This window comes from Canis lupus, chromosome 2, assembly GCF_048164855.1.
Source record: "Canis lupus baileyi chromosome 2, mCanLup2.hap1, whole genome shotgun sequence".
Classification (NCBI taxonomy): domain Eukaryota; kingdom Metazoa; phylum Chordata; class Mammalia; order Carnivora; family Canidae; genus Canis; species Canis lupus.
The window spans coordinates 76,872,475-77,016,653 of record NC_132839.1 but is presented as its reverse complement, the minus strand read 5'-3'; the positions used below and the strand labels follow the sequence as shown (position 1 = coordinate 77,016,653).

At 34.6% G+C, this 144,179-nt stretch overlaps 1 long non-coding RNA gene and 1 pseudogene across 1 annotated transcript; both read left to right on the top strand.

The window, feature by feature from the left end:
• The first annotated feature begins 29,943 nt into the window (after positions 1-29,943).
• Positions 29,944-87,145, top strand: LOC140622282 (uncharacterized). Its single transcript, XR_012022052.1, has 3 exons — positions 29,944-30,011; positions 48,377-48,515; positions 86,532-87,145. It is a non-coding gene; the product is annotated as an uncharacterized lncRNA (long non-coding RNA).
• A 1,130-nt stretch (positions 87,146-88,275) lies between these two features.
• On the top strand, positions 88,276-89,015 carry LOC140609675 (high mobility group protein B1 pseudogene; annotated as a pseudogene).
• The last annotated feature ends 55,164 nt before the right edge of the window (positions 89,016-144,179 follow it).

Sequence of the window (144,179 nt, the reverse complement as noted above, 5' to 3'; positions counted from 1 at the left end):
CTGTGGGAAGTGGGGCAAAGGACTCAATTTCTCGAAGGTTTAAATTCTTTTTTTTAAAAAACAATAGAAGTAATAAAACCTACTTTATGGGATTATTGCGAGGTTTAAATGATTAAACTAATCTAAAGAAATACTGTAAAGAATTATATAAATATATTGGTTTACTCCACCCAGCCTGGGAATCTTCTATTTCAGAATGACAAAAATAATACCTCTTTACAGACACCAGCTCAAATCTCTTCAGGCCATTCTTGGGCAGGAAGCTCCACCCATGTCCTTCAGACTAAGAGGACAAATACTCCAAGTGCATATAAACAGTTCCCTTCCACAACTGCTTTGAAGTCAAGTGTATGAAAAACCTTCTTTTTAAATCAATAATTCTAAGGAAGTAATTCTATACAGGACAACTTTCTCATTCAGTTTTTTAAAACTTTATTGAGTAGTAACTGACAAATATAATTGTACATATTTAAAGTCTATTCTGTGAGGACTGACTTGATATAAATATATATTATGAAATGATCACCAAGATCAAATAATTAACACATCCAACGCTTCACATAGTTAGCTTGTGTCTTTTATAGTGAGAATTCTTAAGATCTACTGTCAGCAGCTTTCAAGTATATAATACCATATTATTAAGTACTAGTCAATGATGATTAAGTAATTAATAATTATTAGTTAATAATAGCTAATGTTATTAACTATAGATCTTCAGAACTTATTCTCAGTTTTTGATGAAGATGATAAAGGAAGATGATAAAGGAAGAAACATAGGAATCACCTAAAAAGCTAGTTAGCATGTTTAAGGAAAAAAGAAATCAGTTACCTACTTAATAATCACTAGTACATAAACTGGTCCTCTGTGTTATTTCCTATGTGATATCTTCTTTGTATTTTAAAATTATGTATTCTTTTAAATATGATTTGGTTCTCATTATATTTTTAACAGATTTCTGTTTAAAATGATTAAATTATGAGACTGGAACTTTTTTTTTTCCCAAAAGAATTAATTGAGATAAATGTTTTCAGAACACAGATGACTTTCTCTAGGGTCTTTATTGAAAAGTCACTCTGTTTTGTTGCCAAGGACACTAAAATTGCTGGTTGACTGGTTTGTCATTCCTTTTCTAATGAAAAGAGACAGCCTAGAGATTTCCTGGAAAATGAATCAATGTGAATGGGAATAGTGGTTTAAAGTCTTTCTGCTGAACTATTTAGAACATGACAGAAACCAAACAAGATTACAGAGCAAAATTGATATAAAATGTGTTAAAAGGACCTCACATTATGCCTTCAACATAATTGAATCTGCCATGGAAATAGCCTATGCCAACAAAGGGACTGAATAGCAAACTATGTAGAATTGGGTTATCCCTGTGTCATTAAAGAAACTAGGGTGAAGTGTCTTCCTTTATTTTTAAAGTTAATGTGTCATTTATTCCATCAACCAATATACATTGTGAACTTTTTATTCACTTAAAGTTTAGAGATCAGAATATGCTAAAGAATGGCTAGTAGCTTTGATATAACAGAAGATCATGGTGCTCCTGGGACTTAGAAGTAAAATTCCCTCAGTGTGCAGCCTATCATTTTAGGGGAAGAAAACTTTTTTGAAATCTGTATTAATTCATAACTGCTATGTGTACTTCATCACCAATCTTTGATGGTTCAAATGTAGGGAGAATGGGCCAAATGTGAAAAGAGGTCAATGAGAGAAAGAAAGGAGATCCAATTATGCTATCGCCTAAGTAAAGTATAAAGACAATAGTCTTCAGTCTAAACATATCCAGTGTCTTTTAAATAGAAAAGGTGGGCAGCCTGGGTGGCTCAGAGGTTTAGCGCCACCTTCAGCTCAGGGCCTGATCCTGGAGACCCGGGATTGAGTCCCACGTTGAGCTCCTTGCATGGAGCCTGCTTCTCTCTCTGCCTGTGTCTCTGCCTCTCTCTCTGTATGATTCTTGTGAATAAATAAGTAAAATCTTAAAAATAAATAAAGTAGAAACAGTTTCAGTCATATACTTATTATTTTTAGTTACAAAAGTAGTACCTCCTCTATATTTGAAAAATAAAGAAGCAAATGATGGTCTTTTGGTGTGTCAACGTGGCTAGGCTACAGTCCCCAGTTATCCATCAAATGTTAATGCAGGTATTGCTCTGAAGGTATTCTGTTGGTGTGATTAAAGCTGGTATCAGTTGACTTGAGGAAAGGGAGATTATTCTAGATAGTATTACTGGGTTTGATTCCACCTGTTGAAAGCTTGTAAAAGGAAAGTAGAGGTTTCCCAGAAGAAGAAGAAATTCCACCTGTGGACTGCAACTTTAGCATACTCAAGACTTCCAGGTTATCCTTCCTGACATCATGACCAATGGATTTTTGACTTGCCTCGTCAGCCTTGATAGTTGCCTAAAATAATTCCCTATAATAGATCTAGTATTATATATATCTCTCAATGGCCCTGCTTCTTTGGTTGAACCCTGACAGATACAAATTTTGGATAATTTAGAGGAAAAGACTGAAAGATGAGTTTTCTGAATGGGCTCTGAGTTTTCTGGAAATGGTTCTCTCGTTGACAGATTTAAAGGCACTAATGACTCTATTTCCAGTAGTGAAGAGAGCAATGACAGTTCAGGACTTGATGTGGTAACAGAGATATATAAAATATTGCCACTGGATACTCCTAATCAAATGCCTATGGAAAATAAGGTTCTGGGAGATGATGTATTTGCTATCTTAGGACATTTTAGTCTAAGTAGTAAATGGGATTGATTGGTTGCCCCTATTTGTGTTGGAAAAAGTAGAGAAGGAAACGGATGAGCTCAGGGCTTCACATTTTTAGCACAAGCTCTGCATAAATCGCTTTAAACCTTTCATATCTTCCCTGAAAGGAACTCTTGACTACTGAAGTTGCAGAGCTAAGATTTCTGAAAATCATATCCAAAATCTCATCCTGTAACTGACTGAATTACAATGCAAATTTAACTTGCAACTATCCAGGGCATCTTCTGCTAAAGTGGGGACATTGGTCAGAAAGGATGATATCCTAAAAATTGAAATGGGGTCATATAAGTAGTTCTTGATAAAGCTGGTGGAGTCACACTTCTAAATCTATGAAGTCTTCTCTTCCAGGAAAAGCAGTCCTTTATCTTTGCCTAAAAAACACTCATAATGCTTCTGTGAGGCAGTTATCTGACAAGGCACTGCTGACTTTTCTCAGTATGTACCACCTACCCACTCTGGTTTGATTATAAACCGATCATTAAATTCAATTTACAGAAGCCCCCAAAGTTTAAGCAGAGATTTTGACCCAAGTGGAGGTTCACTATACACCAAAAGAACTGTAGGATTTTTCTCCCAATTTATGCAGACAGAAATCTTGAGAATATATATAGGAATGGATCATAAAGGTTTAAGATCATGGTAGAAGGATAGATAGTCGAATCAGGCTAAATTTACTGATATGGGGCCAATTAGGAGAGATTATGGATTCCAAGTTTTAGCTGGAGGGTTTGGAAAAGGCTCTAACAATCTGGCTGGTTGGTTGAAACATGGACTCAAGAATGATTTGTACTCAATAAAGGAAACTGAAATGCCAGAACTGTCCTGGTATACTTTAAAGGAAGGTATTCAAAGGCTTAGGAAGATTGGAATGCTAGAGTGGTTTTATCGTATCAGCGTCTAATTTGCACCATTCTCCAGTGCTCTGAGTGCTACTGCTCTCTTCTCTTTCCTACTATAAATTTTGTTATTATTATAATTCAATTAAATATATAAACAAAATCATTTTTATAATCAAATTATAGCCAGAAAATCCGTCTTTGTGAGCATAAGTATGCTCCTTTTCAGTCTGAGAAGTATAAAATTATTAAATGTGTATATATTGGGATGCCTGGGTGACTCAATGGTTGAGTGTCTGCTGTTGGCTCAGGTCGTGATCCCAGGGTCCTGAGATGGAGTTCCACATCAGGCTCCCCACAGGGGTCTGCTTCTCCCTCTGCCTTTGTCTCTTACTGTCTGTGTCTCTCATGAATAAATAAATAAAATCTTTTAAAAAAATGTATATATATATTTTTTAAAAAGATATATATATAATATATATATATATATTAATAACACATATAACTGTTGGAGGAGGTCATGGAGAGAATGTGAACAACAGTTGATCTGCAAGCTGACCCAGGCAATCAGAGGCTCCTTACCAGCCACCCCTGTCCTTGAGATGTACATTTTGCCAAACATTCCCACAGTGCAAGCCATTTCAAGAACACAGACTTAAGAGAACAATGTGTGGTTGAGACCATCTGGACTGAGTATGTGACTGACCTCAGTTAAGACCTCTACATAAACGTTTAAAATTCAGTGGGGAGTCTGCTTTTCTACCTTTGTCCTCCCTCACCCCCTGCTCACACATTCTCTCTTTCTCAAATAAACAAATAAATAAATCTTTAAAAAAATTAAAAAGAAAATAATCATTGGATATAATTATATGCTCAAAACAAATTAGTTGACTTCAAAAAAGAAGTGAATTAATGGCTTTTTCAGAAAACAAAAACTCTTGTATTTATCACCGGCAGAACCTGACTCAACCAGAACCTCAGAGGGAAATGTTCTGAGACTGAAGCTCAGAGATGCAGGAGTGAATAAAGGGTGAATGGAAATCTGTAAAAATACCAAATGTACAAAATAACTTTAAAAATGTCTTTTGAGGTTTAAAGTATATAGAAATTAAAATAACTGACACATGTATAATACTACTTGGAAGAGGCTAAAACTAGTTTAAATATTCAAAGTTTAATGTATAATCTACAAAGTGATAAAAGAAAAAGAACTGTATAAGAAATTAGAAAAAAGAATGCAGATTAACCCCAGGATATTATAAAGAAAAAAAAAAAGATATAGGAGAAGAAAAAATGAGAGAAGGTACAAATAACCAAAATCAGAGTTTACAAAAGATTCTACAGACCTTGAAGTGCCATTAAACTTGAAAATTTAGATAAAGATGGGAAAATCTCTAAAAAAGGAAAAAGCTTACCAGCCTGACAGAAGAAATATAAAATATGAAAATCCCAATAATATGAAAGGGAAAATTCATAGAATAACCTCAAAAGATAAAAAAATAGATACTTGATTAAAGGCAGCATCTATTCACAACAAAAAATTTTAGGAAATTGAGAACCAAAGGGAACTTCATTAATCAGACAGGTTTATATTCAAAGTAACTATTTCTATTCTTTTTGTCTTCTTGCATTGGTATGGCTATTATATTTACTTTCTAATTCTCAACCAAAATCTCAGTTATGATTCATATTTAAGCATAGTTTTAAAAGCTTTTAAAAATAAATACTTTAAAGTTTAAGCCTAATAACTATGATTCTCTTGCCACTGTTTTGGTTGTTTGTTTGTTTGTTTGTTTGTTTTGTTTTGTTTTAATTATCAATCCATGACCCTTGTCTTGTATTAAAAAGTTAGAGATAATTTTGGGGACCTGGAGGATGTTAAATTATTTCAGAAAGGATTTAGGTTTGTTTCTGGCAGGTGACCAGGTTAGAGACACTAGGATAATCTCAAGTTTGAGATGTGGAATTGAAATTTTGTATCTTTAGGACACTTTTGTAAGTGGAGCCCTTTGGGGTTCAAATGAAAAGTGCGCATTTTTGCTAGGCTTCCTCTTTATCAAGTCCTGAAATTTATTATCCCCCCCCCTTTATGTGCAACTATTTTGAAAGATCTGCTAGACCCCTATCTTTTCAGAACAAGTATTTGTAGAAAAATAACTGGCTGTAAGTGTGAGAATCAACACTCTGGTTTCCTACATACTTTCAGATCTTGCCTTTTAAAATCTTCCATGCCTTGGTAGATCTCCAATGCATTGGAACAAACTTTTAAAAATATCTTGTTTAGCTTTTCCTGATGATCTCAGTGGGAAGATTTGTCCTAATTACCTACTGTGTCATTAGCTAAAGCTAAACTCCCATTATATTTATTTTTAAGTGTAATTTGTGTATTTGGACACAATGCTAAATTTTCTATTTATAGTAATGATGTAAAGTTTCCATTAAAATATATTTGGCGAATAAAATGTTAGTCAATTTAAATAAAAATACCAGTAAACAGTATGTATAGAAGTTAGGCAAACATGGTAAAGGCATTAAAGAATGCCAGTGAGTGAAGTCTTGGAAACAAAATGAAATGATCTATATTAAATGAATAGTTCAGTGTCTTCCAAGTTTTTGTTATTTAGAGATGTCTAGCTCCCTTAACATGAAGTCATCCTCACTGGTAGGGTTTCTGTTAACAGATTCAATTTCCATAAAAACCAGGTTTCTGGTTAGTTCCTATGCCCAAGTCATGTACAGTTCCAGGGTTGCTTTCACTTATTCAACAAACATTTATTTAAAATCCACTGTGTCAAGACATTTATAAAATGATGGTTACTTGGTGCCTAATCTCAAGGTGCTCATGGTTTATCTGATGAGATAGAAAAATGAGCAAATTGCATTAGTGTCATAAGTGCAACAAGAGAATCATGGACAAGAAACAGAAGTAGCATAGGGTTTGTATGACAAACTTTTTCTTGTGGAAGTTATGGATAGTTTTTTTGGGCAATCTAAAAAAACTATGAATATATTAACAATATATTAACCAGGTATGGCAGAAGGAGTGAAGAGTGTAAATCAAAAGTCAGGGTTGGGGGCATTATTAGAGAGAAAAGAGCTTGAATAAATGCAAAAAGGTAAGAAGCAATGTGGTTTGGCTGGGTATCTGGAAACAGTTAATTATCACTGATACAATACTTGAGAGAAGGAAGAGAGAATACTTGAGAGAATTTGGTTAGGAAGAAAAGCAGGGGAGAGGCCACCAAGGAATACAAAGAATATTCTCTGTAATCAACAGAGAACCCCAAACGGGCTTAGGCAGATCAGTGTCATCACACATTTGAACTTATCTAAGATCATGTTGGTGAATCAGAAAATACAATTTTAGGCATCATGGTGAGAATTAGAATCTGTACAATGGATCATCACAAACAAAGTATGTCAAGAAATTGGAAGACTCATTTTTCACTGAAGTCATATCTTTGATTGGAGTTGCAACAATAAGCAATTCTTTAAGACTTCAACATATACGGTTCTTTTTCATATCAGTGTTTTGAGGTATCCATTACAAGACAAGAAATTAGATTTCTGTGCTGATGTCTCTAATTAGTAGCCATCACAGATATGTGGAGATGAAACAACAGCTTCTGAACAACCAGTGAGTCAATGAAGATCAAAGGAGAAATGAAAAAATACCTTGAGATTTATGGAATGTACATTTTAAACATATATGTTAAACTTTTGCTCAGAGTTAAATGTTCTTAACTTTTTAAATCATAGAACATAAAACAACTCAATTTACTGGATGGCAATTACTCCCGTATTCAAAAGGTAGAAAGCACGCTCAGAGTCAAGCTGATTTTTTAATAACTTCTGAAATCGGAGGGAAGGATCAGTTAGGAGCTTGCTGTCACTATACAACATGCTTGTCTGCGATGTGGTAGTGTCAAATTAAAATATAAACTCTTAAAGTACTTTTGCTACATCACATTTAATAAAAGCATAGATGTTGATCCATTTGCCAGATATCATTTTGTTTCAATCTTTGTATAACATTATACATTAACTGAGAAAAGGGAGCAGAACAAAGATAAGTAAAATGTTTAAGAATTTATTTTTTATATTATTGTCGTGGAAAAACCTTTTTTCTCTATTCACTTCTCAATTCTCACCATATATATTTAAAATTACTTATAATTTTGTTAAAATAAGAAGTTTAAAAACAAATCTTTCATAATATGTTTACTCTAAATTCCCCCTGTTAAATACCTCTGTAGTCTTCTTTACTTCATGAACAAAATCTGAATAAATTAAGTTAGTGCTGATAGAATTCTAGCTTGAAATTTTCCTTCTACTGATTTTAGTGACGGTGGACTACTATAAATGGTATATAAAAGTACTAATGTACTAAAAAATATACCTTAGTTTTTAGTATTGGAAATAATATTGATTTACCAACAAAGAATTGAATTAAAAATTTTTTTTGAATTAAAAATTTTAATGCACTTAATAACCTGCGTTTTGATTTTTTTAAAATTTTAAGTTCATGGATCTACTTTTTTTTTTTTTTTTTTTTGAGTACAGCTGGCACACAATGTTACATTAGTTTCAGGTGTATGATTTGGTGCTTCAACATCTCTCTGTTATGCAATGCTCATCACAAGTGTAGCTGCGATCTGTCACCATACAATGTTATTACAATAGACTATATTCACTATGTTGTACCTTTTATTCCCATGACATCCATTCCGTTACTGGAACCCTGTATCTCTCAGTTCCTTTCACCCATTTTGTCCATCCCCTTACCATGTTCCCTCTGGCAACTATCAGTTCTCTATTTCTTTTTATTTACTAATTTGTTTTGTTTTTAGATTCCACATGTAAGTGAAATAATATGGTATTGAACTTTAAAAAAATAAAAATAGTATTTAATGAAGATATAGTCAAATCCATGAAGACTGAGGAGTTTTATTTTTTTGGAACTATTCTCAGCCTGCCCTTCTGTCTTTTTCCTTGTGACGAGAGAAATGTAGTTCTCAAATGTTTTAAGCGTATTTGAGATTTCCCTCATTCCCCTACTGTGTTTACCAGAAACTTTTAAATTAAATTTTAATTTTTTTAAATATTTTATTTATTTACTCATGAGAGACACACAGAGAGGCAGAGACATAGACAGAGGGAGTAGCAGGCTCCCTGCAGGGAGCCTGTTGTGGGACCCAATCCTGGGACCAAGGATCACGCCCTGAGTCAAAGGTAAGATGCTCAACCGCTGAGCCACCCAAGAGTCCCAAGACTGGGGAGTTTTTAAAATATTTGAGTGGGAACCCCCAACTTAATTCAATCATATCATATGCTATTCTTTTATTATTATTATTAATTTTATTATTATTATTATTATTTTAATTACAGCATAGTTAAAATACAGTGTTATATTAGTTTCAGGTAGACAAATATAGTGATGACCATGTACTATTATTTTAAACAATGTTCCTCACCAAAACGATTACCTAGAACATTCAATACTGACAGCTACTGAAAAGATACTATTTAAGCTCATTACTATTCATGGATTCCTAGAGCTCCTAAATGTTTGTTTTTAAACATTTTATCTAGTTTTATAATTTTTTTCTGGGGACAGGATACGGTAACATCCTCACTCTGCCTTGCTGGATGTCCCTCTCTTCATATGTAGATATTTTTAAGGCCAAGAGAATAGATACTCAGTTTCTGTTTCAGTATTCCTGTGCAAGCAGCTGAGGCTGGATTAGGCTGGACCATCAGGGGCTGTTGCCAATGAGCAGGGAAGAGATTATGTTGACCTAAACCTGGACAGCAAAATGGAGTAGGTCTGGATTCAAGGAAGTTTCAGAAGCCTAATCAATGGATCTGGGTTATTGGATACTGGGCATGAAGAAGCGAAGAATGAATGTTGTCTTTAGATTTCCAGCTTATGTGACTGTATAATCATTTTGTCAGTTGAGAAGAAAAAGTGTCTATCTTCTCCCTTGTGCCAGGCACCATGCTAAACAATTAGGGATGCAGTGATTAACAAAATGATGCTGTCTATACCGTCAGCTTGCACGTATTGGTGGTGCCATCAAATAAAACTGGGTAGCTGAAAAATCATAGTTATTTCACTGATGTGAGTCATTGGTCAGCTTTCATCAGAAACCTTCATAAATCTCAAGGTACTAACTACCAAGTAAGCAAATGAAATGAAACTCTAAGAGATAGCAATGATTGCTTATTTCCACATGGGGGCACTTTTAAACTCAGAAACTCTTTATTTCTCCACTTGTCCAAACCTCAAAGTTGTTACTTGGGAAACGAATGATTGTAGATGTTTGCGTTAATCCCCAGTATTTGAAAATGTCTTCGTTTTGAGAAAAACAAATAATAAGCATCTTTTCCTCAAATTAATTGGCAGATATACTCTTTTGAAAATATAGTCTCTCCCTCCCTTATTTTTATTATCCTTAGAAGTGTTGTAGAAAGAAACAAATTTGGCATGAGTTTAGCTTTTCCCTTTTCTATTTGCTCTTCAATTGTTTAGAAACTTAGAAGGGTAACTGACTGAGAGCTGGCATTCATATGAGAGTTTCTATTTTCCCCATGGCCTAAAATGTTTGTAGTTAGTAGACAACTTTTGAGGAAAATGTGCAAAATTTGAGTGCTTTCTTGGCAAATGCAAAAAATTCTCTAATCTTGAATTCTAACTTGGATAAAAGGAACACTATTCTTAGACTTTGGCAAAATTGTGAGCTCTCTGAAAAGAAATACCTTATAAAATAGTAACTTTTCATTAAATGTGTTCATGTATTCATTTCTTGCCATAAGGTGAAGCAAAAAAAAAAAAAATTATCACCTATTCATAGGTACAAAAATCTTAGTCATCATCTTATCCACTCAAGAGGAAGAGTGTGCCTTAATTATTATTTTGTAATACCTCTGATTTGGTAAATATCAATACTATGAAATTATTTTTTAATGGGTGATTGATGTATATTTACCTGCAGGAACATCTATTGTGATTTCTACAACTTAGTAACCTGTTCTATCCTATAGGTAATCTTTTAAGTGTAATATGTGTGTGTAAATATATATATATATATATATATATATATATATATATGTTTAATATATATAAATTTAAATTTTCTGAGTTTTTGTTATGCTCCTATTCCCTTGCTCCCTCCAGATTTTGGAGATAAGAGAATAGATAGCAACTGGAGAATTTTTGTCTCCACTTAGTCTCCAACATGTGACTTTTTCAGAGTTTTGAGTGCATTGTGAAAGTTATGGAAAGTAATTATATTATGTTCACTTCAACGAAATGAGGAAATTAATTTTAATATTCTTGACGCTAAAATTCTATAATTTCTTTATTTTATATGATTTATTATAAGCTAGTGAGAAAATTTCTTAAATTAACATACCTGTCCTAATTCATCTAGATGCTTTATCCTCATATGAACAGCTTCCTATACATTGCTAACACTACTCAAAGCATGCTTGGCATTCTTTTGGAATATCTTCAGACTAAAGAAAATTTTTTTGGAAATCTTCAGTCACACAAAACTTTGGAGAAGTAATGGAATTTTTGAAAGGCTTCATGGTTTTTCAGACTCAAATATGGCAAACAGGATATAGGAGTTCTTTTACATCTTATTCATTGTCCTTTCTTTTTTGTCTATCCCTGTGCTATTTTTATTATTTGTTTTTATTACTTTTATCATGTTTTCAACTGATATTATAAATTACTTTTAATTTTTTGGCATTTATTTTTTATTTTTGTTTTATTTAAATTCAATTTGCCAACATGTAGTATAACACCCAGTGCTCATCCCATCAAGTGCCCTCCTTAGTGCCCATCATTTTAATTTTTAATACAGCCTCTCTCTTTCCCTACAAGATAGTAAACACTTTGAAGTCAAGCATCATTATGCTGATTTATATAGAAATTCCCCATAGTTTGCCTAAACATTTTTAATATATTCAAATGCATCAGGTACTCTAGATTTTATGTAATTTCAAAAACACTCTTGGAGACTACTTATTGACTTGGGGTGATCTGCATTGATAGCTCTCCATGCATAAAGTGCAAGTGGCAACACGGGATCTCTCATCCATCACCATCAACCCCCAAATCCCCTTTGTTTCTCTGATGTATCTCCTTCTTTCCATATTTCATATCTCCCACTTACTCAATTTCTTCCGTTGTTTTCTTAGGCTTTTCCTCAAGGAACTTACCAAAAGGGATACATGAGAGGTAAACTTCTCTAGAACCTATGTCCTGATAATTTCTTTACTTTTGTCCAACAGATGTTTAATGTTTGTCTTTAGCATCTGTTTGTCTTGCTTAAAAGACTCTTACCTCTCTATTAAAGTTTATAGAACTCTCTCTTGACATTCATTTTTTTACATGTTACTAGTGCCTTGAGGTAGATCTATTTTTCCTCCATGTTTATAAACATTTTATGGGTTCTTTCAGACTGAAGATTTATATTCTTCAATTTTTAGAAATATTCCTGAATATTTTTTGATGATTTCATTCCAGTTTTTTTCCCTGTTCTTTACTTCTGATAACCTAATGGAGGACTTTCTGGATATATTCTCTAATTACCTTCTCTATATTCTTTTTTTAAAGCTTTTATTTATTTATTTGAGAGAGAGAGAGAGAGAGAGAGAGAGAGTATGAGCAGAGGGGAGGAAGCAAGCAGGCTCTATGCTTATCAGGGATATAGGGCTCCATCCCAGGACCCGGGATCACGACCCGAGCTGAAGTTAGATGCTTAACCACTGAGACACCCAGGTACCCCCTATCTCTTTTTTTTAAGTTCCTATTGAGTCTTCTTTTTCTACCATTATACTTTTAATGTTTAAGGCTTTTTGTTGTTGTTGTTCTCAGAAAATATCCTTTTTATGGTATTCTGTTCTTTTTAATGAATGCAATACTTTTTCTTATTTCTTTCAGGATATTAATGGTTTGTTGTTTCTCCCCCTCCCCCCTTTTTATTATCTTCTCTCAAGTTAGTATCATCTGTTCCCTACTAACAGCTTTTTCTGGTTGTTTGCTCTGTTCCTATCAGTCATATTAATTTTTTTCCTTGGATATTCACTGATTCTTACTGGTTTGTTTATTTTTAAAGAAAGGGATTTAAAATCTTGTTGGAAATTCTGAGCATGTAGGGAGCTTGTTGCTTTTTGCTTTACTTGAAAGTGATCTTCCTGGGGATGCCTGGGTGGCTCAGTGGTTGAGTGTCTGTCTTTGGTTCAGGTGGTGATCCCAGAGTCCTGGGATCGATTCCCACATCGGGCTCCCTACAGGGAGCCTGCTTCTCCCTCTGCCTGTGTCTCTGCCTCTCTGAGTGTCTCTCATGAATAAATAAATAAAATCTTTAAAAAAAAAAGTGATCTGCCTGGACCAACACAGTGTAGCCAAGATTAATGTCAAGAGTTCTAAACTGTCAGGAGTTTAATAAAACTACTCCAAGGTATTGCTACTCTGGTGTCCATTTTGTTTGACCAAGCAGCCTACAGTGATCTTAAACTGAGGCCCGTTATGCAAACACATATCCTAGACAGCAACCTATAGCATCACAAATTATGTAAGTCCCTGATGTGACTCCCCCAACATTCCTTGTGACCAATAGTCTCTTCTGCCCCTAGGGGATTTACCAAACCCCCACTCTTTGGGTTTCAGTTGACAGACCCAGCCTTAGCTGGGGAATACCAAAGCACTCCACTCACAGTTCCTAAAAAAGGCATGTGGCCCAAGTCCTGCCTCTCTCTCTCTCTCTCTCTGTACTCTGCCTTTAACTTCCCATGTGGCCCCATGAGCATATCGGATGCTTCCCCTAAGACTTGTGAGTCATAAATATTTATTTCTGTATTTCAATTTCTCTTGTGGTCTGTTGCTGAACCATAAGTCACCATCTGACACCCTGTGCTCCACTTAACAAATGTTATTTAAACAAAGCTGAAGCACACATGCATACATATATACCATATATTGTGTTATTTAAGAATTGGAATCAAATGGTTCTGGATCATATAGTAAGATTAGCTTATGAGAATTTTTATAACATTATTCATATATTATTTTGAAATATGAGAGTTAATGACTCCATAGTATTTTATGGTATGAACTGAATATGCGCTTTTTTAGGTGAATCAGGTACAGAGAGACACAATCACCATCACCTGTAGGATCCTTCTGAGCATTCACTTTCCTAACCACATTTGTTATATTCTAATAAGATTTTCTCAAGATAACACCTAAGTGGTGTCACCAACAACCCACAGCATTTCTGCCCATTTATATCAATCAAAGCTGATTCAGGTATCAAACATCAGGTTCAAATGGTGTAGTAGGATATAAACAAACTAGCAAGAAAAACAAATTATGAGATTAGAAATTGGAGAAATAAAAAAATGGTTATGGAATATAATTCGAATAAGTTTATTAAGGTGAAGTTTATGAAAATAAAAAGTGAACAATTTAAGGGGTTTAGAAACACCTCCTTTTTATTTACTTATTTTAGGATTTATTTACTTATTTAAAGTTTTAATTTAAATTCCAGTTAATATATAATGTAATATTAGTTTCAGGTGTACAATATAGTGATTCAACACCTCCATATAACATCTAGTGCTCATCAGAGCAAATGCACTTCTTAATCCCCACCATCTATTTTACCCATCTTCCCACCTACCTCTCCTCTGGTAACTGTTAGTTTGTTCTCTATAGGGAAGAGTCTGTTTCTTGGTTTGCCTTCCTCTCTCTTTTCTTTTAAGTTTTATTTATTTATTTGAAAGAGAGAGAGAGAGAGAAACAGAGAAAGACAGAGAGAGAGACAGAGGAGGGAAAAAGAGAATCTAGAGCAGACTCCCTGCTGAGCATAGAGCCTGATATGGGGGCTCAATCTCACAACCCTGAGATCATGACCTTAGCCAAAATCAAGAGTTGGATGCTTTTTTTTTTTTTTTTTTTTTTTTTTTTTTAAGAGTTGGATGCTTAACTGACTGAGGCAGCCAGGTATCTCTCTCTGTTTGCTTTTTTGTTTTTTCCCCAATAAGTTTTAAAATTATTTGAGGCATTTTGGGGGCATTAAGAACACAAGCTTGGAGCTAGACAGGTTAGGTTCAAATAACTCTATCACTTAGTTACCTGATATTGAACTTATTTAACTTCTAAGACCCTGTTTCCTTAATAATCAAGTGAAAATTAAGTAGTGATTAAATTATAAGATCACTATAAAAATTTAAAAGATAATGAATTTAACATAGGTAGTAGTCTCTTCAAAATTGGCCTTAGCGACATATTTACGGAAAGGTCTCCTCAGGCAATGGAAACAAAAGCAAAAATAAACTATTGGGATTACACCAAAATAAAAAGGGTTTGCACAATAAAGGAACCATCAACAAAACAAAAAGGCAACTTACTGAATGGGAGAAGATATTTGTAAATAATTTATCAGATAAGGAGTTAATATTTAAAATATATAAAGCACTACAACTCAACACCAAACTCCACAAATAATTCAATTAAAAGATGAGAAGCAGGGGCACCCGGGTGGCTTAATTGGCTGGGTTGCTGGTTCTTGATTTCAGCTCTGACTGACTGGGTTATGGGATCAAAACCTGTGTCTGTTTCCACGCTCAGCAGGGCTTAAGAATTTTCTCTCTCCCTCTCTGTTTGTCTCTCTTCCTGCTCATGTACTCTGTCTGTTAAATAAATAAATCTTTTTTAAAAAGTAGGAAGAGGACCTGACTAACCATTTTTTTTGAGGAAGACATACAGATGGACAACAGATACATGAAAAGATTATCAACATCACTAATCATCAAGGAAATGTAAATCAAGATTTTATTTATTTATTTATTTATTTATTTATTTATTTATTTATTTAGAAAAAAAGAGAGAGATCATGAACAAGGGGAAGGGCAGAAGGAGAAGCAGACTCCCTGCCAAGGATGGATCCCAATGCAGGGCTTGATCTCAGGACCTCGTGATCATGACTGAAGCCAAAGGCAGATGCTAAACTGACTGAGCCACCTAGGTACCCCAGGGAAATATAAATCAAAACCACAATTGGATATCACCTCACACTTGTCAGAATGGCTGCTCAAAAAGATAAGAAATAACAAGTGTTGGTGGAGATGTGGAGAAAAGGGAACCCTGTGCACTGTTGGTGGGAATGTAAATTGGTGCAACCACTGTGGAAAACAGTATGGAGGTTCTCAAATAATTAAAAATATAAATTTACTTATTTTTTTACTTATTTTAGGATTTATTTACTTATTTAAAGTTTTAATTTAAATTCCAGTTAATATATAGTGTAATATTAGTTTCAGGTGTATATAATGGAATATATATATAATAGAATATTACCCACAAAAAAGGATGAAATCTTCCCATTTGTGACAACATGGATGGACCTAGAGGGTATTATGCTAAGTGAAATAAGTCAAATATAGACAAATTCCACATGATTTCACTTTTATATAGAATCTAAAAAACAAACAAATTAATAAACAAAAAACAAAAACAAGCTCATAAATACAAAGAACAAACTGGCGGCTGCCAGAAAGAAGGACGTGTGGGGAAATAGGCAAAACAGATCAAGGTATTAAGAGTTACAAACTTTCAATAAAAATAATAAAACTTATGTTGCTTAGCATAGTGTCCAGCACAAGTATTTACTCAATAAATGTTCATTTTTATTACAGATGAATAAATATATATTTATAATATAAAATCAGAAGAATACAGGAAAGTATAAAGGATAATAGCCCTATACAATCCAAAGATAACTATACATCATTAATATTCACACATGAATAATTAACATTTTCCCTTTGGTTGATCAGAATATTTAGAGAAGGATCTTCCAGGTCATGGGAGAAATGTGCTGGCAGAGAGTTCTAGTAACCTAGTTGGGCAAGACAACGGAGAGTGCAGTACTAAATATGCAGTTGTTTATTTCCATCTCTTTCTTTTCAGTACAGGAATCTTGCCTGCACCTGTGACTTATATCCCTCAGTTCACAGTATCTTTGTTTTACCTTCTCTATGACATAAAATTACAGCCTTCTAGAAGTGGATCAATAGTCACCCAGGTGCAGAGAATAGACGATTTCTTAGAAGGATATAATTGATTTTTATGCAGATTTATTCAGAGCTTTGACTAGAGTCCCAGAAACATTGGGAAATGGCCCAAAAAGAGAGACTTAGTGCTGGATATTGTATGGATTCTTTTCCCATCATCACATGTGTATCTGTTTTCCACACCCCTGACTTCAGGCCTTCACCAGATTGCCCAAATACCCAATTATACTAAGTTACCCATATTTTCCAATTATGGACAGATTCTCATGAAATTGTTCCTCCTCAAAACAAAAACAAAACAAATAAGCAAACAAACATGATTTATCTTATTTCAGGATCCTACTCTAGCTAGATAATTACTGAATTTAATAAGATTCTTAATTTATCATTATTCTTATTGTTTAGATATTTTTCATAGCATGAGGGGATTCAGGGATAAGTTTAGTAATATTTGCCAATAGAGACTTAGCAGAAGCAAAAATTGTAGAAAAGATAGTTGCTAATCTTGCTTCAGCTGAATGAGTATTTCAGTAAGCGGGCAGGGGATGAGACAAAGTCAAGCAGAATTCAGGTTAGCATTTGATGTGAGATTGGTGATGTGAGTGGCAGTGTACAACAGACTGTGGGCATCAGATGCATCCAAAAGGCATGGCTTGGGGGCAATCACAGATGGCAGGTGGTGATATGGGAGGTCGGACAGATGTCATCACTGTGGATCCAGGTGCTTTATCCATTTTACAGCCAGGGAATAGAGTGTAGCAGTAATGGGATCAAAGAAGTCATTAACTCAGGCTGAGTGTCAGCACTTCATCAGCACAGATGCAGAGCAGAACAAGTCTCCGATTCTATTCAGGCATGGATTGAAAGGCAAGGAAATATGGCAACTTAGAGACTCTATGCTATCCAGAGAGCATCCCTGGCTATTGGGGAATTAGCTACAAGACTATTTCTAAATGCTACGGAAAGTTTCTCAGAGGGTAATCCATGGATACTCTGGATTGAATTATAAAGTGAATGTGTTATGAACACAGATTCTTTGTTCTTTCTGGTTGGCTAAAGGGCTCATGAATTGCTTCTCTCACAAGTGACAATGCAGGTATGCCCATCAGTAGTAGAAAATCTGGCCTTAGCTGGGGAATGAGGTGTCATTTGGACAGCTCTCAATTTGAAATAAATGAATTGGCTAAAGTAATTATAGGGCATTTAAAGCTACACAACCATGTGGGAATACCTTGAAATTTTGATAAATGCAACCTCATGCTAAGGATCCAACTTTTTTGCAGAGAAATTATTTTTATAATGTAGGCAAAAGGGTTGCAGAAAAAAAAAAAAAAAAAAGCCTGAGTCACAAATAGCTTAAATTCAACTAAGTTGCTTTAATTTGTGGATGTCTACCGAATCTAAGCATATTCTCTTACTTTGTTTCAGAAAGTGATTTAGATAATGAGGTACTTTCTTGACTAAGCTAATGACAGGGCAATAGCTTCTAAGATCTTTGATTATGAGAGCTTGTTTTCTTTTTCATTATAAACATAAAGTACCAATGTTAGTGCACCAGAAAATTACTTAATTTGTTTTAGTCTAAGTGGTTTCTTCATTTTACAATTTAATGTGATGAGTTAGCAGGAATTTTCTTCAGCCTAAGATTTATACCCAGAATCTTATACTTAAAAAAAAAAAAGAAAAGTTTTAACATTTTTGAGTCAGTAAAGTAGCCCTAAAAAAGAAATGTAAAAATCACATTATACTTTTTAAATAAATTTGAACTTTTTTGTTTTCATAGTAAAACATATACAAGTAAGAAAATGATAAAAAATAATACTATTCGGGGGCACCTGGCTGGCTCAGTCACTTAAACATCTGCCTTCAGCTAAGGCCATGATCTCAGGGTCCTGGGATTGAGCCCTGCATCTAGTTCCCTGCTCAGTGGGGAGTCTGCTTTCCCTCTCCTTCTGAACCTTTTCCCCCATTTGGGCACTCTCTCTATCTCTCTCTGTCTCAATTTTTTTTTTTTAAAGAATAATATTCATCATATTGCCAATTGTAACACTTTGAAAATCAAATTTTCAGTAGTTCTGTTCCTCTTTATGTAGTTAACTAGAATGGATTAGAATTCTACTTGTGACCAGAAAAACTTATCTTCTAAAGCACTTGGAAAAAAAAAAAATCAAGAAAAGCTACCTCTATATAGTGAAATACCATATGACAAAAAATAATAATGTATATATATGTGTGTTTACAAAAGAATGCCCAAATTTTGAATAGTAAAAAATTACAAAAACATAAATAGCACAATATTTTTTTGGAAAAAAAATGCATGTATCTTTCTTCTTTCTTTCTTTCTTTCTTTCTTTCTTTCTTTCTTTCTTTCTTTCTTTCTCTCTCTTTCTCTCTCTCTCTTTCTTTCTTTCTTTCTTTCTTTCTTTTTTTCTCTTTCTTTTTTAGAGAAAGAGAGAGAGAGAGAGAATGAGCAGGGTGGATAGGCAGAGGGAAAGGGAGAGAGAGAGAATCTTAAGCTGACTTCATGCTGAGCTTGGAGCCTGACATGGGGCTAAATCTCATGATCACGAGAACACAACCTGAGCTGAAAAAAAGAGTAGGAGGTTTAACCAACTGCACCACCCAAGTGCCCCCCAAATGTATGTATATCTACATTTTTACATGTGTATGTTTTTCTGCAAGATCAGTCAGTAAATCTTAATTGTGGATAGGTTGAGTGATGAGATTTTAGGGAAATTAAATTTTCTTTTTATTATTTTCTTACTTAATTGATGCTATGCATTTAATTATCCTAAAATGAGAAGTTTTATATTAAAAACCAAGGTTTAAAAAGACAAACGAGGAAAAAAGTCAATTAAACAAATCTCATTCATTCATTAAAAAATGTAATGAGGATTTTTGCCTCAATGTTCATCAGGAACGCTAGCCTATACTTTTTGTTTATTGTGATGTTGCTTGGTTGGTATTGGTATTGGGGTAATGCTGGCCTCAAAAAAAAAAAAAAAGATTTTTAAGAGCTCCCTCTTCTATTTTTTGGATGAATTTGAGAAAAACTGACATTCCTTAAATGTTTGGAAAAATTAACCAGTGAAGCCATCAGGTGTTAGATTTCTGTTTGCTGGGAGGTTTTTGACTACTGATTCAACCTTGTTACTTGTAAGCAGTCTATTCAGATTTTCTATTTCTTTACGATTTAGTCTTATGAGGTTGCATGTTTATAAGAATTTATCTACTTCTTGTAGGTTGTCTAAGTTGGCATATAACTGTCAATAGTAGTTTCTTATGATCCTTTGTATTGCTGTGGTATCAGTTATAATATCTTCTTTTTTCACTTCTGATTTTACTTATTTGATTCCTCTTTTTTGTTTGTTTGTGGGATGTATTTAATTCATTTCTGTTCTGATCTTTATTATTTCTTTCCTCTTACTAAATTTGGGCTACATTTTGACCTTTTTTTTTTTTTAAGTTTCTTAAATTGTAAAGTTAAATCCTTAACAAAATATTAGCAAACCAAATTGAATAATATATTAAAAGAATCATACACAATGATCAAGAGGAATTTATTCCAGGGATGCAAAAATGGCTCAACATCTACAACTCATTCAATGTGATACACTACATTAACAAAATGAAGGATAAAAGTTATATGATCTTCTCAATAGATGCAGAAAAAGCATTTGACAATGGGAATCCTGGGTGGCTCAGCAGTTGAGCATCTGCCTCTGGCTCAGGGCGTTATCCTAGAGTTTCGGGATTGAGTCCCCTGGCATGGAGCTTGCTTCTCCTTCTGCCCATGTCTGTGCCTCTCTCTCTCTCTCTCTCTCTCTCTCTCTGTGTGTGTCTCTCACAAATGAATAAATAAAATCTTTAAAAATTTTGACAAAATGTGGCATTGATTTATGATAAAATAATCATATTTTTATGAACAAAGTGGTATAAAAAGAAGGTACCTCAACATAATAAAAACCACATATGACAAGCCAACCTCACAGTCAATAATGATAAGTTAAAAGCATTTTCTCTAAGATCAAGAGTAAGAAGGATGCCCAGTCTTGCCACTTTTATTCAAAATAGTATTAGAACTCATAGCCTGAGCAATTAGGCAAGAAAAAGAAATAAAAGGCAGCCAAATTGGAAGGGAAGAAATGAAACTGTCACTATTTGCATATGACATAATATATATAGAAAACCCTAAATACCCCTTAAAAAAACTGCTGGAATAAATGAATTTACTAATGTTGCAAGATATCAAACCAATGCACAGAAATCTGGTGCACTTCTATATACCAATATCAACTATTAGAAAAATAAATAAAAAAAAACACTTATAATCATATCAAAAAGAATAAAATACCTAAAAATAAATTTAAAGAAGTAAAACACTTGTATGGTAAACACTACAACAAATTAAGGAACAAAATTAAAAACACAAATAAACAGAAAGGTATTCCATGTTTATGGTTTGGAAGAATTATTATTGGTAAAATATCCATACTACCCAAAGCAATCTACAGATTAAACACAATTCCTATAAAAATTCCAATGGTCTTTTTCACCAAAATAGAACAATCTTAAAATTTGTACAGAACCACAAAAGACCCTGAATAGCCAGACAATATTGAGAAAAAAGAAATAGTGTTTGAAATCAGGGAGCTTTAAAGCTAGAGGCATTATGCTCCCTGATTTCAAACTCTATTAAAAGCTCTGGTAATTAAAATAGTATGTTATCATCATAAAAATATAGAACAATTGAATAGGATAAAGAGTACAGATAAAACTTATGCATATATGGTGAATTATTTTATGATAAGGGAGTCAAGAATATCAAGGTAAGGAAAGTCTCTTCAATAAATGGTGCTGGGAAAATTGTACAGTACTATGCAAAATAATGAAACTATCTTAGAGCATACATAAAAATAAATTCAAAATGGATTAAAGACTTGAATATGAGAACTGAATTTATAAAACTCCTAGAAAAAAACATAGGCAGTAATCTCTTTAACATTGGACTTGGTCATGATTTTTTAAAAATTTGGCACCAAAAGCAAAGGCAACAAAAGCAAAAATAAATAGAGGGGACTGTATCCAACTAAAGAGCTTCTGTATAACAAAAAAATCATGAAGAATGTAAAAAGGTAACCTACCAAAGGGGAAAATGTATTTGCAAATTATGAATCTGATAAGGGATATTCAATATATATATAAAAAACTCATACAACTCAGGAGCAAAAAACCAAATTATCCAATTCAAAAAATGGGCCCAGAATCTGAATATACATTTTTTTTTCAAAGAGAACATACGGATGGTCAACAGGAAACAAAAGGATGCTCACCATCACTAATCATCAGGGGAAAACAAATCAAACCATAATAAGGTATCACTTCACAGCTGACAGAATGGCTGTTACTGAGAAGATAAGAAATAACAAGAGGTGGTGAGGATGTGGAGAAAAGGGAATCCTTGTGCATTGGTGGTGGGAATGTAAGTTGGTACAGCCACTATGGAAACCAAATTCAGTTCCTTAAAAAATTAAAAACAGAACTACCAGATGATCCAGCAATTCCATTTCTGGATATTTATCTGAAGAATATAAAAACATTAACCAAGAGATATATGTACCCGATGTTCATAGCAGCACTGTACACATAGCCAAGATATGGAAATGGTCTAAATGTCCATCAATGGATAAACAGATAAAGAAGTGGTACACACACACACACACACACACAGAGACACATGAATATTATTCAGCCATTAAAAAAAAAATGAGATTTTGCCATTTGAAACAGCATTGATAAACCTCAAGGGGATTGTACTAAATGAAATAAGTCAGACATAGAAAAACAAATAACATATAATCTTTCTTACATATGGAATTCAAAACCCAAAACAAACAGAAACAAAACATAAAACCTACCAAAAAAATCAAGCTCATAGATAGAACATATTTGTGGTTGCCAGAGGCAAAGGGCAGGGTATGGAGAAATGAGTGAAGAGGGTCAAAGATTAAAAAAAATAATTAAAATTAAAAAAGAACTTGAGTGGAAAGCTCATCCCTGAGCACAGTATATAAATGGCATCCACTATCATTTTCTGTACCGATATCTCACCTTGTGTTTCATAGTATTTATCACTACCTGATATTGAGCATCTGTTCCCTTATTGGAATGTGGTCTCCATGAGAGCAGCTCTGATCTCTAGTATATCCCCAACCCCCAAAGTAGTAACTAGCACATACTACTCAATGAGTATATGTAGAGTGAATAAAACAGTGGATGGATGGATGGATTTATGAATGAATGGATAAAGAGGTATACACAGTGGAAGCTATACCCCTATCATCGTTTCAGGATTAAGGCACCCATTTCCCCAGGAACCAGGATTAAAGAAAAAACAAAGCAAACAAAAACACTTTTTTTTTAATTCTTAGAAGAGAAGATAAAAATGCAGTGAGGTCACCACACTTTAGCAGAGCCTCCTCTGCAGAGGCAGTGGCATCCTAACCCCAAACCTTGGGCTACAATGGGAAAATATACTCTTACTGTTTCTATTCTTCTCATTTAAGCATACAAGTGACCTGGAATATTAAACTAAGTACAGATTTTGGGGGAGCTTCTGTGGAAAATCACTTAGGAGACAACTGGAATTATGCTTTAATGGAATATTCATAATCATCCAACCTGCCATAATGTTAATGAAATCATCATAATTAATATTTAGAATACAAACATTTCTTTCCTTTAAGTTAGTAGGAAAAAGCTAGAAGCCCATATTACTTCTACTTAATAAATTACTCCTTCAGAGTAGCCCATTATTATAGTGTCTTACCTTGTTGATCTATGATATTTAAAGGGTATAAACAAAAGAAATAATTTCAAATATTTTTTTCACCAGAGAAAGCTGTTTTCAGGCCTGCAAATTATATTTGGAGAGGCTAGAGCAAAAGTACAAATGGAGAGACATGTACTACATGTCTAAATAATAAAAATCTATCAATCAGACTAATAAACTGTTGATGAAATATGCTCTAGCATCATTCTGGGACATATATCCCTACATGACAATCTGAAAGTCCATATTTGAACCATGTAGTTTGAGATTTCTGGGCTGGTGGCCAACCTCATTTTCTTCCTGTCCCAGTTTCTCACGGTGAGTGGTCTTGAACAGAAACGTGTAGCAATGTTATGTTGCATGTATGTGTGTTCTCTGTCCACACCTGTGAACAGCAGCACATTGACCACACCTGTAGGATAGGGATGCACACATTGGTGGTACTGTCAGCTCTGGGGAAGGGCCAAAACAGGCCCTGTGTGTAGATTTGAGAATTGTTTGAGCAGGAAATTCCAGTGTCCTGGGTATCCACAGTGTAGACTAGAGAAGGGGATGGTGAAGACATTCAGTGTCCATCTCCTCTTGGTCCCACAGGTGTTTTTAGCCTGTGGGACAGGGCAGAGACAGAGGGACTATCACACATGGTGGACCCGAGGGTGCACTATGCAGATTTTTCATCAAGGAGAGACTTGCAACTCTGCTGCTGGAAATACTCTCATCCCTTCTGGTATTGCCTCACCCACAGACAGCTAGCCCAAGGCCATGTCCTTCTCCAGGTAGCCCAAATTTAATGACTTATTAAGGTGGAAATATAAAGTCCTTTCATTTTGTCCCCATGTTGGACAATACTGATTTAAACTCCAGAGCTCCCCTTGTGGTCAGCTGAGGCTATAACGGACCTTGAATTATAACTTGGCATTCCCTCTACCTAACCTTGCTTTTTCCCCCTCCCTTCCACAGCTGTTGGTCACAAGGGCTTGCTCTCTCTACTAAACCTCTTGCACTAAACTCCATCTCAGACCTTTTCCCAGAGAGTCAGCTTGCCTTACCTTGCTGGGTGGGGCTGCTTAAGGTACAAAGCCAGTGTACCAGTGGGCCTAAGTTTGGTCTGACCCATTTACCTAACGTTAAATAACATTCTCAGAGATCTTCCAGAGATTCTGATAAGTAGATTAGGAATGTAGCTGATAAATCTGAATTTTAAACAAATACCCCAGATGATTTTGATGTAGGTGGTTAATCAGATTCCATGAGTGACTTTTCACTGTTGCAAACACATTCTTTTTGAAGTCAATGCTACTAGGATATAAAAGGAGTCAAAAACCTTTCCTCCCTCTTGTTCTTTAAGTCAGGGAGGGACATATGGCTTTTTCTTAATACTTAATTGCGGGTGATGTCACATGAAACAAAGGGAGAAAAAATCCAGTGCAGTAATTAACAATATAAAATATCTTGCCTTATCCACTTTAGCAAGACTAGGGCGTTTCCCTCACTTCTCTGTTCACATTTATAACCCTTTCCACCATGGCCCTGCCAATCACTTTTCTCTGTTTTTTTTTTTTTTTTCTTTGCTGTACAGTCTATTTTACTTATCTAATTGTTATTGTCTATCATCACTACTAGAAGTTGAGCTTCATGAAGTCATGAAGGGCAGTTAATTTATTTGACTCTGGAATGTACGGAGAAACAAGAATTTCTCTCTGATTTAATGCCATAATTTTAGAATCTGATCAGCATCTGACATAGAGTAAGTGCTCAATAAATATCTGCTGAATGAGTGATTGAGTCAAATTCATAATGGATCACAGAAAGGAAGTTGTAAGAATGCACTCAATGATGTCCTCATCCTTCTAAAACACAAGAGGTCTTAAAACAACCATCACCAGCGTGAAGAAGACATTTTAGAGCGAAGCATTCCCACAGAGGATTCAGCACTTTGAAGAGATTGTAGATCTGTGATTCTGGCATTTACACAGATTATACAAGCAGCAGGTAAGGGGAGAGATAGCCAGACACAAATGATGAAAATCTGCACTTTAATGACCAAGCTTTTCAAACAGAGGAAATTACAAGAGGCTGACACAGGGACAATCACCAGACCTAAAGAAAAGCCCAGAACAACACAGGCACAAATGACAGTTGGTAAAAAGGAAGAGTGCACAGACCCAGAACAGTAACAATTGCTTAACCACTCATGGATATGGGTTTTACCAACTCCCCAGTGAAAAAAAATTATAAATGTCCTCTAATTCAATTTGTATATTATTTTGTAGTCTGCTTAAAATTCATGCTAAAGTAATGGTTTTCTAAATTGAGTGTGGTTTATTTGATAGTGTGATTTCAGTAATCCTCAACTAATCATCTTACTCTTAAGGATAATATCTAAACGGGCAGTCAGTTTATTTATGTCTGGAGTGGCCAGAATGACAAGTGGAATCAGATCTAGAGTCAATGCTTGAATATTCTCTTCTGTTTTGAGTGAGGCATCCATTGGGGGACAGGGGAAAGAATGTAAAAAAAAAGTAAAAGAGCAATATCTGCACTGTAAATGCTACTTAGCTTAATATTAATATTTAATGCTTTTTAAAAGTGCTAAGTAATGAATGCTGTAAGCTAATCCATCTATAGGGGAAAGGAAAACACAAGTTGCCAAAATTATTGGGGAAAATATGACTACCTTGCATAAATTAATAGTAAGACCTGCTTTTATGTAAACACTAGAATTATATATAGTCTATGCATTAATATGTTAATTTATAATATATTTTTGAGTGACATGCAATCTAGACACTTTTTTTAATGATGTTACCCCTTACTTCCTCTTGGGATGATGCCACTTAGAGAACTATACTCTTACACCTTGTTTCACTCTTACTAATTTCTTCCCTAAATAAATGATAGTCATTGTATGTCAAGAAACAAAATAATCTACTCAAATTCTTAAAATATTGCTATTTCTTACATCGAGCCAAAGAAATTCCATCATCATATGACATTAGAAGTGACGTAAGTGGAGAAAAAAATTTGTAGGAAATGAGTTAATAAAAATAAAATTTTGATTAATGCTTTCTGTGAGCCTTTTTCAGAAAAAAAAAAAACAACAACCTTAAATGTTTCTTGATCAGATTAATTTTCTCCAGGTCAATGAAAGAATACTCTTTTCAAAATTATTTATTTAAAGATGTATAAAATTTTAAACTGTAGCTCCTTTCAGAGAGATTTTTCATTTGCAAATAATTTAAAATTTGTTTCCCAGGTGATAATTTTTCCACAAGGAATTCATGTTGACTCCTTATTGTAGAACCATGAAGCTAATACTTGGTAGAAATATAGAATTATTATTTCGGGAAAAAAATAGGTTACCTAATTTTCAAATGGGCAACAGTTTCCTTCTGAGAATTAGGGACACACTTGACCTTTAATATGTTGTTTCAATTAGAAAATATTTTTTATTTGAGACTGATAGGTAGGTGACTTTTGGCGTATTTAAAATCATGAATTCGGTCTCTACAATATTTTGTCAAAAATATTTAAATTCTCTATGAAAAACACTGGGATACCAGGAAGATGAATAATAATCAGTAGAAATAATAATCACGTATTAGATCTTATACTCTATCAGAGAACACCATCTAAAAGGCAATACACAATACATGGGCTACATGCCTACTACGCTGTGTGGGGGAGATGGGTAATAAGTGCTGCAAGGAAGAGATCACTGTGACATTGTTACATCAATAAAGGCTTTGAAAAGTTTCTCAGCATCTGGGCTTTGAATTGCAGGAGTCACTTCGATTCAGCAGACATTCCTGTATAGTTATCAGCAATTTAAATTGGATATGATATGAAACTAAGGCTTAAGGAGTTCTTTCTCTGCTTAGGCACTGTTCTTTGTGCTTAAGCAGCTTTACTTAGAACAAAGAGGTAGTCCTTACCCTCTCCAAATTGCAGATAATGAAATTTGAAGATTAGAAGAGTTGAAGAAATATGCCCAAGAATAAGTAGCAGGTAAAGACTCAGAAATGGGAGTCAAGTTCAGATGTAACTTTTTCCAGAGTCTTGCTCTTCATAGGATACCATCATCTCTGCTCTTGAAGTTGCAGACAGAATGATCCTAGCAATTAAAAAAGGGTGTGATCTATGCAATATGCAGTTAAGTGGGATGAAGCAGTACATTCACGTTGAAGAGGACAGAGATGTAAAGAGAGAGAATATGCAAGCAGACTTGGTAATGTTTGAATTTTATTTTTTAGGTGACTAGTTGCTATTGATTATTATCTAGATGTTGTATTGAATTTAACCGTTCTCCAAACAAGTGCTTCTTTAAATGAAACTATTCCTTCATTTTTTTTTCATTCTGGCAAAAAACACATAGCATGAGATCTAGGCTCTCAATAATTTTGAAGTACATAGTACAACGTTGTTAACTATAAAAACAATACTTGTAAAGTAAATCTCCTTTCTATATTTTTACTTACAAATTTGAAAATCCCTAACAGTTCAAAATATTTTACAAAATCATAGGGTTTAAAATATTAATATTAATTTAATTGCCTTTTCTGTATAAGGCCTTTCAATATTATTATGGCTGTTAGTCTAAGTAAATACTTTTGATAATATTGTTAAAGACATTTTCTACCTTTAAAAGATTTACATAATTCTTTTACCATAGAGCTATTATTTGTGGATTCTGAGGGTGCAACTGATTCTATTAAGAATGTTTTTGGCTGCAAGCAAGAGTATATCTGACTTTCTTAAGAAGTTCAGAAATCTAGTCCAAATTTGTTAAAAACCCATCAGTGACTTCAGGCTGATGCACAGTAGTTTGCAAAGCTTAATGAACTGGTCATAATTGTTTTTAAATATTTACTATGTCATCTCTTGATATCCTCTTGGAGCTGAGTTATTTCTTTCTTCTATACTATTCAATTTTTTTTCTGGCTTAAGATGATTATGGAAACTCTAAACATCAGAATTATGTTCAAGGAAGGAAAAAGAGAAAGGATGGCCCATTTTCAATAGAACAATGATATTCTTCAACAGATTTCCCTTCACATCTCGTTGGATAGCACTGTATCAAATGGCTTCCCCTTACTGTGACAGGAGGAAAGACCAGGAATCATTTATTCATTTTTCTATCCTCTAGAATAAAGGAAGGCATGGAAAAAGGAGTTGAACATGAATATTGAGTGAACTAACCACCATTTGTCACAGAATTAGAGAAAAGCACTAAAATTCTTTCAAAGGAGTTGTTGAAGTGATAAATCTATGTCTTTCCTTATATCCTTTGAGTTGGAGAAGAGGATGAGGCAGGAAGAGAGATATCCAGTGAGTGATATCATAAAGTCTAAGTGAAAATAACTGTCCTTATGGCTTGTTGGAGCCACTTCTGATCCCATCACACAACCTAATTTTGATTAAATTGTTTTTATTTACTTGGGATTTGAATTCCATAATTACAATTGAGTGTACTTAAGTAATTCTCCCAAAGTATCTTTTTAATTAGTTCTCTTCTCTTGTGAGGTGTTTGGAGAAAATTTAATTTTACTTACTCATCATGAGATACATAAAGAGCTGTGAAAGTACTCTTATGAGAAAGGAAAAAAAAATAGGAGAGAGAAGAAAAACTAGTATTTTTCTGATGGTCTAGGATGTGCTAGCCTGTATTATGTAAGTCATTTCATTTAAAACTCACAAAACCCTATCAGGAACAGGTTAATATTGTCCTCATTTTACAGGTCAGGAAACCAAGGCTTATAAACATTAACTAAATTATCCAAGATCATATTGATAGTAAAGGGCAGGAGAACGGTTTGATCTCCTTGTTGCTCTCATTTAAGACAGAAACCCTCTTGAATTTACCTTCACATTCCCCATGCCCAGCAGAATGCCTGCCTCCTAGAGACACTTAAATGTTTATCCAGTGAATGAGTTTAAGTTCTGTCTGACTCAAAAGCTCATGCTGTTTATATGGTAGCCTGTTCCATTTCCCAAGAATAGTTTCCATTAGTGATGTTTTCCAGTTTTCTAGCACATTCTGAAAGGTCAAATTTTAGAATCTGAGGTAACCTAGTAAAATTGGAACCAAGTTTCAATCATTTATCATCATTTACTATCCCTTGATTTTGAGCAAGTCACTTAAAAATCTCTGGCCGTCTAATATTTTCCATTTTTAAAATAATAACTAACATACTTAGTGCTTTCTAGATGCAAGGAATTCTTCTAAGGCTTTATATAAACCAACCTACTTAATCTTTACAATATCACTGTGAGGTATGTGTGGTTATTATCTCTATTTCACAAATGTGGAAGCAGCTGTTGCCACAAAAAGTGTTGAATATAAAACCACCCCCAAATGCAATGGCTTAAATTAACAATCATATATTTTCTTGAATATGTAGGTCCCCATGAGGGATAGCTGATATTGGCTGGATTGGACTGGGAGGCTCTGCTGTTCGTTGGCTAGCTGAAGGTCAGTTGGAGTGAGCTAGGCTAGAATAACTGAGCTCTACTCTACAAGTTTCTCTTTCTTTTCTAGAGTGTGGTAGGTTAGCTTGTGAATATTTTTCTTTTGGAAATAGCATAATTGTAAGATATGAACAATTTCTAACTGTTTTTCAAGCTTTTGCTTGTGCCTTCATTCCTAAAACCTCATTGGCCAAGGCAAGATACATGGTCAGGCCCATAGTCAAGTGATTGCAAAATAAATTTCATTCTTTTCAGGGGAAGGTAGAAGGAAGTTCATATTTCTTTTTTTTTTAATTTAAATTCAATTAACCAACGTATAGTACATAGTTTCAGATGTAGAATTCAATAATTCATCAGTTGTGTATAACACTCAGTGATCATCACATCACATATCCTCCTTAATGCTCATCATCCAATTACCCCACCTCTCACCCATCTCCCCTCCAGCAATCCTCAGTTTGTTTCCTATAGTTAAGAGTATCTCATGGTTTTTCTCCCTTTCTGAAGACTTTTCATTCAGTTTTCCCTCACTTCCCTTATGATCCTCTATACTGTTTCTTATATTCTACATATTAGTGAGTGAAATAAGTCAATCAGAGAAAGACAATTATCATATGGTTTCACTCATATGTGGAAATTAATATTTCTGAACAATAATTTCTAACAGTAAGAAACTTGGCCATACTCAAATGACTAGTAAGACTAAAGCTAGGATATAAATCCATGTCATTTGTGTCTTAATCTGTTCTTAACACCATACTATGTTTTACTATGACTAAAGTTTTAAAAAGTCATTCACAAAGTGTTATTTGGTTTATGTTGACATCAGGCCATATAATGCCATGCAGACCACTTAGCACAGCATCCGGCCTATAATAAATGAAAAAAATCTCTGAGATTTAGTTATTCTTTACATGACTAGATCTAAACATTTTTAAAATACTCTTATAAATATAATTTAAGTTAATAAATGTTACCTAAATTGTGTTTACATTCATTGTGAATCACTCAGGAACTGGAAAACAATAGATATTGGCAGAGGTAAGAATACAGTGTCCCCATAGAAAAGCTTTATGTTATTAAGGCCATGCTATTGGCTTTGGGTGAGAGTTCAAGTTAGTTAGACTTATGATCCTTTCCTCTTTATTCCACTCATATTTATTGTGTATTTACTCTGCTCCTATCACTGGACTTACTTCTGTGCAAACAATAATGAATAAGACAAAATCTTTGACCTCAAGAGGTTTATGGTCTTTAACAACTTTTTCTCATTAGAAAGAAGACATAAATAAATGGAAACATATTTTATGTTCATTAGTCGGAAGACTTAATATTGTTAAAATGTTGATACCATCCAAAGTAATCTACAGATTTAATGAAATCTCCACAAAAATCATAATGATGCTATTTGGAAAAATAGAAAAACCCATCCTAAAATTCATATAAAATCTCAAGAGATTTCAAATAGCCAGAATAACCTCAAAAAAGAAGAGTAAATGAGAAGATTTGCACTTTCTGATCTCCACTTACTACAAAGCTACAGTGTAATATTGATGTGGTATTGGCATAAAGGCAAAAAAGGCAGATATATAGACCAATGGAATAGAATAGAGCACAGAGATAAGTCCTCACACATATAGTGAAATGATTTTTGAGAAGAGTGCAAGACCATTCAACGAAGAAAGGACTGTCTTTTCAACAAGTGGTGCTAGGAAAACTAGGTGTCCACATGCAAAAGAATGAACTTGGACCTTACACAATGCCATACATAGAAACTGAAAATATACCAAGAACTTAAATGTAAAACCATAGAATTCTCAGAGCAAAACGTAGGATGAAAGTTTCACAACACTGAATTTGGCAGTGGTTTCTTAAATATGATACCAAAGGTGCAGGTAACAAATGGAAAAAGAGACAAACTGGATTTCATAAACATTTAAAAAATCTGTGCATCAAAAGACTCTATTCACAGAATAAAAAGGCAACCTACAGAATGGGAGAAATATTTATAAATCATATGTCAGATAAGGGATTAATATCCAGAATATACAGGGAGCACCTACAACTTAAAAAAATACAAATAGTCCAATTCAAAAATGGGCAGAGGACTTGAATAGATATTTACCCAGATATACAAATGGCCAATAAGTACATGAAAAGATGCTCAATATCACTAATAATTAGGGAAATATAAATCAAAATTACAATGAGAGACTACTTCACACCTGTTAAGAAGGTTACTACCAAAACAATAGAATATACCCAATGTTTGCAAGAATGTGGAGAAATTGGAAATTTTTATACTGTTGGTGGGAATGTAAAATGGTACAGGTGCTGTGAAAAACAGAGTGGTGGTTCCTCAAAAACTTAAAAATAGAATTACCATGTGTCAACTACACTTCAATAAAAAATAGTAAATGAAGAAATCAACAACTGAATAGTACTGAAACTAGTAGGTATGTGACTATATCTTGTTGACAATGAAGTGTATAAAAGAAATTTTAAAAATAGAATCACCATATGGTTTAGCAATTTCCCTTCAGTGTATATATCCAAAGGAATTGAAGAGAAGTACTTGAATAGATATTGGTACACCTGTGTTTTTAGAAGCATTATTCGTAATAGCTAAAATATGGAAACAATCCAAATGCCCATCCACTGATAAAAATGGATAAGCTAAATGTGGTATATACATGTAATGGAATATTATTCTGCCTTAAAAAGAAGGAAATTGTAAAATATGCTACAATATGGATGAAACTTGAGGTTCTTATGCCAAGTGAAATTAGCCAGTAATAAAAATTAAAATGCCATATGATTCCACTCATAATGAGGTACTTAGAGTAACCTAAATCATAGAAACAGAAAGTATAATGGTGGTTGCCAGGTTGAGGTGGCTAGGGAGTGGAGAATGGGGAGTTACTGTTTGACAGGTATAGAGTTTTAATTTTACAAGATGAAAAGAACTATGGGATGGGTGGTTGTGATGACTGGACAACAACGGGAATGTATTTATTACCAATGAACTGTATAGTTAAAAATTGTTAAGATGGCAAATTTTATGGTATGTGTATTTTACCACAATATAAATAAGAAAAAAATATACATATATAATCTTTTCTTAAAAATGTTTTTGTCATTAGATCTCTGGCTTGTAGAGTGCAAGATCCTGTCATTGTCATTAACATGTGGATGACTGGGATAAGCACAGGACCGTAGGATAGCCACATAAGCTGTAGGGGTTTTGAGGAAGGCTTTCTGGATGCACTGATAGCTAAGTACAGCCTAAAGGACAAAAATGTTAGAGGAGAATGAAAATATCAGAAAAGAAGAAGTATTTTAATATGAGTAGCATATGGAATTACACGGTCCCATATAATAAGTGCGGGCCATAGGTAACTATTCAACACTTATAATGTGGCTACACATTGGATTTCAAAGACTTAATACCAAAAAAAAAAGTGGAATATCTCAATTAGGTTTTAAACTTGATTGCATATTGCCATGAGAATATTTTAATTGAATTAAAGTATATGACTAAAATTAATTTTCTCTTTTTACTTTTTTAATGTCACTACTTAAAAATTTTAAATTATGCATGTGCCTGATTTATGCTTGTGTTATATTTCTATTGGACAGTACTGGTGGGGAGTATGAGGTAAGAAGTGATGAGAGATGTTGGGGAGATAACGTAGGTTAGGGAAAATGTTATGACGTGTTTATTTTGTCTATATAAACTGCTGGTTTTGAAGAAAACATTCTCCTGTTTGTAGGACTTAAGCTTCTAACCATATGGTACACAGAACTCCAGACACTAAAACCATTTCTTCCTTACTTCTGGGAATTCACAATGGTTTTCTCTAATGTTCCCACAAATCAGTCTGTCGGCTATGGGCTGTAGAGTTTCTTCTTTTCTTCTCCAGCCTCCATTGACTCATATGTTGCCCGGGCAAACCTCCTGGTTGTCATGGCCCATCAGAAGACCACCAGAACCTACATAGAAGTAACTAAAATGGAAACTTTATAATTTTGTCGTCAGCACATTGTTTCCCTTCCATCATATATCATACTCTAACTACACTTCAGGAAATCCATCCTTTCCCCCCATTTTCAGTGCGAAGTCTTTAAAAAGGATTTGCCCTGTGGCTTCATGCTTCAAGTATGGACCCCAGTTGACTCTTGATTTAAAGGTGTCTGTGTGTCCCACTGGGATTGGTTCAGAGATGGGCATGTAATTCAATCAGAGGCAGTGAGACCCTGGGTAATGTTTGCTGTGGCTTCTGGAAAAGAAAAACCTTTTCTTCTTCTGTGGAAAGCACTTGAAGAGATTTTCTGTGCTGCTGGTTATGCAACAAGAATTTGTCCTCAGCTGCCAGCCGTCTTGCAGTGACAAGGAAAAATCCTGCCAAAGTGAAGCCAATATCAAAGAAACAGGACTGAGAAATAAAATGGAGCAGACAGACTCTATCTGTCCTAGCTTAAGGCATTCCACAAGCAATCAATTTCCTATATGGTTTTAGCCATGTTGAGATGAATATCTTTTCTTAGCCACTCTCAGATTTTCCCAAAGCAAAGGACTCCTGTGGCCAGAATAGTGGTAGGTCGCAAGCAGAAACAAAAGTGTGGCACTTTTGTCACTATGGTCTCTGAAGTAGTTGTGATTGGGCCCAGAGTTTCACACAATCACTGAAAATTAGTCCTGAGGGAGAAGGCAGGATTCTGGCTCTGCTCATCAGCTCTGCTTCTTCATCTTTATCCTTCAAATTTGCTTCCCTTTCCTCAATTATGCAGTAACATATCCATGAATGTAACAGAGGTATGAAGGAACAGTGCTGCCTACCTGAGCATCAGCCAGACAAAAATGTCCCGATCCACATAAACCTGTTCAAATGATCAAATGCCTATGTACACATTTGTATATCTTCTAGTTTATTGGAGGTCAGACCAGATTTAAGTGGTCAGATATGATTGCATCATATCAAATTTTGACACTTCCATCAAAACAATGATCTAATCTAATGGCTGTTCTCATGTTCTAACACGGGCGTCCTAACTGAAGAATGCGTAAACATCTGATATTAGGCCTCAAAAAAAATAGTAAATTTGTCTGCACAGCATGGAATTATGAAAGAACCTTTGCATCATAATCATGCCTCTGTGTGAGCTGGAATCTGTGTAGTACCCAATATTAGTCCTGAGCTGTGCACAATCTGGATACACCACTACTACCATTCCCTTCATTTTTCCAGCACTTGGCCTTGAAATTGAAATCATATTTTGCATACTGGAGCTTTCCAGAAAAATGACCCCATCTGATTATTTCATTTTGTTTGATTTTTAGAGGAACCCATGTAAAATAATTTAAAAACAAACCATGTGTTGATTTTATGCTTGATAATTATAATTATGAATCAAAATATTTTCTGAAAAGTTTCTGCCTTAGCAGAAGAATGCTAATGACCATAATACTTATTAATGGGGCATTCCTCAAAAATAATAAAACAAACTAAAACTTCTCAATGTCATCAGTGTATTGATTTGGGAGAAAATATACGAAAACTTTTCTGGGAGGCATATATATTTAGTTGAGACATATATACTACAGCTTACATAAAAGTGCCCACTTTTTGCTACATCTATACTGGTATGGGCACTTATTAAACTATCTAAGAGCCTAAATTAGATTACGCACTCAGGAAGTACTTTATGTATTGTCTAACAGTGATTTGGTATGCCCATGTATTTAGAAATAGCTTTCTTCCCCTAACATTTTATTATTATCAGAATATAAATCATCGGTTTATGATTGATAAGATGTTCTGTTTTTTTTTTTTACTTTAAACTTGATGTTCTGTTATAATTTTTTTATGATCCATCAAGATTCTGCCCTAGTTTTATGTTAGGTCAAAAATCCAGAAAAAAATATCATTAGTGACACTAGGAGTTTGCTCTAGCACACTAATAATTTTCAGTAGGAGAATTATGACAACGTGTTTCTCATATCCTCACATAGCATTCACACTCTGCCAACACTGGGCATTAAGAGGTTTATTTTTTTATATTTTAGAGCTCGATTCTGTTGTGAGAAATGCTTGGAAATTGTCTTAGATTGGCAAAAATATTGCTAGATTGCTAGCTGGTCTATTTTAAATTCTTCAACTCAAAAAAATTTCTTCAACTCAGTCACACTTATCAGCTAGAAATGACAGAATGGACTTAATAAATGAGCCTTTTAAAAGCATTTCCTCCAGATACAGGTAGCTCAGTGGTTCTAAAGTAGTAGGAAAAAGAGCTATTTGAGGAGAGAAGGGAGCCTTTCAGAGCAAGGTGAAGGAAGAAAAAAGTAGCAAGCCAATGGAGTTAATGGCTCAAAGTGCTAAGGAAGAACCAAAGGTGGAAGGAGAATTCCTCATGGAGCAAATATGTGAAAATAGAGCAATTATATCTTGACATTCGCAGGAAGATAAAAATATAGAGGATATGTTTGAACAAAAATAAATGGTAAATTTAAATCTTTCTTATTTCTAAGTTTTTTCTTGACTCACAAGGATAAAGTTGTTAGCAATAAGTTCATCGACATGTCGAGAAGAAAAATATTACAAGCAATTATTTGTGTACTAGTTATTGGTATATGTCTCAAAAGCCATGGATGCTTCTTCATTTCCCTTTGCCCACTGTGCTCAAATAAAAATTCATGGTAGAGCCTTCAATACCTATAACTGCATGAATGAGTAAGTGGATAAAATCATTGTGCCTTGGTGCAGAGAATGGCAATAGGTTAGCCCTGTCCTAGGAGGCCTTGTGCTTGAACCCCAGCTGGAATTTTTCTTTTCAAATCGGAACTGTATATGCTTTGAAGAGACAATACCCAGAAGCCTACACTCTCCCTGGTGAGGGAGAACATGACATTCGCCACAAATGAGGAATAACCTTTTCTTTCCATGGAACCATGACAGCAGAGTTGTCACCGTGCTCTTTAGGAAGACTAGTTTCTGGTGTATTTCTGCCTTTAGCTTGTCTATTGATTTTGAGGGAGCAAAACAAAGCTGGCCCAAGTGTTAATGTCAGATAATAACATTTGTCAGACTAGATATTACTCAGGCATTATTTGGTCAGTGATCTGACAAAAAGTCTCAGTTAACAAGGATTCACTGGACACCTGCTTTGCACCATTAAAAACAACAATAATGTGAAAACTGACTTAATGAGTTCATATTATCCAGAGACAAACATATATTTTAATAGAAAATTCTATTTCTTTGGGATATAGAGCATAATGCAAATATGAAGAGACTTCTATAAAAAGCAAAAGAGCAGAGATATCTTCTTCAATACCAATTCAAAATAAAATTAAATCATTGCAATTAGTTTATCATAAGACATCTCCCCTCTGCCCTCCCAAAATGTCTATGGTGTTTAAAGATGAAACAAACAAAACATGGTTTTAGATTGCATCAGCCAGACCAGTCATTGAATTCTGGAAATTCAGAATTACAGAATAATCACTACTGATGATATGATTTTTAAATTAAGTGTTTTGTCTTTCATTTATTCATTCAGCAAATATTTGAGTGTTAAGCTTTATGCTCTGTTTGACATGACTATTACAGTCACTGACTTCAAGATGTTCAAAATAGACCCATAATTACGGTGAATATACTAAGTTTGGTAACAAAAAAGAGGGGTAGGGTTTAGGAGACACCCAAAAAGAAGAGATTGAATGTTCAAGGAAACTTCCTGGAGGAGACAATTGGTGAACTATATATACAATGGAGAGTAAGAGGTCTGAAGGAGGTAGCATGTTTTAAGGCAATGGAGAGATGACACTTCAAGATACTCAAGATTGCTGGAACACAAAAGTGTGGGGCAGGATGTGCAGAGAACACCAACAGCTAAGGTCAAACCTTGCTAAAGTCAAAGATCAAACCTTGGCCAAAGGTTTCACAATCCTGTGAACTCTCTAAAACCATGTGAAGATGTTTTTCATTTTTATATGCACTTTTTTTCTAGGCAGTCCATGGTTTTCACTAAAATCTTAGTGATAGCTAAGTAGTCCATACATAGGAAAATGTGTTTAGAAGCATTAGTGCTCAAAGAAATGCAAATTAAAACTACAAAGAGATACCATATCAAAATATGTAAAACTTAATAAGGACCTAAAAATATGAAATGTTTGTGCAGATATGGAGAAACTGGTGAGTATAAAATGGTACAGACACTTTGGAAAATTATCAGTTTTCATTAACATAATCATACCACTATTTTATGACCCAGAAATTTTATTCCTGATTCGCCCTCCACAAGATAAGTGAATCTTTCCACCAAATGGATTGTGAAACAATGTTCACAGCAATGTTATTCACAATTGCTCCAAACTTGAAATAGCCTTAATGTCCATCAACAGAAGAATGAGTAGACAATTTGTCTACTGCTGCTAACACAAATTACTGTAAACTTACTGACTTAAAACAGCACAAATTTAATTTCTTACAATTCTAGAGGTCCGAAGTTCAAAACAAGTCTTTGGAGCTAAAAGCAAGGTGTCAGTAGGGCTGCTTCTTTCTGGGCTCTGCAAGAGAAGCCGTTTCTCATCTCTTCGTTTCTAGAGGCTGTGACATTCCTTGGATCTTAACTGTGTCACTTCAATCTTTGCTTCCATCATCACATCAACTTCTCCTTTATTTTTACCTCCTGCTTCCCTCTTATAAGGATCTTTGAGAGACATCATTGAGAGGCCATTATTCAGCATAACATAGAACTGTTGTTTATTCTTATAATGGAATAGCACTCAAAATTAGGGAGGAATAAATTATACATATAACTAAATTATGGATGAATTTAATAACGTTAAACAAAAGAAGGTAGTTTTAGATGAGCATATAGAATATGATTTATTCATATGAAGTTCAAAGCTAAACTAACCTGTGGTTATAGAAGTCAGAATAGTGGCTACCGCTGGTGGTGATAATAACTGAGAGTGGCCTTGGGATAGTTTATGGAGTAGAAATGTTCTACATCTTGATATGATGTATGATTACATATTGTACATTACCATATATAACTAAATTTTTTTAAATATTTATTTTCTATTGAGTACTTTGGTTCTTCTTCTTCTACATTAACAATTTAATCTTACTATGTCTGACTCTGAAGACTTTATCCTGGTTTTCACAAATACACATTTGTTATTTCTCCTATGATTCCTATTAATTCAGGGGCACCCATTTCTCTTGGTTTCTCAGGGGAATGATTTGGAACTCTCTTCCAGCCTCTGTGTCAGGGTCCCCAAGATGACTCACGGGCTCCATTATTTGCTATAAGGACACAGAGGACTCAGAAAAGTTATTATCTTCATGGTTATGGTTTATTAGAATAAAATGATATAAAATCAACAAAGGGAGAATGCAATTGGGTAAAGTCTAGGAGAAATTAGATATAAACTTCCAATATTCCTCTCTCAGCGAAGGAGCCTAAGACCCCTTGATTCTCCCCAAAATGTATGAAAACATGCAAAATGTTGCTAATCGTGAAAGATCATTAAAGCCATGGTGTCCAGGGTTGTTACTGGGGATCAGTCAGATAGGCATGTAGCTACTCAGATTCCAGCATCACCCACCATGCCCAACCTCACAAAAACTTACGGCCTCGGGCATAAAAACCCCACTGTTTTCAAGCAGAATATTTTAGGGGCTCAGAGGTTATCTCCAGGAGCCAGCCAAAGTCCAGTCCTGAAGATATGCCTTCTTTTGGAATGTGCAGGGTTTGAGCAATCCAGGCTCACTCTGTAACCCTTTACAGCTCACCCTCATTTTGAACCAATTAGGTCCAATTAGAGTAAATTTGGCTATGATATATCTCTTAGATCTAGTGTCTCTTCTCTATTTCCCTGGTCCCTGTGTGACTCCCTTACTTTATCTTCAGTTATCTACTACATTCTCACAGCAACTCCTACCATCCTTTCTCACTCACTCAAATAGATCTTTCACATTCCTGTTAGAGGTATTGCTCTAAAAATCAAATTTGATAACGTCACTGCTCTTCTATAAAAACTATACTGTTGACAATAATCTTAATATTCACTTTTCATAGAGCATTATGTATCTTTTTAAAAAACTGCACAATTCTCACTAAATTGGAGGGTGTATTCAATATATTTGTAAGTAGAAAAAGCAAGGGATAAAAAAAACATGAATTACATTCTTGTGTGTTTATGTGTGTGTGCATGCATGTGTACACTTATATAGAAAAGTCTGGAGAAGCTGACCCCAAATATAGCCAGTAGTTATCTTTGGGTGGTTTAGAAAACTAGTGATTTGGGTTTTTTAGGTATATCCTATGAATATTAATTTTTAAAGATGAGCATGTGATAACTTAAAACACAATGAGATTATTAAACATATCTGTGGTTCTCCAATAGCTCAATGATTTCTAAGCAGTTTGAACTACATTGTATGAATTAAAAGTCCACCCTTACAAAGTGGCTGCACATGACTTTTACATCATCTTTTCATGAAACTTCAAACCATGAATTCTGCTCGGTAGTCATAATGAATGTAATGCAAATCCCTGGATACTTCTTCAGCTTGGTCAGCCCTGATGCCTTTACATTTTTGCTTTTATGCCAGGAATGTCTGTCTCTTCACCTGGAAACTACTTTTCTTTCAAAAGCCAGATTAAATGTTACCTCCGCTGGGAATACTTTCCCAATGTTCCAGGCAGAAGTAAGACTCTTCCTCCTGTTGTTCTCACAGCATTTTGTCAACATGTGTTCATAAATTTAATACATAAAATTTAACAGTTTTTTGTCTATTTTTCTCCACTAGATCTTGAGTTGTTAAAATCAAGAATGCGTCTATATCCATATATTTATTTCAAGCTCTTTCCACAGTGCCTGGTGCAATTGTATTTTCAATACTTTTTTTCCCCCTGAAGTGCAATTGAAATACAATATTATTTTGGTTTCATGTGTACAATATAGTGATTCAACATTTATATGCATTATGAAGTGATCACCACAATAAAACTAGCTACTTAAATAAGAAATAATCTCTTTTGATGAAGATAAGGCAGTGAAATAACTTATAGGCATGCAAAAATCAATGATAATATTTTCCACCAACCATTATAGCTCGTGAGGTTTAATTTTTTCTTATGACAAAGAAATATTTTCCTTTCTGTTCTGAAAACAAAATCCGGTAGGCTATGCATACTTGATTTGCACCTTTAGATGGTGCCATTATGTACAATATTTGATCCAATGTTCAATTTCTGTGACTTTAGGTCTAGGTCTCCTATATTCAAATGTCTCTTGAAGTCAGATATTGCTCAATACTGCCAGTTTCTGTGCAGTAATTTATGGACAAATATAAATAAAATTCCAGTAAGAAGCAATTCTACGTTGTGTTTTACCTTGGCTTATGTTGCTGGATAAAATTATCTGGAGTTGTCTATTTTTTCTGTTTTTCACTATTCAAGTTAAACTATTTGTTCTGAATTTGTAAGAAATTCCACCCACATAAATATCCCAATTATTATCTTAATTCTCAAACTAAGTCTTTAGCTATATCAAAAATGTCTGAAGGATAGCATTCATTTCCATGTGAAGAGTCATAGCTAGGACTAAAATTAATTAGAATAGGGGATAATAAATTAGGAGATTTAGGGAAGCATGTTTCAGACTTCAAAGATTCAGCATAAGATGAGAGAAATAGACTGGTACCAAGGGTTTAAGTATAATTGTGAGTTTTTATATCTATTTTTCTACACATAATTTACAAATGTGTGATGGTTTATTTTACGTTTCTTTTTCACTGGGCCAAATATTTAATCAAATGTTAAATATTATTATACTCCTGTGAGGGTGTCTTGGGGTGAGATTAACATTTGGATCTGTAGATTCGAGTAAAGCAGACTGCTCTTCCTAATGTGGATCTTATACAATCATCTTGAGGCCTGAATAGGATAAAAAGGCTAATACTCTCATCCAGATGCCTTTGAACTGGACATTGGCTTTTTTCTGCCTTATTATTCAGATGGAAACATTGGCTATTCCTGGGTCATGAGCATGCTTCTCTTCCTTCATAGTGAAATTACACCATCAGTTCTAGTTCTTAGGTCTTTGGACTTGGACCAGTACCACACATTGGCTCTTCTTAGTCTCTAGCTTGCCAATTCACCCTGCAGATCTTGGGACTTATAAGCCTCCATAATCATATGAATTAATTCCTTGTAATCAATCACTCTCCTTCTCTCTATATATATCTATATATATCTATATATTTCTCTCCAAATATATTTATATCCATCTCTATCTCTATAATTATATGTCCTGTTTCTCTAAGGAATTCAACTAAGACAAAATGAATCAGTAAGTTTTACTTTATGTGGTGGTACTGACAAATGATTCAGACTTACAGGTAAAGCACTAAACAGGACCAATTCACATTTATTATTAAATCATGTTGTTTCAATCAATACGTAATAAATTAGGGCAACATTTAGTTGGGAAAGAAAAAATGTTACTTTAATTTTTTGTATAGCATTATCACTTTTGTAAAAAAATAGTGCTTTTAAATGTAATTTTGTACACTTATTGTTTTATCTTCTTTTAGGATAAAGAAGAAAAAGGGCCCAGAAATATTTTTTTAATAAAAAAACCCTTATTTTTGTCAAGTGCTTGAAAATATACTGCAATATTTCATAATTAGTTCAGGTAAATGAATATTTTTTCAAAAAGAATTAAAGAGGACAAAAGAAAATAGAGCAAAAGACACCAGAACTTCAAAATTAGTATTTGTCAATAGTAATTTTGAATTTTTGATTCCCCCTGGTTAGAACAAACATTGGAACTGAGACTATAGTGCTTCTCTGCCATGATATTTTAGCTCTATTCCTCAACATTCATACTACAGGCAAAGGAAAAAACAGTTTAACACTTGATTGTCCAATTTTTGTATTAGTTATCAATTCCTATAAGATAATCTATCTCAAAGTTTAGCAGCTTATAATCATGCCCATTTTTCATATTTTAGGATTATTTGAATCAGCTGAGTGGCTTTTTGTTTGTTTTTTAATGTCTAGACTGATTTCTTTTCAGCTGTCTCAAGTGTCTGGGGTTAACTGGTATGTTTGTTGATGGTCAAAGGGTCTTAGATGATCTCACTCATGTTTCTGGCAAATAGCATGCAGTTAACTAGAGCACTTTAACTTTGCTCTACATGGCCTCCCACCATTTTGCAGGCTTCCTTAGGCTCAAGTTTCAAAGTGGACAAGCACTTTTCAAATTTCTGTTCATGTCACCTTTTTTATTATTCCATTCTCCAAAGCAAGTCACACAGCCAAGAGGGGCATACCCAAGGGGTAAGTGAGGGGCACACCCAAGGGTAATACAAAGAGAGGGGGGGAAGAGTCTGTGACTATTTCTTTTCAACCTACACTAGAGTGACTAGAAAAGGCTTCTTTCAGGTCTGAATTCCTTTATTCTATTTTCAGTCTTTTCTCAGCTTTCTTATAGATTCTGTGAGCTACCAGCTATCTTTCCAATGAGACATTTTTGCTTATATTAGCCAGACTCAATTTCTATAGTTTTCATAAAGAATTCTGACTGGTACTATCTGGAGTGCAAGATCCAGGGACACAATCCTCCACAAGGCTGCCCTCACTTTTGGCATGAACTGAAAATTTAAGTATCTTAAAATGCCTTTGGTTTCAGTAATTCACTATGACTCACGGAACACATCAAAAGCTGTTATACCCATGGTTATGGTTTGTTACAGGGAAGAGGTATATTAAAATCAGCCAAAGGAAGAGAAACATAGGATAGAGTCTGGGAGAGTTCAGACACAAAGCTTTTGTTGTCCTCAGGACACATTAGTCTACCCATTTTAATGTATGACAGCATGCATGGAATACTGCCAACCCAGAAAGTTCACTCGAGCTTTGGAGTCTGGAGCTCATCATGGGACTTCATTAAGTAGGTATGATTGATCAGTTAGTTTTCCCATGTGGTCAGTCCCCACTATCCCATGCCGTGGATGTCCATATGATATCCTGTGATCTGAGAGGACCTCTCTGCATCATCTTGTAGCATAAAGAATCAGATTTTCAAATGTGGTTCCAGGGGCTTATCATGAAAAAGAAAGACCATACTATCACTCTCGAAATTTCAAGTGTCTTAAAGTTAAAGCTAGCAACCAAGGACATCTGGACATCTCTCTATGGACCAGACAAAATTCTTCACTACACAGGCACAAATGTAATGTAATGTAAATGCAATTTAAAAATTAAAGCAAGTATCATATCCTTATTTTAGTTAATTTAACAAGAACTACTCAAAGGAGAAAATTAAAATCATCCTATATTTCAATATCCAGAGACAATTACTAGTTAAACTTTGATATATTTTTTTTCCTCTCTTTTTTACCTCGGATTTTGAAATCAGATGGTGTATGCAGCTTTGTGTTCTGCTTGTGGCGGATGCTTGAATGAACTTGATCAGAATCCATTTCATCCTGTTTCATTGGCAGTGATGGGAAAGCTAAAAACTACTTTGTGAGACTCCTTTACAGGAAACGTTTTGAGTCAAGATATAGTCATGTGAAATTTGGAATTCAGAGATGAGATGGAGGTCCTTTTCTGCAGCTATGTTAGCTGAGAAGCAATTCTGCAAATCACGAATATTTGTAGCACTAGAGTCCATGTACCAGTGTCTGGTACCCAGCTTCACAGATGTGAGGCAGTTGTGATGGCAGCAGTGACAGAGGCAGTAAGGAATGATGACTTTCTAATGTCTACAGCAGATATAGTGTTGTGATGGTAAAACAAACAAACAAAAAAAAATAGGAAGGGCGAGGGGGTTTATAGACATTGAATCGGCCATCATTTTAAAATAATTGTGTAAGCACCTAATTCCTACTACTAAATCCTTTCTGTATTACGTACCTGGAGTGGTTTTTATTTCTAGCTCTGACACTTAAGTGAAAGCATTTGTAAATTTATTTATTTATTTATTTCCATTTGAGTATCCTTGATGACACACAATGTTGCATTACTTCCAGGTGCACTACATAGCAATTCGACAAGTCTATACGTTATGCCATGCTCCCTGCAAGTGTAGCTACCATCTGCCACCATACAACACTGTCACAATACCAATGATTATATTCTCCATGCTGTGCATTTTATTCCTGTGCCTAACTCTTCCCATACCTGGAAGCCTGGACCTCCTGCGCCCCTTCCCCCATTTTGCTCATCTCCTCCTCCTACCCGGCTACAATAATTAGTTCTCTGTCTTTATAGGTATAATTCTGCTTTATGTTTGTTATTCATTTGTTAATTAGATTCCACATATAAGCAAAATCATACGATAAAAATATTATAAATAGAATTATATTTTTATATATTTATTATCTATATAATATCCAATAATCATTAAAATATTCTTGAGAAAAATGTTTTTATATATCAACTTAAAAGATCCTTCTATGCTGTTCATCTCTCTTCAGGAGCTAACTTTTAGAATCAATTTGGAAAATCTAAAAAATTTCACTCATTTATTTCTTCTAGAATCTGCGTTACCAGGATTGATTTTTAAAAAGAACTGTATATATTCTAACTTTGTACATAATACATGAATACTTAGAATAAGTTTGGATTTTCTGATTTTTCCTACAGGAACTCTGGGATAAATCAAGTAATAGAAACATGCTTATATCTTTCAAATTTTCTACATCAATTATTTATCTTTGAGCAAGCAAAACTTGAGAAACATGTGATGGATATTGACATGAAATTGTGCTCTCATAAACTACTCAATTTCCATAAGTATTATTTTAGATATTTTGATAAGTTAGTGACTATATTAGAGTTTATCATATAGACCAAATCCATAATAGTAATATCTTCTTGGATCTTACTTGTAATAAAATTTGTTTAATTTTCTTTTTTGATTCGCACATACAATATTCTCCTTTATCTCTATAAAAAAAAGTAAATATATATGCTTAAAAATTTGTTCTGGGGGCACCTGGGGCTCAGTCCACTGAGCATCAGATTCTCGATCTCAGCTCAGGTCTTTATCTCAGGGTTGTGAGTTCAAGCCATACTTTGGGCTTCATACTGGGCATACAGCCTACTTAAAAAACAAACAAACAAACAAAACAAAACAAAAACTTTTTCTGATTACTCCATCAATTTTCTGTTTAGAAATTCTTCATTTATTGAATCTGTTGTCTCCTTTGTGGTGTTGGCATTCTTTTATTTCTAGTAATCCCAATTTATGAATCCGTTGTAGTAGTCACAATTCCCTTTTAGCTTGCTTCCTTAGTTTGTGCTTTTGTTGATTAGTAGGCATTTTGGACAAGGTATCCACTCTTATAGTGAGCTGGAGATATGACTGGGATGTGCTCTATTTAGCATATTCAGTCTTTGTGGTTACTATTGATCCAGAATCTCTGTCTCCCAATCTAAGTTCTTATTATACTGCCCTGGAAGCAGTGAATTCTGCTGCTTGTTTCATATGGAAAGGGTGATGCACACAGGTGAATTGTCTGTGATTTCCCTCCTTAGCAGCACAACAATTGCCCTTCTGGTGTACTTTGGCTCCCAGTTTTTACAACAAGCAAACCATCATTGATGGCAAGTGATGTTCTTCTACATTTGGAGACTATAATTATAGGGGTGTAGTATGTACTTAGCCTACCACCTTCAAATCAGATTATTTTTCAAATTATCTATGTACTTTGTATTTTTATAAACCATAATTGTATTTTTTCTAAGTCATAATATCGGAGGGGGACATTAATGTGTCTCTTGTATAGTCTACAGATATTTGTTTTATGGATATTTTTTCAATGCCACAAAAGAGAAACCTCAATCTCTTTATTTTCTTATTTGGTGATAAAAGTGTTTACAGTTGTCTTTTATTACTCTGTGTTTAACTGCTGTAATGCTATAGTGGTGTTTTAATTTTCAAGACGTTGACATTTCATTATAACTATTTTTATTCTTCTTTGACCAAAAGATTATTTGGAAGAAAATTTAATTTCTTAGTAGTTAAAGATAACGTTTTGCATTTTTGTCACTAGTACAAAGTTCTATTGTGGTGGGATCTGGGAATGTCATAGTACTTTTCTAACTGTGTAACTTTAAGAAGTTTTTATTTGGGGGGCACCTGGGTGGTTCAGTCAGTTAAATGTCTGCCTTTGACTCAGGTAATGATTCTAAGGTCCTGGGATCCAGCCTTGTGTCAGGCTCCCTGCTCAGTAGGGAGTCTGCTTCTTCTTTTCCCTCTGGCCCTCCCCCAGCTTACGTGCTCTCTCTCTTACTCTCCTTCTCAAATAAATGAATAAAATCTTTTTTATAAAGAAATTTTTACGTTTTATTGGCAAGTAAAAGTGTATGCTCATTTATTATATATATATGTATGAATGTGATATATTCATATACTACATATAAATACAAAAATTTTCATAATAAATTTTGTAATTATTATTATTCAGTACTCTACATCTTACCTATTTATGCCTACCAGATCTACAAATATCAAGAAGTTTAGTTTTAAAATCTTGGGATATCTATATGTATCTGTCATTTACTCCTTATATTTCTATATCATAGACAGATAAATATAAAATTTCCATATAAATGAGATGAACTTAAAAATCGATAATTTCTCTTTCTCAAACTTTGCATTTTTATAGAGGATAGAACAAATCCAGTCACATTTATACTAGTATTTCAATTTTTCAATAGCTCCTGTTTTAAAATTTGACCAGAATCCACATAGTTCCATTTCTGTTGTTTCAAGTCTTATAATTTAAAAAAGTATTGAAAAGCTCTAGTTGAGACATGTTGAACGAAAAATGTGTTGTCAATTCTTCAAATTTTAAATTAACAGTAGATATTTTAATCACAGGTGTCAATAAGAGTATAAAATCATCTTTTTCTAAAAAATAATCTGTTAAGAGTGAACTAGAACAAGATATATGGGAAAACAATTAAAAATGTTTTGTTTGCTTTTTAACATAATTTTCAGAACAACAAATTCTATTTTATTATTTAGGTTGTATGACTTATGCCCAATCTGGCCTCAGATTACACAATTAAAATATTTATTTGAGCTAGTCTTCAAATGACCTTTGCATTTATGTTTTCTTTTTCTTTTTTTTTTAATTTTTATGTTCACTTGTCACACCTTCTTTCTGACTTATGTTCTTTTCTTTCTTTCTTTCTTTCTTTCTTTCTTTCTTTCTTTCTTTCTTTCTTTCCTTTCTTCTCTTTCTTTCTTTCTTTCTTTCTTTTTTTCTTTTCTTTTCTTTTCTTTTCTTTTCTTTTCTTTTCTTTTCTTTTCTTTCTTTTTTTTTTTTTTAGAGACAGAGAGAGTACGAGCAGGGAAGGGGCAGAGGGAGAGGGAGAGAGAAAATCTGAAGCAGTCTTCACACCCGTAAAGAGCCAAACACGGGGGACCTCGATCTCATGATCTTGAGATCACGACCTAAGCTGAAATCAGGTCAGTCACTTAACCAACTGAGCAACCCAGCCACCTCATCCTATACTGCATCCCTATCCATTCCAATTCTGTTTCCTACTCAACCTGTTTTCTCTCTCAACCAATGGTTGTATCCCATCCTCATTTCCCTAAATATTCTTTCCTTCTAACTTTAATGTTTCTCCACTTCTCAATGTGCCAGACTTTTTAAGTGTTTTACATACATGAATTCATTTAATCCTCAAAGCAACTCTTTACGTTAGATATTGTTATTCAATTTATTTTATATTTTTACATTTTTTAAAAGATTTTATTTATTTATTCATGAGAGATACAGAGAGAGAAGCAGAGACACAGGCTGAGGGAGAAGCAGGCTCCATGCAGGGAGCGGGATGTGGGACTCGATTCCAGGTCTCCAGGATCATATCCTGGGCTGAGGGCGGCGCTAAACCGCTAAGCCACCTGGGCTGCCCTAAATTTATTTTAAAGATGAGTAAATTTAGGCTCAGATAAGTGAATTTCCAAAGGCCACACAACAGGCAAGTGTCAGAGTCAGGTTTGGAAGTTAGGCTCTCAGATTCAGATTCTGATTCTGCTTCTCATGAGGAGACATCCCTTAAAGCCCTGCCTGGGAGTTAGAGAGCAGCGTGTGTCAGTCTTAGGCTCTGCCTGGTTTCCCATACGCAGGTCATTGTTCTTCACATTCACTCAGTGACATGTAAACCTAACAACGAGTGTGCTGGTTGCTAAATGGCAGGCTTGGGCTGGTGACATATCTCTAGTATCATATGGCCTTCAGATCTGCTGTGGGAATTAGGTACTATTTTCTCATTAACAAATGAGAAAATAGAAGTACATGTAAATTATTAATTTGCCCATTTATAAATATTGGATCTTGGATTCACACATCCATATGGCTGATTCCAAAGTGTCTACATTTAATCTCTACTCTCTAAAGCAAAAACACCTTTTCTTTTGAAACCTGAACCATTCATATTCACTAGCTTCTTCTCCCTTCTCACTAACATTAAAGATAATTCCATCTTCCTGTTTCAAAGTTTTCCTTCCAGACTGATTCATTGCAATGATGTCAACATTTGCCTTTTTTTTTTACTTTTTTCCCTATAAAGCTAATACTTCTATGTTTCCCATCTCCTATGTCCATTTATTAAATATCAAGTATTTGTTAGAGAATGTGAGTCTTCACTGAGCACTAAGAATATAAATGTGACCAAGAGAACTGTAGCTGCTGCTTCATAGGGCTCACAGTGGGCGTATAAACCAATGTAGACTTTTATCATGCACAAAGATACGTCCAGCACCAAGTAGTTCCTGTAACATTCCCATCATTTTCCCCTTCATTTATTACATCTTCAATGTATATTTTCATTACCTGTGTTTTCTGTAAAGTATTTACAGAATGTTTACAAATATGTCCAGGTCTCCCTATACTAAAAGGAAAGACATACCCAGAATTTATCTTCAACTTTGCTATGGGACTGAGCTCTTTTCCTCTCTCCTTCTCTTTTTCACCAAATATTTTCAAGAATAGACTAATGATTTTAAATTAACTTCCTTTTTCATCCACTCATCCTTGAATCCTCTAAAGATTTGGCTTGTATTACAACTATTTTATTGACATTTCAGAATGATTTTGCATTTTGGTAAGGCTCTTGAAAACAGTTTCCTTTTTATGAATATGTGTATTATGTATGTTTTTCATAGTATAAGACCCGTACCAAAAGCTTATATCTCCCAAGGATCAACTATACCTCCTTCCATCAGGTCACAAGGCGTCCATCATTGCTTGCTTATTTTTTGGCATCTTCTGCCTTGAAAACTTAAGAGTTAAATGCTCTAGCTCATTAAAATAACTCGTGCATCCTTTGAAAACTTGAGTTAAATGCTCTAGCTCATTAAAATAACTCGTGCATCCTTTGCATTCATTACAATTTTCAACTCTCTTTTATGTTATTATTCAATAGTAACTTTTTAGCTTCTAGATTTTCAATTTTGTTTTTGTTTTTGTTTTGTTTTGTTTTTATTTAAATTCAATTTCCCAGCATACAGTATAACACCCAGTGCTCATCCTATCAAGTACCCTTCTTAGTGCCCGTCACCTAGTTACCCCATCGCCCCACCCACCTTCCCTTCTGCAGCCTTTTGTTTGTTTCCTAGAGTTAGGAGTCTCTCATGGTTTGTCTCCCTCTCTAATGTTTCCCACTCAGTTCTCCTCCTTTCCCTTATAATCCCTTTCACTATTTCTAACATTTCATGTATGAGTGAAACCATATTATGATTGTCCTCCTCTATTGACTTATTTTACTCAGCATAATACCCTCCAATTCCATCCACATCATAGCAAACGGTGGGTACTTGTCTTTTCTGATGGCTGAGTAATATTCCATTGTGTATATATGTGTATATATCTAATATCTATATATATATCTATATATACATGCCACATATATATATGTGTGGCATATATGTATATATGCCACATCTTCTTTATCCTTTGATCTGTCAAGGACCTAGTGGCTCCTTCCACAGTTTGGCTATTGTGGACATTGCTGCTAGAAACATTGGGGTGCAGGTGTCCTGGAGTTTCACTACATCAGTATCTTTGGGGTAAATACCCAGTAGTGCAATTGCTGGGTCGTAGGGTAGCTCTATTTTTAACTCTTTGAGGAACCTCCACACTATTTTCCAGAGTGGCTGCACCAGCTTGCATTCCCACCAATAGTGCAAGAGGGTTCCCCTTTCTCCACATTCTTGCCAACACCTGTTGTTTTCTGTCTTGTTAATTTTAGCCATTCTCACTGATGTGATGTGGTATCTCATTGTGGTGCTGATTTGTATTTCCCTGATGGCAAGTGATGTGTAGCATTTTTTCCATGTACTTGTTGGCCATGTGTATGTCTTCTTTGGAGAAATTTCTGTTCATATCTTCTGCCCATTTCATGACTGTTTGTTTCTTGGGTCTTGAGTTTGATAAATACTTTAGACTAGAACTTGGATACTAGCCGTTTATCTGGTATGTCATTTGCAAATATCTTCTCCGATTCCATAGGTTGTCTTTCAGTTTTGTTGATTGCTTCTTTTGCTGTGCAGAAGCTTTTTATCTTGATTAAGTCCCAATAGTTCATTTTTGTACTTGTTTCCTTTGCCTTCATAAATGTATCTTGCAAGAAATTGCTGTGGCCACGTTCAAAAAGGTTGTTGCCTGTGTTCTCCTCCATGATTTTGATGGATTCTTGTCTCACATTTAGATCTGTCAACCACTTCGAGTTTATCTTTTTTGTATGGTGTAAGAGAATGGTCCACTTTCATTCTTCTGCATGTGGCTTTCCCCTAAGATCAGGAACACGACAGGGATATCCACTCTCGCCACTGCTATTCAACATAGTCCTAAAAGTCTTGGCCTCAGCAATCAGACAACAAAAAGAAATAAAAGTCATTCAAATTGGCAAAGAAGAAGTCAAACTCTTCCCCTTTGCATATGACATGACACTGTATGTAGAAAACCCAAAAGACTCCACCCTAAAATTACTAGAACTCATACAGCAATTCAGCAATGCGGCAGGATACAAAATCAATGCACAGAAATCAGTGGCATTTCTGTACACTAACAATGAGACTGAAGAAAGAGAAATTAGTCAATCCTATTTACAATTGCACCCAAAACCATAAGATACCTAGGAATAAACCTAAACAAAGAGGTAAAAAATCTATACTCTAAAAATTACAGAACACTTATGAAAGAAATTGAGGAAGACTAAAAAGATGGAAAAACATTCCATGCTCATGGATTGGAAGAATAATAATTGTGAAAATGCAATCTACACATTCAATGCAATCCCTATCAAAATACCATGGACTTTCTTCACAGAGTTGGAACAAATAATCTTAAGATTTGTATGGAATCAGAAAAGACCCTGAGTAGCCAGAGGAATATTGAAAAAGAAAATCAGAGCTGCAGGCATCACAATGCCTGATTTCAAGTTGTACTACAAAGCTGTGATCATCAAGACAGGGTGGTACCGACATAAAAACAGACACAGATCAATGGAACAAAATAGAGAACCCAGAAATGGGCCCTCAACTCTATGGTCAACTAACATTCGACAAAGCAGGAAAGAATATCCATGGGAAAAAGGACAGTCTCTTCAATAAATGGTGTTGGGAAAACAGATTTTCAATTTTAATTTAATTTGTAAGAAAGTCTGTCTAGGTGTAGTGTCACTTCTGGTCTCCTCTCCTGTGACAAGAGTCAATCCTCCCTGGTTGATGAAACTCTATAGAGGAGATTTATGACAACTGAGTTCCTTTATGTGAATCTGTCTTTGTGCAGATAAAGGGAGTTCAGAGAAATCCTCTCCCTATACTTGATGTTTCTCAAATGCATAAGCTCAAAATAATAAATTTATTGGTGGCATATTTGGGGGGTGTATATTCTATCACCCTTCATATCAAACACTACTCATTATTCAATTAATAGATCCTGCAGTTTCCTGTTCCCCTGCCTTTTCTAGTTGTATTCTTTTTACTTCCACTCACTCATATGTTTCTTTCAAGGTCAAATTCTCAAATGTCACATTATCCAGGAAAGAGTCTCTGTCTTTCTATCCGTCAGTTTTAGCCAGCTGTAACCACACCCATCAGTTTTGTGCTTTCCTAGTTACTGCTCGCTACTAGCAAAATCATGTGAACCCATTTGTGCTGGTGTTGGTGGATAATTGCTTCATCACTTTGTAGAAGATAACATGTGCAGGAAAATCATGTATTTCACATAATTCTGATGTGAAAATCAAAATTAGAGTCTTAGACACAACTATAAATCTCTGCCTTTTGTATGTTCAGTTATGTTCATGGAGATTTGGGTTTCCTAAATAAAAATTATACAGATTAAAAATAGATTGTTCAAATAAACAAATTCTATGGGAAATGGGATTCAGTTTCCTTCTTTGTGCATCATGCTATATTAGATTGTCTTTATGTATTTTTGATTGAGCAAATTAGCATAAGTAGATATCTTTGCACAAAACTATTTGATACACCTGTAATCATTCAACAGAATTCATTTCAGAAAAATGAAGATGATTTGAAATATACTCTATTATGCTCATAGTTTATGAATACTATTTAAGTGAATACAAGGCAGTCATATAGGCTACAAATAACACCTTCACATTTAGCAACATAAAGAACAATCATATTGTATGCTGAAAATGTCAAGACAATTTAGAAACAGAGTTTATTAACATAATAGATTTTTTTTAAAGATTTTTTTTTAATTTTTTATTTATTTATGATAGTCACGGAGAGAGAGAGAGAGAGAGAGGCAGAGACATAGGCAGAGGGAGAAGCAGGCTCCATGCACCAGGAGCCTGATGTGGGATTCGATCCCAGGTCTCCAGGATCGCGCCCTGGGCCAAAGGCAGGCGCCAAACCGCTGCGCCACCCAGGGATCCCACATAATAGATTTTCTTTGTATTAATAGGATTCCTTAGTTTTTGAATGTCTCTGCTTATATCCATTTATACAATAGTCTGGTAAGGTAGGTGACTATAAAAATAAGAAAATGCAAATCCAAACTTACTACAACTCTCTTAAGTCATCATTAAATGAACACTTAATATTTTTAATGCTTAGTGCCTTTTTTAAACCACTTGGGAGGATCCCTGAGGGCTCAGTGGTTTAGTGCCGCCTTCAGCCCAGGGCCTGATCCTGGAGTCCCAGGATCGAGTCCCATATCGGGTTCCCTGCATGGAGCCTGCTTTTCCCTCTGCCTGTGTCTCTGCCTCTCCCTCTCTCTCTCTCTCTCTCTCTCTCTCTCTCTGTGTTTCTCATGAATAAATAAATAAAATCTTTAAAAAATTTTAAAAATTAAAAAAATAAATAAACCATTTAGTTACAGTCTCAATTAGTATATTTTTTTCTCATAAATGGTGCTCATAGAGGGGTGTTTTTTATGTCACTGTATTTCCATTCAAATATAAAGAGATAGGATCCCTGGGTGGCGCAGCGGTTTGGCGCCTGCCTTTGGCCCAGGGCGCGATCCTGGAGACCTGGGATCGAATCCCACGTTGGGCTCCCGGTGCATGGAGCCTGCTTCTCCCTCTGCCTATGTCTCTGCATCTCTCTCTGTGTGACTATCATAAATAAATAAAAATTTAAAAAAATATAAAGAGATATTTATTTCAAAGTTTCAGAGATTTTTAAGACTAAAAAGCTCTTTAAGCTGAAAAGTTAATTTAACAAGCAATACAAATCTCAAGTTTTAATTTAATTCAACTTTCATTTTTTTAAATCAATTTCACATTACCAAATGTCCTCTATATTAAAGGATTTAAAAATATTTTTAAATACTTCAAAGATAAATTTGGCATCTTTTAATAATTTTGTCTTTAAATGGTCTTGAAGCAGATAATTGAACAAAGGGTTAAAAAGAAAAATGAGATTCTCCTTTTGTTGTATTTGAACAGGGAAACTATTATAAAATATCACATAAAGGGGCAGCCTGGGTGGCTCATGGTTTAGCGCCGCCTTCAGCTCGGGGTGTGATCCTGGAGACCCGGGATCCAGTCCCTCCTCCGCTCCCTGCATGGAGCCTGCTTCTCCCTCTGCCTGTGTCTCTGCCTCTCTCTCTCTCTGTGTCTCTCATGAATAAATAAATAAAATCGTTTTTAAAAAAAGAAATATCACATAAATATGTTTTAACAGTGACTGTTTACCATCAAAACATTTCTAGTACCACTGATGTAAAAATTAGAAATCTAGCTTTATTCCAAGTGTCATGTTTTACTTAATTTTTTTAACAAAATGTTGTGTTTCACTTATGACAGTTATATGTGAATTTATATGAGATATAGCAAGAAATGAAGTAACAATAGTTTTGCCACAGTCCATTCTGAGATCTTCAAAAAGAAAGTACCTCTGGTATCCTTGAGCCCTCTTTTACTCAATGTTCAACTGATATTGGAGACAGCTTCCTGTCGTCTAAAAAGACAAAGGTTATTATCTCTGGGCTACAAGTGATAATTGGCAAAGAAACAAGACCTTAGAAGTTTCCCTGACCTTAATAGGAGGTTCCTTTAATGGGTGGGTTGGGGTAATGGAACACCAAAGATAGGTTAAGAGCTTGACAACAAAAGGCTTGCACTTTCCTTCCCTGGGAGAACTGACAAGGCAACCAGGCTTATGACAGAGTTACAGTCAATGTGTATTCAAGTGTAGTGTCCAGAGGGGTTCATCAGGTAGGTTCCCTCCCTGGAGTCTCCTCCGATTGCAGAACAGTCACAGGAGTAGCAGCATGCTGCACTAAGTGAAAGTGGAATGATCTGGTCAGAGTCAGGAGGACTTAGAGGCTTTGAGGTAGGGTCTATAAGGCTACATTCACAATCTGTCTCCACCAACCACTAAGATGAGTTTTGAAAGACATCTCAATGGATGAGATATGGAGCATTGACAACCATGTGGAGCATTAACAACCAAAGACCTTTCACATGACACCATGGCATTATGTAAATCTCTTGATTTTTTTTTTTTAATCTCTCATTCTTTCACCACTAACTTAAATACAATCCTAGGGAAATGACAAGGGAAAAACCATAAAAGCTTACTCTGAATTAATCAAAGCAGAATTGTCTGAGATTTCCTTTCTGTCTTCTGGTAGAATGAGAGCTCAAGGTAGAAAGTAAGTTGGATATCAAAAACACTGATAAAAGCTATCATCATCATCATCTTTTATTATTATTATTATTATTATTATTATTATTATTATTATTATCATCGCACCCTGAGCTTATGGTCTGAATATCACTACATTTGCACAATTATATATCTTCCCCATTACATTATCATCTACAATCTCCTCCTAAAAAATCTTGCTCACTGTTTATTCTTCCTGCCTTTCCTTCCCTGGAATCTACTTACTGAATGAATAAGAGGGTGGTGAACAGAGATTAAGAACTGAGAAATTGGCTGTAGGTAATACATATTTATGTATGACATCTTCTTTCTGTCATAATATTCTACAAAACTTAGGTTTTGTTTTGTCTTCACATTTTTCAAAATATGCAGTATCAACCTGACCCTCTGTCATGCAATTTTTGCTTAAAATTCTTAATGATAGTAATAATACCACAAGCTGCTCTAATTAAAACAAAATCTTCTCTTAAGAAAATATTTCTAGAGTCAACATTGTTTGATTCCCTTATTCACAATGCGGAAAATATAAAAAAAAAAACAGAAAACTGTATTTTCTGTAATACTTCCTACTGTTTCTATTTAAGTTGGAATCCTGGTACTTTTAAAAAGTTCCTTCTAGCCACAATATGTCAATTATTTGGCCTATTGCAGAAGTAGATTTCTCTTGTGCGTTTTTTGTAAGTAGCAATGGTTCTCCAAATGAGACCAACTTAGATGCTTATTAAATGTAGGGTATGCTGTGTGGGTGTGTGGAGGGAGGAAAGGTGCCCCCATGTACACATAAAAGAAAATATGGGGTGCATGGCAACAGAATCCTTTGAAAATGGGAGAAAAATAAATTACTTTGGAACAATGAGTCATTTCACAAATACAATATAAATTCCCATATATAGCACAGTATACTTGTTGCAATTTTGTTGAATGCACTACTTCCCTCATTCACAATATTTCTCAATTGACAGAAATTTTCATCAGAAATTGGAATGAAAGTAGAAAAAAATTATCACTTTTCCCATGAAATCAAATGTGGGGAAAATTCTTTTGCTCATTGGAAGGAAAATTAGCCATTTCTGATTCATTATAGCTAATAAGTGGGAGTATGGATATCAATTGATTGAAAATTAGTGAAGCAAAATGGTGCATTTAAACCAGTACTACTGAATCAATCAAAGCTAATCACATCTCAACCAGTATCAAAGAATAGTGTCCGAAATGGCCCATTGTAAAGAAGGCCAAATTCAGAATCTTCCTACCTCTAAAACCAAATCACGATGAACAATTTTTTTATTCCTCATAAGGGAATTTTAGGATCTGAATAAAGGATCAAATCATGAAAGGGTTGATGAGGTGGTAAGGTGGACATCTGATGCAGTGAGTACCTCAATTACAAGAGATGATCTCCGGATCATCCATACTATAAGAACTTACTCTTGGAATAATGCAGAGGATCAAATCTGTCATTAAAACAGGGTGCAGCTACACTTGAGGTGAACATAGCATAATAGAGAAGTCGAATCACTATGTTGTATACATGAAACTAATATAACATTGTGTGTCAACTATATTCAGATAAAAATACGTTAAAGAAATGGATATAGCAGAGGATTCCTTAGTAGGGATTTTTTTTTTCAACTAATGAAAGAGAAGAAAATAACACAAACAATTGGAAATAGATTTTTTTAAGTAGGTATTTAGATTATTTTTTAAAAATTGAATTATGTACACTATCTGCCAATCTAGGCCAACCTACTTTCCAGGTTGAAATGCCTAAATAGTCTGATTGTAGTTCTTTTAAAACACACTTTACCTGATAGATTCATTTTTGGTCCTTTAGACATAGCTAGCCTTTCTATATACTACCTCACCATCAATTTTAACACCTTTTCAGGTATTTGCTGAGGACCCACAGTTAGCTTTTTTCTCATGCTGCTTCCTACTGTTGGCCCTCAGAACATCGCCCCATGCCCTAGATTTCCTGAATTATTGATCTGTTTAGACTCTGTTAGCCTTCTGTATGTTTTATAGACTCCTTTTGATTTGTCATTCAATGAAGTTTTGATAGTCTACTGCTCTCTGGACACTGAGTCAGGTTCCATGTCCCCCGCATATGTGGGTGTATACAGTCCTAGTCTCAAGATCTTTCTAGCCAAGCCAGTATCCAAAGAGCCTTCTATGGTATTCTGCTTCAGATGCTGGTTGTGCCAAGAAGTCTCCTCAAAAAAGAAAGCTTAGTGTTGGAAGATCTCTCTCTCCTGTGACTATCAATTGGTATTATTCTTACAGTATTTATGGTATACGTAGTATATGGTAATTAGAGACACATCTCACCTCCTGTCATAGAAAGTGGCCTATTTGAAAACAAAAATGAACTCTCAATTTCTTTGGTTTGACCATAAAGCTTAGCAGAGTGCATAAACAGGGAACTAGTAAAAGTTTGTTGATGTGACTAGTTAGTCTGTCAACATCATTACAAACTAATTCACTTTCAACTCACTAAGCATTTACTTGTTTACTCTAATTGCAGCCTCAGGAAAAATGCAGCTGCAAAAGAAATCCAGTCGGAAAAGTGAATTGTGGAACCTGAACTTAGAGAGTGGTGGGATGGTCCTAAATTCATTTGAAAGGTTTAGAGGCTATGTGGTATTTTTTTCAAGATCATTGAAATGCTTGCCAGGGGACCTGGCTTGCAATATTATCTTTGCTGATGATTATCTGCTTAATTATTGACAACCTCCATATCTCTGGCAAATTTTCAATTTACATAACAATCATTTATTTATCATCTTTCATATGCCAGTCACTAAACTCGGTGAATAAGTCAAAAGAAGAGTAAGGCACAATTTCTGAACGAAATGAGCTTAAAGTATAACAAATATATAACCATAAAAATATAAAAATAATTACCATAAAGTCAAAAGCACTTATAAAATTTTGTGAAAAGTACAGTGAGGACAGAAAAAAGTGACGGGTTTGCCTAATGGGAGATGATGGTTTTACAGAGAAGGTATGTGCTAGTTTGGATGCTACAGAGGAAACAGAGAAAAAGGTGTGGTGGTAGTACTTCTATGTAGTGAAAATAGCGTGTATAAATCCAGAATGGCAAGAAACTGGACTGTTTAGCTGCTCCATGCTTTCAGAATTCCTTGGGCCATAAGTATGATGGGAGATAACTGTTAATGAGCTATAGGAGATCAATGAAGGAAACTGTGTCTTGCAAAGAACTGTGGGCATTTTATTGTAAATTATTTAATTTCAAATGGTCTTGGATTTCTAACACTCTTTGGAGGACACTCAAGGCTGCTGATATTTCAGCAATATGAGGCAGAAGTAGCAGAGACCCAGAAGTTAAACTGGTAGAAATTTGTGTCTTTGTGTCTTTTACTTCATCCACTTTAGCTCTTGTTTTTTTTTTTTTTATGTTTTTTTTTTTATTTTATTTATTTTATTTTTTTTTAGACTTATTTGAGAGAGTGAAAAAGAGAGCACAAGCTAGGGGAGAGGCAGAAGGAGAAGCAGACTCCCAGCTGAGCTACAAGCTCAACGCAGGCTCTATCCTGGGACTCTGGGATCATGGACCTGAGCAGAAGGCAGACGCTTAACTGACTGAGCCACCAAGGTGCCCCTTAGCTCCTGTTTTATATGTTTTTACTTTGGGGTTCTGTCAAGGTTGATCTTGACAATCAGTCTTGGTTATAAAAATAAAAATGGATAACAAAACTCTGCCATAAAATATAGAGAGAAATGAATGGCACCTACATTTGGATGAGACTGGATGTGTCCTATAGAGAGAGAACTATGGCAGCTTTCTAGAGCATGAAACTTGAGGCTGCAGAGACTTGGGCCAGGGAACCCAGCTGTCACAGACACCTAGAGGAGAGATGGGAGATCCAGAGATAAAGTAGTGTCAGTGCAGTGGTAGAAAGGGAACAATGGATTCTACAGAAACTGAAGTGGTAGTAAAATAGAGTTGGGCTGGATAAGTGCTCTCTAACATGGTGATAGGCTGTCCTTAGAGACTCATAGTTGCTTCAGCATTTGTTCTTCTGCTTTTCAGCCATGTTCACATGCCATTAATTTCTCTCTCCTGCTGAGATTGTCCTCTTCTCAGCAGTGTGGCTGTCTAATTGTTACTGCATGGTGCTGGAGTATGGTTCATAAAGAGGTGGGTAATCTGGCTGACTCTTACTAACTCGCCTACAGGAGCTTGTTCACTAAGGGACTTTAGGTCTTACAACATTTATATTAAAAAAGTTGCCAGGTGGCTTCCTTGCAGAGCCTGTATTAATATGGGTTTCTATGAATCTAATGGAATCTCTAGCCTGCAGCACCAAAGCAACCATTTAATTGATCCTACAGAGATTCTTTTGAGCTCTAAAAGTCTCTATGTGGTATTTTTATAGGTCTCAGTCTATGTGAATGGTGTATAATTTTTTTTCTTATATATTTGAATGGTGGAAATTTTGGCAGCACATGTAAAGTAATAAAATTTCACTAAATGAGTCATCAATATTACTAAATAAACATTACTTAGTTATAACAATGTCTTGCTATGACTATGATAGCATCCAAGAGTGACTGGATCTAAATTTAGTCTCTACTATTTACTAGCAAGCACTAAGCCATCTTGATTAAGATCTGTGGCTTTCTAAACTTTCTAAATATTGACTTTTCATATTAAGATGAAGGACATTTCTTTGAAGGTCAAATAAGATAATCTGTACAAAGTATTTTGTACAATGCCCAGCATGCAAAATTTAGCTCTGTTATGATTTTCACCTCATTATTATTTTTATACACTCAAGAATTTGTATTGTATTCCCTTTTGAATATAATGGTTTCCTATCCAGATTTGATTCTTTGAATATTCATGAGGAAAAGTTTTTATGAATTTTTATAACACAGTCTTAATTCATAAGCACTTCTAGCTATCTGGCCTTGCACAATGTTGCAAGACCTACACAGCTAGTGTTCCATCTGAGTATGTTCCATATATATATATATATATATATATATATATATATATATATATATAGTGTGTGTGTGTGTGTGATAAGACTACGTTTAAGATTTTTTAAAATTTCAGTGTAATTAACTTACAGTTATACTAGTTTCAGGTGTACAATATAGTGAGTCACCAATTCTACGCATGGCTTGGTGCTCAGTATGATGAGTCTACTCTAAATCTCCTTCACCTATTTCACCCATCTCCCCACCTACCTCCCTGCTGGCAACCACTAGTTTGTTCTCAGTATTTAAAAGTCTTTTTTTTTTTTGTCTCTTTTTTCTTCTTTCCTTCTTTCTCTGTTTTGTTTCTTAAATTTCACATATGAATGAAATCATATGCTATTTGGATAAGACTACCTCTTACTTGTTTGTTAAAATTAGGAGGTTGGGCAGCCTGGGTGGCTCAGGGGTTTAGCGCCGCCTTCAGCCCAGGGCCTGATACTGGAGACCCGGGATCGAGTCCCACATGGGGCTCCCTGCATGGAGCCTGCTTCTCCCTTTGCCTATGTCTCAGCCTCCCTCTCTCAGTCTGTGTCTCTCATGAATAAATAAATAAATCTTTAAAAAATATATGTATATATATCTAACAACTCTACAAACTTGGCCTGTCATAGGCCTGTCATAGGCCACTGAGAACATGAAAACAGTACATTTGCTACAAGGATGTATCCACAGTGACACATCATTATCACCCAAAACCCATAGTTTAGAATAGAGTTCCTTGTTGGTATTGTACATTTTATGAGTTTTGACAGATGTGTAATGACAGATATAGAGTCATAAAGAATGGTTTCACTGCCCTAAAATCCTCCATGCTCTTCCCATTCATTCTGCCTTCTTCTCCAATCCTGATAACCATTGATCTTCAATTGTGTCTTTTTCAGAATGTCAAGTAATTAGAATGATAGAATATGTAGCCTTTTAAGATTGACTTTTTTCACTTATTAATATGCATTAAAGGTTCATTAATGTCTTTTCATGGCTTGGTAGCTCATTTATTTTTAGTGTTGAACAATATTCTCTTGTCTGGATGTACCACAGTTTACTTATCAGTTCACTAACTGAAGGACATCTTGATTGTTTTCAAGTTTGGCGATTATAAATAAAGCTGCTATAAATATCCATGTGCAGGTTTTATGTCGACATAAATTTTCAACTCCTGTGGGTAAATAAATATCAAGCAGCACAATTGCTGGATTGTATGGTAAGAATGCTTTTAGTTTTGTAAAAACTGCCAAACTGTCTTTCAAAGCCACTGTGTAATTAAATGTTTCTGTCAGCAATAAAGTTCCTATTATCCCACAATCTCAGCAGCATTGGGTGTTGCCAGTGTTCTGCATTTTAGCTTTTCTAATAGGTATGTAGTTATATCACATTGGGTAGCTTCCTAATAACGTGTGATGTTGAGCAACTTTTGATATGATTATTTGCACCTGTATTTCTTCTTTGGTGAGATGTCTATCAAGATCTTTTGCCCATTTTTTCAATGAGTTGTTTGTTTTTTGCTATTATTGATTTTTAAGAGTCTTGGTATATTTTGGATAACTGTCATTATCAGATGTGTCTTTTTTGCAACTATTGTCTCCTATTATGTGGCTTTCCTTCATATTCTCTCAAACTTTTGTTAACTTTTAATAGTCCTAAAGGTGTTTATACAGATAAACGCTGATGCTCAGGACCCAGAGGTTTCACTTAGTAGAATGAATCCCAATTTGGAGAAGTTTTCATGAACTCATTCAATATATCAAATTATTTCTTTACGATTTTCCTCTTTCCTTAAAAAAAAACCTGCTAAAATTCTGATTAAGTTGATAATATGATCAGTTGTATTCTGGTTCACTTAAGTTTATTACAATTACAACATATTTACTGAGATTGTAATGAGAGACATTCCATCATATTCATTTCGGGTTTAAATCTTAAATACACTCACAAATACAACTTGATTGTATATAGAACTCTTGGATCACAAATGTTCTTCTCTTTAGATTGAGGTACATATTCTTCTTGAGTTTAGCATTGATGAAAAGTGTAAAATCAATTAGATTATGTCTTTTATTTACCTGGATGCAGGATTTTTTTCTTATATGTCTGAAAAAAAAAAAAAAACAATGAAAGACAGGAAGAAAGGATAGGTCTAGGTATTAGTCTCTTTGATTGATTTTGCTTTGTCCATAGAGAGTTTTGATCTGTGAACCAGCATATTTTGACTTCAGCAGTAGCTTCTGTTTAGCATGCTCTGGCTTTCTCTTTGGACATGTCCATTATCCATACAATGAATGTTTCTTTTTGTCATTGCTCTCATGATTCTCATAGCTTTCTCTTTTATTTCTGGATCATTATAAAGCTTCTAGACACTACTTTATACATCAATGAATTAAATATCTTTTTGTCCATTATTGCCACCACAGAAGATTTTATTTCTTGATATTGCATTTTAACTTGTGTCTTTTCTTTCTCTTTTCTCCTTTCCCGTCTCTGTCTGTGCCACTTTTTCTTATCTCTTATGTTAGTTTGGAGTTCATGCTTACTTTAAATCTTTTCTAAAATTTTCTTTGCTCTTTCATAATATGCATTTTTTTGAAGCAATGTTTTTTCCTTTGCATATTTTAAGCCATGCTCCCCTTTCTGATACTTGCAGTCTATTATTTGTAGACCTATGCAAGATTTTGTCCATTTAAAAATTTTTATTATTTTTTTATTTTGGTTTTTTTTTTAAAGATTTTATTTACTTATTTATGAGAGACACAGAGAGAGGCAGAGACATAGGCAGAGGGAGAAAGCAGTCTCCCCATGGGAAGCCCAATGAGGGACTTGATCCCAGGACCTCAGGATCATGACCTGAGCTGAAGGTAGATGCTCAACCACTGAGCCACCCAGGTGCCCCATTTGAAAATTTTTAAAGAGAGATAAAGGCCTATTCTTATCCAGTATTTGGAAATAAGGTGCACAGAGTGCTCAAGACACCACCACTATCCACTTAAATTTAGCAGAATCCACCCCCCCTCCCCACACCTCCTTGTGTCTTTTAAATCTTGTGTCTGTGTAAACACACATTTCTGAGTCAAATCACCAAGGTAGACCAGTCTTCTCTATTGTCAGGATCTAAACCGTACCTGAAAATTAGACAAAGATTGTTTTTCCCTTCTGTGAAAGTGCAATATTGTACAACATTTCAAAGTAAGAAAAAACAACAACAAAGTAAGTGATGAGTATTTTATGGAGGTTATATGTTACTGACTTTTTGTTGTTGGATTAGTTATTTAACTTTTCCAAATCACAATTTTCTTTTCTCTAAAATGGGGATAATAATCCTTATCCTGGAGGCTAGATAAATGAATTAAATGAGTTCATATTTGTAAAGCATTTATCACAGAGTCTGGAACAGAATATGCATTCAAAAATCATTAGATTTTTCATTACACATATTATTTTATAACATTTGGTTATAACTTACTTAGCTCTCAATGTAACTTACTTAGATCTCAACGCAAACTCTCGAATTTTATAAAGAAGACTATATTACATTTAGTTAGATATAGCTATAATGAGCATTCTTGCTGCATCCATTTCACATGAGAAACAACTATTGATGGTAAAAATGGAAAATGTAAATGATTTTTCTGCAATAGACTCAGAGCATAAAAGCAAGTCAAAATACAAAAATTGATTCAGGATAATTTAGTAATATATTTTAATAAATCAGTTCAAGATAATGATTTTCCATATCAACTAAGGACAAAAGAAAGTGTGTCTCTATCCATGTTCACTGAAAAAGTCTACTGCATAGGAGATCAAGTCTGATGTTGTGTATTTCACATTTGGAATGATATATAATAGTATTTTAAAGTCTCATTAGTTGTTAGGTTGTAAGTCATATCTGCATTTACCCTGCAGCGAATGAAATGGGGTTTTAATGGCACATTGAATTGTAAATCTTCCAATGGGATTACAATTAATTCACAATATTGGTTGATTTAACAGTATGATGGAATATGTTTATGTATCACTCCAATCTTATGGTATAAGTCTGCACATAAATTTAAGCTTCAACGACTTTCTTTGAGACTTAATAGGCTGCTTAGCTAGAAAAGACTCTTAATGGAATACACAATGAAAGTTAATGCCCTAGCTTCTAAGGACTATGAAAAGAGTACGCTACTAATCCAGTTTTACTCTGTTCTGTGACAGAGTCATGGGGAAAGCTTATAGTCTATTTTAGCTTTAATTTCACTTGTGATTCCATCTCATCTGATACACATAAACAAAATTTCTAGAATATATTCTCCATTTAAAGAAATAACATAGTCAAATTCAAATATGTAAAATAAATAAAGGAACTGATTTGATGATCTCTGGGAAGATTATTTCAGAACCTCCTTCTGCTTGTCTCACCTTGAAAATCCTGAGAGAGCTATTCAGAGCAGTTTGAATATAAACTCATGAGTTTCTTCACTGAAAATGGGCTAGAGAAAATTACATACTGTTATTTCCCACCTACAATTCTATTTATCTGGAGTAATTTCAGCTAGCATTTACCAATATCTATTATGGAAAATATAACTTACTCTGTAATAATATACTCATTCATGTTTCCATTTCCTTTTTATTAAAAAAAGTCAGAAAAAGAGTATATGCCACTGTTAGACATGGGGATATATCAGTCTTATTATTAATTTTTAAGCAGTTCCTAAAGTTTTCAAATTTTACTTTTATGAGTCAATTTCCCCTATTAGCAATTTATACTAGTTTAACTTATTTAGAAATTCTTACACTTTTAAAACCCATTAAAATACTGGATGGACATTCACTTTTCACTTTCAAATTTTCTTTTTAGCATTTAAAACTCTAGAGAAAGAGAGAGAGAGAGAGAGAGAGAGAGAGATTTTAGTTAAGACCTGATGAATTAATTGCAATTCAGGACTTAAGTGAATGTGTCCAGATTGTAACCTATCAACTGCAAAGGTCACCAATCATGTTGTAAACCATGTACAAACAAAAATAGCAGTTTACCAGTTTCACTTTGTTCTTTTGCTTTAAATAGTAACACTGTCTATCTGGAAGAGAGGGAGTTCTAACATCTGTTTTGATAAAATTTGGAGTTTGTATTCTCTATCTTTTGGTTTGAGAATGTAGTATGCCACTCAAATTTCTTTGGCATAGCTCCAGGACATGTTCTTACTTCTTTCAAAAAAGTAATTAAATTAGAGTCCAACATAGGTAGAATCTCTTAATGACAATAATTTCTATGACTGATTGAATAACAATATTAAGGGATAGACTATCCCTTTAGCTACAGGATCAGTATCAGTAAAAGGATGCAAGAGAGACCTTGGCAACAATGGAACAGAGGGCATTGATTCTGAAGTAACCAACAGTGATGATGCTACCACTAATTAAAGAAGAAAAACAACCATAGGTACCAAGAAGAAGCACAATAGAGATACCAGCAAAGGAAAGAATATAAATTTGTGTTCTAAGTAAAAAAAACTAGGTGGCAGCTAAAAGTCAAAAACTGAGATTGTCACTCATGTGCTTTTTATCTTGAAATGAGCAACTTTAAGGAAATAAGACTACACCTATATGAATCTGTGAATCTATCTTTAACACAGATATGATTATGTGTATATGAATGTCATTGTAATTTTTTGTTTCTGAGAAAATATTTTGTACTAGATAGACAATATTTAAAAATTCATGAGTCAACTTCTGCTTCTGACAAGATGGAGTAGACATATTTTTTCTATTCCTTCTACTAATTACAATTGTACCTTGGAAACTATAAACCATATATATATATATATATATATATATATATATATATATATATTAGTTTCCACTGATGTGTATATAGTAAGTGTATATTGTATATATATGCTAATTATACACATATATCTATATATAGTTTATATTAAGTTTCAGTACACACACGTATGTGTGTGTGCGTGTGTGTGTGTGTGTGTGGAGAGAGACTCTGACTCTGAAGAGTATATAAGCTTATATATGACTCTGAAAGCTGCAGAAAAGTAAAGCAGACTGGCTAGGGACTATAAAATCCAAACAAATGATGGGGAGTTTCTTGGATTTTCTTTTAGTCTCCCTAAATTTGGAGGGGCCAACAACCTGGAAAATCCAATGTATGCAGACAAAATATAGCCTTAAAAAAGGTCTACTCATTTAGTAAAAGGACCAGAAGAGAGATAGCCTAGCAAGACAGAAAACTTTTCAATAATAACTGCTCTACTCCAGCCAAATATCACAGAGAAATATATAGCCTCACTTTACCTATAACAACAAAGACAGAGAATGAAGCCTAGCCCCTCACATTGCTGTATCAAAGAACTCCAAACATCATTCTCTGGTGGTGTAAAGAAAGGGCCAGCAAGTAGGGAGCTATAACTTTTATATCCACTGGTCAATAAGGCTCTTCTCTCCACGGTCAGTGAAGACCATATAGATAGTGAATCTGTTACAGTAACATGACATCCCACTCCTTCCTTACTGGGCAACGTCAGAGAAGGCCTCTCACTACTGCCCAGCAATAATAAGGTCACTTCCTTTCTGTAGTGCCAGTAGAGATCATTAATGGAGCATTAAGGCCTTTCTGCCTTTTCCAGGCAGGTTGGTATCCAGCCCAATGGGAAGCCCAAACTCCCACTCCTGTCTGAAAGTAATTAGGCAACCTCTCCTACTTGAGTGTTAACAGAAGATGAATGGGGAACCTAGACTTCTACCAAATCTAGCAGTAAAAGGTGATGTCTGCCCTTCACTTGACCCAGTAGTGTCAAAAGAAGCCAGCTAACACAGTAGGTTTAAAAAAGATCGAGAATCTTATAACCTAATACATACAATGTCATGTTTCAATAGAAAATCTCATACCAAAAACTGGGAAAACCTCAAATTGAATACAAACCAGACAACCCAAAGGCTCTGACACTGAGATGACAGAGATATTAAAATTACCTGGAAAAATTTTGAGACCAGTCATATTAAAAAATCTTAAATGAGCAATTACAAACATGCTTGCAGCAGGTGGAAAATAGCTTCAACAAAGAAAGAAAAACTACAAAGAAGGATCAACTGGAAATTTTACAAATAAAAATATGATAATAGAAATAAAAACTCAATGGATAAGATAAAAAACAGAATGGAAGGAACAGAGGACAGAACCAGTTATCCAGAAGATAGAAATAGAATTACCTAATATAAACAATAGAGAGAAAATAGATTTGAAACAAAATTAACAGAGCCTCATGAACATGTAGGACTATAAAGATAAATCTAACATTTGTATTATCAGAGGTCTGTAAGGAGAGAAGAGAGGACACAAAGGAGACAAGAAGGGACACAGGACTGAAAATTACTTAAATAAATAATGGCTGAAAAAAAATAAATAAATAATGGCTGAAATCATCCCAAATTTAACAAGAGACATTAACCATCTAACATAATAAGCCATGAAAACTCCAAACACATTAAACACAAAGAAATTCATGCTAAGACATGGATCATAGTCATATTTGGAAAACTAAAGACATAAGATATCTTGAAAGCATCAAAAGAGAAAATACATCTTACTTATAACGGATAAAACAATGAGAATACTAGTAGGTTTCTTATGAGGAATCATGGAGGCCAGAAATATGTGGCATGTTTTTCAAATACCGAGAGAAACAAAAAAGTCAAGCAAACAGAAATTAAATCATTCTCAAATAAAAGAAGAGCAAGAGAATTTGTCGCCAATAGACCTACTCCAAATGAATGGCTACAGAAAATTCTTTAAGCAAAAAGAAAACAATAAAGAAGAAGAATCTTGAACCCCATGAAGAAAGAAAGAACAAATAAGAGAAAAAAATATGGGTAAGAACAGAAAAATTTTCTTCTCCACTTGAATCTTCTAAGGTGTTTAAAGGTTGCAACAAAAATTTTTAACATTATCTGATGTGGTTCTAAATGTATATAAAATTTTTAAGAAAATTATAAATGGAGAAGGGTAAACAGATATATACTAAAGAGATATACCATTTCTACATTTCATTCAAACTGATAAAATGTTGACACCCATTAGACATTGGTTGTGTTTATGTAATATAATATTTAGAAGAAATATAAAAAGATACACTAAAAAATACTACAGATAAATAAAACTGGAATTCTAAAAAACATTCAAGTAATTCACAGGAAAGCAGGAAAATGAAAATGGAGAAATTAAAAGCAGAGAGAACAAATGGCAAATAAAAAATAAATTACCAGATTAAATCCCACCATAGTAATATATTAAATATAAATAGTCCTAAATATACCATTTAAATACAGAGATTAAAAGCAAGACCCAAATATATGCTATTTAAAGAGAATTGCTTCAAATATAAAAGCACAGGCAAGTTAAAAGTAAAAGGATAGGGGGGAAGTTTTCTAACCAAACCTTAATCAAAAGAAAGCAGAAGTAGTTATATTAATAGTGAATAAACTGACCAGAGCAAATAAAATTAACAGAGACAGAGATAGATTCTACAGCATAATAAATGGATCAGTCCACCAAGAAGACATAGTAATCTTATATGCATATGAACCAAAAGCAGGACTAAAAGATATCTGAAGCAAAATCTGATACAACTGAAAGAATGAGTCAAATCTGTAGGTATAGTGGGAGATTTCAACATTCCTCTCAACAATCAATGGAAGTAGGTAAGATATGAAAAGTATGTATAAGAACTTAGCAATACAACCATTGTTGGAACTAATAGAAATTTATAAGACACCTACTCAATGACAGCAAAATATACATTTTTTTGAGATCCCATGAAATGTACACCAAAATGGACCACACATTTCAGGCCATAAGAATAAAAAATTCAACAAATTTAAAAGGATTAAAACTATACAGAATGTGTTTTCTGTTCATAATAAACTAAAACTAGATATCAATAACACAAAGCTAACAGGAAATCTACACTTGAAAACTAACCCACACACTTCTAAATAATCTATCAGTGAAAGAGTATGTCTTAAATCACAAAACACATCAAACTGAATAAAAGATGAAAATAAAACATATCAAAATCTGTGGGATGCAACTAAAACATTGATAAGAAATTTATAGTGCTAAATGCTTACATTAGGAAATAGGAGAAGTCCCAAGACAATAATCTAAGTTTTCACCTCAAGAAACTAGAAAAAGAACAAAATAAACTCAAGACAAGCAGAAGAAAAATAATAATAAAGAGATAAAATCAATAAAAATGAAAGGATAAAGAGAAAAATCAATGAAACCAAAAATTGTTTCTTTGAGAAAATCAATGAAATTTCTAAATCTCTAGAATCAAGAATAAAAATCAGAATTACAGATGCTCAAAACATCAAAAAGATAATAAGGAAATACCTAATTCTACATGTACAAATTTAACAACATAAATAAAGCAGACCAAGTACTTAAACATAGCACTACAAATATTCAGGAAATTGAATTTTTAATTTAAAACTTCCCTGAAACAGAAATGCCTAGGTCCAGATGATTTCATTAGAGAATTTTATCAAACTTTCAAAGATGATATAACACTGTCTTAGTTAGCTCCAACTACTATAGCAAATAACCTAGACTGTGTCACTTAAACCATAAACATTTATTTCTTACAGTTCTGGAGGCTAAAAGTCTCTTCTTATAAGCACACTAATCCAACCATGGGGCTTGCCCCTTATTCTTCAATTACCCCAGGTGCCACCTCCAAATCCACCACACTGGCTATTAGGGTTTCAACATATGAGTTTTGAGGGGACATAAGCATGCAATTCATAACATTCTTCCCCTAGTACCCCCCACTCCAATTCATGTCCTTCTCACATGAAAAGTACATTCATTCCATCACAATAGCCCCCAAAGTCTTAACTCATTCCATTATCAACCATAAGATCTAAAGTCTAAATTCTCTAAATATCAACTAAATCAGGTATGGATGAGATTTAAAGTATAATTTATCCTGAGGCAAAATTCCTTTCCAGCTGTGAATCTGTGAAACTAGAAAAGTTATGTCTTCCCCAAATATATTGGCATAAATACTAATAGGATGGACTAATTCCAAAATGGACTAATAGAAAGAAGTTAGGAATAGCAGATGCCAAGCAAACCAAAACCTATCAAGAAAAGCTCCTTGAGATCTTAAGGTTTAAGAATAATCTAGTCTCTTTGTCTAGATGCTCTGACTTCTGGTCCTACTGGGGCTGTGATTCTGCTCCCATAGCTCTGCCGGAAGTTCCATCCCCAGGACGGTGTCTGGTGGGGGTTCTCATCCATAAGGTTCAAGAGAGCCCTGGTGGGAATACCAATAATACAAGTACTCTGGAAAATAGTTTGGCAATTTCTTAATAAACTAAAAACACAAATACCACATGACTTAACAATTATATTCCTGGACATTTATCTCAAAGAAATGAAGACTTGTTTACACAAAAATCTGCACACAAATATTCATAGCAGCTTAATTCATAGTAGCCAAAACTGCAAGCGACTCAGATGTCCTTTAGCAGGTGAAAGTTTTAATAAACTGTGGTATGTCCATATTAAATACTTCTTAGCAAAGCAGAATAAAAAACAAAAGCAAAAAATCACTACTGATACACAATAGCATGGATGAATCTCTGGAGAATTGTTCTGAGTGAAAAAGGTAGTCCCAGAAGGCTATATATATATGATTTCATTCATATAAAGTTCTTAAAATGACAAAATTATCATGGAAAACAGGTGAGTGATTTCCCATCAGCTAAGGATAGAGAAGAGGCATAGGAAGGAAGTGGTTGTGGCTACAAAAAGGCAGGAGGAGCATGATGATGGGATTGTTCTGTTTTTTGGCTGCATCAATGTCAATGTCAATATTTTGGTTGTGATAATGTGCTATAGTTTTGGGAGACATTACTAATGGGGAAGAGTAGGCACAAGATACAAAATATCTCTGTATTGTTTTTTACAACTGCATGTGAATCTACAATTGTCCCAAATTGAAAAATTTAATTAGAGTTTACTCAGCCACCAGTTACAGGCCACAAATACATTTCACGTATAATTTATTATTAATGTTTAAAATATTTTTGACGCTTAAAAATTTAAGATACTTCAGAAAACTTTGTATCTCTTTCATAAATTAGGAGCTTTTTATGTAAGCCTGTAAAAATATTCCTCCTTCTTCTCACCCACCCAAAAAATGTGATGATAGATTGAGAATGGACTGTAGATAATAAGCCAATTTCACATTCTCTTATTTGATATATAAAATATAAAAGGTATTACAAACCATTTTAAGCCAATTTGATCTTCACAACGCTTATGTTATTTTTGGTAGATAATGACAAGCCCCCAAGGATGTTTAAGAAAACAATTAGCTTTTTTTTTAAATTTTTATTTATTTATGATAGTCACAGAGAGAGAGAGAGGCAGAGACATAGGCAGAGGGAGAAGCAGGCTCCATGCACCGGGAGCCCGACGTGGGATTCGATCCCAGGTCTCCAGGATCGTGCCCTGGGCCAAAGGCAGGCGCTAAACCACTGCACCACCCAGGGATCCCAACAATTAGCTTCTTAAAATCTCACTACCAGGTATAATAAAAGCTAGTGTCAGAGAAACTCAAGTTAGAATTGTTTTAAATGATGGCAAATATAATAAAATATATATTAAGATAATTATCTTAAATGGCTAAAAATCCTGTAATTTTGGCAGTAATGTTACAGCCTGCCACTGTTAATAATTATGGCTTAAAAAGGAATTAGGAGTGCTCTCATAGTGATGAGCATTGAGTAATATATGGAATTATTAAATCATTAGATTGTACATCTGAAACTAATAAAACACTATGTTAATTATACTTTTAAAAATGTACTCAAGAGTTGAGATTTAATAAAAATAATACCTAAAAAGGAATTATGTTTTGATAATTAAACAACCTATTCTCAACTAATGCCAAACAAAATTAAGAAGAAGAACAGAATCTGGTGGTGTAGAGATGCAAATAGATTATGGTACAAGTGACAAAGGCTATCAAAGATGTATGAATAATCAGGTAGCTAAAACAATAGAGCAACTATTTGTATCCAATGTAGCCATGGAAATTTCTTGAAGACTGAATTAAGGAATAGGATTTGTAGGATAAGAAATTTAGTTTAGTTCTGGACATGTTTTGTTTGAAAATTCTCATTAGTCATTTAAGTGGAGATATTTATTTATTTAATAGGAAGATTATTTTATTCTTGTGCCCCTCTCCTTTTTTGTAGTTTCAAGTTTTTATTTCAGTTCCAGTTTGTTAAAATGCAGTATAATATTAGTTTCAGGTGTAGAACTTAGGGATTCATCACATATACAACACCCAGTGCTCATCATAAGTGCCCTTCTTAATAGCCATCAGGAGTTAACCCAACCTCTGCTCACCTCTCCTCTAGCAACTCTCAGTTTGTTCTCTGTAGCTAAGAGTTTGTTTTCTGGTTTGCTTCTCTTCCTCCCATCCTTCCATGTTCATCTGTTTTGTCTTATGTTTAAGTGGAGATAATCTAGATGACAGTGGTATTAATGAGTCTACAGTTCAGAGATGTCTTAGATGCAGAATAAATTAGAAATCATTTGTATGACTTTAAAGCCCTAAAACCAGACAGGACTAATTACCAATGGAGTAGGTACATTCCAGGAAGACAAACATTCAAATATTGCAGCTCTTCAACATTCAGCGGTCAAAAAGATGAGGGAACAACTAAGGAAAATGTGAAGAAGCTGCTAGAGATGAGGGAGTAAAACTGAGACAATGTTGTCTTGGGTTAGGCAAAAAAAGAAGTATTTGTGATAATTTACCCACCACTGTTTTCGAATCTAAGTGTACGTGTCAACTACTGCAAATATTGCCTAGGCTGGCCAAAGCTACTTGTGTCTGATTAATCGGGAAGTCAGGATAAAGTTCTATTAATTCTAATTATCCTCAGAGATTAGTAAATAAAGCAATAGAGATCCATAATCTTTTATCTGCCTTTCCGAAATCCCAAAATTCTGAAAACCAAAGGGAGATTTGTAATTTACTTGGTAATAAAACCTGAAGTATCCTTTATCTTTTGGCAACAACCTAATTTGGATTGACATAAGACAGTTTATAATTTTTATTTTCCACTTAGTGTGCAGTCATACATTTTGCTGCCAATAATTATTTCTGGGTTTGATCTTGGCATTGCTGCCCTAGACTTTTTAGTACATGCAATGTAATTTATAGTGTGTAGACATTATCTCTTCCAAACTTGAAATATCTAAATTCTGAATGACATCTAATTTCAGAAATATTAGAGAAGCTAACTGGTCTACTATGAAATTATTCTAGCTTTGTGTGTATTTCATATAAGTCCATTTTAACTGAAAATAAGATTGTAATAATCTGGTGCATAATAAAATAATTCCATTCCCTACCCCCTACCTGGATGTATTTTACTTTTACTAAGACCAGTAAACACATATGCAGAGAAATTCATCTTAATCTTTCATTTTGGTTCTTTAAAAAAGTATAATTAAATTACAACATACAATATGTTGAAGTATAATTAACGTACAATATTGTTTTAGTTTCATGTGCAAAATACAGTGATTTGTGTATTGTGACTGATCACGACAATATATCTAGTTGCCATCTGTCACCATTCATGTTTATACCATATTATTGGCTATATTTCCTGTGCTGTATCTCTATCACTTACTCATTTTATAACTGGAAGTTTGTACCTTTCGATCCCCTTCACCCATTATGAAGCCCCCTACTCTGGTCCCCTCTGACAACTGCCACTCTGTTCTCTGTATCTGAGTCTGGGGCAGGAGGGTTGTTTTGTTTGTGGGTCTGTCTTGTTTTTTAGATCCTACTTTTTGCAATAATGCAGTATCTGTTTTTCTATGATTTTCTTAACACAATACGCTCAAGGTCCATCCATTTTGTCACAAATGGCAAGATTTCATTCATTTTTTAATGAATGAGTAATATATACATATGATTTCTTTACCCATACATCTATTGATGGACATTTAGGTTGTTTCCATACCTCTGCTATTCCGAACTATGCTACAATAACATGAGGGTATATATACATATACCTTTTTGAGTTAGTGTTTTGTTTTCTTTAGAGAGATACCCAGAAGTTGAATTGCTGGATCATATGGTAGTTCCATTTATAACTTTTTGAGGAACATCCATAATTTTTTCCATAGTTATTTTCCCATCTTACGTTCTCACCAACAGGGCACATGGGTTCCCTTTTGTCTACATCCTTGCCGACACCTGTTGTTTCTCATGTTTTTGATAATAGCCATTCTGACAGGCATGAAGTGACCCCTTATTATGGTTTTCATTTACATTTCCCCTGATGATTGGTGATACTGAGCAGCCTTTTATGTGCTGGTTGACCATCTGTCCATCTTCTTTGAAAAAATGGCAGATCCTCTGCCACTTTTTACTTGGATTGTTTGCTCTTTTGGTATTGGGTTAAATGAGTTCTTTACATATTTTGGATATTAACTTCTTATTGGATGTATTATTTTTAAATATCTTTTCCCAATCAGTTGCCTTTTCATTTTGTTAATGGTTTCCTCCAATGTGCAGAAACTTTTTAGTTGAATGTAGTCCTACTTGGTTATTTTTGTTGCCCTTGTCTTTGGAATCATATATATATATATATATATAATGTATATATATAAACATATAAAGAAAAAAACATATATATATAAAGAAACTAAAAACAATAACAAAAAAATTCTAGGACCGATGTCAAGGATTTTACCACCTATGTTTTAATCTAGGAGTTTTATTATTTCAAGTCTAACATTCAAGTATTTAATTCATTTTAAGTTAATTTTTATACATGTTGTAAGACCATAGTCCAGTTTTATTCTTTTGCATGTAGCTGTCCAGTGTTCCCAATATTTATTAAAGAGATCATCCTTTCTGCATTCTATCTTCTTACCTCCTTTGTTGTAAATTAATTGCCCATGTGTTTATGGGTTTATATTTGGGCTCAGATATAAATAAATGCTTCACTTATAAGAATAAACCCTGAATATCCTGGTTCCTAGAAGATCATTTGGAAATAATTTGAATCTTACCCATAATTAATATAAAGTCGTGTCTGATGAACTATATGGTTTACTTTTTCACTAGATATTTTGAATCTACTTTGTGTCCAGCACTATATAAGGACTGGAGAAAAAAAGAGTTTCCAAGTCCCATTTCTAGGTGCCTTAATTTATACATTCTGTTATAGAATATAGGAATAAGTGCAGGGCCTTTAAGGAAAATCCTTATACATGAAGAAGACTTCTAGTGATAGGTACATCTCTCAAGTAGCTTAAATGTGTAAATCTGTGTAAATGTTGGACAGTTCTTAGTCACTCAGTGACATGAACCTGTTCTACACTTTCTTGCTAAGATGAAGGGTACCTAGCATATAATAGTAGCCACTGATGTATGACTTGAATGAATGAATAAATATATAAATTCTAATATAAGTAAAAGACCCTGCTTATAAAAAGCTAGGCACAAAACAGGAAGGCCTCTTTCATGGATATATAGCAGAATACTAGAAAACAAGAAACAATGGTGTGAAGGTCAGACATCTGAGGGACTGCAGCAGCCTAGGCAATGCTCTGACACTGTGCAACAAAGCAGAAAATATAATAGAAGGTAGACAGGTGCTCCTGTCCTGGAGGAAGGGACTTCAGTTAGTAAGAGGCAGCTCTAATTATACATGACGTCTCAATGCTCCATTTCTGACCCAACAATTCTAAGAGGAATAAATGGCTTTACTTAGTATCCCCCACTTGGAGAGATTAAAAGATCTTTATTTGGTTTATTTATCATAGTATCACTGAGGACTCTCAGGCATATTTGGGAAGAGGAATACTCAGAAATAGACCAATATTTATTCAAATAGATATTTAAGCTCTATAGAGCTGTACTTAAAACTTAGCAAAGTTTGTGACATCCCAGTTATACTATAATCTGTAATAAATTGATAATAGATATTGGACTTTGAATCATTTACATATCCACTTCTCCCTTTATTTTGTAACAATAATGTGTTATATTTTTTGTTTACATTTCTAATTCTCACATTAAGTTATAAACTCTTAATTGTAAAGATCATGTCTTATTCACCTTCCCATTCAAATTTTTCATAGTGACACCGACTCATTATGAGGCTAAATATTTTTTAGGTAGATAAGACAATGAGGCAATGAGTTCTATATTGGCAATGATGAAAAAAATAAAGGATTCTAATTGACTCTTTCGTGTGGGGAAAGAACACTGGTTATTAAATGGTCCTCGATAAAGTGCTAGTTTTGTTGTTTATCTGTATGTTTACCACTTATGGGACCTTTAGCAATTCACTTAACTTTAAATCATCTTCACTAATCCATGCATACAGAATAAAGAATGCAAATTGTATTAGGTATTTTCTAAAAATTTTTCCACCACGTACATCTCATGTTTATATTTCAAAACTAAATATACTTGTGTTAGGAATTATGTGTATTTGTGTAAGAGTGTGCATATGAACTTATGTAGAGATGTAGAATAAAGAGAGTGCAGGAAAAAGCTCAGCTCAAAAACTAGGATATCAGCCTAATCAAAGACCAAACACCCTATGAGTGTTGGATCTCTTCTTTTAAGAAGTCTCTTCTTATGTCCTTCTCAAGATGTTGGATGCCAGAAAAAGATCTGTATTTTCATAATAGCAGGGGAAAATCTCAAGCCCATAATTAAGTCTCTTGTGTGAGCTAGTGACTGGTCACAATTGATGAAGCCTGTCATCCCTCATTTAGACTCTGAGACTTCCTTGTTCTGACCCTGGACCTACTCTGGCTCAAGAGTTTATTGTATCATTTCTAAGTCTGTCACTGGGTTTCTGAGAACTTTGGAATCCCCCATTACACCACATATAAGTAGTAGGGAATCTGGGATACTCTCTCGGCCACTTAAGGGCACCAGATAGAATGTGGCATCATGCAGACCACATAAGTTTTCCAAATATGAAATATAAGAAAGATATAGGAAAGAAGTAAGGAGCAAAACAGCACTCGTTTCTCACCCCAAGACACATATGCATTAGTTTCCTCCATTAAATCTATTTAGGTATATCTACCATCCTCTCCCATTGAATTTACCACCAGGAGAGGTAGTGACTAGGGACACTCACATCTCACCTCTTATTTCTTGCTCTTCAAGGGTGGAGGATATTTCAATTTTCCATTCATGTTCCATAGGGACTTATTTTATGTTATTCTTCTTATCCACCCTTGTAGTTAAGGTGAATATATAAACTAGCCTGAAAACTGGGACATTTTCAGAAATAGAAGAAACAAGTACAAGTGCTAAACTGGATGTGACAACTGAACAAAAGGCAAAAATTAAGACTGTCCTTGTCCATAACTCTATTTATTATAAGATTCTATGTGTCAATACAACTAGATTTGACCCAGTAAGGTAAAGGGAAAGTTGGAATTTAGAAGAGTTCTTTCTTAATAAAGTATGACTTTCAAAAGCACTGTTTCCCTAGTGACTCAGAGGTTAGCCTCATATTCCAAACTAAGCGATTATGACTTTGGTCTCTTTGATGGGATTGGGGGAAAGGTAGGAGGAGGTAATGGTTATGGAGCTGGCATTACAGAAAAAGAAAAAAATAAGTTGATATTTTAGAAATTCTGTTTCTTTATATATAGTTAATGACTAGAGCAAAAGGTGAATTTTTTAATTTTTATTTTGTGGATTGGGAGGTTGACCTGCTCTATATATTTCATTTTCTATTTCATTTACAATTCATGCTTATTATACACATTTTTAAATTAAAAAATAAATATAATGAATCATTTAATTGCATGTGTACACGCTAATTGTGCTATAATTAAAGATATGACTTTAACACTAGAAATGGCATCCAAAAACTTTTTATCCCCATAAAACAAGAGATTCCGTCATTTTAAAGAAAGCAGGTAACCAAATTGCCAATAACACATCGTGTTATATTCTGAATCTGTGCTATTGGGAAATGCATTATTAAGAAGTTTTACTCTCCTTCTAATCATGGTAGAGCAATCTGGAATGTAGGATTGTGAGGAATACAATACTCTTTCAATTGTATGTAAAAGAAAGACTCAAGAATTCCCAGCAGAATAAAATGTCATAGCTCATTTTAACAATGCTATTTATAGGTGCCTAGAGTAATTTACCAAAATAAGTGACAAGGCATTTTTATTTTCATTATATAGCTTTGTCACTTGTAAAGGTATATCATTAGTTTTCAGATGTAAGTAGATTGTGTAAGAATATAAACTGGTTGAATTGTTTTTTTTTTCTATTTTTGTGAAAAATAACATTGGCATTTTGATAGGGATTGCACTGAATCTGTAGATTACTTTGGGTAGTATGGATATTTTAATAACATTGTCTTCCAATCCATTAATATGGATATCTTTCCATTTCTTTGTGTCTTTAATTTCTTTCATTAATGTTTTATAGTTTTCAATGCATAAGCTTTTCAGTTTCTTAGTTAAGTTTATTCCTAAATATTTAGGTGGGAATGAAAAATGGTGCAGCCACTAAATAGAGGTTCATTAAAACTTAAAAATAACTACCATATGATCCAGCAAACTCAGTTGGGGGTATTCATCCAAAGAATTGAAATCAGGATTTCAAATAGATAGCCCTCCTGTGTTCATGACAGCACTATTACCGATAGCCAAGATGTGGAAACAACCTAAATGTCTACCAACAAATGAATGGATACAAAAAAAATGTGGTATGTACACACAAAAGAATACTATTCGGCCTTAAAAAATAAAGAAATCTTGCAATATGCAACAACATGGATGAACTGTGAGGACATTGTGCTAAGTGAAATAAGGCAGTCAAAAAAAGATACCAAATGATTCCACTTATAGAAAGTATTTAAAATTCTATAAGTAGGAAATAAAATTCATATAAATAAAAATTATATGAAATTCATATAAGTCAAGTTCATAGAATCAGAGTGGAAATTGGTTGCTAGGGGTTGGGGGAAGGGGAGTTAATAATCAATAGGCATAAGGTTTTAGTCCAGCAAGATGACTAAACTCTAGAGACTTTCTGTGCAGCATTATACCTACAGTCCACAATGTTTTGTACACTTAAAATTTAAGAGGGAAAAAAGATTTAAGAGGGCAGATCTTATGTTAAATGTTCTTACCATAATAATTTTTTTTTTTTCAAAAAAATGAAGAAGGACACCTGGGTGGCTCAGTGGTTGAGCATCTGCCTTTGGCTCAGGTCTTGATCCCAGGGTCCTAGGATCCAGTATCACCCCAGACTCCCTGCAGGGAGCCTGGTTCTTCCTTTGCCTATGTCTTTGTCTCTCTCTGTGTGTCTCTCCTGAATAAATAAATAAAATATATTTTTTAAATGAAGAAAAAATATGAAATGGTTGAAAATGAGCGGATTCTAAATTCTGAGGTGTCTAGAAAGCACGTTAGAGTTGGAAAGTTGCAAAAGTGGAGACAAATGAATGCCAAAATAGTAATTAGAGTTTTGATAATTAATCAAATTAGATTAGGTTATTATTCCTTTTTAAAAAGGCATTTAGAGTTGGAGAGTATTGAAAAACATTTAGTGGCAAAAATCAAAAGGTACAATTAAGAGCATTCAAAGCCCAAGACACAAGTATTTATTTTTTTAAAGCAAAGTGAATTAGACTTTCAAAAGGTCAAGACAATTGTAAATTAGAGGGAAAAAAAGCAAATGTTAGAGGAAGAGAAAGTCAAGAGAGCAATCATCTGGAAGCTACCCTGACAAGGCAAAAGATATAAACAACATCCAACTTTCATTTGGATTCCTAACTCTTGAGTAGAATGTTTATATCATGAACATGCATAATTATTGGCTTAAACACTAAGAAAATCTAGGCAAACAGAAAGGGTTGGAATGGAGGATCAAAATGAAGGGAGAGTTAAGCAAAAATCCCTTAAGTTTAAATGAAAGAAAGCTTTGGCAAAAGAAAATCCAAAATTTAATTCTTAATCACTAGCTTCCCTTCTCACACTCAGAAGAAGATGGACTGTATCATTAACTTACAAGGATGGGCATAAGAGTCTCACATAGACACAGAAATCACCATTCACTTAAAACCAAAGCAATTTGATATAAAGCCCGGGGAGATCAAACTCCTGCCTCCCATGCAATAATAAAACCACATTTCTAAAGAAAATGTGAATCATAAAGCCAACTACATTCATTGGTAATAAATGAAGAAAGACCTTTAATTTTAAATATAAGAGCAGATTTCAAATTTGAATGAAGGCAGTTTTCCCAAGATAGTTCTCACATACCTAGTGACAAATTTTCAGAGCTGATATGATGTTTTTGAGTCTTTCTGTAGAACTGTGAAATGTACATGACTTTACTATTTTCTTTTTAATCAATAAGCAAAGTCAGAAAAATATACTTACTTCTTTAAGCATTTCAATGACATCAAAAATAACAAAAAGATAGAAAATGGAAAATAGACATAAAAATAAAATTTTCTGTGAAATAGAAACACTGGCAAATCTTAGACTTAATTCAAATTGTGTGTGCCAATGATGTTTTTTAAAAAAGTGATCTGTATTTGTAACAGCTCTTTATGGCTGTGAAGACAGATTGTCAATAGTACAAAGAGAAATTTAAGCAACAGAATTCAGATAGTTCCCAAGAACATTAAAGATAAGATATATGGTGTATTAAATTAATTTTTGCATATAAAGAATTGATGTACATAAAGCTGGAAACCAAGAGCAGCTACTTGACAGGGTAACTGAATAGATCTATGCGGATAGTACTCGGCACAATTCCAGGGAGCATCATTTGAAGAAACTATGATATAAATGGCACCCCTATAGTTGTGCGGTGCAAAAACTTACCAAGTAAAACAAACAAGCAAACAAAAAAAACAAACCAGAAATTGTCTGAGGACCCACATACCCCAGGCCTCTCTAAACTGGGATTACAAAACATCACAGCACTTCATTTTTACTATAGAATTATAATGGCTGAGCCAAGTGGGCTAAATTCAACATAGCGCAAATCCAAGGTATCTCTTGGCCATTTTAACAAGTATTTCCAGGGTCACGGTTATGTTCAAGATGAAATTCCCTTACATCATTTCACTGTGTTCTCCATATCTTGCCATAGTGAGCTAACCTCAGCTTCTGATATGTCTGATGAGTTGGCCTGCCCACTCTCTTCAACCATGACTGCCACGCTACCTTCAGCTAGTGTCTAGATAGAAACTCAGTACATATGAATTTTCCCATCTCCAATTTTACACAGACAAAATGAAACCAAAGTTGACTTGTACAAGGCTGAAAATGATAAATAATAATAGGGGATTATAGAGTCAAGTTACCTGAAAACTATTGCCAAGGCCAGACATGTTCTGGCATCTTTTTTGTTTATATCAACTCTATGGTTTGGAGAAGAACACAGTATCCTTCCCTTGACATCTAGAATCACATAAAATCTGGCAGATTTCCTTTCTGTTCTCCATCTCTTGTTTCTACCCAGACCCAGAGACTAAGTTTTTCCCCTATCTTTCAAAAAGCAAAACAAACAAACAACAACAACAACAAAAAAAACCTTCAGCCAACCTAGTTTATTTGTCCAGGATGAGTGACATTAGGAACCATCAAATCTCCTAAGGAAAAACCTAAGTAACCTAGCTCACAGGGTAATTCTCTGGCCCCATCACCCCTAAGGACAATTTTAAAATAGTACAAAATAGACACGTTGGGAAATATATCAGTCTTATCCACAGTCTCTTCATTCAGGCTTGTATGTTTATGATCACCATGTTTGTTTTGTATTATACAAAAAATGTGCTACTTGCTATCCTCAAGTAGATTTATATTTTATACTACTAAATACACTATGGTGAATAATATTAACTTGAAAAAACAAGAGGCAAATTGGCTGAGCTAAAACCCATTTAGTTCATGAGTCAATAAAGACCTAAATGCTTAAATGACCTACTTCCCTAACAACAAGGTTTGGGGTGAAAAATTATGTAGGCATAGTAAACAGAAAACAAAAGAATTCAATTTGATCTTTAGGCACTGTCATCTTCATGACAAAAGTTTTGTCACTTCTCTATGCTTTAAATTTAAGCACCTATGAAGGATTTGTTTTCTCTCTAAAACAATTCATGAAGCCCCTATTATGTTAAGTTCCAAAAAGATATTTTTGGCACTCACTAATTATTTATTAAATGAATGCTGGTGAGGTACTTCTTTAAAATTATGAATGTTCTGGGACGCCTGGGTGGCTCAGTGGTTTAGAGCCTGCCTTCAGCCCAGGGCGTGATTCTGGAGTCCTGGGATCAAGTCCCACATGGGGCTCCCTGCATGGAGCCTGCTTCTCCCTCTGCTTGTGTCTCTGCCTCTCTCTCTCTCTCTCTCTCTCTCTGTGTCTCTCATGAACAAATAAATAAATAAATAAATCTTTAAAAAATTATGAATGCTCCATCAATAGATGAATGGGTGAAGAAAATTATATATATATATAATGGAATATTATTAATAATAGAATATTATTCAGCCATCAAACCATCAAAAACCATGAAATCTTGCCATTTACAATGATATGGATAGAACTAGATGGTATTATGCTAAATGATAAAATAAATCAGTCAGAAAAAGACAAATATCAAATGATTTCACTCCTATGTGGAATTTAAGATACAAAACAGATAAATATAGGGGAGGGAAGGAAAAATAATATAAGATGAAAACTGAGAGAGAGGCAAACCATAAGAGACTCTTAACTATAGGTAACAAACTGAGGGTTGCTGTAGGGGAAGTAGGTGGGGGATAGGGTAACTGGGTGATAGGCATTAAGGAGGGCACTTGATTTAATGAGTACTGGGTATTACACGCAACTAATGAACCACTAAATTTTACCTGTGAAACTAATAAGGATAAAATTATGAATTATAATTACCATTCTATCTAATTAAATGATCATAATGTGGAGTATGGGCAGATTTATTTCATGATGATAATTTCAAACATGGCATTACTGAAAGACCTGAAGAAATCTTTCTTATGGCTTTCTTTTCTGTATACTTTAAACTCCATTTTTTTTAACAGCTCCCATTGAATGTCTATATTATTTCAAATACTAAGTATCTTTGGGTGAAGATAAACTTCTGTGGCTTCTTTGCTATCATACAGCAAAATCTGCATCCACCTCAAGGTCTACTTTATGGCTCTTCCAGGTTGGGATAATACTTTAGTCATCTTAGAAATGATCACACTGGGACACCTGGTTGGCTTAGTGGTTGAGCGTCTGCGTTTGGGTCAGATCGTGATCCCAGAATCCTGGGATCGAGTCCCACATTGGGCTCCCCGCAGGGGGCCTACTTCTCCCTCTGCCTATGTCTCTGCCCCTCTCTCTCTCTCTCTGTGACTCTCATGAATAAATAAAATCTTAAAAAACGATCACATTATACTTCTATTACTTATGCCTATCTATCTGCCCTACTACAAGATTTTGAGCTCCTTGTAGGTAAGTGCTTATTTTTTTAAGTGCTTATTTTCTTTACTTTTGTAGCATCCAGGGCGGGGGTAACATATGGTAGACAATGTTTGTAGAAGTAAGAATGGATAGACTTGTGGTTGGTTGGAATCATAATGGGACAAAAATTATAAGTAAAAGGAGTGATGTATTCATTTTTTTTTTTTTAGCAACAGGTTAAGGAACAAAATTGTAAAGCATCTAATCTTTTCTAACCTTTTACTCTTCCATTTCTCAGCACCACCAATCTATTTACAATGATTTAGAATTACGATCTGACATTAGTTTCACCTTTCATCCTATGAAGAAACTTTTCATGGAGTATTACGGTCTTTAAGTGGATGGACTGATCTGATAGCTTTTACAAGAAAAAAAAACAACTTTTTTTTTTCCTATTTCAGGCATCATGAACTTGGCAGAACTAATACAAAAAGAAAAAAAAATAATGAGTTTGAGCTTCTGCTTTTGTTTGTGAAATCCATATTTTATATTACAGTGGTTGCCAGGAGAGCTCTGAAGAGCTGACAAGCATTAAAAAATAATACATGTAACCTTCACAAGAGCCCTTCTCCACGAATCCTTTCTTCCACACAAAGACATTATTAACTGTATAGTTAATCTGAAATTGCAAAGATTGCAATGAGAAAGATAACTGTCAACATTTTCACTTCAGAAGCAATGTTTCATTTTCCTATATTTAATCACATCATTTTAGGACCATATGGTGCATGAAAAGTAAGAATGAGGATTGGCTGGAGAATTGCTCCTTCAAATATAACTTAGAGACCATATTTGGGCTGTTTTTGCCATGAGCATCTCCAGTGATATATGCTGGATACCAGGCTCTCATAGCTATAAAATTCCTAAATGTTAATCTTCATCATTTAGATTAGTTACATTTCTTATGAATGAGCAAGTTATATTACTCGATATTAATTGGAAAAGTTATAGAGGGGTTTAAGAGGGGAATAAAAGATGAAAATCTGTAAAGTGAAAATGCCCGTCTATAAAATTGATATTTAAGAGGCTTGTGATTTCATATATTAAGCCAGGACTTCAGTCCCAAACCAATACTAGGAGTGCAACATGGCTGGGTTGAGCATCTACACCAGTCTTCTCACTGTTTTCCTAGAAATGGTCTCCTGCTATTGCCTTTACCATTCCAACGATGACCCCAGCTGTTACTGATTTATAGCTTCTCTAACCCATCAGGTGTATATTTTTTCACAACATAAAATCAACTGTGTCCAGTATAAATGGTGAGAACATCCCTTTGTCAACCTCTATGTCTTTGAGACAAAGGATAAATTTTAAAAAGTAGTGCAGCCTGTGACCCACAGTTGGACTGTTATTAGTGAAAGAAGTTTCTGCATGTTCTTTCTATGGACCTTTCTTCTTTAGGGCTCTGTCAGGAGACCATAGTAACTCATCTCTGAGTTCTAATCTGAGACAAGCACTGTGAAATACAATGAATTTCTTTCCCACTTCTTTCATCTTATACTTTCTCCTTCACCTTATGGTCATTCAGCTTCAGTTAGACTTATGCCATCTTTCTGGTGTTCATAGTAAGGTTTGGGCTTCACTTTCACTATTTACAGACTGACCTGGTTAATGTGGTTTGGTCTTTTGGACAGGATACTAAAAGTTCAGCTGGGATTAATGAGTATATCAGACTTAAGGCAACATTATGCGGTTTTTATTTCTTCACACTTTTATCTAAAAATGAATTTTTGTGTGTTTTTTTCAGATGGGAGTTTCCTGATTGAATGTACATGAATTCATATCAAGCAATCTCAGAAAAAAGTTTCATGTTTGTTAATTTATCAAGTGCTTATTCTTTTATAGATTTGAGATTTCCTTTATAATGTTGTAAATAAACAACAGAAGTACTTATCAAAAGAAAAAATATATATATACTGCTATTTGGAAGGAAAAGAACAGGTCAAGTGCTTGAGTGTTTTCCAGCAGGGAGATATGTCATGCTGACCCACTAGTGGAATAAACTGCAAAGAGATCTGCCTTAAAAGATCCTGAGCATCCTATTCTAAATTTGATTATGTATTAATCTTGTGGCCATTATTGATCAGTCATTCTGAGACCCATTCTACTTCATTTGTAAAATGAATATATTAACTTTGCATTATCTGATACACACAATTGTTGGAATTCATCAGGATCATCACAAATATAAAGTGCTATGTGAATCTGAAGTTTTGACTCTTTTTCAGCTTTCTGAGCAACAACAACAACAACAAAAAAAGAAAACCAGCTTAATAGACACTTATTGTAGGATATGCTTGGCTTATCTCTTGCACCAACTGTGCCCCCAAATTATATTCAGCAGAGTAATACATAGTCTCTGAAAACAGACAGTCTTCCATTACAAGATAAGTTCCATCACTTAAAAACTGTGTAATTTTGGACATTTTTTTCTTACTGTTCTAGCTTTTTGTTTGTTTTTTTTTTTTTTTTTTTTTTACAGAGAGAAAGAGTGTGCAAGTGGAGGTGGAGAGGGCCAGAGAGAAGGGAGAGAAGAATCCCAAGCAGGTTCCATGCCCAACATGGAACCACATGCTGGGTTTGATGCCACAAACCTGAGATCATGACCTGAGATGAAATCAAGAGCCAGATGCTTAACCTACTGGGCCACCCAGGCACCCCTATTTCAGTTTCTTCATATGTAAAATATATAATAGTAAAGAGATTCTAGATCATTGAGAAGCTTACACAAGATGCATGTAGAAAGTGCTTAGAACAGTGCCTAGTACACAGGTGTCAACAAATGCTAGCTATTAGTACCTAGTCACTGTGTTTTCCTTCTGTGACCCTACTATGAGACAAGAGTTGACCAGATGAGATGTGGACATCCAAAAACTTTGGGCCATTCAAATCTCCATTTCCCTCTCTCCTCCCTACCTCCCCCATACATGCACACACATGTGCACATAATTAAGAACTTCATCCGAGAATAAGAGGCTGAGAGTTGAAAGCTGACACATGTCAGCAGACTTCTAGCTGGAAGTTCAAAAAGTCATGATTTGAGGTCAGGAGCTCCCACAATAGGAGCGAGAAGATTTAATTTTTTGCTTGGCTTCAGTTAGATTCCCACAGTATGATTTGAATAAATTCTACATTGGGGACTGTGTTTAAGCTAGCTCAGTGACTTTGGTCTTGTTGAGAACAAAAGGAAACAATTCATATATATTTGTGTGTTATTTAACCTTTCAGTCCCTGTATGTAGTTCAGGGTACAACATACAGTTTATGGCAGAACTTTTTCCTCATGAGCTATTAATTAGTTTGATTTGGAATAGATGCTTCTAAAATGTCCAAATTACAATTATATTCTACTAAAAAATAATAAAAATACTTGCCTTCTGGAAAACCAGGCAGAGTAAATTTGGTGAAATACAAGAAAAAATAAGGAACAAGATCATAGCTTTTTGTTTTTATTTATTATAAAGGCAATTTAATTAAAATTTTACAAGCAATTCTCAAGAGTGGAGAGAGTGAGGAGGCTGCGTCTGGCTCCCACTCTCACAGCCATTGCAGTACATTGAGCTCCACAGAGACAGTGACAGGGCAAGTGAGAGCCAGATGGGCTCTGGGTGACTTTGTGGAAAAATAATTAGACATGGGCAAAGGAGATACTAAGAAGCTAAGAGGCAAAATGTTATCAAAACTATTCTTTTGCAAACTTACTGAGAGGAGCATAAGAAGCACCCAGATGCCCCAGTCAACTTCTCAGAATTTTCTAAGAAGTGCTCAGAAAGGTGGAATACTATGTTTGTTAAAGAGAAAATATATTTGAAGACATGGCAAAGAGAGACAAGGCTGGTTATGAAAGAGAAATGAAAACTCATATCCTCCCTATAGGGAAAGCAAAAAAAGAAGTTTAAGGATCCCAATGCATCCAAGAGGCCTCCTTCTTCCTTTTTCTTGTTCTGAGTATTGCCTCCAACACATAGGAGAATATCCCAGTCTATCTGCTGGTGATGTTGCAAAGAAACTGGGAGAAATGTGGAAGAACACAGATGACAAGCAGTCTTATGAAAAGAAGGCTGCTAAGCTTAAGGAAAAATATGACAAGGGTATTGCTCATATTGAGACAAAGGAAAGCCTGATGTGGCCAAAAAAAGAGGAGTTGTCAAGGCTGAAAAAAGCAAGAAAAGGAAGGAAGGGTAAGGGAGAAAGAGGAAGAGGAGGAGGATGAAGAAGATGATGAAGGATAGGTTGGTTCTAGTGCAGTTTTTCTTTTGTTTGTAAAGCATTTAACCCCCTCGTGTAAAACTCACCCCTTCTAAAGAAAAAAATTGAAATGTAAGGCTGTGAAAGCTTTATTTTTAAACTGTAGACTGTCATTTTTTGTATAGTTAACACACTATTGAATATGTCATTAGATAGCCCTGTCCTGATGGTATTTTTAATAGCCACTAACCTTGCTTGGTACAGTATGAGGTTGCAAATTTGTGTGGAAATTTAAAGCAGGTCTTGTTCATGCACAGCACAAATTAGTTAAATATGGGGATGATAGTTTTTCCATCTTCAGTTGTCTCTGATGTAGTTTACGTGAAATAATTGTTGTTTTGTTAACAGAATACCACCGGATAATTAAAAAAAAAAAAAGAAAGAAAGAAAGAATAAAAAGAGTTGCAGCTGATTTGTTGGAATTCTGAATGTTTCTAAATAAACACATTTTTTATCAAAGAAATAAATAAAATAGCAATTCTCTCAAAAGAATCAAACACCAAAACTGATTCAAAATTTTTAAAGTTTGGGCTTGAGATTGTATATTTTGCATAGAAATTTAAGCTTTTAAATTTTTTCAGGAAAAAATGGCTATCTTTTTGATCCAAATTAATTCATTGATAATTTCTTTTCCAAAAAAAAAAAAAAAAAAAAAATAATAATTTCTTTTCCATTTAGGCATAATATGTTAGTGTCATACCGATCATTGTACATGTGTGTTATTTCTGAAGTATAAATTTTCTGTAATAAGTCAGTGAAGACAGAGATATTGCAGTATGATTGATTTATGTAGGAAAAATATTTCAAATTTGTTTAAAGATGGGATGATATTTTAAAATTACCTAATTCAAAATAAAATAAAATAACCTAATTCGTCAATATAACTTTATGCACAGATTTCCATATTTGTAGAAAACAATTGTACCAAATTGAAACACTTGTCAATAAAGAAATATGACTTTTATGGGTTGAGAAGACAATTTCTTCTCATTGGTTATATATCTAGTTATTGTTTTTTCTATATATTGCATTTGATCAAAAAGGATTATGTATGATTTAATGTGTGTCAATTCTGAAGAGAAGAATTACTACAAGTTTAATTCCTTTTTTATTCAAATCATATTCAGAAATGGCTTTAAATACCTTCTTTTACTTATAGAAATATAGAAAAAAAGATGTCCCTCCACTTTTTCAGATGCTAAAAACTGCAAATTAAACAAACAAAAACTTCACACATACCTTTTGAAAAAGAATATGAAATAAAACAAAGAGAAAAAATATCAAATGATTTTTCTAGATAAAAGTAAGAAGACTGCTGCTGGTAGCCTTAGTTCTCCCAAAATACAGTTGATATTCATTGATTCAACTTTATTTAAATTGCTTACTATAATCCAGATACTGGGGTTGGCACTGGGGATAAAAGAGAACAAAAGAACCCAGTTCCTACTATTAAGGCTCCTGTGAGAAGAGGTCTAAGGAAAAAAAAAATCATTATTTACATTGCTAGAAAGATGCTCTGAGAACATCAGTAACTGATATCTAACAATCTAGGAAAGTATAAAACAAAACAAATAGATGAAATTTCACTTATTAAAGAAATAATACTACTATTGCATAGATTTGGAAGATGCTAAGGAAGTAGATAATTAAGATATTAAGTTCTCATCACAAGAAAAAATTATAACTATGTGTTATGATAGATGTTAACTGGACTTAACTTGGTGATCATTTGTAAAATATACAACTATTGAGTTATTATGTTGTATAGCTGAATGTAATGACATCTGTTAATTATATCTCAATTTATTTAAAAAGATAAAAAATTACTATCTGTCTTCACTGAATATAGGAGGAAACTCCTATATCCCAGCCACTTAATACATGAGTATTACATCACACTAATAGTAATTGCAAATCAACACTAAAATAATTATTCTAAGTAATTGCCCAGTAGCTCCATTTTCTTTAAGAACATTAATTTAACTTTTGAGTGACTATTAGAACTATTCCAGCAATGAAAATCAGCAGTAAACTAACAAACTCTCTGACTTTATGGAGTAAATGTTTCAGAGGATTTAAAAAATATATATAGATCTAAAATGGAGACATAGTAAGCCTTGAACTTACCTCTTCCACAGATACATTGAGTCTATACTTCTATGTAGAGCAAATTCTCCTGAAGAAGTGAGGGCTGACTAAACAGTTTCAGTACAATGAAGGATAGAGGGACCACACAGAATGGCAGGAAAGGCAATGACATGGTAATGAATCTTAAAAGCAAGAACAAAACAGAAAGTTAACTACAAGGGAAAATCTACAAGATTTTCCAGCAGAAATTTTGCAAACCAGAAGAGAGTGTTATGATATATTCAAAGTGCTTAAAGAAAAACCTACAACCAAAACCACTCTACCTGGCAAGATTATCATTCAGAATTGAAGAAAAGATAGAGTTTCCATGCAAACAAAAACTAATAGTTCATTACTACTAAACCAAACTTAGAATTAGAAGAAATGTTAAAGAGTAAAGAAAAAAAGGGAAAAATAATAAGGCCATAATTAGAAGAAAACTATGAAGCAAAAAATTTCACAAGTAAAAGCAAATATATAATAAAGGTAGTAGATCAAATACTTTTAAGGTAGTATGAATGTTAAAAGAGGGTAGTAAAATTAATTATATCTAAAAAAATAGTGAAAGGACTCACAAAATAAAGAGTAAAACATGACAGCATATACAGAAAATGAGAAGGGAGAGACTAAAAATGTAGTGTTTTTAGAATGTGTTTGAACTTGAGTAACCATCAACTTAATATATACTGCTATACATTTAGGATATTAAATATGAACCTCATTGTAACCACAAACCAGAAACATAACAAATTAAAAAATAAAATAAAAATGAAAGGAATCCAGGCATAACACTAAAGGAAATCATCAATCCCAAGGGAAAGGATTAAGAGAAGACAGGTACAGAAAAGTTATACAAAAACAACCAAAAACAATTAACTATATAGCAATAAGTAGTTACCTATCAATAATTCCTTGAAATGTAGTCTAAATGCTCTAATCAAAATATGTAGTCACTGAAAGAATATTCTTTAAAAAAGACACATCTATATGCTGCCAAGAAGAGGTTCACATCAGATCTAAAGACACATATAGATTAAAAGTAGAAAGATAGAAAAAGCATAAATATAAAAAAGTATAAAAAAGGGTAGCAATACTTATATTAAATAAAAAAGATTTTAAAACAAATACTATCACAAGAGACAAAGAAGGGCATTACATAATGATAAAAGTATTAACCTGACAAGAAGATATAAGTATCTATGCACCCAATATGAAAGAAACTAAATACATAAAGCAAATACTAACATACAGAAGGAGAGAAATTGACAATAATATAGCAATAATAGGGGATTTCAACAGGCCATTTAAATCAATGTATAGATCATATAGACAGAAATTCAATAAGGAAAAAATGGCTTTAACTGACACATTACATTACTGGACTTAAAGATTATATATAAATATATAAATATATGTGTATATATGTATATACACACATACAGAATAATATATACTATGTATATTGAATAATATATATACATAAAGACAAATTATATATACACAAAGACAGATTATTTATATAATCTGTTAAGTCCATTTAATTATATGTATATAATTCTATCCAAAAACAGCAGAATACACATTCTTTTCAAGTGTATGAGGAACATTATTCAGGACAGATCACATGCTAGGCCATAGAACAAGTATCAGTACATTTAAAAAACTGAAATATTATCAAAGATTTTTTTTTACCAAAACACAATGAAACAAAACAACAACAACAACAAAAAAACCACTATGAAACTAGAAATTAATTACAAGAAAAAAAGAACTGAAAAAAACCCCACAAACACATAAGGCTAAACTATATATGACTAAATACCCAGTAAGTCAATGAAGAAATAAAGAGGAAATTTAAAAATATATGAAAAGCGAAGCACAATGATTCAACATCTTTGCAATGCAGCAAAAGTAGTTCTAAAAATAGGAAAGTTTATAATGATATAGATATATCTATATCTCAAGAAACTAGAAAAATCTCAAATAAATGATCTGACCTCATACCTAAATGAACTAGAAAAAGATAAAACAGCCTAAAGCTAGTGGAAGAAAATAGAAAAGATTAGAGTGGAAATAAATGAAATAGACACTTTAAAAAAGCAATGAAAAAGATCAATTAAATGAAGAACCAGTTCTTTGAAAGATAAAATTGATAAACTGTTAGCCAGATTCATCAAGAAAAAGAGAGGACTCAAATAAATAAAATCAGAAATGAGTGAGGGGAAATTATAACTGACACAACAAAAATACAAAGAATTATGAGACTACTATGAAAAATTATATGCCAACAAATTGGACAACCTAGAAGAAGTGGATATACTCCTAGAAAGATACTATCTTTGAAAACTGAATTAGGAAGAAAAAGACAAGTTGAACAAATTATTAGTAATGAAATTGAACTGGTAATCAAAAAATTCCCATTAAACAAAAGTCTAGAACCAGATTGCTTCACAGTGAATTCTACCAAACATTTAAAGAATTAATAACTATTTTTCTCAAACTACTCCAAACAATAGAAGTGGAAGGAAAACTTCCAAATTCATTTTATGCCAGCATTATCAATACCAAAACTAGACAACATTACAAAAAAAAAAAAAAAAGAAAGAAAAAAAAAAGAAAAAGAAAAGAAAACTATAGGCCAACATCCCTGATGAATACAGATGCAAAAATCTTCAACAAAATATTAGCAAACTAATTTCAATAATACATTAAAAGGATCATTTACCACAATCAGATGGGACTTATTCCAGAGATGCAAAGATGATTCATTATCCACAAATCAATCAGTTTGATACATCACATTAACAAAATGAAGGACAGTAACCATATGATCATGTCAATAGATGCAGGAAAAAGTATGTGACAAAATTCAACACCCATTTATGATTAAAAACTCTCAACAAAGTGGGTTTAGATTAAACATGCCTAAACATAATAAAAGCTATATATGACAAAACCACAGTTAACATCATATTTCATGGTAAAAACACAAATCTTTTCCACTGAAATCAAGAATGAGTCAAAGATAACCACTCCAGCCACTTTATTTAACATACCACTGGAAGTCTGAACCATAGCAATCAAACAAGGGGAAAAAAAAGCAGCCAGATTGTTAAAGAAGATGTAGAACCATTACTATTGTCATATAACATAATACTATATTTAGAAAATCCTATAGATACCACCAAAAAAAAAAAACTTATTAGACCTTACAAATGAATCCAGTAATGTTGCAGGATATAAAATTAATATACAGAAACCTGTTGCATTTCTTTTTTAAGATTTATTTATTTATTTGAGAGAGAGACAGAATTGGGGGGGGGCGCAGAGGAAGAGAGTGAGAAAGAATCTCAAGCAGAAGCAAACTTCCTGCTGAGCACAGAGCTGAATGTGAAGCTCAATCTCATGATCCTGAGATCATGATCTAAGCTGAAATCAAGAGTCATGGGATGCTTAACCAACTGAGGCACTCAGGAGACCCCAGAAATCTGTTGCATTTCTATGTACTAATAATAAACTAGCGGAAAGAGAAATAAAGAAAATAATCTCATTCACAATTGCATTAAAAAGAATACAATACCTGGGAATAAATTTAACCAAGTAGGTGAAAGACTAATACCCTGAAAACATGAAACACTGATGAAAAAAATTGAAGATGACACAAACATAAAATTATACCATGATCATGATCTGTAAGAATTAATATTTTTAAAATGTTCACACTATGCAAAGCCATCTACAGATTCAATGCAATCTTTATCAATATTCCAACAGTATTTTTAACACAAGTAGAACAAATAATCCTAATATTTGTATAGAACCACAGAAGACTCTAAATAGTCAAAGCAATCTTGAGAATGAAAACAAAGCTGGAAGTATTACAATCCCAGATTTCAAAATATACTACAAATCTATAGCAATCAAAATAGTATGGTATTGGCACAAAAACATATATGTAAATCAACAGAATAAGATAGACAGCTCAGAAGTACACCCAAAATTACATGGTCAATTAACCAACAAAGGCAGTAAAAATATACAATGGGATAAAGACATTCTCTTTAACAAAAGATGCTGGGAAAATAGAACTGCTACATGCAAAAGAATAAAAGTGGACCACTTTCCTATACCATACACAAAAATAAGAAATGAATTAGGGATCCCTGGGTGGCGCAGCAGTTTAGTGCCTGCCTTTGGCTCAGGGCACGATCCTGGAGACCCGGGACTGAATCCCACATCGGGCTCCCGGTGCATGGAGCCTGCTTCTCCCTCTGCCTGTGTCTCTGCCTCTCTCTCTCTCTGTGACTATTGTAAATAAATAAAAATTAAAAAAAAAAAAAAAGACATGAGCCAGTTATATATGACTCACTGGGAAAGTGCATTAAAAAAAAAAAAAAAAAGAAATGAATTAAATCCTAAATATGGGACCTGAAGTCACACAAATCCTAAAGGAAAACATAAATAATAATCTCTTGGACATTAGCCTTAGCAACATATTTATGGATATGTTTCCTCAGACAAGGGAAATTAAAGCAAAAGTAAACTATTTGGATTATACCAAAATAAAAAGCCTTTGCCAATAAAGGAAAGCATCAACAAAATAAAAAGGTACCCTAGATATGGGAGAAGATATTTGCAAATGATATATCTGATAAGAGGTTAATATCTCAAATATATAAAGAACTCTTAGAACTCAACACCAAAAACCCAACAGTCTAATTAGAAAATGACCAGAAGATATGTATGGATGTTTTTCTAAAGACATACAAATGGCCAATAGACACATGAAAAGTTGCTCAACATTACTAGTCATCAGGGAAGTGCAAATCAAAACCCCAATGAGATATTATCTCACACCAATCAGAATGACTAGTATCAAAAAGACAAGAAATAACAAGAGTTGGAAAAGATGTAGAGAAAAGGGAAACCATGTGCACTATGTGAGAATGTCAACTAGGGCAGGTACCATAGAAAACAGTTTGGAGGTTCATGAAAAAATTTAAAATGGAGGGCAGCCCGGGTGGCCCAGCAGTTTAGCGCCGCCTTCAGCCCAGGGCGTGATCCTGGAGACCTGGGATCGAGTCCCACGTCGGGCTCCCTGCGTGGAGCCTGCTTCTCCCTCTGCCTGTGTCTCTGCCTCTCTCTCTCTCTCTCTCTCTCTCTCTCTCTGTATGACTATCATAAATAAATAAAAAAAATTTTAAAAAAAGGTTTAAAAAAATAAAAATAAAAATGGAAATACCATATATCCAGGAATTACTAATAAAATAAAGGAAAATATAATAAAGAAAATAAAACACTAATTCAAAAAGATATATAAACCCCTATTTTATGCCGCATTATTTGTGCTCAACTTTATGGTCAACTAATATTAAATAAAGGAGGAAAGACTATCCACTGGAAGAAAGTCTCTTCAATAAATGGTGCTGGGAAAATTGGACATCCACATGCAGAAGAATGAAACTAGACCACTCTCTTTCACCATACACAAAGATAAACTCAAAATGGATGAAAGATCTAAATGTGAGACAAGATTCCATCAAAATCCTAGAGGAGAACACAGGCAACACCCTTTTTGAACTCGGCCACAGTAACTTCTTACAAGATACATCCACGAAGGCAAAAGAAACAAAAGCAAAAATGCACTATTGGGACTTCATCTAGATAAGAAGCTTTTGCACAGCAAAGGATACAGTCAACAAAACCAAAAGACAACCTACAGAATGGGAGAAGATATTTGCAAATGACATATCAGATAAAGGGCTAGTTTCCAAGATCTATAAAGAACTTATGAAACTCAACACCAAAGAAACAAACAATCTGATCATGAAACGGGCAAAAGACATGAAGAGAAATCTCACAGAGGAAGACATAGACATGGCCAACATGCACATGAGAAAATGCTCCGCATCACTTGCTATCAGGGAAATACAAATCAAAACTACAATGAGATACCACCTCACACCAGTGAGAATGGGGCAAATTAACAAGACAGGAAACAACAAATGCTGGAGAGGATGCGGAGAAAAGGGAACCCTCTTACACTGTTGGTGGGAATGTGAACTGGTGCAGCCACTCTGGAAAACTGTGTGGAGGTTCCTCAAACAGTTAAAAATAGACCTGCCCTACGACCCAGCAATTGCACTGTTGGGGATTTACCCCAAAGATACAAATGCACTGAAACGCCGGGACACCTGCACCCCGATGTTTCTAGCAGCAATGTCCACAATAGCCTGTGGACTATGGAAAGAGCCTGTGGTGTCCATCGAAACTGTGGAAGGAGCCTCGGTGTCCATCGAAAGATGAATGGATAAAGAAGTTGTGGTTTATGTATACAATGGAATATTCCTCAGCCACTAGAAACGACAAATACCCACCATTTGCTTCAACGTGGATGGAACTGGAGGGTATTATGCTGAGTGAAATACGTCAATCAGAGAAGCACAAACATTATGAGGTCTCATTCATTTGGGGAATATAAAAAAATAGTGAAAGAGAATAAAGGGGAAAGGAGAAAAAATGAGTGGGAAATATCAGAAAGGGAGACAGAACATGAGAGACTCCTAACTCTGGGAAACGAACTAGGGGTGGGGGAAGGGGTGGTGGGTGGGGGGCTGGGGGCTACTGGGTGACGGGCACTGAGGGGGGCACATGATGGGATGAGCACTGGGTGTTATTCTATATTTTGGCAAATTGAACACCAATAAAAAATAAATTTACAAAAAAAAATAAAAAGAAATCATAGTGTTTGCTTATTGATGAGCACATAGTAAATAGTATGTACTTTAATATGTGTATTTTCTCAGTAGCACCTGGTGCAAAGTTTTGAATGTAGAAGTTCCTCAGTAAAGTGTCATTAGCTAGACTTTCCCTTTCCTAAATGTTTGAGAACATCCTACAAAATGTTGTGAACAGAATAAGAAAGCTAATATCAGAAGATGATGGGATACTTGAGGGAAAAAAAAATAAGTATTCAGATAACTGAGTAACATATATAAAGGCAGCATTTTGAAACTCATATTTGAAATTTCAAGAAATTGAATTTTTTCTGCTACTTTAGCAATCAGACATCCTAAATAATGTGAATAATAAATGCTTTCCCTCTTAATTACAGAATATAAAAAACAGAGAAGAATTTTTAAGGGCTTCATATAATTGCACTGAGCAAATACAGTTAAGTGGTGTAATTTCCTCTTCTTTATAGTATCATAACAGTAAGAGAGGCCAAAGTAGCAGTACAATGCAATGCCCCGATGCAAGGTCAAAGCCTTCACTTTTAAAGTTTATGACACATCTAAATATAAATGCTAAATCCAGGGCACCTGGGTGGCTCACTTGATTGAGCCTCTGCCTTCTGCTCAGGTCATGATCCCAGGTCCTGGGATTGAGCCCTGCGTTGCCAACTCCCTGCTCAGTGGGGAACCAGCTTCCCCTCTCCCTGTGTCTTCTCTGCTCATGCTCTGTCTCCCTCTCCTTCAATTAAATAAATAAAATCTTTTAAAAACGCTAAAATCCTAGCAAATTTATAAACCTTCAAGTATATGGTATTTAAAATACAGATACATAGCAACTGTTTAATAACAGCTAAATATTTTCCAGGCTAATCATTTTGTAGTGTATCAAATGCATTTCCATAGCCTTTATAGAACTTGCTCCTCTTGCTGAGGAAATTCTATAGATAATAAAGCATGAAACTGTGAGTTGATTAAACACTAAAGTTCAGTAAACTCACTGTTTTATAGACAACTGTAATCTAGATTATCTCAGATGATACCAAATAACTTTCTGGAAAATACATCTATATATACTGAAGCTTAACATGTTAAATCACTGTTTAGAATTTATAATGTATTAATTTTCTGGCTCCTGCACTCTACCCCATCTCATTAACCACCCTCTCAATAGTAGCAGAGAGGACTGCTACATATAGTTATCTAAGTGGTGTAAGGAAAAACTTTACACAGGAAGAAATACTTGAAAATTAAGGAAACCAGAATACGTTACCCCAAAATATGCCATACATTATTTTGAGCCAAAGGAAATTAAGAAGTAGTCAATATAGAAAAAGCTCCCTACTTTCTGCCCGAAGGCAGGAAATACATTCTTTTACTAGAAATAGACCCTTATTAGTCAAAAGATGATATGAGGGGAATCTGCAAACAAACCTTGTTAACCTAACCTTTGTCTTCCTAGTTAAGACAAGGACTACCTAGCCCTAGTTAGACATCCCCTAACACAAACTTCTTTATTAGTTCTTCACAAATTATTTTTCTTTATTTAAAAGGCATAAAAGCTTCCTGCTCTGGTCACTTCTTCGTTATTCATTCTCTTTGAAGATTCCTCATATATGTAATAATTCAATAACATTTGCATGCTTTTCTCCTGTCATTGTCAGTTTAATATTAAGAGTCAGCCAGAGGCCCAAAGAGCATAAAGGAAAACTTCTTTCTCCTATAATATTTATACAGACACCGAATAACCTTTAAAGCATGGACATTGGGATAAAAAAGTGAAACAAAGTCCAAGAACTGGTTCTAGAATGCATTCACTGGATTATTGATACAGTGTGCTTAAGCTCTTTAAGTCTATTCCATCATCTGATAAATAGATACATTAGTAGTGTCTATTTCACAGATGTTTTTGGAAAATAAACATGGGGATACCAATTATCATTTCTGTATGAAGCACCAGCCTGAGACAAGGTATAGGTTCAAACAAAACAAGGAGTAATGTAGAGAAAATGTGGATAATGCCCCCCCCCCCCCCCCCCCGCCGCCAGCAAGAAGACTCAAGAAAAAATGTAGTTTTGGTGCTTGAGGAGTCTAATGAACAGTAAAGCTTTCTTCTATGTGAATTGATTTCTGGACAAAGAACTTGAACAGAAGGCAAGCAGTAGTCAGATTTATGTGTCATAGAGATTTTGAATGGCATGTTGTGCAGCAAAGTGGGGTTTCCACTACTGAGTTCTAGAATTAGCCAGCCTCTGCTTGACAATTGCATGCTTTCTATGTAACACGCATGGCATAAAGGAGCAGTACAGATCTGGGATTCTTGGGCAGGCTGACTTCACAAAGAATAGGAGCTGAGCTATATTGGCAATTTTTTCTTCCAACTTCCTTTATAGCTAAGTCACTTCTCTTTTTGAAGGAGAAAGATCATATAGAAGGAAGTCTAGGGTGTTAATATAAAGGAAAGCCTTTTGCATGGACAGACTATCAAGAATGAGCAATAATTGTGTTATCCTAACATGTAACTACAGGGGATTAGCATATTACTAGAGACAAGAAGTGGGGGGGGGGAGGGGGATTCTAACCCAGAGTGATTCACAAAAGGTATTAGGAACTCTGACTTTTGTATGAAGAATTTTTGGTAAGAAATGGGATGGAGAATATAACTTTATAAGTCTCTTACTTTGACACCAAGAAACGCTACTTTCAGTTTCATGATGGTGAGGTATCCTAGCATCGTAGAAAAAAACTGTAGAATCAGACTCGAATTGGAATTCTGAATCAACCACAATAACAGGATGAATCTGGACAAATCGCTTAATACCACAGAGCCATAATATCTTCTCTGTGAACTAAGGATAATAGTTCCAGTATAGGTATTTTAAAGATTAAAAGATATATATTATATAACAAACATAAAATTTTATTTGATTTTTACCTCACCCCCAATGTCAATTGTCCCTAACAAAAATCTAATATAATTATCATACCACTTACTAATACAGATAAAAGGAAAAATTTAAAATATCCAGAACTTAGAAAAACAAAGAAGTGAAGTCCTCATGACTTTTTCTTTTTTTCTTCTATTATTCTTAGAAGATTTCTTTGTGGGGCACGTGGGAGGCTGGGTGGATGAGAGGCTGCCTTCAGCTCCCCCGTTGTGATCCCAGGGGTCCTGGGATCAGGTTGTGCATCCGGTTCCCTGCGGGGAGCCTGCTTCTCACTCTGCCTGTGTCTCTGCCTCTCTGTCTCTCATGAATGAATAAATAAAATCTTTTTTTTAAAAAGAAGATTTCTTTATACTTATTTACTCACCCATTATATAAAGGATGTCAGGAACCAATATTTTTGATCTCAAGGATCTTCAACTTGGGAATACAATTGCTAATTCTTGCATAATATTGTATTAAAATTGACTATAATAATTAAAATCAAGAAGCATGTATACCGTGGAAAGTTTCTGTTGTCTTTAAGTAACAGACATTTACTCTAGCCAGTTTAAATAACTGGCTATAAGAGCTTTTTCTTAATTCTAAAAAGGAACTAAAAAATAAATCTGAGAGAAGGCAAGATCCTTGGAATCATGGGCCTTGGTACCAGGAATTCATGGGTCTTAACCTGGAAAGCAGCTGTTAATATGATTCAGCTACAACAGTTCTCAGTCTGCTATGACAGTCTTGTCCTGAGTGATTATCCATTGTCAATCAACTTATGGCTATGATAATCACATCAGAGTTCCATGGGTATCCCCATGAAAACAATAGGATTGGAAAGAAGGAAATGCCCAGAAAAATAAAATGAGAAAGAGGAAAAACAAACTTAATCCAACCAAGCAAGAAAATTATGGGAAGAGAAAAAAAAATATGATAATAGGAAACTCATATAAAGATGAAATGGAAATATTAACAATCACAACAAATATGAAGAGACCAAACTATTTGGTTATAATACAATTATTATCCCATTTGATTAGAAAAGTATTCCAGGAATAGGTTGTTTAAATGAGATAAGCATGAGCCATAAAGTCTTAGAAAGGCTGAAAATCAAAGGGTAGACAATTATTTCAAGCAGTAATAACCAAAAGAAAGCTAACGCTATACTAGTATTATTCAAAACAGACTTCTTGCACAAAAACGTTGCTAAAGATAAAGGAGGTCAAAACATAACACCAGAAGATCCAGGTGACCAGGGTGATAAGCTGGTTGCGAATTTGCACTTATATTATAAAATAACATCCACATGTATAAAACAAAGATTGCAAATATACTATCATAAAAGGTGATTTTAATATACCACCCTTAGTAATTGATAAATCAAGTGAGCAAAATCAATGAGGTAAGAAAGATTCAAACAGCATAACTAGTAAGCTTCATAAACAAATAGACCTAATGATATATCTCACTTCAGAATTGACTTAGATGAAAAAGGTAAATTCATAGTTAAAAAACGAAATTTAAGATGAGAAAAAACTTCAAATATTTTAGGAGTACACTGAAAACATTAGAGTTTATTAGAAATGAACACTGTTCATTAAAAGAATCAGTAAAACTGATGATAATTTGGAGAATGGCAGCAGTCATCTAGGCTTTAGCAATTTCCCTCTTTTTCATCCTTCATGTCACTGAGAATCATTTCTAATAATTTCTAAATGACTTCCTAATAATCAGACTCAATTATTTTACTTGATGGTCTGATTCATAAAATATATACATACCACAAAGCCATCATCATCATTATAGCATCACTCAAGCCAATGATTCTCAACTCTGTTGGACATTAAAATTGCCTAAATATATCTAAAAGAATATGTGTATCTGTATTTCAATAAGAGATTCTCATTTAACTCATGTGGTTTAAGGACTAAATTTTAGTTATTTTTAAGGCAACAAAGGTAAATTTAGCATATATGTAGGATTGATAACCACTGTTCCAAGTTAGCTGTAGTCCAGAAAATTTTAATGAAGAATAGGTGCCTATATACTGCAACAAATGGAAATAGTGAAAACTGAAGCAAAATGTTTTGTCATCTTAAAACATGGTACCTTATGATTTGCACTAACTGATCAGAGCATTATTTTTGAAATTATAATTTTAAAGTAGCCAATTCAATACGAGGTGTTTTCCTTGGCAGGCAAAAACTATAAAAATTATACACAACTCACATAAAACTTGAGACAACAGTTTGGATCTATTCACTGCAAACAGCGAAATATTTCATGGCCAAACCATGAGCCATACAGAAAATACATAATTGGCAATGTTTTTGTATGCTTCAGAATGGGATGTGCTTAAATTCAATTTTCCTTACTGTTTTTATTTTCCAGTTCAATTTTTATCTATTTTCTCCCAAAAGAAATAAGTGGTGCTGAAATTATTTATTTATTTGAATTTTTAAAGCTTTATGTTTTAACTTTATGGGGAAATAACTGACAAATATAATTGTATATATTCACAGTATATGCATGATATACATATGCATTGTAGAATGAGTACCAAGATTGAGACAATTGGCACATCCATTACTTCATATAGTTAACAGAGTTAATGTGTGTGTGTTGGGGGGGATAAGAATGCTTAAGATCTACTACTTTTAAATTTTTATCCTTCACTTTAAAAAGAGGTGTCTGGTTCTTGAAACATGGAATGCTTTGATGTAACTCCTCTCTATGGGAGAATTTGGGGCTTTAAAGAATTCAAAATCAGCTTTACCCTTGTGAAACATGTAAGGATTTGCTGTGAAAAGGTCATCATTTGTCCATCTTAATCTGGTTTGGTAGGGAGCTAGAATCAAATTCTTATAAAGAAGATCTGCTTTTTTTTTAATGTCTTATCCAACTCTCCCACTTGTTTTTATATTAAAATTCATATTAGGGATCCCTGGGTAGCGCAGTGGTTTGGCACCTGCCTTTGGCCCAGGGCGCGATCCCGGAGACCCGGGATCGAATCCCACATCGGGCTCCCGGTGCATGGAACCTGCTTCTCCCTCTGCCTGTGTCTCTGCCTCTCTCTCTCTCTGTAACTATCATAAATAAATAAAATTTTTTAAAAAATATTAAAAAATATTTTTAAAAAATAAAAAATAAATAAAAAAATAAAATTCATATTAAATAAAAATAAAACATTATCAGTTTATATTGAGCAATGCGATGAGCAGACACCAAAGGAAGGCTGTTAATATGAACAAATTATTTTAAAAGAATATTTACTTGAAGATAGAGGTATGATATAATATGTCTGTGCATGTATGTGCATATAAGCACTTAGACATGGCTATTTAAACTCATAAATATAAAATGAAGCTAAAAGAAGGAGACAGATGAAGAATAAGGTCAGTATGTTCATAAGTACAGCCAGATATAGACATACGTTGTCATATGTTAACTCACATGAAGTGGTCAGTGACAGGTCAAATGAAAGCCAGGAAATTTATTTTTGCTCCATTATATGGCAACCACCAAAGAGCTAAGGCAAATGATAAACTTGTATGGAGGGCAGCTGACTGCCCGGCAATGACAGACACTTTGAATAGAACACAGTTGATTTCTATATTCAAGATCCAGGAAGTGGTGAGGTAAAAGTATGATTGGAAATTTAATGGAACTTGCCTTGTCCCATGGATACAACTAGATAACACCTACATCAGTGCAAACAACTCAGAAAATGACCTGAAGATCGGCAAGAACACTCTCCATAACAAAATGTAGAAAAGAGGCCACACTGAAGAGGGTAGGAAATGCCCCAAGATGCAGTAGAGTCAAACACACCTATAGGACTGTCCACGGGAGGGACGGAAGCTCTCAGTGCAGACTGGAGAGATGAACAGACCTCATCCAGGCACCAAAGGCCTGGAGGAACCTCAGGGAAGATGAATCCCTATAACATTTGTCTTTGAAAACCAGAGGGGCCTAATAATCAGTGGGGCTTAACACCTTGAACTTTAAAAATCAGCACATTTGGCTCTGGGAGAGAGGAGAGGGTGGAGTCCCTGCTGTTAAAGAGACAGCATAACAAACAGCCTTGCTCACATACAGCATAGAAGCAGTGGATTGAAAAACACCCTGGGGCATATGGGAAGATTTATTTTACTAATCTCAGAGTCTGTGCCAGAGGGGCAAGGATCTTTCAGGAACTTCCCTAAGAACAAAGGAGCTGGTGGGTACCATTTCTCTCCCCTGCCTCCCAGCCTAGATACAGAGATACCGGTGGGAACCAGCCCTGTTGCAGGAATAATTTACCCTACCTTGCTTCCCAACCCTGCATTCTGCAGAAACATTCCTTCCATCCCAGGATGGGCAGGAACTTTCCTCCAGGCACCTGCAGGTCCCCACCTATAGCAGACCAGTGTGGACTTTGCTGCTATCATGTGCCCCTGCCTTCATCCCCCCACTCCCATGTTCTCCTGTGGACTTTCTCCAGCCAATATATATTTGGCTAGAGCCCATCCAAAGACATGCCACAGGCTGGCAGGGTACAAACAGCCCCAACAGGAGCCAGCAACACTTAAAGTGACTCCGGCCCCAGAGATAAGGGAATATAACCAGAAACTGGAGTCTGAGTTCAGTTCCAGCAATGGGCTAGGGGCAGGCATCAGGTCTAGGGGGCAGCCCCACCCACCAACAAAAGTATCTCAGGGCACAAAACAGGGAAAATGCTTTCAAGTTTGGTGCTATTGCATTTCTGGCAAATGCCTGTCTGACACAGGTCAAACCCAAGGCAGTCCCAGACTGGCCACTAACAACACAAGGACCAAACTCAGCCCACAACAGGCAAAGCCATTGCAATCACTGTCCTTGAATGTGAAAGGATGGTAAAGCATTTACCATGCAAATGGAAATGAGAAGAAAGTTGGGATAGCAATATTTGTATTGGACAAAATAGACACAATGCACAAAATGCACAAAAATAGGTGCATGTAACACACATAGGAGACATTTGTGAAGTGTCAGATTCTGGTGAAAAAGAGACATAGCACTGCAGGGCACTACAGGACCTCTACTTCACAAGGCCATTACTTTTTTTTTTTTTTTAGATTTTATTTATTTATTCATGAGACACACAGAAAGAGAGAGGCAGAGACATAGGCAGAGGCAGAGGGAGAAGCAGGCTCCATGCAGGGAGCCTGATGTGGGACTTGATCACAGGACTCCAGGATCACGCCCTGGGTCATTGGCAGATGCGCTTAACCGCTGAACCACCCAGGCATCCCAAGGCCATTACTTTAAAGAGAAGGAGCTATAGCTGACTTTTCTAATACACAGAAACAGACACAGAGTCAGGCAAAATGAAGAGACAGAGGAATATGTCCCAAATGAAAGAACAAGACAAAATGGCAGCAAGGAAGCTAAATAAAGTGGGGATAAGTAATATGCCTATAGAGAAGTTAAAGCAATGGTCATAAAGATACTCACCAGACTTGAAAAGAGTGGGAGGCTTCAATGAGACTCTACACAAAGAGAAAGAAAACTTTAAAAAAGGACAAATCAGAGATGAAGAATTCAATAACTAAAATTAAAAATACGCTAGGTAGAATAAATAGTAGACTGGAAGAAGCAGAAGAATAGATCAGTGACCTTGAGGATAGAACAATGGAAAACAATCATGCTTAATAGAAGAGAGAAAAATAATAATAATAATAAATGAAAATAGACTAAGGCATTTCAGTGACACCATCAAGCATAATAACATTGTAATTATAGGAATCTAAGAAAGAGAAGAGGGAGAAAAGGGGGTTGAAATTTTATTTGAAGAAATAATAGCTGAAGACTTTTCAAAGCTGAGGAAAGAAAGAGAAATCTACATGAGGAGGCACAGAGAGCCCCCAACAAAATCAACTCAAGGAGATACACACCAAGACACAGAGTAATTAAAATGGCAAAAAGTAATGATAGAGAATTTTAAAAGCGCAAGAGAGAAGGCTATCAGCTAATTTTTCAGCAGACACTTTGCAGACCAGAAGAGGGTGGCATGATATATTCAAAATATTGAAAGAAAAATACATTCAACCAAGAATTATCTATCCAGCAAGGCTATTATTCAGAAAAGAATGAGAGAGTTTCCCAGATAAATAAAAGTTAAAGGAATTCATCACCATTAAACCAGCCTTACAAGAAATGGTAAAGGGGACTCCAAGTGGAAAGGAAAGGCTGTACTAGAAGAAAAATGGGAAGCACAAAATCAGTAACATTAATTATATCTGTAGAAATCAGTTAATGAATTCACAAAACTAAAGGATGTAAACTATGACACCATATACCTGAAACACAGGCGGGGGAGAAAAGAGGAGTAAGGAATGGGTTCAAACTTAAGTTATCATCAACATAATATAGACTGCTATATGCAGAAGATGCTATATACAAACCTGATGATAACCACAAATCAAAACCATTAATAGATATGCAAAAAATAAAGAGAAAGGAATCCTGATATATCACTTAAGAAAGCCAGCAAAACATCAGAGAAGAGAGCAAGAGAAGAAAGGAACATAAAATAACTACAAAAATTACCATAAAATGGGGATCCATGGGTAGCTCAGTGGTTTAGTGCCCAGGGTGTGATCCTGGAGTCCCAGGGTCAAGTCCCACATCAGGTGCCCTGCATGGAGCCTGCTTCTCCCTCTGCCTGTGCCTCTGCTTCTCTCTCTCTCCCTCTCTCTTTCTCTCTCTCTCATAAATAAATAAATAAATAAATAAATAAATAAATAAATAAATAATAAAATCTTTATAAAAAACCATAAAACAAGTTACAAAATGGCAATAAGCACATATCTATCAATAATTACTTTGAATATAAATGGACTAAATGCTCCAATTCAAAGATATAGGTTGATAGAATGGATTAAAAAGCAAGACTCATGATGTACTGCCTACAAGAGACTCAGCTCAACCTGAAAATATATGCAGATTGAATGTGAAAGGATGGTAAAGCATTAACCATGCAAATGGAAATGAGAAGAAAGTTGGGATAGCAATGTTTGTATTGGACAAAATAGACTTTAAAACAAAGACTGTAACAAGAGACGAAAGATGTTATATAATCATAAGTGGAAAAAAATCCAACAAGAAGATACAATTGTAATTATTTATGCACCCAACTTAGAAGCACCCAAACACATAAAGCAGCTAATAACAAAGGAAGTAATTGATAGTAATACAATAGTCGAGGCCTTTAACATCCAACTTAAATCAAGGGATAGGTCATCCAAAGAGAAAATTGACAAGAAAACAATTGCTTTACATGATGCATTAGACCAGATGGATCTAACAGATATATTCAGAACATTCCATCTTAAAACAGTGGAATACAAATTCTTTTCAAGTGCACATGGAACATTCTCCAAAACAGATGATATGTTAGGCCACAGCACAAGTCTCAACTGATTCAAAAAAATTGAACTCATACCATGCATCTTTTCTCACTACAATGCTATGAAACTAGAAATTAACCACAAGAAAAAGTCTGGAAAATACACAAATGCACAGAGGCTAAGTAATGCTGCTAAACAATGAACAGGTCATTGAAAATTTCAATTAAAAAAAATACACAGATGAAATGAAACTTCAACAGTCCAAAATCTTTGGAGTGCAGCAAAATTGTTCTAAGAGGAAAATTTCAAATAAACAATCGAACTTTTGATTTTCAATACAGATAGAGACCATGAAAGTGGGGCCTCATCATCCTTCTGACCTTTTGTGTTTTCAGCAGGTGTCAAAAAGTTACCAAAGGGACAACTGGCTTGTGGCAGCCAAGAATGCATAGCAATGTCACTTTTTGATCCTTCAATGTCAGTTCTTCCGATCATTATGAAGCAGAATTCACCAAGCCTTTAATTGTTTACCTAGTAATAGGGAACAAGAGCTGGGTTTATATTGTCACAAGACAGGTTAGTTTTACCCTACTGATGTTGTGTTCTTGTCATGGTAATCCTGCTCAGTACAAGAGAAATTACAAGTTCAGACATTTGGTGTATGTGCTTGGCTGTAGAGCCAATGGGGTGAAGCTACCATCTGTGGGATTATGAATGAATGTCTCTAAGTCAGAATCCTGCCCAGAAAGAATGATACAGCAGGGTTTGTTTGGCCTCAGATAGTCAGTCACCTGCCCTCCCTGCTGGTGGGCACCATGTACACCCCATGTGTTGTTTTATGTCAGGACTGGGGTTCAGTGGGAGGAGCTCCTCATCACAGGAAACAGGGTGTGGCCAGAAAGGGTGCCACTCCCTTGTCCATCACCAGGGTCATGTGGAATCTGGTGCTAACCCATTAGTAGAATAAAAAAAAAAAAATAGATAAAACAACAGCAACAACAAAACAACCTAACTTTACACCTAAAGGAGATAGAAAAAGAACAAACAAAACCCGAAATAAGAAGAAGGAAGGAAATAATAAAGATCAGAGTAGAAATAAACAAGAGAAACTAAAAAATACAATAGAACAGGTCATTGAAACTAGACGCTGGTTCTTTGAAAAGATTAAAATTGATAACCTTTAGCCAGACTCATCAAAGAGAGAAAGAGAGAGAGAGAGGACTAGAATAAAATCATAAATGAAAGAAGAGAAATAATAATTGACACCACAGAAATATAAAGGATTATAAAACACTATTATGAAACATTATATGTCAACAAACTGGACAACCTAGAAAGAATGAATAAATTCCTAGAAACATATAACCTCCCTAAACTGAGTTAGGAAGAAACAGAAAATTTGAACCTACTGATTACCAGCAGTGAAATTGAATCAGTAATTTAAGAAACTTCCAGCAAACAAAAGTCCAGAACCAGATGGCTTCATAGATGAATTCTAAAAAATACTTAAGAGTTAATACTTTTCTCAAACTATTTCAAAAATTAGAAGAAGGAAAGCTTCCAAATTCATTCTACAAGACCAGCTTTACCCAGATACCAAAACCAGATAGACACTACAAAAAAGAAGAACTACACACGATCATCTCTGATAAACATAGATGCAATTATCTTCTACAAAATGTTAGCAAACCTAATCTAACAATATATTAGAAAAATCATTTACACCAATTAAATGACATTTATTCCTGGGATGCAAAAGTGATTCAATATTTACAAATCAATCAACATGATACTTCATATCAATGAAAGAAGGGATAAAAACCATATGATCACATCAATAGCTTCAGAAAAAAAGTATATGACAATGTACAACAAGCATTCTTGATAAAAACTCTCAACAAAGTAGGTTTAAAGAGAACATACCTCAGCATAATAAAGGCCATATATGAAAACTCCATAAACACCATACTCAATGATGAAAAATTGAGAGCTTTTCCCTAAGATCAAGAACAAGACAAAAATGTCCACTTTCACCACTTTTATTCAACAAAGTATTGGTAAAGAAGAAGTAAAGCTTTTACTCTTTCAACATGTTATTATATATAGAAAACCCTAAAGATTTCACCAAAACAATAACAAAATAAAACCAAAAAAACAAAACAAAACAAACAAAAAAAAACTATTAGAACTGATAAATGAATTCAGTAAAGTTGCAGGATACAAAATCAATATACAGACATCAGTTACATTTCTATACACCAATATTGAAGTAGCAGAAAGAAAAATTAAGTAACAATTCATTTTACAATTGTACCAATGAATAAAATACCTAGGAATAAACTTAACCCGAAAGTGAGAGACCTATTCTCTGAAAATGATAAAATACTGATGAAAGAAATTGAAGACGACACAAACAAATGGAAAGATAGTCCATGCCACAGACTGGAAGAACAAATATTTTTTAAATGCCTATACTACCCAAAGCAACCTATGAATTTAATGCAATCCCTATCAAAATACCAACAGCATTTTTTCACAGAACTAGAACAAATAATCTTAAAATTTGTATTAGACCACAAAATACCCTGAGTACCCAAAGCAATCTTGGAAAAGAACAAAACTGGAATTATCACAATCCCAGATTTCAAGATATACTGCAAAGTTGTAGTAACCAAAATGGTATGGTATTGGCACAAAAACAGATACATATATATCAACAGAACAGAAAGAGAGCCCTCAGATAAACTGATGATTATATGGCCAACTAAACTTCAGCAAAGAAAGTAAGACTATACAATAGGGAAAACACAGTCTCTCCAACAAATGGTGTTGACAAGGACATCTACATGTAAAAGAATGAAATAGAACCACTTTCTAATACCATGCACAAACACACAAACGTAAACTCAAAATGTGAGAGATCTGAACCCATAAAAATCCCAGGAAAAAGCACAGAGAGTAATTTTTCTGACATCCATTGTAGCAATATTTTTTTAGATATATCTCCTGATACAAGGGAAATAAAACAAAAATAAACTATTAGGACTGCATCAAAATAAAAAGCTTCTGCCCAGTGAAGGAAACAATCAGTAAAATTAATAGGCAACATATTGAATGGGAGAAGATACTTGCAAATGGTATAACCAATAAAGGTTTAGTGTCCAAAATATACAAAGAACTTATACAACTTATCACCCCCAAAAAATCCCAAATAATCTAATTTGAAAATACTAGCAGAAGATACTAACAGATATTTCTCTAGACATATAGACATATAGATGGTCAACAGATACATGAAAGGATGCTCAATATCACTAATCTTCAGAGAAATGCAAATCAAAAAACTACAATGAGACATCACCTCATACCTGTCAGAATGGTTTAAACAAAAAACAGGAAACAACAACTGTTGGCATGAATTTAGACAAAAAAGAACCCTTGCACACTACTGGTGTAGTTACTATGGAGAACAGTATGGAGGGTATGGAGGTTCCTCAAAACATTAAAAATACACCTACCATATAATCCAGTAAATCCACTACTGAGTATTTACCCAAAGAATAGGAAAACTCTAATTCAAAAAGATGTAGGCGCCCTTATGTTTATTGTAGCATTATTTATAATAGCCAAAATAAGGAAGCAACCCAAGTGTCCATTGATAGGTGCATGGATAAAGAAGCTGTGGTACATATACACAGTAGAATATTAGCCATAAAAAAATACTTAAAATTTGCCATCTGCAACAACATAGATAGACCTAGAGAGTATCCCCCTCTCCAAGGACATTCCTGGGGGCTGCTCACCCCTTTCCTCAGTACTGAGGTCTTTCCACGGACCATCTGGGGCTCCCACCTGTTCTATAATGCTAAGTGAAATTAGCCAATCAGAGAAAGACAAATACTATATTATTTCACTCATATGTGGAATTTAAGGGAAAAAGGAAAGAAAAAAGTCATCCCCTAACACAGAGAGAGAGAAAGGCAGAGACATAGGCAGAGGGAGAAGCAGGCTCCATGCACTGGGAGCCCGACGTGGGATTCGATCCCGGGTCTCCAGGATCACGCCCTGGGCCAAAGGCAGGCACCAAACCGCTGCGCCACCCAGGGATCCCTAAAAAAGACTCTTAACTATAGAGAACAAATGCATGGTTATGGCAAGGGGATGGGAGGGTGAGGGGGTGAGTAGGGGAATGAGTGAAATAGGCAAAAAGGATTAAGAGTACACTTACTATGATGAGCACTGAGTAATGTACAGAATTGTTGAATCAGTACATTGTACACCTGAAACTAACATAACACTGCATGGTAATTATACTGGAATTTTAAAAAGTGCTATAATAATGAGCTCTGCCTCCAGAAGTTCTGAAACTTTATCTGAAAAACTCTTTTTGTCCCTATTTTTTTATTGAAATCTGGCCAATTCTTTAATGTTATATCATTGAAATTCCATGAGATACTCTCCCCTCTCCCCTGTACACAGGTATCATGTTCTCAAAAGAACAAATGCCCATAGCATTGGTGAGGGTATGGAGTGGGAGATAAGTAAGCAAACTTTGGAGTTAGGCAGACATGATCTAAATCCTGGCTCTGCTGCTCATTAGCTATGAAAATTGGGGCAGGTGAATTACACTTTCTAAGCTTTGGCTTCCATATCTGTAAAATGGGGTCATACTGGTTTTCTATTGATGCTAGAACAAATTACCATAAACCTGGTGGCTTAAGTCACTGAAAATCTATTATCTTAATAGTTCTGAAGGCTTGAAGCATGAAATGGGTCTTATGGTGCAAAAATCAAGATGTAGATAGAGTTTTATTCCTTTTCAAATTCTAATAAAGAATGTTTCCTTAACTTTTCCAGTTTTTAGAAGCCATCTGCATTTCTTGATTTATGTCCCCTTTCTCCTTCAAAGCTCATTATTCCAACTCTGATTCTATTGTGACATCTCCTTTTTTGACTTTGACTTTTCCTCTTATAAGGACTTTATGACATAGGACGCCTGGGTGGCTCAATGTTTGAACGTCTGCCTTCGCTCAGGGCGTGATCCTAGGGTCCGAGATTGAGTTCTACATCGGGCTCCTTGCAGGGAGCTTGCTTCTCCCTCTTTGTCTCTGCCTCTCTCTTTCTCTCTCTCTCTCTCTCTCTCTCTCATGAATAAATAAAGTCCTTTTAAAAAATAACAAAAAATAATAAGGACCTTATGATGGCATTTAGGCCCATTTGGATAATCCAGGATAATCTCATTTTAAGATCTTTAGATTAATAATTCTTAACATATTCACAGGTTTTGGTGATTTAGATGTGGACATATTTGGGAGACTACTATTTACTTCAGCATAAGCGCTATAATAATATCATCTCTTAGGCTTATTACAAAGATTAAATGAGACAATGCACGAAAATATTTATAACATAAGTGCTTGACAAATATTACTATTTTTAAGAGTCTTCCTTAAAGACTGCTGCTGCTGAAAATCTTAGAGAACATATAATCTAAACTACATAATTCAAGATTTTATACTGTAATATAAGGGGCAGCTGCATTTAATTTGCTTTCGTGTTATATAGCGATTAATAGTCATTCCTCTTGAATGCTACTCCAAACCTGTAAACACTCTCCCAGTATTGAGGGAAATTCCTCACTTTGTGAATTTCCACTGTTGAAGTCAGATACTGGTATTTCCAGACTCTCTTTTAGCTAATGTGCAGGCAAGTGGCCTGGGGCTTTGCCAATTAGATATATTTGTGCTGAATTCTGAATCAGAAGATAATAAAATCAAAATGAAGTCTCTATGTAGGAACCATTTAACTGATAGCAGGTCCAATAAGTTTCTAGAAGAGCAACTGAAGAGGTTCAGGCAGGAGGAATCTAGAGCCCACCATCCAGAGGACTCTGGTCACTGGCTGCAGTGTTGGGCTCTAGTGGTAACATTACCATCGCCCTTTGAATGGTACTTCAGTATGATTTAGGGAACTGTTTCTGGTTTCACAGCTCGTAACCTCCTTGGCTTCCTAAGAAACCTGACATCATGCTTAAAACAGATATAGGTCTTTTTTTTTTTTCTTCAGGCACTACAAATTCAGATGCTTTTATCTTGACTCCACGATTAAATCATCTTCGCTCTAAAGACAGGAATTTTACATTTTCCTTTATACCCTCCATGGAGCCTAAGGAATGACTCTATAGTATGCATAGAAATCAAACACTGGGAGGTATAGAGTAGATGATATGACATTGTGTTCTCTACTGGCACAAGTAAACAAATATAGCCAAAACTATAACAAAGAAATGTTCTGGCGGAAATATCAGAATATGATCACAAGAAGGGAAAGTTTAGAAAATTAGCATGAGCACACAATCATCAACCAAAGCTTCAAAGCCAAATAAGATTTTATTATTTCTGATCTTACAGTAAAGAAATGGGTTTCAAAGAGGTAAAGTAAATAAGCTCCAACAGAGAAAAGATATTAGTACTAAGATGTGGATTTCTCTAAAGTCAGAGCTTTCCCTCTCTGTGGTAATCAAGCTGTGCCTTGGCTGAAGCAGCAGACGTACTGTTGAGTACTTTGGACAAAGTGGGTCTACTTGTTCTATTTTGAGAAATAATCAGATAAATGTCTTTTCTTATGATGTTACAAAGTTAAGAAGTTCAAGCTATTGATTTGGGGTAGTTCAAATTGCACAAAATGGAAGCAAGAAATTTTTCTACCCACTTTGACTAGAGCAACGTTTTTAAAAATGTCATTTCAGGATTAAATTACCAAACTGCCTACCTCCTCCTTTGTTGAATGAATAACATTGAAGTTTTAAAAATATATTTAATTGAATGTTTGCTTAGGCTTTTATCTTACAGAAATGTGAAAATGTTTATTTTATTTATTTATTTTTTATATACTACATCATCTAGATCTTCACTATTCTCATCTAACTCTGGCCTCTAGTTAATAAACACATTAACTTTAGAAGACAATAAAGATTATGGTCTGTACACTGATTAGAAGGAAATATGCAAATGACTTGGTTAGAAATATTAAACTTGGAGACAAAAGACCTTTTTTGGAGAGTAATGTAGTAACTGTGCCTTACTAAATTGACCTACCATTAAGCTACAAATTACATCTATAAATCGACATGTGAAATTAGCTTTAATTGTCAACCTCTCCTTACCCATAATATTGAATAAAATGCTCTCCACTAGGTGATTTTGTTAATGTCCTCCTTCTGATGTTTTCATTTTTTGTTCATATTTTTTCCTTCTTAGTTTTCCCCTTTTGTTGTCTTCTGTTTCTGTGCATTAGCAGAGGAAGGGGGAAAGCAGTAGTGAGGGCTTTCACACTGTTTCTGCATTGATCCGTGCTTAGTAATTGCTGTTTCTAATGTGAAGGCTTTAGTAAAACTCTTGTATAAGCCAAAGGTTTGAACAACCACTCAGGGACTTCATGGAAGGAATAGAGGTTTTCTTAAGAAGAGAGAGATTCTCACTCTTATGAGAATGAGTAAATAGAATTGTCATCCAGGAAAAAAGTAAGAAAGTTTGGGACAGGCTGCCCCCAAATATTCAGTTTGGTAAACTGATTATTTTGAATTAAGGTTACTTAAGAAATAGCCAGCACAAGAGAGGCATGCTGACCCTCCTTTGTGCCCAGAAAGCAGGAAATAAACCTCCCATGTGAAAGGTAACTTCCCTGTATCAGGAAGTAGAAAGACATCCTTACCACCAGAGAGAGTGTTTGGGCCAAAAAGGCTGTAAACAAATTTTGTGACTTCATCACTGATTTACTACCCCAAGCCCAAACTTCCTTGTCTTGTCAATTCTTCACATTTATTTATTTATTGTTGCTTTGTCTAATAAGGTATAAAAGTTGCCCTCTTTGGTCACATTTTTGAGCCTCATATTTCGATGAACTGCTGTATGTATGAAATTAATTTTTTCTCCTGTTAATCTGCCACGTGTCAATCTAATTATTAGACCAACCAAAAACCTAAAAGGGAAGAAGGGAAAAGTTTTCCTCCCCTACTAAGGCATGTTGGGGTATTAAGCAATTGCCTTGGGATTATTTGCATGCCCATCTGAGGGGAGATGAGGCTGAAGAAAGGAGTTGATTATGAGAGGCCTGGCATTAGAATTCTTCTCCCTACCCCTTCTCCTTCTTTTCTTAACCAAAAGATTAGGTTACATGAAGAAGAAATAAAGGAGATAGAATACATGATAGGCCATGGGACTTCAGTATGTAGGAAGCAAAAGACTGAGCGCTTCAAATTCAGATAAGTCTGGGTTAGAATGTTAAATGTACCACTTCCTAGTTAAGAAATCTAGGAAAAATAATGCCACTTGTCTGTGTATCAATTTAATATCTACAAAATGGGGATGGTAACAGTTACTGTCTTTTAGGTTACTTAATAATACTTAATTTTTAAAAATAAATATATGGAAGATACCATCTTGCTAAAGAAGTAAAGAAAGGGCAAAAATCACTCAAATGCAAGTGGTGTTGGAACAGCACCCAGTGAACCTTCTATTTCAGTAATCTAGTTTTGTTCTTTTTCTTCCCTAGTAGCCCTTTTGCAATAAAAGCAGGACCATAGGCATATTGCTCAAAAAAGAGCATCATTGTCAAACACAGAGCAGAGGAGTGTACCACATGGAGAAACATTCAGTCACCATAAAAAGGAATTTGAAAACCTCTCCTCTGATTATAGACACCCATTGAGAGATGAGTTGTGTAGTTAAAAAAGACAGTAGTTAACTGATTTAACTTTTTTTAAGTAGAAATTTGGAGTTCCTGAAGGTATATAAATTTAGATGTTTTCAGGGAGGCAAAACCCCATTGTAAGAGATTATCTCTCCACCTATTGTGGAATATTTCTCTGGAAAACGCAAAGCCCTCAAAGAAACCACATGGTCAGGATGGTGTCATATCTAAAGAGACAAAGAGAAGTAGATGAAAAATGGTTGAAGGAGGTGTCCATTGAGATGCTGAACTCTAACCTCCTCAGAACCTACATGGAATGGAGGGTTTCCAGAAATTCCTGAGTGCCTCCCAGTCAGGACACAGGATATGGCTGGGTATGCTGGCTAGCAAACTTATCAGAGAGATTACTATCTTGAGGGGTGAAGTGACCCTGAAGTAAAGGGCTTCAGGGTAGAATTCCCAAATTTGGGACTACAAGAGAGTAACTGCCATAGCTTGGGGCATCTGATTAGTAAAAGCAAAGGTGGAGTGCCTAGTCAGAAGGAGATGGCTAAACTCCCTGGAAGCACAATGTCCTGGCTTTATCAAACAGAATGAAAAGACCATGAGTTAAACAATCCATGGATACATTAGCATAAAAAGGATCGGAAATTAATGCTAAACCACAGAGTCATGTCAGAGGACTCTCCTTAGGCAGAGGAACACCAAGTACCCAAATGCTGCAAGGTTATCCATAATTCTCCCTATACTTAGACATGATCTTGGAAATGAGAACAAAATAGGGTGGCCCCTTAAATGGAAAGTAAATCTGATGAGAACTTTGAATCTTGAAAAGACTATGTACCTATAAGAAATTTTTTAACTGCACATGGTAGAGTCATCTTTAATTAAAAACTGTTGTATTTAATTAGAAATTGTAATGTTTCTTCCATTAGAGAATTGGTACTCTAGAGCTAAAGGAGATAGGTGATATGAAATTAAGAAAACTGCATTTTTTCCCCCTAGTTTATCTCATTCATTTTGAAGTTAATGGAACTGTTATACGTTTTCAGAGTCAGCAGAGTGGCATGAAGTACACACTCATGGTACTAGAAGGCCAGCCAGGCTCTCTAGTAGTGACCACCAGTGAAGAAGGACAAGAATCTCTGGGTGCTTCCACTGTGTGTCTCAAAAGGTAGAATGAGGATGATGAAGTTTCTTGAAGAACTATAACTCCCAAAGGCCAGGACTATACTTGTTCTAACAGAAAAATTAGAATTTCTAACCTAGCAAAGACTTCTGTGTTAAGGGTACAATGTGCATTTGTCAGGAATCACTTAACAGTCTCATCCTCCCTTTTTCGGAGAAAGTAGACATGCAAAGACCTAAGACATATGCTCCGATTGTTTGATTTTTATCTCACATCTCTCTACCCTTGAGTTGGTTAATTTATTTCATATATATTTTGTATTCCCAATTTAATAATATTAAATATTAACATGTTCAATTAAGCAAACTAGGATTATAGTAAAAATAGGAAACATTAAAAACACCTACTACGATGCATTACTTCACTCCATGAATACTGTCTTACATAGTTTAGGTCATAATTTTACTAATCCTTTTGCCTTTCTTAAGTCCCATTTAACTTAATATATGGTGAACATTCTGTTTCTTCCATTTCATTTTCTTTTGGGGTTTGTCTTTGGAAAACTTTTTAGGAAGCATTGAAACAACCTATGTGTCTATCTATGAATGAATGAAGAAGTTGTGTGAGAGAGAGAGAGTTATCTGTGAGATATATATGCATAAAATGGAACATTATTTATTGTATGTATATATATATGTATATACATACACATATAATGGAATACTATTTATTGTAAAAAAAAAAACAACAAGGAAACCCTTTCATATGTGAAGCATAGTTGTGATGTAAAGGCATTATACTAAAAGAAATAGGTCAGACAAAGACAAATATTGTATGATCTCACTTATATATGTAATCTTAAAGAAAACAGATGATGTTTGGGTGGCTCAGTGGTTGAGCACCTGCCTTCAGCCCAGGGCGTGATCCTGGAGACCCGGGATTGCCCACATGGGGCTCCCTGCATGGAGCCTGCCTCTCCCTCTGCCTGTGTCTCTGCCTCCTCTCTCTCTCTCTGTGTCTCTCGTGAATAAGTAAATAAAATTTTAAAACTATAAAGAAAAAAAGACACACAACTCATAGAAAAAGAAATCAGAGGTTTCTGAGGCAGAGTGTGGTGGGTGGGAAAGGAAAATTGGAGGAAGGTGGTCAAAAGGTACAAACTTCCAATTATAAGGTAAGTAAACACTAGGGATGTAACCTGATGACTATAGCTAATGCTGCTTAGTGATATATTGGAAAGTTAAAAGAATAAATCCTGTGAGATCTCATCACAGGGAGAAACTTTTCTCCTTTTTTTGTATCTATAGGAGAAGATGGATATTGGCTAAACCAACTGTGGTAATTCTTTCACAAAATGTACAAATTAAAAAAAAAAAAAACCATCATACTCTATACCTCAAACTTACACAGTGATATAGGTCTGTTATTTCTCAATTAAAAAAATAAGTTTCTCACAGATTTCATTTACAGAAGTGGTACCAACAACTCATCTGTGGACCAAATTTCCTTTACTTTAGGAAAATCATCAGAACAAATCTTTAATGTTGGTTGAAGCCATTATTTAAAAATATAATATTCGGTATACTAAAAACATTGAACAAAATTTGGTCAGAGCTTGTTTTGAATTCAGAACTGATAGGAAGGTGAGTCTGAAGATGACTCTCTCCGTTTGTCTTCACATTTCAAAACTTGGTGTACATTTTTAAATATTCTCAATAACTTTTGCTTTCCTTCTACAACCTTACCTCAGACATCATCATTCTTTCCTACCTTTTTTTTTTTTTTTCCTACTTTGGGGCAGCTTTTCTCTCCTGCTGTCTTGGCTGCCACCTGTGTTCATGTATAATTGTAGTTCTTACCTGAAAGCACCTTTTTGGGTCTGTAGAATGTTCTATGCTTCCGTTGCAGTTGAAATCTATTGTTAAGCCATCCAGTGCTACAAAGCAAAGCTCTGGGAGCCTGGGTCGCTGAAAGGCATTACACACTGCATTCTTTTGTGCAGGGGTGATTTGCTGCTCTTTCAATGGAAGTTTTCTAGTGGAAATAATTTTTTGAAGCTGGAGAAAGGTCATTTAAATTTCTCACAGATTTCCGTTTATGGGAGTAGTAGTACTAATTTATCTCTGGACCAAACTTCTTTTGCTTTGGGAAAAATCATTAAAATGAGTCTCTTATTTATGAAATGTTAAAGAAACAATATCCCATTCTTCTTAAAAAGAATTATAAAGCCAAGACTAACCTGAAGACAGATGGTTAAGAATGAAAACGCTGAGGGTTTGCTTTAGACATTTAAATATGATGTATTTTAAGATTATATAATATATATTTTTATTTAAACTTCTAAACTTGAACTTTCTCTGCTGTGTTAGACTTATAGGGATAGTTCTTCAAATATGGGTGCTAAATTCTTCACATGATTTGGCCAAAAACAAGCCTAAACTTGTGTTTAGACTTAACTCTCTCTGAATTCCATTTATTATTTTTTTAGTAGTGTGGCGTTGTTTTAATCCACTATTTTCTCAAAGAGAGCTTGTGAACAGAATTTTCCTGGGAGTATGCATAGGAATGATGCTTCATACCTCATATCAGAGGAAGTGGTCAGAAAGCACCTGGACCAAATGCTAGGATCTTATTCATGATGCTCTTTTTGAGTGAAGTCTCTCAGAATTTAGGAATTTTCTATCATCCATTTTGATTTTCCTCTATCAGTATTTTGTGTTTCCAAAAGAAAAGAAAAATCTATTTCCCCTTGTCTCTGTGTGGTGTGAAATTAAGTCGTCCTTGAAAGTGGGAAGCAACTAGCTCTAGGTCCAATGTGGACCTCAGTTAGGAAGGAGATTTCTGGGGATCCTCTTTAGTGGAGGTTGAACAGACTTCCACCAACTTGAAGTCCTGATATCAGCTTTTATAGTTATGGGTATATATTTTTTCCAGTATCCCATTCTCTTATCTTGAACTTTAAGCAAAGTGCCATACAGAAGACTGCTATCCTATGAAAGAAATCATGGAATCTCCTCTATGAATCATGCTAATGTTCTCATTTTAAAACATTTCTGGCAGTTATAAGAGTTTTGATTTCCTGGCTTTGACAATAATGAATGTGCTGTGCATGGTGGTATGTGTGTGTGCATGCACATCACCTAATATGTGTCAATAACAAGTATATCACCTAATATAGAATGTTTTTTTAAAGATTTTATTTATTTATTTATTCATGAGAGACACACACACAGAGAGAGAGAGAGAGAGAGAGAGAGAGAGGCAGAGACACAGGCAGAGGGAGAAGCAGGCTCCATGCAGGGAGCCCGATGTGGGACTCGATTCCATGACTCCAGGATCACACACTGGGCCAAAGGCATGTGCCAAACCGCTGAGCCACCCAGGGATTCCCTAGAATGTTTTTATATGCTGAATTTAAGTTTATAAACTCTTCAACTTAGCACCTTTCTCCCCTTTATTTCTTGATATTTTGATACATCTCAAGTGGACAGATCACAATAACATAAAAAGTCCTAGTTAGGGGTAGTACAAAACAACACAAATTACATAATAGAATCTCCATCATAAAAGCAAGATTTAAAGGACTGAGCTTTTACCTTTCAGTATTGCCTCTTACAAATTCATTTCCATAGAGATGTAGTGGTTTGAATTGAAATAATTGCACCAGATTCAGAACTGTGTGTGTATCATGAAAGTTGGTGTGTTGGGGGAATGGGTGTGGTAGAGATTGGAGTGGCAGTTTATCCTGAAGCCTATATAATGTAGTAGTTCCAACCAGGGAGATTTCTGCCCCCTAGAAGACATTTGGTGATGTGTGGAGACATTTTGTGATTGACACAACTAGATGGGGGATGCATTGCTACTGGCATGCAATGGGTAGAGTTGGGGTGCAGATATCCTCCCATAACATCCTCCCACAGCTATGGCAGCAATAGTACTACAGCTGGGAAACCTGTTGTAGTGCAGCATGCTGTAGGGCAGAAAGGAGAGAAGAGGAAGTATGGCCCTGCTTGGAAGAACATCCAAGGTGTTCCTAAATACACACACAATCAGAGAAGAGTGCGACTTGGCTGTTTGGTAGGAATGTCTTACTTTCTATCATTGGCTTATAAGTTATATAAAATTGTTTTTCAAAAAATTAAAATTAAAATTCTATCTATGGTAGAGTAGAAACCTCAGTGCTGAGGGATCAGATGAATGTCTCAAAGAGTGTTATCAAGCATATATTTCTCCTGTGATGACGTACCTGGTCCTGTTTCTCTTATGCTTTATTTGAAATAAAGTACTTAAATTTAAATTTTTGATAAAAATTAAATGATGGCAAAGAATCCAAAGAATCCAAGCCCATCTTATACTTTTTGAATGTAAATAAATATTTTTCTAATGGGAAGAGATTTTTATCACTGAGAGAATGGTCTCATTAGTTGCCATTGGTGAATCACAGTAGATTATTTTTTAATTCCTAATTTAACATGTGGCAATAGTCCATTTCACTTTCTCTGCGGAGTGTGATTCTAAATTTGCCTGATTCTACATATGGTAGGTTGGTGATCATGATGACATCTCCGCAATACCAACAACCTGGTAAATTCAGTTAGAAGATCGACCTGTCAGGGAAAACTACAGTCAATCTGGATATTCGACAAGAAGCTGGAATGATGTCCAAATGACTGAAATTTTTATTGAGTTGTCTGATTTGTTTTGGCATTTTTATGACACAGTCTATATTTACAATTTTCCTCTAAGACTATCTCTTATGTTGGGTTGCTAGTCTTCGATTCCAGAATAAAAAGAAGCAATTTTAGTCAGCAGGCAAGGTGCTTTTTATTACATTCATTTATTTATTCTGAATTAAGAAAGATAATTTCTATTTTCATTCATTTTTTAAAAGTTTCGTTAGTTTCAGGTATACAATATAGTGATTCAACACTTCTGTACAATACCCAGTGTTCATCACAGGTGTATTTCTTAATCTCCCTTCAACTTGCTTCATTCACTTTTTAATGGTGGAGTCTCCATACACTCTTAATTATTAAATTGGAGATTAAAAGCATTAAGGGAATGTGTAGGCTTGCTTTTTAACCAAATCATTTAAAGACTTTGGGACCCATATTTGGAGAAATGTCCCCTTATGTCAAACACAGCAGAAAAATTTCAAGTTAGCAAGATTAAAGGAGAGAGAATTTAGTTTGCTTACTATTAGTTTCAACTAATATCAAATTATCATGTCATCTGTGCCAGTCATTGATTATTTTATAAACTACTATTATGGTAACATGTATTTATCACTGTCCATGTGCCATTGATCAAATTGTTCTTTGTGTTATGTTATTTGCTTCTCACAATATGCCGTTTATAATGAAAATTATTATTTTATAGTTGAGGAAACTAAAGCAGAAGTGTTTAAATAATATTCTGAACCTTACAATTCAAATAACGATGAAAGCTTGGGTAAATATGGCATAGATGAGTAGATCCTTCTACTACCCTATAGAAACTTGTAGGATAATAAGAATTTGAGATACATCACATACAAGTTTCTTCACTACCCTTTGCACCATCGGAATTTGGATTCACAGATTGCTTTATTCTGACCAAGCCTGTTCAGTTTCCTAAACATATTTCCCAATCAGTGAAGTTACCTACTTCACAGGTTTATTGTGAGAGAAAAGTGGTATAATGGTTGTGAAATGCTCAGTAATCTGAAAACTGATATCATTATTGCCAGCCTCAACAGCCATGATAATACTTTAATTTGTAAGATAATTATTGACCTCAAACTGATGAAATGATTAACTTAACTCCTATTTTGACTCCTAAAATTTAAAGACACACTTTAAGTAAAGTGTGGGGACACACTTATTAAATAAATATGTACCTTGTGATATTTCTCTCTCACTTCCCCCCACCTTCCTGTCTCTCTCCATCTCTCCCTCCTTCTCTTTTTCTTGATGTTCAAATCTCCTGTATCATTAGGTATTGCTGGGTAACCAACAATCGCAATGCTTACGAGCTTGAAACAACCACCATTTATTATTTCTCATGAGTTGAAGGGGCGTCTGATAGAGCGTTCTGCTCAACCTGAATCAGGATTGGCCAGGGGCTGGCTGGTCTAGGATGGCTTCAGTAAGAGTGACTTAGCACTGTGTTAGATAATTTCCCATCTTTGAGCAGCTTAACCCAGACTTGTTCTTAAGGCAGTGACAGACTTTCAAGAGAGACAGTGAAAGTTCAAAAGGTCTCCGGGGGTCTACCCTGGAGATGCACATCATCACTTCTGGACACTGTATTAATCAAAGAAAGTCACAAGACCAGCCCAGATTCAAGGAAGTAGATTAAGAGACTTCTTTTGAAAGATAATTTCAAAGTTACACTGAAAAGGGTGGGAATGCAGAGAGGTGTAGAGAACAGAGACGACTTTTTTTTCAAATGATCTCTCAGGCCTCCCATGTTTAGCTCCTACCAATTGGTAAATTCTCCTTTATGTCTTTAATCTCTTACATGCTTAATAATCTTTGGCTAAGGTAGCCTTCAGTTTCAGGAAAACTTCTGTTTCCTTATGCTTTTACTTGTTTGAATCCACTAGTGTTCTTTGTTATTGTATGGCCCTTAGTGAATATATTATTTATGTTTCCTTCCAGTTTGTCATCGTTCACTTTTGACCTCAGGTATCTCCACAGGCTGGTCTTTGCTGCTTCCAGTGCTGCATGTGATGGCTTCAGGGCCTGGGTTCTCTGGAATCAATCTAGCAGAGATCTGGCCTAAAAAATTCATCACTTCCTGCTGTACATCAGGGACCAGAACATTATTACTTTCTTTTATAGACCTTAAAATCAGAATTGTGGATTTATGACTCAATGAGGCTTAGCAAGCTGGAGGGATGGTGCCTTTATCATATCTGTTGATCTAGTAATCTCTAATTCCCTCAATTGTATCCCTCCTATTAGATCTCTAAAGCTGTCTGCCAGGCCAAAGTGGTTTTTAGAGTCAGAAAGGAATGTTAGAATTTTCCTCCTTTCAATGTCATACTCCATTTGGGACATTACAAAACTACATGAATCCCACGAGTTATAAATCTTTGAAATCACAGTTCTTTTTATTTATTCATTCAATCATCTTCCACCTAGATTGATCTAGATGAGCCAACTGGGAGATTCTAGTAAGCATCTATGGCTGCACCTGGACCCAAAGACTTAGTATTGATGCTGAGGCAGAGACATGTATTTCAAATCTTACCCTCTTTTATGGTGACATGAAATACTTTTTAAAGAATTAGGCACTAAATATGTGTGGTTCAAAAATGTCTGTCATGCCTTACTTCCTTGTTTACCAGACATGTAACCACTGTTATGTCTCTTGCATATTCCTCCAGAGGTTTTTTTATATATATATATAAATACCAAGAAGTTATAAATATACAGTTGACTCTTGAACATGAGATTGAACTGTATAGTTCCACTTATATGTGTATTTTTTGATAAATATAGTACAGTACTGTAAATGTATTTTTCTCCTTCTGATTTTCTTTTTTTTTTAATTTTTTTTTAAGATTTTATTTATTGATTGATGAGAGACACACAGAGAGAGAGAGAGAGAAAGAGGCAGAAACACAGGCAGAGGGAGAAGCAGGCTCCATGCAGGGAAGCTGATGTGGGACTCGATCCCAGGTCTCCAGGATCACGCCTGGGCTAAAGGAAGGTGGAAAACCGCTGAGCCACCCGGGCTGACCTCCTTCTGATTTTCTTAATAACATTTTCTTTTCTATGGCTTACTTTATCTTTATTGTAAGAATATAGTATATAATATATATATATATATATATATATATATATATATATATATATATAAAGTATGTACCAATCAATTATATTATTGATAAGGCTTCTGGTCAAAAATAGGCCATTAACTGTTGTTTTGGGAGAATCAAAAGTTATAACAGATTTTTTACTGGTTCGGGGGTTAGAGCTCCCCAGTCCTGCATTGTTCAAGGATCAACCCTAGTTTTATTTTCTCCTCTTTTTATGACAAATACATCTTCAAGACTTCTGTGCAGGTTTTTAATTTTTTTACTTATTATATCTTAAAGATCTTTTCATGCCAGTCTATAGATAGACTGTAGCTCCTTTTTTTAATTGTAAAGGTGCATAAAAGGTGTATAATTTATTTAACTAAATTCCCCTACTGATAGAAATATAGGTTGTTTTCAATCTATTGATAGGATACATAATGTGCCAATTCTTCAATAAGCTTGAACATAAATTGTTTCACATATGTGCAATTATATTTATAGGAAGAACTACTTAAGTTGTAGCTGCTAGATTAAAAAGAGTCTGTATATTTGCAAATTTTATATACAAGCATACCTCATTTTATAGCACTTCACTGTGTATGTTATGCTTCACAGATACTGCATTTTTTATAAATTGAAGGTTGGTGGCAACTGTGCATTAGATAAGTTTATTGGTGCTGTTTTTCCACAGCTTATATTCATGGAATGAGTGACTCATCTGTCACATTTAGGTAATTCTTACAATATTTCAAACTTTTTCATCATTATTATATTTGGAATGGTGATTTGTGATCAGTGATCTTTGCTTTTACTATTGTAATTGTTTTGGGGTGACATAAGCCATGCCCAATAAGATGGTAAACTTAATGGATCTTGTGTATGTGCTGACTGTTCCACCAATCAGCTATCCCCATCTCTCCCCATCTCCTCAGGCCTCTCTAAGATACAACAATATTGAAATTAGGCCAATTAATAACCTGTAATGGACTCTAAGTATTCAAGTAAAGGAAGGGTCAGTCATTGCTTCAAAGTTCATTGTTGTCTTATTTTAAGTAATTGCCACAGTTACCCCAATCTTCAGTGATCATAACCTTGATCTGTCAGTAGCCATCAACATCAATGCAAAACCCTCCACCAGCAAAAAGACTATGACTCACTGAAAGCTCAGATGATGGTTAGCATTTTTAAGTAATAAAGTATTTTCTAATTAAGATATATATATTTTCTTTCTTAGACATAAAGCTACTATATATTTAAGAGACTAAGTAGAGTATAAACATAACTTTTAGGGGCAACTGGGTGGCTCAGTCAGTTAAGCATCTGCCTTCGGCTCAGGTCATGATCCTGGGGTCCTGGGATTGAGCCCTACATAGTGCTCCCTGCTTCTCAGGGTGGGAGAGTGTGCTGTTTCTCCCTCTCCTTCTGCCTGCTGCTCCCCCTGTTTATGCTCTCTCTGTGTCAAACACATAAATATTAAAAAAAAAAAACAAAAACATAAAATGCTCTAAGGAAACAAGATACTTATTTGACTCACTTTATTGCGATAGTCATTTTATTGTGGTGGTCTGGAACCAATCCCACAATACCACTGAGGAAGTATGCCTGTACTTCCGAATATAGAAATCATACAAACCTACATTAACACCATCAATGAATAAGTGTATCAGTTTCACCAAACCTTAGCAATAAGGTTCATTTTCAAGCGTTCTATTTTATTTTTTTCCAATTGGATGCATAGAGCACAATACCTCATTGCAATATTAATTTACATTTTCTTTTCTTGGGAATAAAATTGAATACCTTTTATATGTTTAATAACTATTTGTGTTTCAAATCCTTGTAATTGCCCATTCATATTCTTTGGATTTTTGATATTTATCTTACGAATTTCTAAGCATTCTTTACATAATAGCTTTTGAAACATAAGTTTTAAATACTTTTTCTCAATTTATCTTTCATCCTTTTATTTTGGAAGTAATGTTCTTCTTTTAGTTTTTGCAGTACTGAAGTTTTACACACACACCATCAAATGCATCAATCATTTTCCTTATGATATCTAGGCTTTGAGTATTGGTAAGAAAAACTTTCCCCAATCCAGGGTTTAAAGATATTTTCAACTTTTTATTATTTAATTAAAAAAATTTAAGCATCTGAGCCATTTGAGTTATATTCTGTTGTATGATGGAAAGTGCAGACCAGAGTTACTCTTTCTAAATGTTCATCCAGTTGCTCCAACAGCATTTATTGCATCTCTCCTTTCCAAACTGAGGAAGTGCCATGTATTCCTGCCTTGCTTAGTTTTTATCATTGAGTGTTAAATCTTTACCATTTTTTTTCCTGCATCAGCTGATATAATCCTATAATTTTCCATTTTCATTTATTAATATGGTGATTATGCTGATTGATTTTCTAATGTTGAGCCTGTTTTGCAAACCTGGAATAAATCCCATTTGGTCATGGTGTATAATCCTTTCCATACATTGTTCTATTTGATTTGCTAATATTTTGTTGGGAATTTTGCATCTATGGTCATAAGAGATATTGTTCTGTCATTTTCATTTGTTGTATTGCCTTTTTTCTGATTTTGATATTTAGGTAATGCTGGCCTTTTATGATGAGTTAGGAAGTCTAAGATTGTGGAAAACTAGTATAATTTCTTTCTTAATTGTATGGTAAAATTTAACACTGAAACAATCTGGGCCTGGTGCTTTTTTTATAAAGTTATTAATTATTGATTATAAGGCTATCCATGTCACCTATTTTTCCTTGTTTGGGTTTGGATAGTTTGTGTCTTTTAAAGGAACTGGTTCATTTCATCTAAGTTGTCAACTTTGCAGACAGAGTTGCTCTTTGAATTTATTAACCTTTTAATAACCTTGACAATCCCTTTTCCACTTTTTAAATTGATAATTTGTGTCTTTATCCTTTTTTCTGGGTTAGACTAGCTAGATACTTATCAATTTTATGGATTTTTCAAGTAATCATCTTTGGTTTTGTCTATTTTCTTTTTTTACTCTTTTCAACTTCATTGATTTTTTTGCTCTAATTTTTTTTTCCCTGTTTCATTTTAGGTTCAAATTGCTCTTCTCTAGTTTTCTAAGATGAAAACTCTTGTTATTAATTTAGATCTTTCTTATTTTCTAATATGTTCACTTCATATTATACATTTTGCTCCAAGCACTTTGTTTACTACATTCTACAAATTTTGATAAGATGTAATTTCAGTTTATTATAATTTAAAATATTTAAAAAATTGTTTGACTCATGTGTTATTTAGAAATATGTTACTTATCTCCAGATACTTGGATATTTTCTTGTTACTGGTTTCTAGTTTAATTCTAGGATGATGTAAAAACATACTTTGTATGATTTCTATTCTTTTAAATTTGCTCAGCTATGTTTTATAGCCCAGAATTCAGTCTATCTTGATGAATGTCTTATGTAAACTTGAGAAGAATGTTTATTCTGCTATTGTTGAGTGGAATGTCCTATGAATGTGAATTAGATCAAGTAGACTGATAGTGATGTTCATATCAATTGTATCCTTAATGATTTTCTGTCTGCTTGATTTATTAATTACTGAAAGAAGAGCGTTGAACTCCTCAGCTATAATAGAAGATTTGCGTATTTCTCCATCAGATTTTACCTCACTTACTTTGATTTCCTTTTGTGAGATGCATTTATGAATAATATGACTCTTTGGAGAATTGATCTTTTTTTGAGAGAGAGATAGAGACTGAATGTGTGTGCATATACACATGTGAGTGGGGTGGAGGTGGGAAAGGAGGGATTGGAGGCAGGGGCAGAGGGAGAGAAAGAATCATAAGCAGGCTCCATATCCAGTGTGGAGCCCAATGCAGAGCTCAATCTCATGACCTGAGATCATGACCTGCGCCAAAATCAAGAGATGCTTAACCAATTGAGCCATCCAGGCATCCAGAGAATTGACTTCTTTACCATTGTGTAATATTCCTTTTTATTCTTTTTCTTTATATTCCTTTTTATTCTTAATAATCTTCCTTATTCTGAAGCCTGCTTTGTGTAAAATTGAAATAGGTATTCCAGTTACCTCTTGATTGCTATTTACATGGTATATCATTCTCTATCCCTATCCCCTACCTCTCTCTATCCCTGTCTTTTAACCTGAGCTTATACTTAAAGTGAGTGTCTTCTAAATATATATATTTGGGCCTGAAAATTTCCCTTTTATTTGGCATATTCAGAACCTTCACAGTTTTGATTGGCACATCTAGACTAGTCACAGCTCCTTTCATTGTCTCATGATTTATTCTTTATAAGCTCCTGAGTTTGTGCTTTGTGCCCATCTTCTTAGAAGCAACTGTTTTAATTTTTCAATTTGTATAGAAATGGTAGATCATTTTTTTTTCTATTTTGAACAACATATTTTCTAATAAATGGCTTTTAAATATACGTTTATACAGTTTGCTTTTTCTCTCAATGATTTTTTTCATTCTTTCTACTACAGATGAAGTATCAGTTCTTTTTCTCCTCCTCTTCCCTTTCCTTTGCTCTTTCCCTTCTTCTCATCCTTTCCTTTCTCTTTCTTCCTATTCTTCCTTTTTCTCTTCTTCCTTATTTTTGTCACTCATCTTTGAATAGATTAGATTTTCCTGAGCCAGCTATATACAGGGTATGGCTTGCATCAGTGAAGGGAAAGTCCTGACTAACCTTTCAGATTTCCTAAAGAAGGAAAGACTCTTGTTTTCCTGGCTGCCATAGAGGCAGTGTTTAGCCAGCCTCCTTTCTTCTCTGATTGATTCTAACTACATCCAGAGTTAGTTTTTGCATTAGCACTGTCATCCCCAAGTGTTTCAACAATCCCAGAAAGGGACATGATCTATGTTTCTCAAGGTCAATCCCTGAGCTTCAGGATATGCATGTATGACTTGTGGTGTTTGAGATGTCTATTAATAGTAGGCTTTCTTCATATCCCATGTACCCCCTCCTTTCTTCCTTCACACTCTTCTCCATCTCATTTTTGCTCACCTCAGCTCTTGCCTTAGTCCTCAGAGTAAACCTTTCATAACCAGAGAGTGTATTCTGGGATCACTCTCTAAGGTTTGCTTCCTCTAAAAACCCTTTACATTCCTCTCTCCCTTTTCTACTGTGGTTTGACCAGTCTCAGTTGTGTTTAAATTTGAAATTTACATAATCTGGTTTATTAATTTTTATTGTTTCTATTATTGTTTTGCTTTATTCACAGATGGAGAGAAAGATACTGAAATATGCCACAAGTACTCATACCATATAATTTTTATAGAGAGTTTTCTCAGAAACCACAGCTGTTTTTCTCACAATATGGATTCAAGCCACACTGATTAAAGGGACATGTTGGAAATTTTTTTTAACAAAAATAGTCTGGAGTATGAATAGAAAAAAGTGAGATCTTAATTCTAGTTCTTCTTCAACAGGTGTCTTTTTCACCCTCATGGAAATTCAAATATTAAGGATCTAAAAATAAATATGAGAGAACACAACTGCCAAATTCTGACTCAAATGTAAATACTCAGTTTCCACCAAATGTCAAGCCCTAATATACTAAAACACATTATACAAACCTTTTTTTTATGACATATTATTAAGCACACTTTAACAGTTAAAAATGAGGTGGCATATCAAATTGGCCTGGAGATCGCCTTATAGAGAACTGTGATATACTATTCAAGCTGAGAATCATCATGTTTATTATTTTGCTTGTCACTGCTTAAAACTGCAAACATTTTAGGACGATGATGGAGTAGGAGGTCTCCTTCCATAGACATACTCAAGCAACAACTACATGTAATGCAATCCAGTTGGAAAATGATCTGAGACAAGCAGAGCAGATCTTCCATTCCTCAAGATATTAAAGAACAACAACAAAAGCCTACACCAAAAGGGCAGGAATGGAAGAGAAGTGATAGGGAACCAAACCCCCACCCATGTGACAGAAACCCACAAGTAGGAGGGATATCACAAGCATGGAAGCACTCCCTGAGAAGGGGATCAAGTTTCAAATCAGGCCCCCTAGCCCTGGAAGCCTGCACTAGGAAGACAAGCCCCCATAAAGTCTTACTTTGAAACTGATGGGGCATAACTCCAACAGCTTTGAAATTGGCAAGATTTAATTCTGCCAATTCTCTGAACAGGAGGATTAAAGAAAACTGAATCTCCACTCTTAAAAGGACAGCATGCTATATCCCTTTGACCAAGACCTAGTATGGAAGTAACAGTTTGAAAAGCATCTGTTGTATATATGAAGATTGATTAATTTTAGAACATGTGCCAGAGGGACAGGGATCTGCAGAAGTTTTCTCTGTGAATGGAGGTGCTACTGAGCACCATTTTTCTTCCCCTCTTTCATCCTAGCTAGCTAGACACTTGCAGGAAACAGTTCTGACACCCCCCATCTACCTCACCAGCACTAATTGCCCAACCCAGGTGTTCAACCGTGGATCCACCCAATGAACCCGTCTTCCCCAGCAAGTGCCCCTTGCATGTGGCTCCTACCTGACCATACCCAGCAGGTGGGATCAGTAAGGACTAGCATGCCCTAAAGTGACTATTGCCCTGCCACAACTGGTAGGCAGCCCTAGCCAGGCCTGACACACCAGCAGAGCAACTTCTGCCTCAGATAGTGGGGAGCTAGCCCCACTCAGCAGCCTGTCTTCAGTAGCCACAGTTGTGCCTCTCACCCAGCTGCATCAGTGACTAGTCCTACCAGGCCGTGCACCTACAGTGGCTGCAGTGAGGCCTTTCAGTCAGCCTTGCCAGAGGCCTGCTCTGCCTGCCAGTCTGCCTGTAGTAGTCAAGGTTGATCATTGCAGGCACCTGGACTAAGGGCCAGCCCTGCCCACCATAGCTCATGTAGCAGTTGCAGTTCAGCCACAACAGTAGAGCACACAAAGCAGACCCAGGGGACACCTCTGGAATGTCTGGAGCATCGCTCCATGACTAGGGGCATTGCTGGATGGGGCACCAAAGGACATCTTCTAAACAAGGCCACTTCTATTAAGATTAGGGATGTAGCTGACCTACTCAATACATAGTATCGAGGGAGCCAATACACAGAGAGTCATACAAAATGAGGAGACAGAGAAATAGCCAAATGAAAGAAAAAGGCAAAATTCCAGAAAAAGAGCTAAACAAAATGGAGATAAGCAATCTATCTGATAAAAAATCCAAAGTAGTGTTAATAAACCTGAGAGAAAAGTGTATACAATCAGTGAGAACTTCAACAGAGATGGAAACTATTTTTTTAAATCTGCCAAAATTGAAAAATACAATAACAAAAATGAAAAATAAATCAAAGGGAATGAATAGCATATTAGAGGAGGCAGGATAATGACTTAGCAATCTGGAAGCATAATCACAAGTTGGTTCATAAAACAATTCTTAATAAAATAAATGAAATCATATCATGCAGCTGTTCTGACCAGAAATTATGAAATAAATTACAAGGTAAAAAATAGAAAAACACAAACATGGAGGCTAAGCAACCAACTGGTCAGCAACAACAATGATAACAAAATAGAGCAGGATTTAAAAAAAATAAATAAATACATGGGGATAAATAAAAACACAATAGTCCAAAATCTTTGGGATGCAGCACAAGCAATCCTAAGAGGCAAGTTTATAGCAATACAGGTCTACCTCAAGAAGCAAGAAATAAATCTCAAACAATTTAGCCTTATACCAAAAGGAACTAGAAAAAGGACAAGCAAAACTCAAAGCTAATAGAAGAAAGGAAATAATAAAGATCAGAATAGAAATGGAAGTAATAAAATACAGAGAAAAACTAAACCAAATAAAAAACAAAAAAATAGAAAAGATCAATGAAACTGAATGCTGGCTTTTTGAAAATATAAAAAAAAAAGGAAAAAAGGAATATGATTCAAATAGATAAAATCTGAAAATAGAGAGAAGTTGCAACCAATACCACAGAAATACAGGAACTACTATGAAAACTAATATGCCAACAATTGGACAACCTAAAAGAAATGGATAAATTTCTGGAAATATATAGTGTTCCATGACTCAATCAATAAGAAATAGAAAATCTGGATAGACTAATTACTAGTAGCCAAATTGAATTGGTAATAAAAAAAACTTCCAAAAAATAAACGTCCAAGACAGAAGACTTCACAAGTGAAATACATACACACACACAATGGAATGTTAATCAGCCATAAAATAGAATGACATCTTATTATTCACAATAATATGGATGGACCTGGAGAGCATTATAAGTGAAATGAGTCAGAGAAAGATAAATACCATATGATTTCACTCATACATAGAATCTAAGAAACAAAGTGAAAAAACAAGAAGAGACAGACACAAATATAGAGAACAAATTGATTGTTGCCAGAGGGGAGAATGGTGAGGGAATAAGGTGAGGGGCAGCCTGGGTGGCTCAGCGGTTTAGCGCCTCCAGTATGCCTGGAGATCATGCATCTCCAGGCATGATCCTTGAGACCCGGAGTTCAAGTCCCACATCGGGCTCCCTGCATGGAGCCTGCTTCTCCCTCTGCCTGTGTCTCTGCTTCCCTCTCTCTCTGTTTCTCATGAATAAATCAATAAAATCTTTATAAAAAAAAAAAAAGGAAGAAAAGTGAAAGTAAAAGAGGTATAAATTTCCAGTGACAAAAAAATAAGGCAAGGGGTTGATAAGTACATCATGGGAAGTATAGTCAATACTATTGTAATAATTTTGTATGGTGACAGACTATTATTATGGTATTTTGTAAAGCATATAATAATCAAGTCACCATGTTGTACACATTAAAATAGTATAACAACTATTTTTCAATTGAAAAAGTGTAAACATATTTATCTTTTCAATATTAACTTAATCTTCATTTTATCAACATATTTACATATAAATTAAGGAAAACATTATTCATAACATTTCCTTTGTTGCTTTCATACATTTTCAAAATATCCTTTGTCTCCCCAGTTTGCTTTTGGCTTTTTCAACACAAGCAATCTCCAATAATCTTTATACGCCTAAAGCAAATTAATTTGGACTTAGTCTAATAAATCCTAGGATGGGATTTATTTTCATCTATTTTTTTCAATGATTTAAAACCATACTGATTGGTAGGTACACAGTGATACTATTTTTATTTTAATAGCTATTGGGTTCTTACTGTGGAGAGAAGGATAATCTATGTAAACATCCTAGGAAAAGAATAATCATTTTTACTGACTAATTTAGTTTAAATAAAAACTTCTGAATCAATAGTTCACTATAAGGGACATGGGTTAACTAAATCTCTTTGACAAGGTAAAAATTCCATGACTTTCAAAAATTATATTTTATATGTGGAATTTTGCAACTTCAATCCAACAAATAAGCATTGAATTCTGACTCTGATTATGGTTAGGCTAAAGATACAGCATTCCTAATGAAAAATTTGGGTATAGGATTATCATATAATTCTGAGACACAAAGTAGATTATAAAAAGGAACACAGGAAGTCACATTCAAAAGAATGAAAATGGATCATCATCTTATACCATACACAAAAATCAACTCAAAATGGGTTAAAAACTTGAAATTAAGTGGGACACCTGGGTAGTTTGGTGGTTGAGCATCTGCCTTCAGCTCGGGGCATGATCCCTGGACCAGGGATCCAGTCCAGCATTGGGCTCCCTGTGGGGAGCCTGCTTCTCCCTCTGCCTATGTCTCTACCTCTCTCTATGTCTCTCATGAATAAATAAATAAAATCTTAAAAAAAAAAAAAAAAACGTGAACATAAGATCTGAAGCCATAATACATAGAAAAAAACATAGGTGGTAATCTTGAGATTGTTCTTGATGGCACTGGTGGGGAGGGAGTTGATGCCAAAAGCCAAAATATCAAAAAATTAACAAATGGAACTGTATCAAATTAAAAAGTTGCACAGCAAAGAAACTGTCAACAAAATGAAAAAACAACCCATTAAATGTCAGAAAATATTTTCAAATACTATATCTGATAATGGGGTTAACATCCAAAATATGAAAAGAACTCATACAACTCCATAATAAAACAAACAATCCAAATAACAATTGAGCAGTAGGGGTGCCTGGGTAGCTCAGTCAGTTAATTATCTGACTCTTGATTTCAGTTCAGGTTAGGGGTGTTGAGATTGAGCCACATCTCAGGCATTTCGTTGGGCATGGGGCCTGCTTAAGATTTTCTCTCCCTCTCCCTTTTCCCTTTTACCTCCCCTGCCATGCTCAAGTGTACACATTCACTCACTCTCTCTCAAAAAAGAAAAGGTGGGGGAAAAGGCTCTGAATGGACTTTTATTTTTATCAAAAAGAACATACAGATGGACAACAGCTACATGAAAAGGTGCTCAAGGGCAGCCCCGTGTGGCTCAGCGGTTTAGCACTGCCTCCAGCCCAGGGCGTGATCCTGGAGACCTGGGATCAAGTCCCACGTCAGGCTCCTGGCATGGAGCCTCCTTTTCCTTCTGCCTGTGTCTATGCCCCTCTCTCTCTGTCTCTCATGAATAAATAAATAAAATCTTTTTAAAAAAAAAAAAAAGAAAAGGTGCTCAACATCACTAATAATCAGAGAAATGCAAATTAAAATCACAATGAGATATTACTTCATACCTATTAGAATGGCTATTATCAAAAAGACAAGAAATAACAAAAGTTGGTTAGAACATGGAGAAGAGGAAACCTTTGTGCACTTGGTGGGAGTGTAAATTGGTATAGCCACTGTGGAAAACAGTATGGAGATTCCTCAAAAGATGAAAAATAGAATTGCCATACAATCCAGCAATTTCATGACTAGAATTTATCTGAAAAAAAAAGGCAAAACTAACTCAAAATGATGTGTATACCTCCATGTTTTTCGCAGCATATTTACATAGCCTATATATGAGACAACCTAAGTGTTCATCAATAGATAAATGGGTAAAGAAAATATTATAGATACATATATAATAGAATGTTATCAGGCATTAAAAAAAGAATGAAATCTTGCCATTTTTGACAATATGTATAGACCTTGAGGGCATTTTGGTAAATGAAATAAGTCAGACAGAGACAAATACTGTGTGATCTCATTTACATGTGGTATCTTTAAACACATAAAAACAAGCTCATAGATACAGAGCTACAGAGTGCAGATTGGAGGTTGTCAAAGGCAGGGGGTGGGGGTGGGTAGTGGGTAAAATGTGTGAAGGGGGTCAAAAGGTACAAACTTCCAGTTATGAGATGAATAAATTTTGGAGATCTAACATACAGCATGGTGACTACAGTGAATAACACTGCATTGCATACTTGAAGGTTGCTAACAGAATAGATCTTAAAGGTTCTCCAGAAAAAAATTTTGTGACTATATATGGTAATGAATGTTAACTAGACTTATTATGGTGATAATTTCACAATATATACAAATATTGAATCACTATGTTGTACACCTGAAAATAACATGTTTGTTATATGTCAATCATATTTGAGTTTTGTTTTTTTTTTAAACACAACTTGCTGACACAAATTCCTGAAAAATTACACAAGCTAGTAACAAAAAAAAATCTTTCCAGTTTTGGAAGAGAATGCAAGAAGATATGCAGAATCAGAAAGTTTTAATGAATTAGGTAATATTCAAGTGTCAAATGAAATTTGTATTAACATCTTTTCTTTTTTTGTTTTTTTTTTTTTGATAGGTGAAAAAAAAAACACGATTTTAAGTGGAAAGAAGAAAAAAACATATAAAGTCACTGTGAAACCAAAGTCAGATATCCAGTGAGAGATATAGTAAGCTATATAGTATGTTATACTAAAGTATATAGTAAGATATACTAAGCCAGATATTATAGTAAGATATATAATATATTTTATTGGAACAGAGAATACCTGGGAAGTTATATTCAGAAATGATACTTGTTATTTTGGACACTGTAATTTTAAGTAAGCTGTTTCCACAGAAAAAATTAGTTGCTAATAGTTTTAAGAAAGATAATGATGAGATCAGAGCTTAGATTAGAAAGAATGCATTTGTCATTTTTGGAGCAGAATTACTTGCATAATGGGCAAGTCAGATGTATTACAACCAATTAGGATTGATTTTCTTGGCAGGAATTAGGAGGAAATGTCTCACAAGTATGGTAGGTTGACCATATGTTATCTCCACCCCTGCAGGAACCCACAATGATAATTTTTAAAAATGAATGTGGTTATATAGATAAATAGAAGAGAGAGATGCTTTTGTAGATGGGTAAATTGTGAAGTTATAAAATCAAAGAGTTTGAAGGCACCTACATGTTACCTAGACTAATAGGCTCACTAAAGTTCAGCCTCAACAATTGGTTTCCAAAATCATGTTTTAGGACATTGCTAATTACCTAAAAGTTATCCTTTATATTTGATTGAGTTCTATCTCTTAGAACCTTCTTATTTTGCCTTCTGGCACCACATACACCAAGTGTAATTCTGTTACTAGTAATAATACATAAATACTTGAAAGTTCTTCTTTTAACTTTTCCTCTCCTGACTGAGTTCTCAAGTTCATTCAGTGATGTCCAAATGACATGATATGAGCCCATTCTCTACCTGATTAATCTCCTCTCAGGATGATCCAAGTGGCTAGTAGTCTGTATTTTAATATTTTGGTGTACAATGCTAAGGAAAATTATCTAGGTATAGTTGGTCAGAGGCAGGTTATTCTATGTCTTTTCCCTGGAAATTTTTCTAAAATTGGAATGTCTCTACAGAGAGTAATGCTTAACTTTAGCCACTCTGTCACTTAAAATATTTTTAGAGATATAATCTTGGGATCTTTTATTCTTTTGACCAATATGCTGACAAGACCCACATTATTATCAATACAGAGACTTTAAATAAATATTTTCAGTCCCTTGGGACAATATATCATTTCATATGACAGGCCACCGTTCCTATATTTAATTTACTTTACTAACATGAAGAGAAATGAAGAAAAATGTTCCATAGATACTTTGATAAGAACTTGATTTTCTCCTTCAGGGTACCTCAATCAGAGGAGCACAACCTCTTCCAACCATTCTTTAAAGTCAAGTTGATTCCAATTAAACATACTATCAACCAGTTTCAATTCAACACTCTCCACGGTATCAGCAGTGTAACAAACAATGAGAAGATAAAGTTCTTGTCCTCAGTGTGGCCACAGTTTGGGGAGAAGACAAAGATAGAAATGAAACTATTAAAAATATAACACAATATAACTTTTACATTACTAAAATACTCTGTGTCAGGCACTATCCTTGTGCCTTCTGTAATGTCACCTAATAAGTAAAAAGACATTCATAACGTAGTAGGATGAACAGTATGAGAGATGGTGTTAACTAGAATCAAAATCTTAGTAAATGCAAGCAATTGATGCTTTTTGCTTATATGCATTATTTTTTAACTTGATTATTGACTTTATATTTAATTAAGACTTCTTTCTGTGGTCTTTTACAATTCAAGAAAAGTTTGAAAAGGCCCCTAATGTCCCTCTTATTTAAATATTTAATAACTACATAACTCCTTTAATTCACTGTCCATAAATATATGTTCTTAAATTTGTATTGAGGGTTCTTTGACTAATTTGATGTGTTTATTCATTAAGGTGATGGTTTTTTGCTTTACAACAAAAGTTCCCTCAAGTTAGGCAGAGAAAACACTTAAATTTAGTTTGAGATTATATCCTACTGGTTCATAATGTTGATCTATGTCAAGTCATACTTGACAGGAAATTTGAACTCAAATATCCCACTCTCTTAATGTGTATTCAGTTTTCTTTGATAATTATCAAATATTTAACAAATATGGCAACACTTAGATTAAATAAAAGAAGATAATGAATGACATATATCTCCTTTAAGTTTAGCTAATTTGGAAGTTACTGCTCTTAATTCAGGGACCACAAGTATGGTCAGTGGTGATTTTCTACAAATGTTAACCAAGAAAAACGTATTTCTAGTCAATACTAATTAAATTCTGGCCATCAAGTAAGTATCAGTTAACCATAAACAATTTCCAACTCAGTAAAACAAGATAAGAAATAATTATATTATTCAAGTATATTACTTGATAGCTATCCTCCAAAAAGACTCATAAATCTCTGAAACAAAAAGTTATGTTGCGTTTATTATTTTAATCTTTCAGTGTATTAATTACTATCGTGTAATAACTTGCATCAATCCTAGTGGCTTAAAACAACCAGAATTCCTTATCACATAGATTCTGTGGGTCAGAAATCCAAGAGTGGCTTAGCTGCTTAATTCTAGCTTAGGGTCTCTCTTGCAGTCAAGCTCTCAAACAGGAACGCTATCATCTCACGTTTGGACCAAAGATTTACTTACAAGCTGATTCACATTAAGTGTTAGCAAACATAGACAAATCTGCCTCTGACTTCACTCGTGTGGGTCTGGCAGATTCACTGTGTGGCCTTTTCTTGGCTGCCTGAATGTCCTCACAAAGTGGCAGCCAGAACCCTCCCACCCTTCCCTCCCCACCCCCCCAACTACCTTAGAACATGGCAGCTGACTTCCCCAGAGCATGTGATTTGAGATAGAGAGGGGGGAACACGATTAAGACAGAGATCACTTTCTTTTTAAAATGTAATGTCAACAGTGACATCTTCTAACTTCTGCTGTCTCTAGATGTGAGCTACTAAGTGCAGTCCAGATTCAAACAGAGATGAATTAAGCTTCATCGATTCAGAAGAGGAGTATCAAAGAACCTGTGGACATGTTGTAAAACAGTCGCATCTAATTACTAAATATAATTTGGGAAATCTTATAGAATCTTTATAGAACTTTGTAATAAGGTCCTGTACATTTTATATATGTAAAATGTACAAAGGGAAATATCTTGGATATATATTATTGAAAGGTGTTCTCTGGCAACTGCCATTGCCGTAAAACTTTTCTCCTATTTTCCTTAAGTCCAAGAGTTTGATTCCTTTTATGCCATCCCTTTTAACACGTTTAGAAAACCAGTGTTATAATTTTCAGAAAATGTATGGTATGCCATAACTTTCTTTGGTTTGTTGGTTTCTTTCTTCTTCAAATCTCAATGGATTTAGGCATTTTTTGCTGAGTGTCAAATCCATTTTCATTTTATAATCATCTCTCCAAGGAAGACTAGCAGCTTTTCCATATTCCCTTCTCTTGAGATTAATTTGCATTTTATAAATTCTTTCTAAGTAGGCTTTCTGATGGAAAGAATATTTAAAGGCATCAAAAGCTTTATTCTCCCTCTGAGGAACATATTAAATATTTTTTATTAGTATGTATAACTTGAACATTGAACTTGATATTCCCCAATTTATATTTAATAGACCAATTTGGGAAGTTATTTTCAAACATTCAAAGAACCATCCAAATTTATCTTATTAATGGATAAATTACTTAATATTGGGATAATATTTAATAACAGAATATCAGTTTGGCACAACTGAGAAATTTCTCTAATGATACTGACAAAAGACACAATGGAAAGTTTAAAGAGAAAAGTCAGACTTCAATTTTAATAGGCAGCAGAATTAAAGTCCTAATAAAATAAAAAGAATATTGGTGATGTTGAGGATAATCACCATTTTAGGAAAGTGATAAACAGGGGACTCTTAGGGTGAGGTAAGTTTATTCCAAAGGAAAGCTCCTTTAAGGATGTAAATAGGTATATCCTGCTTTTGACTGCACTGTGGTCACAATAAAAGAAAATGTAACCAATTTTTGCTACTGCTGTCATCTTCATGCTCATATTTTTGGATTTGGCTTATACATATTGAAACTCTGGGGAATCAAAGAATGCTCCAACAATTTTACTTTGATTCTTCAAATTTGCCTTCACTTCATCCTATTAAAATGCTTTTTAAGCTCACTGACCATGTCTTACTTGGTATTTCCCCACAGAGATTATGGTAGAATTTTACATATATTATTTAGTACATTTATTTGTCTAATTAAAATTTTAAGTGTTAGCTATGAGTATGGGAAAAGCATCTAAAGCAACACACATAGGCAGGTGACTACAAGTCAAACTAATTTTTTTTAATCTTAAATAAAATTTAATTGTTCTATAATTTAAGAGCCAACTAAATCTCATAGAACATAGATATACCTATAAGACTACACAAAATTATAGGGATTTTTTGGTAAATAACTAAAGAAGGATCTCTATATAATTAGAGTATCTGTTTACACTAAACAATATAGAAAAGTTATAATTATTTAAATATATATATATAATTGCATATATATATATTGCTTAATTATCCATATGATTCATCAGGCCCATAGAGAACCTTTAACATCTGGTAAAATGAAGGAGCAGCAGCTGTTCTAATTAATCCAACTAATAAGTCACTGATGGCTTTATTGAAGGCATTGCTTAATTGGGAAATGCAAGCTATGCATAGTGTTTTCCTGAATTCTAATGGATCCACACAAAAGCCTCCTATAAAAATTTAGGTGCAAAATGCTGGGTTTATTTTTCTATGGCTCTTATGTTATTAGATTTATCAATTGAAAGATAAAGAATTAACTAGTGCTTTCATATGTTCAAAATTCTGAGATTAATTATAGAGAACTCTATTGGTAAAATTACTCTTTTCTTAGGTTTTATGCTCCAACCTTTCCTAGGAGCCCTTGATGCTTCTAACCTTCTACATTTTGAAACTTCATCCTTACATAAATTCTAGGGCATCATACTAATGATAATGGCCCTGCCTTTCTTGTAATTCTCCTCTTACCTCAATATTTACTTTTGTCAGATAAGAATATTAGAATAAAATATAGCTGCCACCAAGTACTCCTATCTCCATCATTTAACACAAAAGAGAATATTGAATGACAAAGAGTAAGAGTACAATCTCAGAGTAAAGGACAATTGGCAGATTTTACCCTTCATATTTAGAATCTGTTATATCTATATTTGCGTGCTCTTTCATTTTTATTTTTAAAAAATTACTTTATTTATTTATTCATGAGAGATACAGAGAGAGACGCAGAGACACAGGCAGAGGGAAAAGTAGGCTCCTCATGGGGAGGCCGATGTGGGACTTGATCCAGGGACTCTGAGACCACGCCCTGAGCTGAAGGCAGATGCTCAATGACTGAGCCACCCACCCATCCCTGTGTCCTCTTTTAAACTTCTAATATTGCTTACTTGTGATTCCTTTCCTATTTTCTTGATTAATCTTCATATATCTGTCTGTTTTTGGTATTTTTAAAGAATTAAATTCTGTTTGTTTGTTTGTTTGTGTTTAAGAATTTATTCCTGAGAGACACACAGAGAGAGAGGCAGAGACACAGGTAGAGGGTGAAGCAGGCTCCATGCAGGAAGCCCGATGTGGGACTCAATCCCAGGACTCTAGGATCACACCCTGGGCCCAAGGCAGGCGCTAAACTGCTGAGCCACCCAAGGATCCCCAAATTCTGGGTTTTGAATGCTTTTATCTGTTCTTATTTTTATTGCCTCTTTGCTTAGGCTGATTCTTTAATCACTTTCTAATTTCTTCAATTAGATGCTTACCTTGCATTTTATAGACTTCTTTTTCTTTCAATATAAGCATTCAAAACTAAGTTCCCTTAAAAGTGTTGTACCCACTTCATCTTCTAAAGTTATCTCATATTCATTTCTTTGTATATTTACTAATTTCCATTATTTCTTCTTTGATCTGAGAAATATTTAGAAGGAGGTCTTAAAATTTTCTAACATATAAGGCTTTTAGATTTATCATTTTGTTATTGTTTTACAACTTAATTGTATTATGTTTAGAAAATATGTTTTATTAGATACTCTAAAAATATTTTAAAGTTTCAGATTCTCTTTATGGCCTACTATATACTCAGATTTTATAAATATTCAATGTACATTTGAAAATAATGTGCAGTCTTGATTCCTGAGTGCAGACTTCAATATATACCCATTAAATCAAGTTAATTGTATTGTTCAAATAATACATACCATATCCATTTGTCTTAACAAAAATGGAAAGGTTTGAAAATTTCCCATGATATTAAATGTTTTGCCAATTTTTTCTATCAGGTGTAACCATTTTGACTTTCTACATTTTTTAAAAAGATTTATTTATTGGGGTGCCCATGGGGCTCAGTTGGTTAACCATCTGACTCTTGGTTTTGGCTCAGGTCATATCTTGGATCATGACATGGAGCATCATGTGGGGCTCCACATTCAGTGCAAAGTCTGCTTGGGATTCTCTTTCTCCCTCCCTCTCTGCACCTCCCCTGTTCACATTCTCTCTCTCCCTAAAATAAATAAATAACATTTTTAATTTTTAAAGAAGACATTTATTTTAGAGAAAAAGAGAGTGAGAGTGGTGGTAGGAGCAGAGAGAGAGGGAGAGAGAGAATCCTGAAGCAGACTTCCTGTTGAGCATAGAGTCTG